Here is a 144179-nt window from a genome sequence, read left to right as displayed (position 1 = left end):
CCTGTCTGAGGGTGTGTTCAGTTATATCTTTTCTTCTGGTTCTCGGACAGTTCGTGTTTTTTCCTTGACCTGTCGGTCCTCTCCTATTGCTCTGGTACTAAAACTGATTAGCTCAGGGCCTGGAGGCGGGTATATCCTGCTGGGAGGAGCCGACTTTCTTGTTGCCATAGTGTCATACCTCCTAGAGACAGCAGCATACACCCACGGTCTGTGTCCCCCGATGGATCCTTTGAGAAAGAGATTTTACAGTAAGTGTTAAAAAATCTCCTTATTTTTTTCATCCACATGTTTCATAATAACACCTTTCAATTCACCATGAAATGTACAGCGCAACAAAAAAATATTATTATTGGGGGGTTTCATTTGTCGAAGTTTATAAAATAATGACAACGTGAAACAGCTGGACCAAATTAAAAAGAAATTATTATTAATTAATTAGGCAAGATTACAATGACACATACATACACGTAGCATCTCCCAACAAATCCTACCAGCAAATGCAATTTGATCAGATAAGTGCACTGTCTTTTATAGTGTAAATTGTACATAGTTCAGCCAATCTGGAGATTAAAAAAAAACATCTACGTTGTATAGTGTAGTGTTCCTATCTTCCTTATCTTCACTCCATATGGTTCTTGGCAAGGCGTGTGTTACGCCGAGCGCTCCGGGTCCCCGCTCCTCCCCGGAGCGCTCGCAGCGTCCTCTCATTCGCAGCGCCCCAGTCAGACCTGCTGACCGGGTGCGCTGCGATATTACTCCCAGCCGGGATGCGATTCGCGACGCGAGATGCGCCCGCTCGCGATGCGCATCCCGGCTCCCGTACCTGACCCGTTCCCCGTCTGTGTTGTCCCGGCGCGCGCGGCCCCGCTCCTTAGGGCGCGCGCGCGCCGGGTCTCTGCAATTTAAAGGGCCACTGCGCCACTGATTGGCACAGCAGGCCTAATCAGTGTCATCACCTGTGCACTCCCTACTTATACCTCACTTCCCCTACACTCCCTCGCCGGATCTTGTTGCCATTGTGCCAGTGAAAGCGTTTCCTTGTGTGTTCCTAGCCTGTGTTCCAGACCTCCTGCCGTTGCCCCTGACTACGATCCTTGCTGCCTGCCCTGACCTTCTGCTACGTCCGACCTTGCTCTTGTCTACTCCCTTGTACCGCGCTTATCTCAGCAGTCAGAGAGGTTGAGCCGTTGCCGGTGGATACGACCTGGTTGCTACCGCCGCTGCAAGATCATCCCGCTTTGCGGCGGGCTCTGGTGAATACCAGTAGCAACTTAGAACTGGTCCACCGACACGGTCCACGCCAATCCCTCTCTGGCACAGAGGATCCACCTCCAGCCAGCCGAATCGTGACAGTAGATCCGGCCATGGATCCCGCTGAGGTCCCGCTGCCAGTTGTCGCCGACCTCACCACGATGGTCGCCCAGCAGTCGCAACAGATAGCGCAACAAGGCCACCAGCTGTCTCAACTGACCGTGATGCTACAGCAGCTACTACCACAGCTTCAGCAATCATCTCCTCCGCCAGCTCCTGCACCTCCTCCGCAGCGAGTGGCCGCTTCCAGCCTCCGATTATCCTTGCCGGATAAATTTGATGGGGACTCTAAGTTTTGCCGTGGTTTTCTTTTGCAATGTTCCCTGCACTTGGAGATGATGTCGGACCAGTTTCCAACTGAAAGGTCTAAGGTGGCTTTCGTAGTCAGCCTTCTGTCTGGGAAAGCCCTGTCATGGGCCACACCGCTCTGGGACCGCAATGACCCTGTCACTGCCTCTGTACACTCCTTCTTCACGGAGATTCGAAGTGTCTTTGAGGAACCTGCCCGAGCCTCTTCTGCCGAGACTGCCCTGCTGAACCTGGTCAAGGGTAATTCTTCTGTTGGCGAGTACGCCATCCAATTCCGTACTCTTGCCTCCGAATTATCCTGGAATAAAGAGGCCCTCTGCGCGACCTTTAAAAAAGGCCTATCCAGTAACATTAAAGATGTGCTGGCCGCACAAGAAATTCCTGCTAACCTGCATGAACTTATTCATCTTGCCACCCGCATTGACATGCGTTTTTCCGAAAGGCGTCAGGAGCTCCGCCAGGATATGGACTTTGTTCGCACGAGGCGGTTTCTCTCCCCGGCTCCTCTCTCCTCTGGTCCTCTGCAATCCGTTCCTGTGCCTCCCGCCGTGGAGGGTATGCAAGTTGACCGGTCTCGCTTGACACCTCAAGAGAGGACACGACGCCGCATGGAGAACCTTTGCCTGTACTGTGCCGGTACCGAAGATTTCTTGAAGGATTGTCCTATCCGTCCTCCTCGCCAGGAAAGACGCACGCTGACTCCGCACAAAGGTGAGACAGCTCTTGATGTGAACTCTGCTTCTCCACACCTTACTGTGCCTGTGCGGATGTCTTCTTCTACCTTCTCCTTCTCTGCTATGGCCTTCTTGGATTCCGGATCTGCAGGAAATTTTATTTTGGCCTCTCTCATCAACAGGTTCAACATCCCGGTGACCAGTCTCGCCAGACCCCTCTACATCAACTCTGTTAACAATGAAAGATTGGGCTGTACCGTGCGTTACCGCACGGAACCTCGTCTAATGTGCATTGGACCCCATCACGAAAAAATTGAATTTTTGGTCCTCTCTAACTGCACTTCCGAAATTCTTCTTGGATTACCGTGGCTTCAACGCCATTCCCCAACCCTTGATTGGACCACAGGGAAAATCAAGAACTGGGGTACTTCTTGCCACAAGGACTGTCTTAAACCGGCTCCCAGTACTCACAGTCGTGACCCTGTTGTTCCCCCGGTATCTGGTCTTCCTAAGGCCTATCTGGACTATGCTGATGTTTTTTGCAAAAAACAAACAGAGACTTTGCCTCCTCACAGGCCTTATGACTGTCCTATTGACCTCCTCCCGGGTACTACTCCACCCCGGGGCAGAATCTATCCTCTGTCTGCTCCGGAAACCCAAGCCATGTCGGAGTACATCCAGGAGAATTTAAAAAAGGGGTTTATCCGCAAGTCCTCCTCTCCTGCCGGAGCTGGATTTTTTTTTGTCTCCAAAAAAGATGGCTCCCTACGCCCTTGCATTGATTACCGCGGACTTAATAAAATCACGGTAAAAAACCGCTACCCCTTATCTCTTATCTCGGAACTCTTTGACCGCCTACGAGGCGCCCACATCTTTACCAAGCTGGACTTAAGAGGTGCTTATAATCTCATCCGCATCAGGGAGGGGGACGAATGGAAGACTGCATTTAACACCAGAGATGGACACTTTGAGTATCTGGTCATGCCCTTTGGCCTGTGCAACGCCCCTGCCGTCTTCCAAGACTTTGTTAATGAAATTTTTCGTGATCTTCTGTATACCTGTGTTGTGGTTTACCTGGACAATATTTTGATTTTTTCTGCCAACTTAGAAGAACATCGCCAGCATGTCCGCATGGTTCTTCCGAGACTTCGGGACAATCAACTTTATGCCAAAATGGAAAAATGTGTCTTTGAATGTCAGTCTCTTCCTTTCCTAGGATACTTAGTCTCTGGCCAGGGACTACAAATGGACCCAGATAAACTATCTGCCGTATTAGATTGGCCACGCCCCTCCGGACTCCGTGCTATCCAACGTTTTTTGGGGTTCGCCAATTATTACAGACAATTTATTCCACACTTTTCCACTATTGTGGCTCCTATCGTGGCTCTAACCAAGAAAAATGCCAATCCTAAGTCCTGGTCTCCTCAAGCGGAAGACGCATTTAAACATCTCAAGTCTGCCTTTTCTTCTGCTCCCATACTCTCCAGACCTGACCCATCTAAACCCTTCTTATTGGAGGTAGACGCCTCCTCAGTGGGAGCTGGAGCAGTTCTTCTACAAAAAAATTCTTCCGGGCATGCTGTTACTTGTGGGTTTTTTTCTAGGACCTTCTCTCCGGCGGAGAAAAACTACTCCATTGGTGATCGAGAACTACTGGCCATAAAATTGGCGCTTGAGGAATGGAGGCACCTGCTGGAGGGATCCAAATATCCAGTTTTTATATACACTGATCACAAGAATCTCTCTTATCTCCAGTCTGCCCAACGACTGAACCCTCGCCAGGCTAGGTGGTCGTTGTTCTTTGCCCGTTTTAACTTTGAAATCCATTTTCGCCCTGCTGACAAGAACATTAGGGCCGATGCCCTCTCTCGTTCTTCAGATGCCTTTGAAGCGGAAGCCTCTCCGCAACACATCATTCCTCCGGACTGTCTGATCTCCACTTCTCCAGCTTCCATCAGACAAACTCCTCCAGGGAAGACCTCCGTTTCTCCACGCCAGCGCCTCGGGATTCTCAAGTGGGGACACTGCTCCCACCTCGCAGGCCATGCGGGCATCAAAAAATCCTTTCAACTCATCTCTCGATTTTATTGGTGGCCTACTCTGGAGACTGATGTTGTTGATTTCGTGCGGGCTTGTACTGTCTGTGCACGGGATAAGACTCCTCGCCAGAAGCCTGCTGGTCTCCTTCATCCTCTGCCTGTTCCTGAACAACCTTGGTCACAGATTGGTATGGACTTTATTACGGACTTGCCCTTATCCCGTGGCAACACAGTTGTTTGGGTGGTCGTTGATCGATTTTCCAAGATGGCACATTTTATCCCTCTTCCTGGCCTTCCTTCAGCGCCTCAGTTGGCAAAGCAATTTTTTATACACATTTTTCGCCTTCATGGTTTGCCCACGCATATCGTCTAGGATAGAGGCGTCCAATTTGTGTCTAAATTCTGGAGGGCCCTCTGTAAGCAGCTCAAGATCAAATTAAACTTCTCTTCTTCTTATCATCCCCAATCCAATGGGCAAGTAGAAAGAATTAATCAGGTCCTGGGTGACTATTTACGACATTTTGTTTCCTCCCGCCAGGATGACTGGGCAGATCTTCTACCATGGGCCGAATTCTCATACAACTTCAGAGTATCCGAATCTTCTGCTAAATCCCCATTTTTCGTGGTGTACGGCCGTCACCCTCTTCCTCCCCTCCCCACTCCCATGCCCTCTGGTTTGCCCGCTGTTGATGAAGTGACTCGAGATCTTTCCACCATATGGAAAGAAACCCAAAATTCTCTTTTACAGGCTTCATCCCGGATGAAAAAATTTGCTGATAAAAAAAGAACTCCCCCCATTTTTGCTCCCGGAGACAAGGTATGGCTCTCCGCTAAGTATGTCCACTTTCGTGTCCCCAGTTATAAACTGGGACCACGCTATCTTGGTCCTTTCAAAATCTTGTGCCAGATCAACCCTGTCTCTTACAAACTCCTTCTTCCTCCTTCTCTCCGTATTCCCAATGCCTTCCATGTCTCTCTCCTTAAACCACTCATCCTTAACTGCTTCTCTCGCAAAGTTGTTTCTCCCACTCCTGTTTCCGGTTCGTCTGACGTCTTCTCGGTGAAGGAGATTCTAGCATCCAAGACAGTCAGAGGTAAAAGATTCTTCTTGGTTGACTGGGAGAATTGTGGCCCAGAGGAGAGATCTTGGGAACCTGAGGACAACATCCTAGACAAAAGTCTTATCCTCAGGTTCTCAGGCTCCAAAAAGAGGGGGAGACCCAAGGGGGGGGGGGGTACTGTTACGCCGAGCGCTCCGGGTCCCCGCACCTCCCCGGAGTGCTCGCAGCGTCCTCTCATTCGCAGCGCCCCGGTCAGACCTGCTGACCGGGTGCGCTGCGATATTACTCCCAGCCGGGATGCGATTCGCGACGCGGGATGCGCCCGCTCGCGATGCGCATCCCGGCTCCCGTACCTGACCCGTTCCCCGTCTGTGTTGGCCCGGCGCGCGCGGCCCCGCTCCTTAGGGCGCGCGCGCGCCGGGTCTCTGCAATTTAAAGGGCCACTGCGCCACTGATTGGCGCAGCAGGCCTAATCAGTGTCATCACCTGTGCACTCCCTACTTATACCTCACTTCCCCTGCACTCCCTCGCCGGATCTTGTTGCCATTGTGCCAGTGAAAGCGTTTCCTTGTGTGTTCCTAGCCTGTGTTCCAGACCTCCTGCCGTTGCCCCTGACTACGATCCTTGCTGCCTTCCCTGACCTTCTGCTACGTCCGACCTTGCTCTTGTCTACTCCCTTGTACCGCGCTTATCTCAGCAGTCAGAGAGGTTGAGCCGTTGCTGGTGGATACGACCTGGTTGCTACCGCCGCTGCAAGACCATCCCGCTTTGCGGCGGGCTCTGGTGAATACCAGTAGCAACTTAGAACCGGTCCACGCCAATCCCTCTCTGGCACAGAGGATCCACCTCCAGCCAGCCGAATCGTGACAGCGTGATGACATGGGCGTATTACACTCATAAGCAAAACTTAGAAGGAGTACATTTTGTAAGAAAAGCAAAATCCTCACGACAAAGCAAAGTGTAATTGCTTCATTGTCTCTTAAGAATCAAATTAAACTCAGGAAAGGTGGTAGAAATTCATTGATTTATTTAACAAAGTGCATTTAAAGGATAGTAACATGAAAAAAAAACGTATCTCCTATCTTTCGGATAGGGGATAAGTTTTAGATCACAGGGGGTCCGAGCGCTGGGGTCCCCCACAATTTGCTATTTGAAGTCCTGGTTCTACAGCACAGGAGCGCATCACGATCCTCACCCGAACCAGAGGCCGCCACGCCCCCTTCATATAGCTCTATGGGAGAGTCAAAGATTGCCGAGCTTTATGGAGGGGCCGTGGCGGCCTCCGCTTCGGGTGTGATGTTCTCCTGTGCTGGAGAACATGGGCTCCAAACAGAAGATCACTGGGGGCTCCAGCGCTCAGACTCCCCCACAATTTGAAACTTATTAGGGGGATATGTTTTACTTCATGATACTTATCCTTTAATGGTAAAACTGGCATATCCATTTTATTCTCTGGTCATTACAAATAAAATGATACCCATGTTAACATATTTATCTGTACTACTTTTAAAATATCTTAGGGGGAGATTTATCATCTTTATTAGAACTTATGCTTTTGCTTAGCTTGGACACATTGATTGTCCCAGGTGCTAAGTTTACATCACGATTTTGTCATATGTCTTGGTATCAGTTTTTTTTTTTCAAAAACAGTATAAGAAAAACTGACAAAACCGTATAAATTGATTTATCAAAACCTGTCCAGAGGAAAAGTTGCTGAGTTGTCCATAACAACCAATCAGATCGGTTCTTTCATTTTTCACAGGGCTTCTCTTGTATGAAAGAAGCGATCTGATTTTCCTCTGGACAGGTTTTGATAAATCTCCCGAAATTGGAAAGAAAGAACATTCATTCCGGAAACCGGAATTTCCCTGCTAGAAACATCTGGAAAGGAAATTCAGGACGTGTGCACAGTGCAGCAGAGTCCTGTTAAAACGGGACTCTGCTGCTCCGAACCCTACAGCGGAATTCCAATGCAGAATTCCACCCAAAAATTCATGTGAACATAGCCTTACAAAACTGCCTTTAGCACTTGTGCTATTCACTGCCTATGGCCAGACTGCACTTCCTGAGTTTAGTCTCCTTCCAGTATAGCAGGAGACCAAAGTTTGTAAATCTTATATATTTAACTGCTGTATCATATGCAAAAAAATTATTTTAATGGCAGTGCCCAGCTTGAGGCTCCCTGTTTGGGAAACACTGCCTTATTCATGGGCATTCTCTCCACATAGCGTTCAGCCCAGCAAGGTGTTACAGTAAATCAATGATCTGTACATATAGCTGGTTTACTGTATATTCTTGCTGTGCAGGAGGTATGCAATTTACAGTCATGGCCGTAAATGTTGGCACCCCTGAAATTTTCTAACAGAAAAGGATTGCAGTAACACATGTTTTGCTATACACATGTTTATTCCCTTTGTATGTATTGGAACTAAACAAAAAAAGATAGGATAAAAAGCAAATTGGACATCACACCAAACTCCAAAAATGGTCTGGACAAAATTATTGGCACCCTTAACTTTACTCCTTGGGGACGGAAGGCGTACCTATACGCCCTCAGCCCATTCCCTTTCTATAACGCGGGGCCATGCCGTGGCCCCGCGTCATAGCGGGTCGGGCCCGGCCTCTAGAGACCGGGACCCGTGGCTAATAGCGCGCGGCACTGATCGCGGTGATATTAACCCTTCAACTTTGAACGCTGTGTCTAAAGTGAAAGTAAAGCACTGACGGTTAGCTCAGGGGGCTGTTCGGGATCGCCGTGATGAAATCGCGGCATCCCCAACAGCTGTAAAGAGAGCAGGAAGGTCCCTACCTTCCTCCATGCTGTCCGATCGCCGAATGACTGCTCAGTGCCTGAGATCCAGGCATGAGCAGTCAAGCGGCAGAATCATTGATCAATGGTTTCCTATGAGAAACTATTGATCAATGTAAAAGATCAGTGTGTGCAGTGTTATAGCCCTATGGGAGCTATAACATTGCAAAAAAAAGTGAATAAAGATCATTTAAAGGGGTACTCCGCTGCCTAGTGCTTATTTCACCAACTTTTTACCTTGGCGTTCGGTCTGGCTCACGTTGTTGCTTATTTCCTGTTGTTCAGTCCGTGAAAACTACCATTCCCCTAATACTTTGCGGCCTGATTATGCGCTTAGGTGGCACCTATTTTTCGTTGTTATTCCGCCCATCCTTTTTTTTGTTCACGCCTATGTGCATGCCCCTTTCTTTTTTTTTTATTCCCGCCCATAGGGGTCCTAGCTTCCACCCCTTGTTTCTTCTTTCCACGCTCATTATGTTCCATCGTTTGGTAGAGAAATGTGCGCCTGCGCATCCATACGCTGCCAGCTTAGTGCTAACCAGGGGCGTAGCTAGAAACCACAGGGCCCCGATGCGAAAAATTGTCCTGGGCCCCCCTACCCATTACCCCCCCCCCCCCCCCCGACGACCTGCTTTCCCAATCCCTGACGACCCCCTTACTCGGCCTCAGCCGCACAAAGATATCAGTGACTACAGCACAGATGGGACACAGTCAGGAGAACACGCAGTGATTTAGGTGACTTACAGACAGGGCCGGACTGGGACCAAAAAAAGGCCCGGGCATTTTAAAATAAGCAGCCCATTTTTATGGTGGGGGTCTGACTGATGGGACTCCCACCAATCCCCTTGGTTCAAGTGGCTCTCCAGATGTGGGGAAGCTGCAACTCCCATCATGACTGAAGAGCCTCAGGATTTATGGGAGTTGTAGTTTTGCAACAGCTGGAGAGCCACAGATTGGAGTACAATGTCACTCATCATAATTACAGAACTTACACGTGACTACAGCTCTGATGGGATAGTCAGGAGAAAACACAATATCAGTGACCTGAGTGACGTCTTCTCTGTTGTCTTTCCTTTTCTTCCTCATCTGATCCAGACGTCAGGACATCTTCCAGCTCCATCTTCTCTGCAGAGCCCGGACATCTTTGGTTCCTTAATTTGTCAGCAGATCCTTATCCTCTGTATGAAGACAATAATCATTAGATTTCTGCCAAATACTGTACCCCCTGAATATAATACTGTCAACCACTGTACCCCCTGAATATAATACTGCCAAATACTGTACCCCCTGAATATAATACTGCCAAATACTGTACCCCCTGAATATAATACTGCCACCCACTGTACCACCTGAATATGATACTGCCACCCACTGTAACCCCTGAACATAATACTGCCAAATACTGTACCCCCTGAATATAATACTGTACTGCCAAATACTGTACCTCCTGAATATAACCCTACCACACACTGCACCATCTAAATATATTATTGCCACACACCGTACCCCCTGAATATAATACTGCCACCCATTGTACCCCCTGAGTATAATAATGCGACACAATGTACTCCCCTGAATATAATACTGCCACCCACTGTACCCCCTGAATATAATACTGCCAACCACTGTACCCCCAAATATAACCCTGCCACACGTTGTACTCTCTAAATATATTATTGCCACACGCCATACCTCCTGAATATAATACTGCCACACACTATACCCCGAGTATAATAATGTCACCCACTGTACCCCCTGAATATAATACTGCCAAATACTGTACCCCCTGAATATAATACTGCCATATACTGTATCCCTGAATATAATACTGCCACACACTGGGCCGCTGAATATAATACTACCACACACTGAACCCTCTCAATATAATACTGCCACACACTGAACCCTCTCAATATAATACTGCCACAGACTGAACCCTCTCAATATAATACTGCCACACACTGAACCCTCTCAATATAATACTGCCACACACTGAACCCTCTCAATATAGTCCTGCCAACCGCTGTACCCCTAAATATAATACTGTCACACACTGTACCCTAAAAATATATTATTGCCACACACTGTACCCCCTGAATATAATACAAGTACACATTTTACCACCTGAGTAAAATACTACCACACACTGTAGCCTCTAAATTTAACCCTGCTATATGCTGTACCCTGAATGTAATATAAATCTTCCTCCCAATTCCTTTGTTCCACCCTCTTTCCCCCTAGACTTGTAAGTCCTCTTCATGCTTCCCTGAACTCCCCCCTACATTCCTAAGTCCTTTCCCATGTAAATAACATCACTCCTATACCACCAAAATACAGTCCCATGTAAATAACATCACTCCTATACCACCAATATACAGTCCCATGTAAATAACATCACTCCTATACCACCAACATACAGTCCCATGTAAATAACATCACTCCCCTACCACCAACATACAGTCCCATGTAAATAACATTACTCCCCTACCACCAATATACAGTCCCATGTAAATAACATCACTCCCCTACCACCAATATACAGTCCCATGTAAATAACATCACGCCAATGCTTGTCTCCATTCCTATGGGAGGTTCCTGTTTCTTTTTCATGGCAATAGTAATGGGGGAAATGTAACCAACCTTGTGCAGAGGAACAATAGAGCAGTTGCCCATAGCAACCAATCACATTTCAGCTTTCATTTTTCAGAGGCCTTTTTTTTTATGAAAGCTGGAATCTGATTGGTTGCTATGGGCAACTGCTCCGGTGTTCCTCCAGCATGCCCGGACAGCCCTTCAGCTGTTGCAAAACTACACCTCTCTGCATGCCCAAGCAGCCATTGGCTGTCTGGGCTTGCTGGGAGTTGTAGTTTTGCAATATCTGGAGATCTGGTGTTCTAGTTTGTCTCAGTACTAGAGGAGGGCATTTTGTATAGCAAAAAGCCCCCCACACACTACCCCCCCTCATCATTACACACACCCTGTCCTCGGTCTCCTAATCAACATTACTCCACATCCCCCCTCCTCATCATCATTACACCTCCCACCAATCCCGGCTCTACTCACCTTCCTGAAGCTGAGCGGTGCGAGGCTGGAGAGTCTGCTGCTCCTGTCACTGGCAGCTGCAGGGGATAAATCTCACGGGGTCAGACAGGCTGTGACAGGCCACGTGCTTGCCTGCATTGCTCTCATCAGCCCTCTGCCTCTCCATCTGACCCTGCTGTAGCAACAGGGTCCGGGCAGTTTTAAAAAAGTGCTGGCAGCGGCGGGCCCGGGACCTGTTGTTGCAACATATAGTATAGTGAAGTGGCTATGGGGCCTTGAGACCTCTATAGCTACGCCACTGGTGCTAACGTAGCATACGTTAGTAGCGTAGCCATGCGCATGCGCAGTTCTCCTTCCAGTTCAGGGCTTACGTTCCTAGCGTAGCCCTGCGCATGCGCAGTTGTCGTTACAGCTCAGGGCTATGCTACTAATGTAAGCCCTTATCTGTAAGGACTACTGCGCATGCGCAGGGCTACGCTACTGACGTAGCCTACGTTAGCTGAAAACGGGATTCACAAAATGACCAGACATGCGAACTACGCGCCGAAGACGACTCTAAAAAAATACATGACGCATGCGCCTGGCGCAAAGAACGATTGGACCAGGCTAGGACACTCACACAAGGGGCGGCAAAGAAAGTGAAAAACGTCATTCCCACACAATTTCAAAGAATGAATATTCTAGAAATGGGCCGGCTTGACTACGGACACGGGAGGAGGGAAATGCGGACGACAACGCCGACACTTCAGGGCGGGCTGACAACAACATGGCCGCAAACGTTGTCAGTGGTCACAAAGCACCAAAAAACTACACTATTTCCTGCACATAGGAACAGTAAGTATAACGGAAATAATATGCATTATTGACACAGCAAGCATATTAGAGAGTTAAACTACTTTACACAATGGGCAAATGTATTGATAAAGTCATAGCAGCGGAGTACCCCTTTTAACCCTTTCCCTAATAAAAGTTTGAATCACCCCCTTTTTCTCGGATTTCTTTACGAATGAACTTTAGCAGTTCCTCCCCTGTGTGACTCCGTTTGCCAAGGCAAACCATGTGAAGAACAGCTTGACACCGCCGTGCCCTACACTTATGGTACGATGAAGGGCCATCGAGATTTGGAAGTGCAGTGGAGGCCGAGGACATGGTGGAGGATGAGAAGGCGGCGTCGCACACTGTAACAGGACCAACTGCCTGAGAGCGTGGAGGAGGAAGCGGTGTGACCTGTCCAAGTTGCTGTTGTGGCTGTGCAGGAACCACATTTACCCAGTGGGCCGTAAAAGACAAGTATCGTCCCTGCCTGTAGTTACAGCTCCACATGTCGGTGCTGCCGTGCACTTTTGAACACACCGACAGGCTCAAGGACTGGCCCATCTTCTCTTGTACAAACTTATGCAGTGTGGGTACTGCCTTCTTCGCAAAGAAATGACGGCTTGGGACTCTCCACCTCGGCTCGGCACAAGCCATCAATTCTCTGAAAGGTGCAGAGTCCACCACTTGAAAAGGGAGGGACTGCAGCACCAGCAACTTGGACAGGAGCATCTTCAACTTCTGCACCGATGGATGAGTGGGCGCATACTGTTGTCTCTGGGACATAGCTTCGCCGATGGATTGTTGGCGGAATGGCTGACTAAAAGCGGGAGAAGCAGGAGCGGTGTAGGAGGGTTTGACACACAGCTCCCTTCGGCTGAGGGGGTGGAGCCTTGGCTGGATGAAGGAGGGAGTGGATGGCCACTGGGTGATGCAGCAGGCTGGACCACTACACTTTATGGTGGCAAAGCATGTGTTGACGCAGGGCCGTGGTGCCAACATTGGGACCCTGGCCACGCTTCACCTTCTGCCGACATATCTTGCATGTGGCTACGTGAACCTCTTCCGGATGCCTGATGAAAAACTGCCACACCGCCGAGTAGCTGATTTTCCCACCTGCAGATCGCACTAATTGACTGCTTCTGGCGCCGTCTCCAGGAACCCCTGTTCCACTACCTCCTGGAAAGGTAGGCTGCCGCGAAGCAGGTGGTCTCCCCCGGCACATTTGGCTCCAGAATTTCCACTCCTGCCACCACGCTGACTGCCAACCGTGCTACCGCCTTGCAGCCTCAAGGGCAACCCGCAACTCTCTTCTCCTGATGATGATGAAGCCCCTTCTGCACCCGGCTCCCAATTGCGATCGGCTTCATCATCATCAACAGGTGTGTGCATGTCACTGATGTCCTCCTCAGGTTCCCCAACAGTGTCTGCTTTAGGACCCTGAACCCTTGCAACACCGCCTCCCACGTCACTCTCCGCATCACTACTTGACCGCCTAGCGGAGCAAGCGGCGCATGTCTCCTCCCCTTCTTGGCTAGGTAGTAGCTGCTGGCTGTCCTCTATTAGATCGTCCTCAGTGAATAGTGGAGCTGAACCCACAGCATAAGATACTTCTCTAGGAGAGGGAACAGCATAGGACAAAGGCAATGGGAGGGCAGGGACTGCTCCCGGTCCATGCCAACTGAGGGTTGTGTCTGAGGAACCCACCGACTGTTGACTGGGGGTGTCAGATGTCACTTGTGATGATGTGGATGAGCGTGTTACCCAATCGATGACGGCAGATGGGTTGCTGGTCGAGACACAACCGCTGGCTGATAACGGGAGCTCAGGCCTCTCGCTACGACTCCTGCTGCCACTTGCCCCTAGTCTGCTGCCAACTCTGCCTGAAGTATTTAGGCTTCTGCCACTCCGCTGTGCACTTCTCTGCCTGACATACTTAGTGCGTATATAAGGGTATTACAATACGCTACACTACTCTTTAAACAGTATTTGTCTAGAACAGCAGCAGGTGATTACTTATGGCTGTCCTTTCCCAGTATGTAGGCCCTTGACAGATTAAGAGGTACAAAAAGGTACACTACTAGGATGTACATATGCAGTATGCACTGATGATGGCAGAAATATGCGCAACAATAGGCAGAAAAAACAATGTATTTTTGTAAAACACCAGCCGGTGAGTACAATTGTTTGGACTTTCACAGTATGTAGCCCCTTGACAGATTAACAGGTACAAAATGGTACAATACTTGGATGTACGTATGCGGTATGCACTGATGAGGGCAATAATATGCGCAACAATACGCAGAAAAAATAAGTATTTTTTAAAAACACCAGCAGGTGATTACTTTTGTCAGGAGTCAGGACTTTCCCTGTATCTAGACTTGTTACAGATACAGAATAGTAGACTGCTTTGATGTAGGCATGCGTTATGCACGTATGAGGGCAGACAAATGCACTACAGTCCGCTGAAAAATAACGTATTTGTGAACAGCAGCAGGACCCAACAGTGCAGCACGACAAAAAAAAAATAAAAAAATACAGGGATTAAACCCTAAATTGCACTCTGTCACACAATTCTGAGCAGCAGATGATTTGTGGAGCAAAAAAAATACACTGAATTGCGCTGAAACATGAGGAGATAAGATGGATCATAAAGTTCAGGCAGCTTGTTGATCTGTATGAGGCAGCTGACAGCTATCTGCCCCTCTCTGCTGCAATGCTCTATAAGGTGAATAGGAGGTTTAGATATCAATGATCCTTCTCAGTGAGAACAGCAAAGCACTCTGCAGTCCGGTCTTTCCGCAATGCTGATGTGACTAGCAGTTGCAGTGTAACGCTGTGGTATGAGCTATTCACACACACGCAGTCCTGTCCTCTCTATCTGAGTGCATAGATGAAATGAAGAGAGGCAAGATGGCTGCCGATTATATAGGGCTGTCACATCACAGGGGTCAATGAACACTGATAGGCTGCATCTCACATGTGATTCAGGGTCAGCCCGCCGACCTTCATTCCCGCTGCTATTTCCCGCCCTCCCATAATCCCCTGCCCCATGTACTCACATGCAGATCCACCATTTTAGGTCTCCAATAGCCTAGAAGGCTGTAAAATGGAGTTAAATGAAGCGTTTCGCGCTTCAGAATCGCGACGATATTCGCATTCGTTGCAAATCGAATTTTTCATGAAATTCATAACGAATTCGGGTTCGTCAGCTTCGGTTCGCTCATCTTGAATGATAATCATGCCGTGGGGGAGGGGGGATCCACCCCACTAAACCACCAGGGATGCATTAAAGGTCCCTTTAGATGCCGTTGTCAGCTTTGACAGCGGCGATCTAAAGGGTTAATAGCAAGCTGTGGTGACTCTAGATAGTGCATACCTACTCATCATGTCTTCCATGCCTACAGGGGGGTTGCAACACTTTGAGTTATGGTTGCTGACACGTCTTCAGAGCAATAGATGTTTGTATACCTGTCATGCCTACAGGTCTTTAGGTGTGATGCACTGCATTAATTATTGTTACTGACACATCTTCAGAGCAATAACAGCACAAAACATAGGCAGTGTATACCTTTCAGGCCTGACACGCTTTCAGGTAAGATGCACTGCTCCTGTTATTGTTACTGACACGTCTTCAGAGCAATAACATCATGACACATAGGCGGATGTATACCTTTCATGCCTGACACATCTTCAGGTGGGATACACTGCATCAGTTATTGTTACTGACACATCTTTAGAGCAACAGCATCATGTCACATCAATCACATCACAACACATAGTCGGTTGTATACCGTCATGCCTGACACATCTTCAGTTGCATACACTGCACATTTTTTGTTCCGGACAGGCCTTCAAAGCAATAAAATCCCAATTCTAGGCAGTTGTATACAGTCATGCCTGTAATGTTTAGGTGGTATGTCTTTTTAAATCATTGTTCTGAGCTTTTAGTTCCTACTTCTGACATGTTGTGTATGTCATTGGTGTATTAACGCTATATAGGTTAATATGTTTTTACATTTTTGTTAGTTCATATTTTAGATACATAAAAAGATATTATTAATTAATACATAAAAAGATATTATTAATTAATTATTAATTAGTTAACTAATATTAGTTAACTATATATATAAAGATATTATTAATTAGTTATTATTATGGTGGGAACTTGGTTGTTTAATACCATGTCGAAAAATTACTGTTGTACTCCTGTGAATGCCTGTCAATGTTTCAGGATGTCATAATGTCATTACTGTTCCATACCTCATGTGCTCATGCCAGTCATGTTTCAGGATAAGAAAAAAAAAAGTTGTTGCTGTCACATTCCCTGACTTCAGGCTGTCAAGTCATTACAGTTACGTTTTCTTGGGTGTCATCAGGCCGGAGCATATATGTGTCGTGATGACATAGTAACAACCTGAAAATGTGAGGGGCCTGAGTATATGAAAAGTACCAGTGCTGATATTGTGACTTCCTGAACATAACAGCCAAACCACCCAAGAACAAAATGATACCGCACGCATTCGCAGTTTACTCTTAGCGGGCGTGATGTCTGTGAATAAACTGTTCATGTGCGTGCGCAGTTTACTATAGTTGCGCTGATCCTTGTGTGTGCTTGTAGCAAAGGATTGCTGCTATGAGTGGACACACGTGCACAGGCAGGGGGCTCACTCTGTGGTTGGTCAGCTCACTCTGTGGTTGGTCATCAGTGGATCCGCAGCATAAAACAAGCTGCAGATCGGTTACATGTGACTCTACCCTAACTGTAAATTGTGCACCTTGAAAGTATTTACCTTTGAGTATATTTAAACATTTCAAATGTGCGAAAGAACTTTGTCTCTTTGATGACTAAATCCATGCACATATTGTAGAAACAAACTATTCAGTTGGATTGGATTGTGCTAACTCGCCTGTTTTTTTGCTGACAAATTTACAACTTTGCACTAGGGATTTAGTCTAACTCACTAAGTCTACCAGTAAAACTTACGTCCTCAGTTCTTGTATGATTAAATTAGCCCTGTCCAGGGCTGCCATGAGAAATTTCAGGGCCCCTTACACAGCTCAAGGCCTGGCCCTCCCCCCTTCCACCACGTGGCCCGCCCCCCAAATCCGCCCCCCAGGGCCTGTCCCTAATCGTATTTTATTTTCTAATTATGTATTTCTAATTAGATGAAAGCAGAGTGCAGTGCAGTAAGACATTGTGCTGCACAGTATTTTACTGCACTGCACCCTGCTATAGTCTAATACACCCTAATCTAGTTACTGTGAAATTTCCCAAAAAATTCAACAATAGTGCCACATACTGATCATACAGATGTAGATACTAGCAAGGGCTCTGCTTTATAAGGGATTACAGTTACATTTACTGACTCTATGTCTTCTTTGATCAGAGGCCATCATGAAGACTCGTCTCCAAAGAGCCTGCCAGACAAACATTTCTGCCCACTTCTTTACAGACTCCTCATGTATATGGCTGCATTAATAGTGCCCACTTTGTGCGTCTCTGTGCCCCTGTATATATATATGTACACCCCTCTGTGCCCCCCTATATATTTATTGACCCCCCCCCTTGGTGCCCCCAAATATCTATTTAATGACTCCCTCTCGGTGCCCCTATAATATATTTAATGACCCCCTCTTGGTGCCCCCATATATATTTAATGACCCCCCCCTCCCCTCTGTGCCCCCATATACTGCTGTAGGCCCTCCACAGACATACTGTCTCCAGTCATATATAGGATGCGGCTGCAGGCAGTATGTCTGTGTATCGGCCAGTTTCCGTGGTCCAATCACTCCTTCTCTAGTCTGGGGTCAGGATCGACTGCTATGGCCTATGGGTCATAGCCAGGGGCGGACTGACAACACTCAGGGCCCCCGGTCCAAAAAAAATGCAAGGGCCCCTGCTAGGCTCTGCAGCTTGTCAATCTTCTGCCACACCCAATTCCCCCCAAATCCCACACACAATAAACTAAAATTTATATATGTAAGAAACACTTAAACGTAGGTAAATTTCCATGACCAATAATACTGGTATACAAGGAGTAAATATATACCACCACACAATAACTGGATAATACCGCCATACTGTACTGAATAAAACCACTATACACAGACCAGTATACTATAAAGGATCTGTATAAGTGATTATATACAGGACCATATGGCGGTAGATATCAGCTGTACGCAGGATGTGTATACCATATAAGTGATTACAGTTTCATTTTGGGACTCACAATTACGTCTTTTCTGATCAGCGGCGTCCTCTTTCCTTTTCTTCTCCGTCCAGACAAGACCGCCATGTGGATCTCTTAACATCTGCAGGAAAAACATGTCAGACTCTGCATTTTGCCAGTGTCCTCCGCTCCTCTACAAAATCTTTCCATCTATAGGCCCACAAACTATAATAATGCCCTCCTTGGTGTCCTGCACAGTAAAAGGGCAGGTAGGTAGGTAGCCAGGTAACTAGGTAGGTAGATTAGGAAGCCAGATATGTAGGTAGGTGACAAGCCAGATAGGTAGTGGCCTAGCTAGGTAGTTAGGCAGCCATGTATGAAGGCCGGGAACATAGTTAGATAGCCTGGTATGTAGGTAAGTAGTTAGGCATCCAGGTATAAAGTTAGGTAGCCCCCCCCCATAAGTATGGGCAGAGTTACCCCCCCCCCCCCCATTCCCCATAGGTATAGGCCGAGTTACCCCCTCCCTTTCCCTATAGGCAGAGTTAACCCCTTTTCCTCATAGGTATAGGCAGAGTTACCCCCCCCCTTCCCCATAGGTATAGGCAGAGTTACCCCCCCCCCTTTCCCTATAGGCAGAGTTAACCCCTTTTCCCCATAGGTATAGGCATAGTTTAAAAAAAAAATTATGCTCACGTGATGTCCCACGCAGCGATCTCCTTAGCAGCAGGGGCCCGCGTCTTCTCCCCTCCACAGTACAGGCTCCAGATGAGTGACGTCATTGACGCCTGTATTGCGTGCTGTGTGGGGGCGGAGGTCATGTCTCCTCTGTGTAAGCTGCAGGCTCACACAGAGGGGACGCCTTCTCCTGTATGTGCGTGTATCGCGCATACAGGAGAAGGCAGCACTGTCTGCTGGGGATGAGTGTCCCGGATCGTCAGTAGCAGCGGCGGGCCCTTAACCTGGCCGGGCGGGTTCGGTCACGGAGCCTGGGCCCCCCTGGGCACCGGGCCCCGTACGGGGGTACTGCCTGTACCCCCCTGATGGCGGCCCTGTCATAGATTCCTACATTGCATATGTATAACATTACAGTTCTTGAGAATTCTACACAGAGCCAAAAAACATGCCATGCTTTTCAGCACTGCCAGACAATTGTGTGGGTAAGAATATGATTTTTATTGAAGATGCGAGCTTCAACAATTCTTAGAGATGTGATCCAGACTTTAGATTTATTTTGTCTATGTTACTTGAATTCTTTAGCAACACTTTGACTTACAAGCCTGAAATATTTTACTCTAGTATTTACTATGTGTTCATGTGTACATCAATATTGTTACTGTCACTGATAATAATTGATGGCATTATTTATGTGCTATAATCCTATAACACCATCATTATTATAGTATTTTCTTAGGTTATGTGTTGTCACTAACTTTTCTATGATGGGAAAACTTCTTTTATTAATATTTGGAACAATACCTGGTTGCATTGTATATTATTTGGGTAACACAATATTTTCCTGAATCTTTGTCATGCACAAAGTTACATACAGAGCGGGTGCAAAATAACCCTAACATTGTGCACCTTGAAAGTACCATGAAAGAGAGCAAACAAAACCTAGAACACTCAAAATGATAGACTCATTGCTAAATCACAGCAATTGTGACAGTGTGGAAATGTTCATTTTAGCTCTACTGCTGAAGTTAAAAACTACTGCAGTAAGGATGTCAAACTAATACTGTTACCTTATTATGTTTGAGCTTTTCACTCTTTAAAAAAAAAAAATATATATATATATATATATATATATTATAATGTTGAATTTCTAGTAATTTTCTGTAATGAGGCAGTCTGAGACTGTGACTTGCCATGTTCAGTCCTATGTCAGGGATTTACATATATATAGCTGTATATACAGCTGTTCTGCGTTAAAAACTAAACCTTCCTGTTACTTCTGCTTGAATGAATGACCTGTGTTATATTCCACACTAAAATCATTCACGACCACTTTCAGAGAGCCTACTTTATGCATAGTTATATTCCCTACATACACAAAGCTATGTGTTTGTTAAGGGTGTCTAATGTGAGAAACGGGGTTGGGACTGTCATAGCAGTCCATCATCACTCAGACATCTGCTAGGTGATGTCAGGGAGTAAAGAGAGGTGGGCTGGGACATGTCACTATACAATATGGGGGGGAACTATAGTGGGGCCACCTCACCAGATACATTAGCGGGATGACTCTTCAAGGATTAAAATCGAGGGGATTTTTAGTTGCTACTGGTCTGTTGCCGGCCTTGCTTGAGGTCAGCTATGTTCTCCTTACACGGTTTTGGTGAAGGAGTCCACGGCAGTTAATCATAAGGTGGGAGTGTTAATCCAATTTCATAAGGCATTTACCTGTGATGTGTCAGACGTTTAGGCGGATGGTGAGGGACGTATCTGTAGTTTATGAGTTAAAGGGGTTCTCCGGCTTTAATACATCTTATTCCCTATCCGAAGGATAGGGAATAAGATGTTTGATCGCGGGGTCCAGCCACTGGGAACCCCCGCAATCTGTCAATCAGCACCCACCTTTGCAAGCTGTCCGCAGCGCAGCAAGTGTGCAGCGTGACAACCACGGGGTCGGAGTATCGTGATGTCAAGACTCCGCCCCGTGTTACATCACAACCCGTCCCCTCAATGCAAGTCATTAGGAGGGGGCGTGATGTTCCCACTTTGATGCCTCCCTATTTCGATTTGGCAACAAACCTAGCTGCTTGCTTGTGAGATTCACTATAGGGAGACTCCCAACATGTCATATTTTCTGGTGCTCTGTGATAGGGCGGGACCCTAAACTCATTAATGGCCTCCTAAAAGATTTTTTTTGGAGTCCTTTACTCCGCCTCGACCTCCTCTTAAACTCCATCACGGGATTGGTTGTCCATGTCAAATATGCCAAGCCTGGATGTTGACGATAGACAGAGGCTGAACGCACCAATAATTGAGGAGTGAATTGCGGGGCGTAGTGAGGAGTTTGAAAAATAACAAGGCACCTGGCCCGGATGGGTATTGGGGGAGTTTGTTCAAAGTTCTGCTCCCAGATATTGCTCCCACCTTATTATCCCTCTATAACGCATACATGTCTGACGCACCCATTCCATCAGATATGATCACAGCCTACATTAAGGTTCTACCCAAAACGGGAAAGGACCAAGCTAATTTTATTTTTGCATTTTCATTTATGTTTCCATCCCTAGACCCATATGAGGGCTTGATTTTTGCATGAACAATTGTACTTTGTAATGACACCTCTCATTTTACCATAAAATGTACTGTGAACCCAAACAAATATTTTTTTGTAAATATTTTTTGTTGGAAATTTAAATGAAAACCAAAACTTTGCAAATTTTGGAGGGTTTCGTTTTCACACTGTACACGTTACAGTAAAAAAGACGTTTTCTTTATTCTGTATTTCAATACGATTAAAATGATACCCATCTTTATATACTTTTCTATTATTGTACTGCTTTTAAAAATAATAAACTTTTTTTGGTGGGGGCGTGGCTAGCCATGGGAGGAGACAGTCGCAGGCTGCCTGAGCTCCATGTCCACAGCCATTTATTGGGGTCATATAGCCGCCTAGATGAGATCCAGTAGGTCGGGGAGGAACCGCAAGCCACAGCAGACTTCAGCCTACAGCAGTCCCCATTTCAAACTACTTTGCCCCGCTGCAGGGGCACCCGGAGGCCCAAGATGGCGCGGGAGCCCCTTCCCTGCCAGTCACAAGGAGAAGCGTGGCTGGTACTAGAGCTCCGCAGCACAGCCGATGCATGGTGGCCCTGCTGGATTTACCTTGCTGCCCACGGGAGTGTCCCCTCATTTTTCTCACGCAGTGGAGGGGGGCTGCCGGATCCACCCTGCTGCTGCCTCACTCCTCACGGTCACAGGAAGCGGTCGCTGAAGCGTCGTGCGGCACAGAAGAGGCTGGGAGTGAGCGTAATGAACAGTCTCCCTCGCCACTCCAGAGAGGCATCCCGACTATACCTATCCGCAACGGCACGCGCCAGGGTTGCCCGCTCTCCCCCCACCTCTACATTCTATGCATGGAGAATTTAGTGAATGCACTCCGGAGTGACCCTGCAATTAAGGGATTTTCCCTGGGGGGAGACGTGCACTTTTGCTCGGCATTTGCGGATGACCTGCTCCTTTACTTGTCATCCCCCCACACCTCTCTGCCTGCAGTCTCCCATACCCTCCAACTATACTCACATTTTAGCAACCACAAAATCAACATGACAAAGAGTGTGGCCTTAAATATCACTCTCCCAGAGATTGACGTCTCCCGTCTTAAACGGGAACACCCCTTCCAGTGGGCTCCGAGGTCTATCAAGTATCTAGGTAATCAGGTCCCAGCTGATCCACTTGATGCCTTCTCTCTTAATTTTCTTCCCCCGACGGCGACACTGAAGAGGGATCTAACGAAGTGGTCTGCTGGCACGTTTTCCTGGGTGGGTAGGGCCAACATCCTTAAAATGAACATACTCCCCAGACTGCTGTACCTCTTTCTGTCGGTTCCTGTAGCCATTCCCCCCTCATACTTTCGTAAACTCGACAAGATGATAAGAACGTTCGTTTGGGCGGGGTGGCACTCGAGGATCTCCAGAGGGATCTTGACTAGACGGATACAAGCGGGTGGGCTTGTGGTCTTGGACTGCAAGGCCTACTATATCGCGGGTACACTGGCCAGGTTTCTGGACTTTTTCCACGGCCGCTCCGCCAAGCGATGGGAAGGAGTGGAACTTTTTGGTACTAGATTTGAGATCCTATCTCTCCCTTGGTTACCTCCGGGAACACTCTCGAATATGGCCCATGCTGCCCTACCTTGGGTGTCTAGGGAACTATACACGACCTTTAAACGATATTTGCCCAGTGCTAAGATCCTAATGCCAAACGGTACCCCTCCTGAATAATCCACGCTTCCCCCCTGAAGGTGACTGTACCTCTTTCATGGGTATGGGTGCATTCACACCACGTTTTTGCAATACAGTTCCTGTATACGTTTTCAATGTGAAAACCGTACGGAACCGTATTGAAAACCGTATGCAGTGACTCTCCATTAAAAACCGTATGCCAAAAGATGCATCAGGTTTTTGCATCCTGTACGGTTTTGTCAGTTTTTTTCCCGGTTGAAAAATTGTATTAACCCCTTAAGGACCGGGGTTTTTTCCGTTTTTGCATTTTCGTTTTTTGCTCCTTGCCTTTAAAAAATCATAACTCTTTCAATTTTGCACCTAAAAATCCATATGATGGCTTATTTTTTGCGCCACCAATTCTACTTTGTAATGACGTCAGTCATTTTGCCCAAAAATCTACGGTGAAATGGAAAAAAAAATCATTGTGCGACAAAATTGAAAAAAAACCCCGCTGTTTTGTAACTTTTGGGGGCTTCCGTTTCTACGTAGTAAAATTTTCGCTAAAAATTACATCTTATCTTTATTCTGTAGGTCCATACGATTAAAATGATACCCTACTTATATAGGTTTGATTTTGTCGGACTTCTGGCAAAAATCATAACTACATGCAGGAAAATTAATACGTTTAAATTGTCATCTTCTGACCCCTATAACTTTTTTATTTTTCCGTGTATGGGGCGGTATGAGGGCTCATTTTTTGCGCCGTGATCTGAAGTTTTTAACGGTACCATTATTGCATTGATAGGACATATTGATCGCTTTTTATTCATTTTTAAATTATATAAAAGTGACCAAAAATGCACTATGTTGGACTTTGGAATTTTTTTGCGCGCACGCCATTGACCGAGCAGTTTAATTAATGATACATTTTTATAATTCGGACATTTCCGCACGCGGTGATACCATATATGTTTATTTTTATTTTATTTACACTGTGTTTTTTTTTTTATTGGAAAAGGGGGGTGATTCAAACTTTTAATAGGGGAGGAGTTAAATGACCTTTATTCGCTTTTTTTTTTTGCAGTTTTTTTTCTGCACACACTGATCTTCTATGTTGATCACTGGTTTCTCATAAGAAACCAGTGATCAACGATTCTGCCGCATGACTGCTCATGCCTGGATCTCAGGCACTGAGCAGTCATTCGGCGATCGGACAGCGAGGAGGCAGGTAGGGGCCCTCCCGCTGTCCTGTCAGCTGTTCGGGATGCCGCGATTAGCCGCGGCTATCCCGAACAGCCCGACTGAGCTAGCAGGCAACTTTCACTTTCACTATGACGCCGGGCCCGCCGTGATATGACGCGGGGTTACTGTGTAACCCCGCGTTATATCAGGAGAGCAGGACCAAGGACGTACCGGTACGTCCTTGGTCCTTAAGGGGTTAAACCGTGTACGTTTTTTTAAACATGGGAGTCAATGGGAACTGTAGAGAACCGTATGTGCATATGGTTCCATACGGTTTTCACCACACTTTTTTTACTTTGCACAGTTTTTTGGGGGGGAATTTCAATCAAACAAGTGAAACTTTATTCAAAATGGAGTGAAAAGTTAAAAACGTATACATTTTTTTCTTAAAAAACGGATGCAACCGGACATCATTTTTCAAACCCTATACGTTTTTTAACTGTGTACCGGTTAAAATTTGTACACACATTTTGATACAGTTTAGTCAGGTTTTGAGGAATCCGTTTTTCATCAAAAACCTGATACAGGAACTGTATTGAAAAAACGTGGTGTGAATGCACCCTATGACAGATTCCCTGACCCTCCCCCTCCGAGGCCTCCTGACAGGTACTCTGTTTGATCTTATGAGGACCTGGTGCCGGTGCATCTCTGCACCCCGGCCAGGTACATGCAATATTTACAGCTCTGACACTTTGTAACAACCGTGGGTCGGGACCTGAGACTGGACAGGCCCCTCCTTCCCTTTGAAGAGATGTGTACTTCCTCCTCCCCGGTCGCTAAGGCGGTCTCCCGGATCTATGGCCTCCTTCTTGATGAGGCTGAATAGAGCCCCCCAAAGTTTGTGACGGCCTGGGAGGAGGAATTGGGCACAACCTTCGCCCCGACAGATTGGTCTACGGCCTTCCGGATGTCCCATAAACTGTCTATCTCCTGTAGGGCGCAATAGACTAACTATAAACTAATGTCCAGGAGGTATAGGGTGCCCGTAGTCCTACATAAGATGCTTCCAAATGCCTCTGATCTGTGTTGGCGATGTGGTGGGGCTCGAGGAACCATGTCCCGATGTGGTGGGGCTCGAGGAACCGTGTTTGGTGGTCCTGTGCATCCCTGAGTCCCTTCTGGACCACTGTATTGTCATGCATCCTGACCATCACCAGAGTGCCCTATTCCAATGACCCGAAATTACTCCTCCTATCATATATGCCGATGACTAGGAAATCCCCTTCCAAAGCTCTGGCCCACTTCCTTTTGATGGCGGTTAGGACCATGATACCTAGACGTTGGAAGGATGCCAACCCTCCTACAATCTCCGACTGGTATAAAGAGATTCTTTTCATTAGTCGCATGGAGGAGCTGATGGCAGACTCTTCTGGTGCCCCTCATAGATATACTGCGATCTGGCGACCATGGTTTGCCTTCACTGAAACAGCCCTCTACTGGACAGCCTAGGCTCCTTTCTACCCATGGGACCTCTTCTCCGGCACCACTACTAGCTCTCATATAGCGATGGACAAAAACTTTCACAATGGACGAGTTGACTACTGGTGCTCAGGTTTGTGGCTTTAGTTATTTATGACCCGTTCTTCTCCTCCCCCCCCCCCCATGCTTTCCCTTCCTTTACTGTTCCCCTTCCCTGCCTCCACTCTCTTTGTCACCCTTACCCTTTCTTCCTTATACCCCCCCTCCCCCCCACCAAGTTATCACCCTTCCCTGTTTCCCTATATTTCACCGGTACTCTTGTTACAAATGTAGTGGGCTCTTTGATCATTGAAGAAAATTGATGAAGACAATAATAGTGCCTTTATGACCACACTACCTTTCCGCTGTAATGGCGTAAAATAACTCACTGCTATTTACTACTGTTTGACACTCCATTGCACTGGAGACATTGTACCGCTACTTTTTTTTTTTTTTCTGTTTTATTCTAATAAATTTATCTTTGAATGAGAAAAAAAATTTAAATAAACTTTTTGTACAAAATTAGTATGTTTAAAAATCGCCCTATTTTGACCACCTAAAACTTTTTCATTACTCCGTATACGGGGCGGTTTGAGGGCTAATTTTTTAAGCCATGATCTGTACTTTCTATCGATACCACATTTGCTTATATGAAACTTTTAAATCACTTTTTATATAATTATTTTAATAAAATGTAAAAAAAAAAAGTAGCAATTTTGGGCTTTTAAAAAAATGTTTTACATTTACGCAACTCACCGTACAGGATCATTAACCTTATATTTTTTATAGTTCGGACATTTGCGCATGCGGTGATACCAGATATGTTTATTCATTTTTTGTTTATGCTTTTTGGGGATAAAATGGGGAAAAAAGGACAATTTACATTTATATTGAGGGAGGAGATTTTTCAAATTTTTTTTTACTTTTCTTTTTTTACACTTTTTATGTCCCCATAGGGGACCATCTATAGCAATCACTTGATTGCTAATACTGGCTAGTGCTATTCATAGGACATAGCACTGATCAGTATTATCGGTAATCTTCTGCTCTGGTCTGCTCGATCTCAGACCAGAGCAGAAGACCCCAGGAGACGGACGGAGGCAGGTGAGGGGACCTCCGTCCACCATTTTAGACAATCATCCATTTAAATGTGCGCATTGCCGCAGAGGGGTTAATGGCAGACTTCCGCGCGATCGCGGATGTCAGCCATTACCGGCGGGTCCCCGGCTGCTGATAGGACCTGCAGTGCATGATGCTCGCACCGCTCTGATGCTCGCGGTCATGTACAGGACATAAATGTATATCCTGATGCGTGAAGTACCTCCACACGAGGACGTATATTTACGTCCGCGGTCGTTAAAACATCTGATCCTTTAGAGGCACTCATGTTGCCCTTTGCTATTGGTTTCACGAGCTAAGGCTTTTGTTCTCCTAGTGATTTAGATCTGGGCTGAGGGGGTCTACCCCGAAGCTGTGGGATTGATTGTCTTGTGGGGTGTTATGTTGTATATATTTTATGCTTTTGATTCAGCCAGATTCAGAGTATGCCCTGAGGCAGATGTTTGTAAAATTTTCTAAAAAACATTAATAAAAAGATATTTAAAAAAAAAAAAAAACATCTGATGGGTATAGGCCTATTTCCCTTATCAATGTGGACTTGAAAGTAATGTTCAAAATGTTGGCAGATTGGCTAGCAACTGTACTCCCCCGGCTTATTTCATCCTCTCAGGTGGGGGTTTATACTGGGAAGGTTGGCGGTTGCCAATCTTAGGATAGTAACGGCAGTCCTGGATGATATTCATATGCAACACCACCTACACCCATGTCCAGTCATTCCATTGATTGATGCAGAGAAGGCGTTTGACAATACGAACTGGGGATGGGTGTGGCAGGTCTTGCAGAGAATGGGATTTAGGGGCCCTTTCCTTCGCTATCTACAAGCGTTATACACTACTCCCCTAACCAAAATACATACACCAAGTTTTATTTCCTCAGCATCCTGGAAAAAGGTTGCTGCCGCAGGGCCATTTGATCTGCCCCGTTACGCTGCGCTGGCACTCTTCTGTTCCCGCTTATCAGGCTGTCAATGCGCCACCCCTGCATCCAATCACTGATGCCTGCGGCGACCTCATCACTATGCCGTCACTGCGTTCAATCCCCACTGCCCTGTGCTGCCCTAGTCACTACGCCCCGTCACCCCTGCATCCAATAAGCCTGCAGCATCAAATCATAGCTGCCCTGCTCATCCCTCACACACTAGGGGTCCAAATGTACCTCTAGTGTGTGCACAGTTGCAGGAATATCAGCAAGGCAGTAAATACAGTACAGTAATGTGCACAAAACAGTACACACACAAATTCAAAACATTGCCCCTATTCAATACAGTACTGTATATAGGGGCAGAGGGTGATATATAATGTATACCAGGGGTCCTCAAACTTTTTAAACGGGGGGCCAGTTCACGGTCCCTCAGACCGTTGGAGGGCCGGACTATAGATATCAAAACATGAACAAATTCCTATGCACACTTATATATCTTATTAGTGGAATACCACCTTAAGTACGCAGCATAGTCCTGTCCCCCCCCCCCCCCCCCCACACACACACACACATTAGGGTGGCAGTATAGATCCCCCACATTAGGTTGTAGTTCCCACACATTAGGGTTGGCAGTACAGTTCCCCCACATTAGGGTTGGCAGTACAGTTCCCCCACATTAGGTGCAGTACAATTCCCCCACATTAGGTGCAGTACAATTCCCCCACATTAGGTGCAATACAATTCCCCCACATTAGGTGCAGTATAGTCCCCCCACATTAGGTGCAGTACAATTTCCCCACATTAGGTGCAGTATACTGTTCCCCCACATTAGGTGCAGTATAATGTTCCCCCACATTAGGTGCAGTATAATGTTCCCCCACATTAGGTGCAGTATATATCCCCCAAATTAGGTGCATTATAGCTCCCCACATTAGGTGCAGCATGTTCCCCCACATTAGGTGCAGTATAGATCCCCCAAATTAGGTGCAGTATAGCTCCCTCAAATTAGGTGCAGTATAGCTCCCCACATTAGGTGCAGTATAGATCCCCCAAATGAGGTGCAGTATAGCTCCCCCTATTAGGTGCAGCATGTTCCCCCACATTAGGTGCAGTATAGATCCCCCAAATTAGGTGCAGTATAGCTCCCCACATTAGGTGCAGTATAATGTTCCCCCACATTAGGTGCAGTATAATGTTCCCCACATTAGGGGCAGTATAGCTCCCATTAGGTGCAGCATGTACCCCCACATAAGGTGCAGTATAGATCCCCCAAATTAGGTGCAGTATAGCTCCCCACATTAGGTGCAGCATGTTCCCCCACATTAGGTGCAGTACAGTTCCCCCACATTAGGTGCAGTATAGCTCCCCACATTAGGTGCAGTATAGTTCCCCCATATTAGGTGCAGCATGTACCCCCACATTAGGTGCAGTATAGATCCCCCAAATTAGGTGCAGCATGTTCCCCCACATTAGGTGCGGTATAGCTCCCCAAATTAGGTGCAGTATGTTCCCCCACAGACATACAGCCTCCAGTGTATGGCTGGAGGCTGTATGCCTGTGTTCTGCCCCCACTTCAGTGCTCCGACCACCGCTCCTCCCGTCCGGACACAGCAGTAAGTCCCGGGACCGAAGGAGCGGTGGTCGGAGCACCGAAGCTGACTTGCCGCTGGTAACACTTACCTAGCTGCCAGCGCACGTCCTCATCGCTGTCCCGCTCCTCCGCGCTCCGTTGCTATGGGCGCATGCACGGCGTCAGTGACGTCCCTGCATGTGCCACCTTCCCGGCGGCCCCTGTGTTTTTAAAGTAAATGCGGGGTCTCCGAGAGCACATCCCTGTGTCCCGAAAACATCTTTCGGGACACAGGGATGTCCCAGGCAGCGGCGGGCCGGATAAATGTCCTTGGCGGGCCGCATGTGGCCCGCGGGCCGTAGTTTGAGGACCCCTGATGTATACAGTACTGTACTGATTAAACAGTTTTCAGTTTCTCCTTCTGACAAGTAAAAGTAAGGACATGGGTTATCTGTACTTTTTGTGGTTATTTTTTACCTTTTTTCTTCATATTTTCTTACTTTGGGTTGAAATTTCGGGGACTCAGGAGCCAATTACCAGTTTTCCATAGAGATATAGACTCAACATATGATGGTTTCAACATACAATGGTCCTCCCAGAACCAATTAATATTGTATGTTGAGGGACCACTGTATGCAGCTTTCGCAAGGTAGAACAGACTGCAACACTCACTACAAAGAGACTTGACTTCTGATTCAAGTCTCTCGGTGGTGAGTGCCAGAGTCTGCTCTACTTTGTGGAAGCTTTATCTGGCCTTTGCATCTGCATCTTTGCGTTCCTGCTGAGCGTTGCATTGGATAAGTGAAGTGCCCCTTACAGTGTGTAAGGAACAAGTGCAAGCTTTCTAAGTGGGGATAGTGACTGTGTTTTTCTATCTGTCTGCAAGTATCTATGTTAAATAGTCTGCACTGCCTGTGTGATACTGGTATCTACTGGTCTATGGCGACTGTGTGTAATGTTGTTCTGTGTATAGTGGAATTTATGCTGTAAGAGTATGGTGGTATTCAGTCATGTGGTGGTAATTGTAGCGGTCCCCGTGTGGCAATATTATTTAGTAGCAGTATATTATTATGACACTATGCAGCAGTAATATCTACCCAAGATGTGGCAGTATTATTTGTTTCCTTTGTACATTGGTATTAGTGGTAATACTCGACTCAGTATACTGGGATTTGTTTAGTAACAGCATAGGGGCTAATATGTATGCATTAAATGTATGGGGATATTTTTTAGTTGTATACTGGTATTATTTGGTAACTGTGTGACTTTTAGAGGTATACAGCATTATAATACAGAGCATAATTGCCTTATAATATGCTGTACTCCTATAAAGAATATTGCTCCACTCAAAGAGGAGACTCGAGTCCTCATTTCCAAGATCGCACGGTGCCGCAGCGGTCATACCCCTGTGATCAGATAGTTTAAACTTTTGCAAGATAGGAAAAACCCTGAAAATAGCCTTACAACTGCCACATAAAGCCACCTCTTTATATCAGAAACAGTAAAACAAATGCAGTATACATATTATCCATCATCTTCGAGAGTACACCTCTCTAAAGAAGGGCTTCTCAAACTGTTATAACTCACCAGACAGACTAAAAAAAAATCCTCAGCATCTGTCATGGCAGTCCATGCTAAACTAAATACATCTAATCTGCATATAACTTTAAAATTAAGTACAATATAACTCAATTCTGATGCAAAACGAGGGATGGACTCACAAGACCTAGGAAGTGTTCTGTAATGTCTGGAACTAAAGCCTGAAGTGTCTTTCCTGTGATATCTGGAAACAAGACTTTAGTAGCAGAACCTTTACAAGCCCTGTAAGTTGCAAGGTAGAGCCTCAACAACCTGTTCCAAATTATTATGCAAATTATATTTTTCTCATTTACCTAAATAATGAATGTAACTAACAGTCAGTATAATTCTTATGTTATCAACTATTAAGAGTACAATTTAAATTTTATTGAACAAACCTCCTAATGATAACAGTATTTTTTTAAACATAAAAAACTTACAATGCACTTTCAAATTATTACGCACAGTAAGTTTCAAAACACTTTATAGGTTGTAAAGAACTGAAAATTGTCATTTGTTGTGTTTGCAGCATATTTACTGAAATCAAAAGTTATTTCAATCAAACTTTTAACAACATTTTAACAGGTTACCTTACATTTTAACAAAGGACCCCTTATTTGTTAGCAGCTTCACAAGTCTTGCATCCATTGAATTTGTGAGTTTTTGGACAGTTTCTGCTTGAATTTGTTTGCAAGATGTCAGAATAGCCTCTCAGAGCTGCTGTTTGGATGTAAACTGCCTCCCACCCTCATATATCTCTTGCTTGAGGATGCTACAAAGGTTTTCAATAGGATTGAGGTAAGGGGAGGATGGAGGCCACACCATGACTTTCTCTCCTTTTATCTGATGCAGAGGTATTCTTTGCAGCACAAGATGGTGCATTGTCATGCATGAAGATTATTTTATTACAGAAAGCATAGTTCTTCCTTCTGTACCAGGGAAGAAAGTGGTCAGTCAGAAACTCCACATACTTTGCAGAGGTCATCTTTACACCTTCGTGGACCCTAAAGGGGCTGAACAGCTCTCTTCCCATGATTCCAGCCCCACACGTGACTCCACCACTGCCTTGCAGATGTTGCAGCCTTGTTGGAACAGGCTGGCCATTCACCAACCCTCCACTACTCCATCCATCTAGACCATCCAGGGTTGCACGGCACTCATCAGTGAACAGGACTATTTGAAAATTAGTCTTCATGTATTTTTATGCCCAATACAGCCGTTTCTGCTTGTGTGCATTGGTTAGTGGTGGCTGAATAGGTTTATGCACAGCTGCAAGACTCTGGACTCTACACCTTGATTTCCGTGGGACTCTAGAGGCACCAGAAGCTTCAAATATCTGTTTGCTGATATGTAATGGTATTTTAGCAGCTGCTATCTTAATCCGATGCATGGATCTGGCAGAAATCTTCCTCAATTTGCCTTTATCTGCACAAACCCGTCTGTGCTCTGAATCAACCACAAATCTCTTAATAGTGCGATGATCATGCTTAAGTTTTTGTGAAATATCTAATGTTTCATACACCTCGGCCAAAGCATTGAACGATTTCACTCTTTTTGGCAGCAGAGAGATCCTTTTTCTTCCCTATATTGCTTGAAAATGGTGCTCTGCTTAACCCCTTAAGGACCCAGCCAATTTTCAGTGTAGGACCTGGCCATTTTTTGCACATCTGACCACTGTCACTTTAAGCATTAATAACTCTGGGACGCTTTTACCTTTCATTCTGATTCAGAAATAGTTTTTTCCATGTGTGGACGTCAAGTGCTCTGCTGGCGCACTACAAAGCTCAGAAGAGGAGTCACATTTGGCTTTTGGAAAGTGAATTTTGCTGAAATGGTTTTTGGGGGGCATGTCGCATTTAAGAACTGCCAGAACAGCAAAAAACTCCCCACATGGCATACTATTTTGGAAACTACACCCCTCAAGGACCGTAACAAGGGGTACAGTGAGCCTTAACACATCACAGGTGTTTGACGACTTTTTGTTAAGTTGGATGTGTAAATGGGAAAAAAAAAATGTTTTCACTAAAATGCCTGTTTTTCCCCAAATTTTACAAGGGGTAATAAGAGAAAATTACCCCAAAAATTTGTAACCCCATTTCTTCTGAGTATGTAAATACCCCATGCGTGGACGTCAAGTGCTCTGCTGGCGCACTACAATGCTCAGAAGAGGTGGAGCGCCATTGAGCTTTTGGAAAGAAAATTTGTTTGGAATTGAAGTCAGGGGCCATGTGCGTTTACAAAGTCCCCCGTGCTGCCAGAACAGTGGACCCCCCTACATGTGACCCCATTTTGGAAACTACACCCCTCACAGAATTTAATAAGGGGTGCAGTGACTATTTACACCCCACTGGCATTTGACAGATCTTTGGAACAGTGGGCTGTGCAAATGAAAAATTAAATTTTTAATTTTCACGGACCACTGTTTCAAAAATCTGACAGACACCTGTGGGGTGTAAATGCTCACTGCACCCCTTATTACATTCCATGAGGAGTGTAATTTCCAAAATGGGGTCACATGTGGGGGTGGGGTCCATTGTTCTGCCACTATGGGGGCTTTGTAAACACACGTGGCCTTCAATTCCGGACAAATTTTCTCTTCATAAGCCCAATGGCGCTCCTTCTCTTTTGAGCATAGTAGTACACCTGCAAAGCACTTAACATCCACACATGGGGTATGTTCTTTTTGGGGGGCTTTTTTCCTATTTTCCCTTGTGAAAATGAAAAATTTAGGGTGATACCAGCATTTAAGTGAAACATTTTTTTTTCTTCATTTTTCCATCCAACTTTAAAGAATTTTCATTAAACACCTATGCGGTGTTAAGGCTCACTATACCCCTTTTTACGTTCCGTGAGGATTGTAGTTTCCAAAATTGGATGACATGTGGGTATTTATTTTTTTGCGTTTATGTCAGAACTGCTGTAAAATCAGTCACCCCTGTGCAAATCACCAATTTAGGCCTCAAATGTACATAGTGCACTCTCACTCCTGAGCCTTGTTGTGCGCCCTGGAGTTTTAGTTTTGCAACATCTGGAGGGCTACAGTTTAGAGACCACTGGTCTCAAACTGTAGCCCTCCAGATGTTGCTAGGCAACTCACCGGCTTTCGTAGGATCCAGGGAGCCAGCCACACAACATAGTCGCCCGCCGATCACAGCAGTCGATCGCCGCTCGCAGCCTCCACCGATGGGTAAGTGGACTTCGGCGCCGATCCTCTGTCGGTTTCCCCGTTCTGCCCCGCCTATTGTGGGTGGGCAGAACGGGGAAACTGAAAGTTAACCCCCCACCGATCTGCTATTGGTCGTCGCTTCTATACGACCAATAGCAGGGATAGGAGGGGTGGCACCCCTGCCACCTCACTCATATCCCTTCAGGAGGATCGTGGGTGTCTTGGACAACCCTGATCCCCCTTATTTTCCGGGTGACCATAGACCCGTATGACCTGGAATTGCGCGAATCGCTGGTGTGAATTCACCGGCAATCGCCGAAATGGGGGGTCTGATGACCCCCCCGGGCATTTGCGTGGGGTGCCTGCTGATCGATCTCAGCAGTTACCCCGGTTCGGATCCCCGCTCGGCGGGGCCTGAAATTCCCACTGGCATACAGGTATGCCTGGGTCCTTAAGTACCAGGGTGTCAGGACGTACCCGTATGCCCTGGGTCCTTAACAGGTTAATAATGTGGAACACCCAACTTTAGTAGCTTTTCCTTAAATTCGGCTCACCTGGCAATCTAATTATCACAGGTGTACAAGATTGTTTTCAGTGATTAAAAGAGCCACAATGCCATCCATGAGTTAAACTGAAAAAGCACGGTCCTCAAGACCTCCAACAGGTCATGTTTTCAGGATTTCCCTAGTCTTTCACAGGTGATATAATTCTGGTCAGAGCATCAGGCATCAGCACAGTTATATCACCAGTGAAAGACTAAGACTATCTAAAGGATAAGGGATAAGAAGTCTGATAGCGGGGGTCCCACTGCTGGGAACCCCCGCAATCTCTCCTGCAGCACCACATCTTCTTGTGCACGGAGCGAGCTTCGCTCCGTGCCTGATGACTGGCGATGCAGGGTCCGGAGGGTCCCAGCATCACCACCCCGCCCCCTCATGACATCACCCTGCCCCCTTAATGTAAATGATGGCCACCATACCCCCTCCCATAGACTTGCATTAAGGGGGGAGGCGTGACATCACGAGGGGGGGACATGGCGATCCTCCGGCCCCTGCATCTCCAGTCATCTGGCACGGAGCGAAGCTCGCTCCGTGCACCAGATGACAGGGGGTGCTGCAGGAGAGATCACGGGGGTAGGTGGTGTGTGATAGATTTGCAGAATAAAGGATTAGGTCCCTCTCTAAAGAAACCTGTTCATTCTCAGCATTGTGGAACCAGTCTGGTCAGGACAGCAAGTCAGGGGTTTGATGTGCTCATGGAGTCCTACTCCCAACATGGCGAGTTGAGTTGATGCCAAAGATCTCCATTTGAGACTTCTCTAACCACCACATTTTCACTCAGTTCTCCTCTTTATCAGTCAGATGTAGTGATGTCGCGAACATCAAATTTTCGGTTCGTGAACCGCGAACGTCCGCAAAAGTTCGCGACCCGGTGAACCGCCATTGACTTCAATGGGCAGGCGAATTTTAAAACCCACAGGGACTCTTTCTAGCCACAATAGTGATTTAAAAGTTGTTTCAAGGGGACTAACACCTGGACTGTGGCGTGCCGGAGTGGGATCCATGGCAAAACTCCCATGGAAAATTACATAGTTGATGCAGAGTTTGGTTTTAATCCATAAAGGGCATAAATCACCTATTATTCCTAAATGGTTTGGAATAACGTGCTTTAGCCCCCTTTAGGCAGCACATAGAGTCCCCCTTTAGGCATCACATAGTTAGATTCCCCCCTTTAGACAGCACATAGATTCCCCATATTAGGCAGCACATAGTTAGAGCCTCCCTTTAGGCAGCACATAGTTAGATTCCCCCTTTAGGCAGCACATAGATTCCCCCATGTTAGGCAGCACCTAGTTAGAGCTCCCCTTTAGGCAGCACATAGTGGGATTTGAACAAGGCCCCAGCGCTGCAAGGCAGCAGTGCTAACCTTTGAGCCACCATGCTACCCTTAGCATACATCTAATATCCACGGTTGCAAAAATGGACAGAGATGTCAGCAGAGAGTACCTGAAAAATTAGGCATGTACACATGCCTGAAAAATTTGGTATTGTTGCAGCCGCTTCTGTAGCAGCGGCCATAAAAATTGCAGCACCATAACAAGTGCAGCAGCAGAGGCCAGAAAAATTAGGCATGTACACCTGGCAGGAAAATTTGGTATTGTCGCAGCCGCAGCTGTAGCAGCAGCCAGAAAAATTGCAGCACCATAACAAGTGCAGCAGCAGAGGCCAGAAAAAATTAGGCATGTACACCTGGCTGGAAAACTTGGTATTGTCGCAGCCACTGCGGTAGCAGGGCCTGAAAAATTTCTGTTTGTTTTGCCAGGCAGAAAGTGCCCTAAAACATTGCGGCTTGAACCCTAGTTGGTGGCGGATAAGTCACGCAAGTCATCCAGGATTCAGAGTTCAAATACAGCAGCGTGTGGACCATTTTTAGGCCAAGGCAGCTCATCTGATCAGGCCTTGTTCAGTCAAATGTATCGCCCAGTGTCAGTCCCTTCGGGATCCATCCCTCATTCATCTTAAGAAAGGTTTTGACCAAGGCGACTCCTCTTCTCAGTGACAATACCTCCTGCTGCAGTGAAGGTCCTTTCTGACAGGACACTTGAAGCGGGACAGGCCAGAAGTTCGAGCGCAAATTGGGATAGCTCAGGCCACAGGTCAAGCCGACACACCCAGTAGTCAAGGGGTTCATCGCTCCTCAGAGTGTCGATATCTGGGGTTAAGGCCAGGTAGTCTGCTACCTGTCGGTCAAGTCGTTCTCTGAGGGTGGACCCCGAAGGGCTGTGGCGATGCGTAGGACTTAAAAAGCTCTGCATGTCCTCCATCAACAGCATGTCTGTACAGCTTCCTGTCCTTGCCGGCGAGTTCGTGGGAGGAGGATTACTTTCACCTCTTCCCCTGTTAGATCCCTGTTGTGCTGTGACATGACCCTTATAGGCTATGTACAGCATACTTCTTAATTTTTTTTGGACCTGCTGAATCCTTTCCGTCTTGCTGTAATGCGGTAACATGTCAGGCACTTTATGTTTATACCGGGGGTCTAGTAGCATGGACACCCAGTACAGGTCGTTCTCCTTCATCCTTTTTATACGGGGGTCCTTCAACAGGCACAACAGCATGAAAGACCCCATTTGCACAAGGACAGATGCCGAGCTACTCATGTCCCATTCCTCGTCCTCAGTGATGTCAGGGAAGGTATAATCATCTTCCCCCCAGCCACGTACAACACCACGGGAACCAGATAGGTGACAAGGAGCACCCTGGGATGCCTGCTGTGGTTGGTCTTCCTCCTCCTCTTCAAAGCCACATTCCTCCTCTGACTCCTCTTCCTCACAATCCTCTTCCAGCGTTGCCGCAGGTCCAGCAAGCGATGCTGATAAGGCTGTTTCTGGTGGTGATGGTGTTCACAACTCTTCCTCTTCACGCTCATCTACTGCCTGATCCAGCACTCTTCGCAGGGCACGCTCCGGGAATTAAACAAACGGTATGATGTCGCTGATGGTGCCTTCGGTGCGACTGACCAGGTTTGTCACCTCCTCAAAATGACGCATGAGCCTACAGGGATTGTGCATGAGCCTCCAGTAACGTGGCAAAAAAATCCCCAGCTCCACAGAGGATGTCCTAGCACCCCGGTCATACAAACATTCGTTGACGGCTTTTTCTTGTTGGAGCAGGTGGTCGAACATCAGGAGTGTTGAATTCCAACGTGTCAGGCTGTCGCAAATCAAGCGCCTCACTGGCATGTTGTTTCGCCGCTGGATATCTGACAAGTGCGCCATGGCCGTGTAGGAACGCCTGAAATGGCCACACACCTTCCTGGACTGCTTCAGGACATCCTGTAAGCCTGGGTACTTGAGCACAAAGCGTTGTACAATCAGATTACACACATGTGCCATGCACGGCACATGTGTCAACTTGCCCAAGCTCAATGCCGCCAACAAATTTGTTCCGTTGTCACAAACCACCTTGCCGATCTCCAGTTGGTGCGGAGTCAGCCACTGGTCCACCTGTGCGTTCAGGGCCGACAGGAGCACTGGTGCGGTAAGACTCTCCGCTTTGAGGCAAGTCAACCCCAAGATGGCGTGACACTGCCGTATCCGGGATGTGGAATAGCACCTGGGGAGATGGGGGGTGCCGGTGATGTGGAGCAGGACGCAGCAGTGGAAGAGGACTCTGCCGAGGATGTTATGGAAGAGGATGTAGAAGGAGGAGTAGAGGAGGTGGCAGCAGGCCTGCCTGCAAGTCGTGGCGGTGTCACCAACTCCTCTGCAGAGCCACGCATTCCATGCTTGGCAGCCGTCACCAGGTTTACCCAATGAGCAGTGTAGGGGATATACCTGCCCTGACCATGCTTTGCAGACCAGGTATCAGTGGTCAGATGGACCCTTGCCCCTACACTGTGTGCCAAACATGCCATAATTTCCTTTTGCACAATGGAGTAAAGGTTGGGGAATGCCTTTTGTGCGGTGTCCACTGCGGTGTCCCAATGGCTACAAATTTTTTTAAAGGCCACAGACTCCACCAGCTTGTATGGTAAAAGCTGGCGGGCTAGCAGTTCCGACAAGCCAGCTGTCAGACGCCGGGCTAGGGGGTGACTTTGAGACATTGTCTTCTTGCGCTCAAACATCTGCTTGACAGACACCTGACTGTGGGCAGATGAGCAGGAACTGCTCAAGGCGAGAGACGGAGAGGCGGATGGTTGAGAGGGGGCAAGGAGGGCAGCAGTGTTTGACCTGGCTGAAGATGCTGAACCAGGAGGAGGATGGCGGCTTTGAGCTTTGTGTGCTGCTTGTACTGACGTGTTGATCCCATAGGCGTTTGTGATGTGACATCATGTGCCTTCGCAAAGCAGTTGTGCCTAGGTGGGTGTTGGACTTCCCACGACTCAGTTTCTTCTGGCACAGGTTGCAAATGGCCTCGTTGTTGTCAGAGGCAGACACACAAAAAAAATGCCACACTGCTGAGCTCTGCGATGACGGCATTCTGGTGGTGGCAACAGCATGAGTTGATTGGCGTCCCGTCTGGCTGACCCCGGGTGCCGATACATGCTGTCTGACTGTGCCACTAGCTCCTTGCGACGACCTCCCCTTGCTTCCAACTCGTCTCCTCCTCCTCTCTGTCTCCCCATTTGAACTTTCCCCCTCCTCTTCTCTTCTAGCGGGCACCCACGTGGCATCCACGGACACATCGTCATCATCAACACCTTCGCCGCTATCTGACACCTCAAGAAAGGAAGCAGCAGCGGGTACAACATCATCATCACACCGTACGTCCATGTGTGTAATGCTGCCTGACTGAGACATATCCGTGTTAACTACATCCTCTGCCAATAATGGTTGTGCATCACTCATGTCTTCAAACTGATGTGTAAATAACTCCTCTGACGGATCAAGTAAAGCTGCTGTGTGACGGATCAAGTAAAGCTGCTCAAGTAAAGGTGCTAGTGTTGGTGGCAGGCGGGCAAGTGGTAGCATGAGAGGTGCCCAAAGCTAAGCTAGAGGAGGAGAAGGACGGTGCGTCAATGTTCCGAGCGGAAACTTTAGTAGTAGATTGGGTGTCTTGTGATAGCCAGTCAACTAAGTCCTCAGAACTTTGGGGGTTCAGGGTACGTGGCCTCTGAACACTGGCCATTCTAGGGCCAAAGAGAATCCCAGAACCACGACGGCCCCTGCGGGGTGGCCTTCCTCTGCCTGTAATTTTTTTGGTTAAATTTGCACAAGTGTCACACCTAATGTGATTTGCACTAGGGTAACACAATTTTCCCTGCAGGCAGGAAAAATGGCAACTGTGACGTGAACTAACAGTGATGGCTGATTTTATTTAACAGCCAAAAAAGGTAATTTTTTTTAATTTGCACAACTGTCACACCTAATGTGATTTGCACTAGTGTGACAATGAGCAAAAAAAACGTGCCAGCGGAGTTCCCCTTTTATGCAGTGGTCCCCAACCAGGGTACCTCCAGCTCTTGCAAGACTAACGGACTGATATTTTTCAGCCCTTTGAATACTGTAGTAGTTAGTTGCTTTAAAGAAAAAAAGCTTGCCAGCGGAGTTCCCCTTTTAAGCAGTGGTCCCCAACCAGGGTGCCTACAGCTGTTGCAAAACACACGGACTGATATCTTTCAGCCCTTTGAATACTGTAGTAGATAGTTGCTTGAAGGAACTTAAGTTTGATTCTGGAGTACCCCTTTTAACCAGCGGTTCCCTCCCAACCAGGACTGATATCTTTCAGCCCTAAAAAGGGCTTTTTTGGGTGCTGTCCTTAAAGCAGATGTTACACTAGTGCTTTAGGAGTAAACTGGACCCTGAATACACCACCTAGCAGCAACCTAGCTATCGCTTTCTCTATACAGCAGGAGCAGCTTCTCTAACCCGCCACTTCCTAAGCCTGCAGCATGCTGAATGAGGCTAAAATGGCGTCCGTACAAGAGGTAGGAGGGTCTGGAAGGGAGGGACTGATGCGGATTGGTTGTAATGTGCTTTCTTGAGCAGGGCTTTCATCCTTCCCTGTGTAGTGTGATACCATTATTTTTGGGTGAATGTGGTCCTAAATGCCTTGAAATCATTGATAAGATTCTCCTGTTTCGTTCTGGGCTGTTTCCTTACTGTTCTCATTAGGGAGGTCCCGATACCGATACTGGTATCGGGGCCGATACTAGCTTTTTGCATGGTATCGGGCACTGTCCCGTTCTTCCATCTTAAGGGCCGCATCATGTTGTCCTATGGAGGAGCATGTGACATATACGTCCCTCCGCCTCCTCCCCTGCGCCCGGCGTAATGCTACGGAGGAAGCGGAGTGACGTGTATGTCACATGCTCCTCCATAGGATGACATGATGCAGACCGGAGGACGGAAGAACGGGACAGTGGAGCGGCAGCACCCGACGGAGGAGGTGAGCTGCCTCCAAGCAGGGGGGCTTCTACTAATGTCTACCGGGGGGCCCTGCTACTGTTTAAACGGGGGGGGGGGGGGGGGGGGGGGCTGCTGCTTTCTAAAGGGGGGCCCCTGCTGCTGTCTAAAGGGGGGGCCCCTGCTGCTGCTGTCTAAAGGGGGGGCTGCTGCTGTCTAAAGGGGGGCCCCTGCTGCAGTCTAAAGGGGCCCCTGCTGCAGTCTAAAGGGGGGCCCCTGCTGCAGTCTAAAGGGGGGCCCCTGCTGCAGTCTAAAGGGGGGCCCCTGCTGCAGTCTAGAGGGGGGCCCCTGCTGCTGTCTAAAGGGGGGGCCCTGCTGCTGTCTAAAGGGGGGGCCCTGCTGCTGTCTAAAGGGGGGGCCTGCTGCTGTCTAAAGGGGGGGGCCCTGCTGCTGTCTAAAGGGGGGGGGGGCCCTGCTGCTGTCTAAAGGGGGGGGGCCCTGCTGCTGTCTAAAGGGGGGCCCACTGTCTAAAGGGGGGCTGTGGTCTACAGGGGAGCTGCTGCTAATGTCTGCAAGGGGATACTACCTACTATTAAGGGCAATCTTACAGCAGAGACACCTGCACTTACTTCAATTTATAGGTAGATAGTGCAGGTGACCCGGTTTCTACCGCTGCTCACCATGTGCTCACCTTGGCTCATACTACAGCAGCCGCCTCCATTGTACACAACAAGGAACCCACATATCATACGGTAAACAGCGCCAGAAACCGGGTCACCCTGGTGTCAGATTCTATTTAAAATATAAGTACTCGTACTTGGTATCGGCGAGTACTAGAATTAAAGTATCGGTACTCGTACTCGGTCTTAAAAAAATGGCATCGGGACATCCCTAGTTCTCATAATCATTGAAACCCCACGAGGTGAGATCTTGCATAGAGCCCCTGACCAAGGAAGATTAACAGTTATTTGGGGTTTCTTGCATTTACAAATAATCAAATCAAGCGTTGTAAACTTCTTACCATGCTGCTTGGCAATGGTCGTGTAGCGCATTCTAGCCTTAGGTAGGTCTCTCTTGTCCCTTACATCCCTGGACAGCTCTTTAGTCTTGGCCATGGTGAAATGTTTAGAATCTGATTGTTTGTTTCTGTAGACAGGTGTTTTTTATACAGGTAACAAGTTGAGATTAGGAGCACTCCCTTTAAGAGAGGGCTTCTATTCTCAGCTTGTTACCAAAAAAGATACCCGGGAGTTAAAGACTTTCCCGATTTATTGGGGATCAAATTTAAAACTTATTTCTCTGATTAAAATGCGAATCAATTCATACTTTATATAAAATGTGTTTCTGTTTTTTTTTTCTCTTTGGCACTGTTTCTCGCTGTTTGAAAAAATTTACCATTACAATTATATGCAGATTCATTTTATTATTACTTGCTGTTATTACTTGAGAATTTAATTTTGTCCTGATTATTATATTTTTTTTATGAAAAGAGATTCGCTATAAAATTATAGACTGATCATTTTTGTTTGCTCGTAGGCAAACGTACAAAATCAACAGGAGATCAGATAAATTGTTCCTTCACTGTACTTTAAAATTGCACATAGCATTGAGCATAGCAATGCCTGTCACTTCAGGGGTCCAGGAAAGGGGCGACAGTGCAATAGTTTAGAGCAGAGGAGACAGAGGTTCATTAAAGGGGTGCTCTGATATCAGGTAAAATTAATGCTAAAGAAGACTATAGCATTGCTTATCTTTCTGTCAATCAATTTTTTTTGTTGATATGCAATCCTCTCCCCTACTTTATCCTCTCACTACTTCCTGGTTGAGCAGTTGCTCAGTACTACAAATCTCAGAATGTCTTGCTTTCTCTCAGCTCTTTATTACTCCCCTCTTGCCATCACTGTTCAGCACAAGACAGCATGCTGTAAACACCCCTCATTCACCTTAAATGTTTAACTGAAGATAAATGTAAAGATGTATATGTGAAAGGAAGATGATGATGTAGACTGTTGAGGCTGTCAGAGGTGAGGACATCACTCAGAAAGTGGGCTGGAGCTCAGAGACCAGATCCAGCCATGTTTCTGGGACAGCAGATGATTAGGTTTTGTCTAAGCAGAGAGGTGAAGATGAAAGGACATGGGTGAAGCACGCAAAAAGATGCCGGAACCAGTAACATTTGTGACAACACTATATTAGTAAGTTCTGTATCTATTGTAAACCTATTTTGATATACAATCCAAGCTTTGTTGGTCTTGGCAGCTATCACCTCTCCAAAATAATTATTATTTATTAATCTTTAAAGTGTACCTGCCTGAAAAACTGTCAGAAGTCAAGACTCCCTCTTTTTGACATGTCTCTGTAACATCAAGTTAAAACTACAATATTTATTGCTTTCAGTTAAATACATGAAGGTAAAGGAAAATATATAAAACAAGCAAGCTAAAAAATAGATTTTTTTTACGTAATAGTTTTTTTGTTTTTTTTTACCTCCATGTTTATAACTTTGAGGCAATAAAAAATTTCAATGAGATATCCGGTAAAAATAAACTTATTCCCTATCCACAGGTTAGTAAATGGATATTACATAAGTCATAACCATTTTTAGATTTAGCAGACATGAGGAAAAAAGAAGAAATAGAAAAATGGCACTGGATAATTCTGGAAAGTTGCAAAGGGAAGTGTTGCAGCATCACCCGCCTCTGGCTACCCCTCTATCCATGATCTGCCATGATTGACATACATGTATTGGGAGTACTGCCTCACAGTGCCGAGCACTGTAAACAGAATACATGCCTGTGACTAAGGTGCACGCGCGGTGACAGGTTGTGCTGCATACACACATTCCCATTTTTCATGCCTTTAGTCAGTGTGTAGAGTGTTGGCTTAGGGACAGGTAGCCAGTTGGTTAGAGTATTGAGAGGTGTGGGAGTATTAAAGGGGTCCTGAAGTTCAGACAATAAACTTGAATTAAGGTAGTTTGACATCCTTAATATGTAAAGTTTTTTTTCTTTTTGCCGCATCTTGCTCCTTATGGGTTTCTTTTCAGAGCAGCCAGTAAGGGCAGGGCTTTAGCAGCAACCTATGAGGGTAGAGGACTCAGTTCCCAACATGTATTGCTGCCATCTACTCCACCCTAGTCTCCAACTGTAATATACTGGCTTATGCTTTGAGGGCCTCATTTATGACAGAAAAACGATTAAATGGCGAAACATTCACATGTTGTCTATAAGAAGGATAAGCCGCAGCCAGGCACCTCTCAGAACAATAGACAGATGATGTCTGTGGACAGCCGGTCAAGCGTGTTGGATTTTCCACCCGACCCTTCTCTCAACTGACATCATCTGTTGGTGGAGCGTTAGGGGCCACCATACAGCTTAGGACGCATGGACATCACAATTTTTGCATTCGCCAAATGTATTGTTAAGCGCATGGCCTAAAATCGTATGCTAATAATTAAAATTAGATGTGTCTAAAATTTACATATCAGACAAATACGTAATGGTAGTTTGTTTTCTCACTTTCTTGCCCAAGAAAAAAGTTAGTTTTTTGTTTCTCCATTAGTTTTTTGTTTCTCCATTTTTCTTGACTATCCCTTAGTTACTGTACATATGTAAAAAATAATAATTGTGTACAATTAAATGGATCAAACCATTCAGTAATACACAGCAAAAACTGTGATGTGAATGCAGCCTTAGACAGTTGGCTGGAACCACCGCCGCCTTTGGTGGGTTCGACTGACTTCAGTATTAGATGTACGGCCACCTTTAGGAAGGGCTGTTGCAGATCACCTTCTCAAAACAATTTTGGGCCCCCATGAACTGTGAAGGCATAGGTTTATTTAAGACCAGATTGAGGCAGTATGGCAAGAAGATACTAAGAAGCACCTCCTCTAACTAAACACTTGTGAGCTTCAATTTTACAGTTAAAAGAAAAAAAAAAAAAACAAACAATGAAGATTTCAGTTTTGCAAGGTAATGAGAAAAAAAAGTCACCATACAATAAAAAATAATGAAAAATGAGAAACATAATAATTAAAACTTTTTCATCTTATACTGTCATGAACTCTTCAATCTCCCAGTTTCTTGCAAGTGTTTTATAAGGCTTGGTATATTTATATCTAGAAGAAGAAAAAAGTTAAACAATTTAATGAAATAGTAACAGCTAACAGTATAAAGCTGACTAAATGCTATGTGTGTGTGTGCACATTCACGTGAATATGAACAATTCAAAATATACTAAAAATTCAATTACGGTGATATCCTGTATTTATAGTTGTAAAATCTCATTTTTTAGTGTGGTTGCAGGTCCCCTGCACAAAAAGCTTATCCTCTTAAGCATTGGGGCATCTCCATCACTCCTATTCTACCGAATGCGCTCTCTCTGAGAGCCGGGGCCCCATTTTAAAAATCCCCTTCGGCAATTAGATACTTGTCAACTATCCTGTGGATAGACAATAACATTTTTTTTGCTTGACATTTCCTTTAAAGAAGCACTTTGTAATTTTTTTTGCCTATATTGTGTAAAACAGGCCTTGTGTGTACTTATTTTAGTTAAAGGAAAACTGTCACATATTTTCTCCCGCACTATCCACAGATACTGATGGATAGTGCGGGAGACACCGATTCCAATGAGCCCTACCTTGCCCGGATCCGCCCGGTCGTTAGCCCGCAATTGTAGTTTTAATCTGTGTATATCTTGCTGTAACTGGCACGGGCGGGGATTCTGCAGCTTAACTGGCACTGATGTCAGCGCCGCTTATGAATATTCATAAGCGGCGCTGACGTCAGTGCCATTTGAGTTGCAGAAACCCAGTCCGTGCCAGGTACAGCAAGATGTCCACATGTAATAAAACTACAATTACGGGTGAACGGCCGGACAGATCCGGGCAAGGTAGGGCTCGTTGGAATCAGTGTCTCCTGTACTATCCATAAGTACCTGTGGATAGTGCGGGAGAAAACATGAGACAGTTTTCCTTTAATGGCATTTATGAGTTGTGTGCTTTCAAGATTCTTTTTCCCCTCATATAGTTCTGCTTATAAAATCTGCATTCCTTATGATACTGATTGCTTTTAAAAAAAAAAAAAAATGTATCACCAAAAATGGGATCAAAATTACTTAAAATCTCAGAAGAGAGGCCTTAGACCACATTTATATCTGGTTAATGGTGCAAGGTTAGGTTAAAAACCTATTCCCACCATAATGTAGACCAGCCACAATGATATATGGGGACGATCACACAAGTGCAAAATACTAATGAACAGCTACTCACACGCCTACACTATTGATGAGAGGGGGGGGGGGGGTCGGTGGCTGCTTAGTATTATAACTGTATATAGTTATATAAGAGCAACTCTACATCATGATAGTAATAGTTTTTTAACCTGCCAAAACAGAGGAGAGTGCATTATTAGTCCCTTGGTGCCATCCAATAAAAAGTAAAAAAAAAATAATCTGTAATTCGTGCTATACTATTTTTTCCATCTGACCAGTAAACTGTAAATTCCCATATTTTTCACTGTGTTTCCCCCATCAAGATGCTACATAATGCACTCACAAATACCTTCAGGCAAGATAATTAGTATACTTTTGCATACACTGAAATGCACAGTTCAAAGGAAATCGGTCACCAGTGTTACCTGCACTAACCTGTCAGTACTAGGGATCGACCGATTATCGGTTTGGCCAATCTTATCGGCCAATATTCACGATTTTGGAAGTTATCGGCAATTACGTTGCCGATAATCCCCCCCCCGCACCGCACCCCCCACCGCACTTCCCTGGCCAGAGACCGCCGCCGCTGCCCCATTGCCTCCCCCATTCCCGGTTTTATAATTACCTGTTCCTGAGGTCCGCGCTATTTCTGGCTCCTGCGGCGTCCTGTGTTACGCTGTGCGCTGCGCAGCGCAATGACGAGTGATGTCCTCAACACAACGTCACCATCAGTGCGCACAGTGACAGCTCAGGAGGACGGAGCTGGAGCAAGAAGTAGCGCGGACCCGGACCCCGGGAACAGGTAATTATAAAACCGGGGATGGGGGAGGCAATGGGGCAGCGGCGGTCTCTGGCCGGGGCGGTGCGGTGGGGGGTGCGGCGCGGTGGTGGTGGGGTGGTCGCAGTGATAGGACTCAGGACCCCAGGGCAGGCAGGGGGAGAGAAGCGTGTGGCAGCGGCGGGCTCTGGCAACGCAAAAGCCGCTGCAGTTCACGATCTGCAGCGGTGTCGCCCTGGGGATAAATAGCCGTTAACTTATACCGGAATATCGGTATAAGTTAACGGCTATCGGCCCTAACCTCCACAGAGTATCGGTATCGGCCGTAAAAAAACGATATCGGTCAATCCCTAGTCGATACCGACATATAGTGCAGGTGACACTGATGACTACTGTACTTACCTTGTCCCATTCCGTGCAGAGGATCTCCGTAATCTTGTCTGTTAGCTTCAGCTTCGGGCCCGGCTTGGGGCACGGGCGGAGCTTAGCGAAGTCACTGATGCTGTTCTCTGCTGGGTCCCACAGCAGCGGTGACGTCATTAAGCTCTACTCGTGCCCCAAGCTGGGCCCGGAGCTGAAGTTTAAGGAGGAGATTACCAGGGATTCTCTGCACGGAACGGGACACGGTAAGTACCTTTGTCATCTGTGTCACCTGCACTATATGTCGGTACGGACAGGTTAGTGCAGGTGACACTGGTGACAGATTTCCTTTAACACTTATTTCACTTATTCTAGGACTTTATCCTAATAGTACTGCAAATAAATAAAGGTAAAAAAGCTTTGGTACCTCGAAAAGCAGGGTTTGTAGCAGCAATTTTTTTCAATATAACAATGACTTCGGATGCATTCATGTTTTTGATGCTATTAAAGAAAGCATCAGTTGCGTCGCTTGTGTTCTGAAACATGGGTGGAATTGCCTTGTCTGAAGTTAAAAGCAAGACAAAAAAGAAAGACTGTCATACTGGTACTATGAAACTCTCAAGCCAAAAGTAGGCTGGTAAAAAAACAAAAACAAAAAAAACTTTAATACCTGAAGAATTGTCATTTTTTGAATCAGTATTGCTTGCTACAGTGGAAAAAACCTATAAGGAAATGAAATTAAAAAGGTAATTTAACATAGTTCTTTAAAATGCTCATAATAAATTACATTAAATAGGAAAAAAGTCATACCCTTCAATTAGAGATGAGCGAACTTACAGTAAATTCGATTCGTCACAAACTTCTCGGCTCGGCAGTTGATGCCTTTTCCTGCGTAAATTAGTTCAGCCTTCAGGTGCTCCGGTGGGCTGGAAAAGGTGGATACATTCCTAGAAAAGAGTCTCCTAGGACTGTATCCACCTTTTCCAGCCCACCGGAGCACCGGAAAGCTGAACTAATTTATGCAGGAAAAGTCATCAACTGCCGAGCCGAGATGTTCGTGACGAATCGAATTTACTGTAAGTTCGCTCATCTCTACCTTCAATGATACTTTAATTTTTTATTTTCTTAACTGTGATTTTTATTAAGAGATTTTTCAAAGATACAAATTCAAAACAATAAAAGAAAAAAAAACAAGCAATTAACTTCACAAAGGGCCTCGACCCCGTAGCAGTCAGGAAATCTAAAATTAAGAAGAACAAATAAAGGGCCAATAAAGGCTGATAGATCTATACAAGAGCACCTATTAGGCTGGGTTCACACTACGATTTGTAATTACGGTTCCCGTATACGGCTGGGAGGAGGGGGGCGGGGCTTAATCGCTGCGCCCGCACTCAGCCGTATATGGGAACCATATTTAATGCATGTCTATGAGCCGACCGGAGTGAACCGCAGCCTCCGGTCGGCTGCTTTTTCGGCCGTATGCGGTTTCTCGACCGTAGGCAAAAACGCGGTCAGTCACGTTTTTGCCTGCTGTCGGGAAACCTCATCTGGCCGAAGAAGCAGCCGACCAGAGGCTGCGGTTCACTCCGGTCGACTCATAGACATGCATTAAATACGGTTCCCGTATACGGCTGAGTGCGGGCGCTGCGATTAAGCCCCGCCCCCCCCTCCTCCCTGCCGTATACGGGAACCGTAGTTACAAATCATAGTGTGAACCCAGCCTTACTGAGATACAAGCATCAAAAGGGTACCATAATGCTGACTGCGAAAAAGACTTATTAACTCAAGAGTCAGCTTATTAGCATAAATAGTCAGCTAAGCCCTTTGGGCCACAAACAAAGGAAAGGGGGAAGGGAGGGGGAGGAAGGAGGGGAACTAAAAGGGGACCACAAAGACAGACAAACAACGAATCAAAAGACCAGTAGGGAAGGGTAGAGAGGAAAGAAAAGAGAATAGAGGAAGGAGAGAGGGTAAGGGGAGGGGTTCAAGGTGGTTGCCGATCAGAGAAGCAATCCCATCCCAGAGAGGAAAGAGGGTATAGAATTATTTATGGAGGCCGTAAGGAAATACAGGGATCGGATTTCACGAATATGGGTTAACAGATCAGTCACGGAGGGAGGGAGACTTCTCTTCTAACACTTAGTGATTAAGGTCTTAGCAGCCAAAACAATGTGCATAAAGAGCCTAAAGGGTTTCTTAGATAGAGTGGGATGAGAAAGGTGGAGAAGATAGATCAGGGGGTCCAGGGGGACCGAAACACTCAGGGCGTCAAATACCAGGCGCTTTACCATTTTCAAGTAATCTACTAGGAGAGGACAGGACCAGAAAAAATAAAATACTGTGCCCAACCCCACCCCACAGCGCAAGCACTGAGGGGGGATAGTAGGGTTAAGTCTATTCAGGAGTTCTGGAGTGTGATACCAGCCCATAATCAGTTTATACTGAGTTTCCTTATAGGTAGTGCAAATAGAAGCCTCAGAAGCCCTCTCCCAAATAACCTGCCACTGAGGCAGGGTAATAACAGTGTTTAAAACCTCCTTCCAACGGGCCATATAGTGGTGCGATGGGGGGTCTCCACAGGGGGGGGGGGGGGATGCGGTGTTGTCTGAGAAATGAGTAAATATCAGAGAGAAAGCCCCTTGCCTGAGGTACAACCGATCAAAGGGAGAAAGGAGAAAACAGTTTGAACTTTCTGGAGCAATGCCCCCAAATGTATCTAGAGAACCACATGGGACCTAGGAGAGGGGGGGGGGGGGAGAGAGATATCTGATGCTGGAGGGCACCATAGGAGAGCATTAGGGTGAATAGGGGCTAAACATAACTTCTCCAGCTCTATTCAGCGACTGTAGGCGTGGTACGTAGATCAAGCCGCAAGATGGCGCAGGTGAGCAGCCCAGTAATATTTTTTCACATCGGGAAACGCTAGGCCCCCATAGCCCTGCTAGCCATCATGACAGACATCGGGAGACACTGCCGTTTCCTATCCCAGATAAAACGAAAAATAGCCGACTGAAAAGAGCGAAGGGTGGTACCCGTGTAGGCAACGTCTCGAAAAAATAGAGCAGTTTCGGGAGGATTGTCATTTTAACCGCCTCAATTCGGCCATAAAAGGAGATATATTGCAACCTACATTTCTCTAAAAGAGCCCGTAATTCCTGAAAAAGGGGGAGATGGAATGGAATAGAGAGAGGAATACCGAGAAGTAATGTGGACTCCCAAATACTTGATAGCAGAAAAGGACCATTTAAAGGAATAGTTAGAGTGGAGGAGGGTAGACAGGGACAAGGGAAGATTCAGAGGAAGTGATTCAGTTTTGGAAAGATTGACTTTATAGCCAGAGACCACAGGATAGGCGTGAAGAGCTTTGTAAAGATTCGGAAGGGAAAGCAAAGGGCGAGAGTGTTAAAAGTTGAATTTATGCTATATACTAGACATTGTAACATATCAGTCTCTCCGTAAGAGTTTTACACAGGGTAATTAGCATTTGTTGGGATTCCAAAGGTGAACTGTGACCTGCCATCATAGGCTGTGCATGAATATGTTATTCCAGCTTATTTAAGTAATAGGTAGTCTTCTAAACAATGGTACTGTGTCTATCTGTGTGGGGAGATAACTAAGTGCAGATGTTGGAAGTTAAGGAGTGTGAGCTCTAATCTCCAGACATATATTGAATGTTTAGGGATGTCTCAACTAGTTGCCAGTATGTCTGGGTCCCACCAGGGCTTAATTGCTCTGAGGTGTCATGGTAATATCTATCTTTTAATTTAAAGGGCCCACATTTCATGTATGGAATGACAAGTTGAAATTAGCTTAACCCCTTAAGGACTCAGCCCATTTTGGCCTTAAGGACTCAGACAATTTAATTTTTACGTTTTCATTTTTTCCTCCTCGCCTTCTAAAAATCATAACTCTTTTATATTTTCATCCACAGACTAGTATGAGGGCTTGTTTTTTGCGCGACCAGTTGTCCTTTGTAATGACATAACTCATTATATCATAAAATGTATGGCGCAACCAAAAAACACTATTTTTGTGGGGAAATTAAAACGAAAAACGCAATTTTGCTAATTTTGGAAGGTTTTGTTTTCACGCCGTACAATTTATGGTAAAAATGACGTGTGTTCTTTATTCTGAGGGTCAATACGATTAAAATGATACCCATTATTATATACTTTTATATTATTGTTGCGCTTAAAAAAAATCACAAACTTTTTAACCAAATTAGTATGTTTATAATCCCTTTATTTTGATGACCTCTAACTTTTTTATTTTTCCGTATAAGCGGCGGTATGGGGGCTCATTTTTTGCGTCATGATCTGTACTTTTTTTTGATACCACATTTGCATATAAAAAACTTTTAATAAATTTTTTATAAATTTTTTGAAATAAAATGTATTAAAAAAGTAGGAATTTGGGACTTTTTTAATTTTTTTTTCGTTCACGCCGTTCACCGTACGGGATCATTAACATTTTATTTTAATAATTCGGACACTTACGCACGCGGCGATACCAAATATGTCTATAAAAATGTTTTTTACGCTTTTTGGGGGTAAAATAGGAAAAAACGGACGTTTTACTTTTTTATTGGGGGAGGGGATTTTTCACTTTTTTTTTACTTTTACTTTTACATTTTTTTTTACACTTGAATAGTCCCCATAGAGGACTATTCATAGCAATACCATGATTGCTAATACTGATCTGTTCTATGTATAGGACATAGAACAGATCAGTATTATCGGTCATCTCCTGCTCTGGTCTGCTCGATCACAGACCAGAGCAGGAGATGCCGGGAGCCGCACGGAGGAAGGTGAGGGGACCTCCGTGCGGCGTTATGAATGATCGGATCCCCGCAGCAGCGCTGCAGGCGATCAGATCGTTCATTTAAATCGCGAACTGCCGCAGATGCCGGGATCTGTATTGATCCCGGCACCTGAGGGGTTAATGGCGGACGCCCGCGAGATCGCGGGCGTCGGCCATTGCCGGCGGGTCCCTGGCTGCGATCAGTAGCCGGGATCAGCTGCGCATGACATGGGCATCGCTCCGATGCCCGCGGTTATGCTTAGGAAGTAAATGTACGTCCTGGTGCGTTAAGTACCACCTCACCAGGACGTACATTTACGTCCTGCGTCCTTAAGGGGTTAAAAACAATCAACCCTTACTGGTAATAAGTCGAATTAACTATGCAATAATGCCACCTAGTGTATAAGTGAATGGCCATTAAACCAGAAGAGAAGGTAAAATATGGTAATGATATCACAAACTCACAGACTTTTGGTAGCATCAAAAACACAGAAAAAATGCACCATCTGAACACAGCCTAAAGTTTGGCTGATGGCTGCAGAAGTGAGGGGTAAGGGAATAAGTCATATCAGTCTGGGACAGATAAAGAAGAAAAGAAAAGAGAATGTCTACATCAAAGAAGATGTCACCTGTGAGTTACTGGATTTATAGATAACTTGTCATCTCTTCTGACATAGTAAATCTTTTTATTACTATGTATGAGATTATTTTTAATACACCTATCTCCTATAATAGAGCATCTTAAAGCTGTTGTAAAGTTATTCTTCTTGGATGCAATGTTTATTCCTCTTGAATGTGTATGAAAAGGCCTGGCCTATACTGACTTTTATAGCAAAACTTATTTATTTTAACTATGGAGCAACAGTGGCCGTACACACTAAATTGTGCGATCTTCCATCAGTGTTCCATCTCAATCAATGAGCGGAAATGTGATGTAACATTTGCATCCCCGGAAAACAAAGTGTTAGGGGAGACAGGAGCACTGATACGGGGACTATGAGGGGGCGAGGTGATGCGTAGAAACTTTTTTTTGTTCTATGTGAAAAATTCACAGGATAACCCCTTTAATGTGTAAAGGCAAGGAGAAGAGGAATGGTAGTTATTTATTTAATTATTCATTAATTTACAAGAGGAATAACAGGCCTGAGACTGTACACAATGAGTTCTATGAAACGCTATTTCAGAATTCTTACTTAAAATGGGGATATAAGTTTGTCCTACAGAAGACATGTAAGGAGACATGACATATATGAGAGAATATTTATGTTCTGTATTCTGCCTTTGACTGCATCAGATCACCGCTATATCCTCTTTTATTGTCTGCAGAGTGATAACAATTTTATACCACTATACAGATAATGTATGGTGGTAATACTGGTGCCTCCTATACAGTGGTTAAGTCCATTTGTCCACAACTGAAAAGTGTACACAATGTCACTGTTGACAGTGATGCTGGTGCTGCATTTTATTTTCCTTTTTGTGTTGATACTGAAGTTCACATATTTAAGGGGGTTGCACAGGATGTGACTTAAAGGGTTACAGTCATAAAAAAAAAACTTGACATTAGTTAGAACCCCTTGACATTCTCCTCATAAAAGTATTGATAACCTTGAAAACAGCTTTCAGAAGACATCTTGACAAACGCACATTTTCTGTTTACGGTGGTTTTATTGTTGGTACTTTATAATTGGGTTTGCACCTTGTTTAAAGGAAAACAGTCACCCTGATCACCCACACTAAACCAAATACACTAGGCTATAGTATGAGTGACCAGGAGTCCAGAGGGTCTAGTTGTTCATGTGATATGGCCTTTGGAAGTTCAGTTGCTGAATTCAGTTAACTGAGTGAAGGAGGCAGGGCCCCTCCGGCTGGCCACCCTTGCCTCTGTCTGTCTCCTTCTACTAATGGCCCTTCAATTTGCATAATCATCTTCTTCGACTCCTAGTCCCAGTGAACTGGAGTCACCAGTCACGTGAGCGCTCCGCTCTGTAGTTGGAGCGCATGCGCCTACAAACTATACAGCTCAGCTGTCGTAATGACATGGGAACATGCGCTCCAACTACAGAGTGGAGCGCTCATGTGACCAGCGACTCCACATCACTGGGATGTGTAGTCGCACAAGATTATTATGCAAGAAATGCACGCAAATAAACTAAATTCAGCAACAGAACTTCTGAAGGCCATATGACATGAACAACTGGACTAAACTTAGTAAGTGACTCCTCTTTGGACTCCTGGTCACCCGCTCTATAACCCAGTGTATTGGGTTTAGTGTGGGTGACAGTTTTCCTTCAATATTGCAAACATATAATTTATTACTTACAATGCACCTTTGCTATTGTAGTTATCTTTAAAAAAAAAAAAAAAATAATAATAATAATAATTAGATTCACCCATGTACATCGTCCAGCCAAACATGAGTTCATGAGGCCTGGACTGTCTATTGTATTTCATGTAATTTCAAATTTCATTATTACATTAATAAAAACCCACTAAACTGAATGAAGCCTCTTTAAAGGAGTACTCCGGCGCGCACTTTTTTCCTTTTATCCCTTCCGGGCTGCAAAATAAAAGAAAACACACTTTCTCTTACCAACGAGCCCCCGGAGCTCCGGTACAGGTGTTCGGTCCCCGGGCTGTATTCTTCTTACTTCCTGTTAGCCCGGCACGTCACACGGAGCTTCAGCCTATCACCGGCCGAGGCGAGACATCGCTGCGGCCGGTGATAGGCTTAAGCTCCGTGTGACGTGCCGGGCTAACAGGAAGTAAGAAGAATACAGCCCGGGGACCGAACACCTGTACCGGAGCTCCGGGGGCTCGTTGGCAGGTAAGAGAAAGTGTGTTTTCTTTTATTTTGCAGCCCGGACGGGATAAAAGGAAAGAAGTGCGTGCCGGAGTACTCCTTTAACTTATCACTGTACAAAAAGAAGGTAAATACCTGAGTTTTAGTTTGCTCTTCACGAAACTTCAACAGTGCTTTAGTGCAATTCTTAGTGATTTGTTGAACAAACGAGGCATCACCATCATTTTTAATTTGGAAGCTTCGCTAAAAAACAAACAAAAAAAAAAAAACATATAGAAAACATATAAAACAAATTAACACCTTATATTAACCCCTTAACGACCACGGACGTAAATGTACATCCTGGTTTGGCGGGACTTCCAGCACCAGGACATACACTTACGTCCTGTGTATGACCGCGAGCATCGGAAGGGTGCTCGCGTCATACACAGCAGGTTCCGGCTGCTAGCAGCTGCCGGGGACCTGCCCGTAATGGCCGACATCCGCGATCGCGCGGATGTCCGCCATTAACCCCTCCGATGCCGTGATCAATACAGATCACGGCTTCTGCGGCATTGCGGCACTTTGATTAGATGATCGGATCGCCCGCAGCGCTGCCGCGATGATCCGATCATCCAGCATGACAGCCGGAGGTCCCCATACCTAGCTCCGGCCGTCTCCCGGGGTCTTCTGCTCTGGTCTGCGATCGAGCAGACCAGAGCAGAAGATGACCGATAATATTGAGCAGTGCTGTGTCCTATATATAGCACTGCACAATATTAGCAATCAAATAATTGCTATAGATAGTCCCCTATGGGAACATAAAAAGTGTAAAAAAAAGTTGAAAAATGCAAAAAAAAAAGTAAAAAAAAAAAGTAAAATAAAAAAAAGTGAAAAATCCCCTCCCCCAATAAAAATAAAAATTGTCAGTTTTTCCCATTTTACCCCCAAAAAGCGTAAAATATTTTCTTTAATAAACATATTTGGTATCGCCGCGTGCGTAAATGTCTGAACTATCAAAATATAATGTTAATGAACCCGTACGATGAATGGGGTAAACGTAAAAAATTTAAAAAGTCCCCAAATGCTGCTTTTTTGGTCACATTTTATTCAAAAAAAATTAATAAAAAATTATCTAAAAGTTTTATATATGCAAATGTGGTATCTAAAAAAAGTACAGATGACGGCGCAAAAAATGAGCCCTCATACCGCCCTATATACGGAAAAATGAAAAAGTTATAGGTGGTCAAAATAGGGCAATTTTAGATTACTGATTTTGTACAAAAAGTTTGAGATTTGTTTTAAGCGGTACAAAAATATAAAAGTATCTAGCCATGGGTATTATTTTAATTGTATTGACCCACAGAATAAAGAACACATGTCATTTTTACCGTAAAGTGTACAGTGGGAAAACAAAACCCTCCAAAATGTGCCAAATTTTGGTTTTCATTTAAATTTCCTCCCTAAAAAATTTTTTGGGGGGGTTCGCCGTACATTTTATGGTAAAATAAGAGGTTTCATAACAAAGTACAATTGGTCACACAAAAAACAAGCCATTATATGGGTCTGTACATGGAAATATAAAAAAGTTATGGATTTTAGAAGGCGAGGAGGAAAAAACAAAAACGCAAAAATAAAATTGGCCTAGTCCTTGAGGTGAAAATGGGCTTGGTCATTAAGGGGTTAAGGGCCTCTCCATCACCACACAACTGTGGTGTTCAAGCTTTGGCTGGAAAAATAAAAATGTAAAATGAATGACCCTCATCTTCCACCTAATCCCCCACCATGTCCGTCCCAACGGTCCACGGTCCTGGCTGATTGGAACCTTCTACTGACTGACTGACTAAACAAAGAATCAAGGTACATTGAAATGGAAGCAGGAAGCCTTGTTCAGCCAGAACTGGGGACCGTTAGGACAAACGCAGTGGGGGATCAGGGCAGGTGAATTAAATGTATTTTTAATTTTTTCTCCCAGCTCGCCAGTACATAACAAAATTGTGGCATCAGACAACCTAAGTGTTTCTTTAGAGTAGAGTAATGAAAAGGTCAAGTGTTTTCTACTGTACATTATAAAAGTATGTACATTGGGGGGCGTGGTCTGCATGGCGGCCTGATCGGACGTGTGAGAGTTGAGCTCCTACCATCCTGCCTGGTCATCCTCTAAATATCCCTGCCATCCTGTACTGATATCGTTCCTATCCTTCCCTGGGAGTACCCCACCACCTTAGGGAACCCTGCGGAGGATCCATCGTGGGATTCGGTGGAGGGTGCTGAGGCCTGAAGCGGGCTAGGCCGCAGGGCCTGCGGCCTCCTGTACCTTCCTGCCCGGAACTGCCTGCTGCTGCGCTCCTGGGGGAGCTGAAGGTCCGCTCACCTGTTCCAGAGTTTCGCCTCGGAGGTCCTGGAGCCAGGTCTGGGCTGCGGCGGCTGGAGTCGGCGATCGGGGACGCTGACCACTCCGGGCGGTGTACTGCAGGGCCTTCCTCGGCTTCCGGTCCGGATCACGGAGGGTGGCGTGTGGCGCTCCTGTGCTGCGGAGGGGCGGCGGCTGGTATCCTCTGAAGTCCCCGAGGGCCCGGCACGTCCTCCATCTGCCTGCTGATCGGGACCACGTTGCTGGAGTGCGGGAGGCGGCGTCCGGTGAAGGAGAGACCGCGCTGCTGTCGGAGCTGCAGGGACTCTTGCCGGAGTCCCTGTTTAAGGTACCTGACTGGTCCGGCCGGGCTGAGGGGGTGTGGGACGGACTGTCCTCTTCGGGGAGCAGGTGGGAAGTGTCCCTGGGCGTTCAGGCTCCCTCTATTGCGGCGGGCCTGCTGTTCTTGCTGGGAGCTGCTGGAGTTACCCCACTGGACTGCTGCTGCGCTTTGGGGGGCCCTCCTCTGACCACCCTATAACATCTGGGACTGGACATTTTGCTAAGTTTTTGTGGGTACTGGCTGCACTCTCTCTCCTGCTGCCCATCCTGTGCCCTGCTCCTTGTGCCTGTGTGCCCCCCCCCCCCCCCCCTCACCCTACATCTGCTGATGCATTTCATACATATAGCACTGTGAACTGTATACCTGGCTGGAGTGAAGTTGGTGGCCTATAGGGTACCACACTGTGTGCTTTCACTGTTTCATTGACTGCATTTTACTATGGGCCGGAGGAATAAGGAGGGGGCTGGTCCCTCACAGCAGGGAGCCAGCAGGTCTTCATCATCTAGGAATACATTAACCCTTCAGCAGGAAGTAGCGGCAAAGTTGGAGAGGTTTGCGCTAAGACGGTCGTCCCCTGATTCTCCTGTCTGTGTGGGAGCCCCTCTTCCTAGGGTAGATATGGGGACCCCCCTGGACCCACTGGAGGACTATGACACATTTCTGCAGGCTTCTGTTGTGGGATCACATGTATCATTGCCCAATACCCCTCCTGCTATATCTGGTGCGCAAGCTGGTGCCCCGGATGTCCCTGCCGCTGAACCTACTCTGGCCGCAGTCTTTGCAGAAATACAACGATGTAACACTACATTATCTCAGCTGACCGTTCAGGTGGGCACAGTGCAGTCTGCTATTTCTCTACTGAGTCATGATCTGCAGAAAGTGACGGAGCGCACCTCTGCTGTGGAGAGTAGGATTAGTGATGTGGAGGATACTGTGGTGTCTATAGTTCGGGACTCTACTAGACACAGTCAGGACATTGATTTCCTCAAGGCTAAAGCAGATGATCTGGAAAATCGTCTGCGCCGTAAGAACGTGCGGATAATAGGACTGCCTGAAAAATGTGAGGGCCGTACACCAACAGAGTACATGGAAACCTGGCTAAAGGAGGTGTTTGGTGCTGACAATCTGACCCCTCTCTTTGCTGTGGAGAGAGCTCACCGGGTCCCTATGAGGCCGTTCCCTCCAGGCGGTCCGCCCAGATCTATGCTAGTGAAACTTTTACATTACCGTGACTGGGATTTAATTCTTAAACTGGCCAGAGAAAAACAGCCGGTGACTGTGGACAACCATGTCATTTCCTTTTTTCCGGATTTCTCAGCCGAGGTGCAGAAGAAACGCGCCTCCTTTATGAATGTGAAAAAAAAGACTGCGCACCCTGGATTTACCATATTCTATGCTCTACCCTGCCAGGCTGAGGGTGGTTGCTTTGGGGACTACCCATTTCTTTGAGGGAGTAGATGCTGCGGTTCGTTGGTTGGACACACATGAAGCTCAATTGCGCCGGAGGGCCCGCAGGGGCTCACCGGAACCTGCTCTGGATTGACTTTGTGATGCCCTGTCGGATATGTGCTCTTAGTGCTCTGCTGTTAAGACTTGCTTTATTTCTTGTACCTGAAATTCCCTGAGTAGGGGCACCTGATACTGTTACTTTTATGGTGGGGGGTGGTGGGGGAGGGCGGGTCTGCATTATTCTTTGTATTATTTGGAGATGTTATTTTTGATTTTCTGGGGGTGGGTGGGAGTCTTCTGGGTTGGGATCTGCTGACTAGTGTTCAGAAGGGATATGACCATTGTTGGAAACAAAGAAGACGAAGAAGCTCAATTACTGCATGCTTGGGAATGTTTGGCCTGCTGTCTGACTGGTTGCAATATGCGCTCACCTTCATCCTCTCATCCTGGTTTCTTTCCTGGGTATGTTTAAACTATGTGGATGTCTGGTGTGGGTATGTTTGCGCTCCTGGATGCCGCGTGCCGCGGCGATTGGTATGGTTATGTTGGTGTGTGGACTTTGGATGTTGGTTTGTTCTTCCCTGTTTTTTGGGTGTGTTTTCCGTCTCTCCCTCCGCTGCTATTTGCTCTCTCTGACTGCTCCTTCTGAATGTGCTCCTGATCCCCGTGAGGTTGTTCCTGGGCCCCGTGAGTGTGCTTGATGATTCTGGGGCTGCTGTCTGCCTATTTACTCCTTCAGGATGGCTACCTTTAATTTTATAGGGTGGAATGTTAGGGGGTTGGGTGATGTGTCCAAATGATATGCTGTTCTTAATGCGGTGAGGCATTTTCAACCAGCAATACTATGTCTTACTGAGACCCATCTGACAGGAACCACCACTGAGGTTCTTCATAGAGCCTGGGTTGGTCATTCGTTCCACTCTACCTTTTCTTCTCATGCTAGGGGAGTTAGTATATTGGTCCATAAATCTATCCCATTTCGTGTCCTCTCCTCTAGCACTGACCCGGAGGGTAGATATGTTTGTTTTTTGGGAGAGGTGTCTCGCCGCATGGTTATATTTGTGGGGTTATACATCTCTCCCCCTTATAGTAGTACTATCATGCACCGTGTTCTCTCTATAGTCTCGGGTTTCCCAGTAGCCCCCGTACTTATCTGTGGTGATTTTAATCAGGTCTTGGATGCTTCAGTGGATAGGTTTTGGGGATCTCAACCCCCCCCCCCCTTGCTCTAGGCCGACTGGACTTGCTAATATAATATCTGAGGTAGATCTTTTTGACTTGTGGCGCTGTCGCAACCCTTCAGTTCTGCAGTACTCCTGCTATTTGGCCACGCATAGGACCCTCTCTAGGATAGACTTGGCTATTGGTGATGGGGAAATGGCTAGAATGATCAGGAAGGTAGAATATTTGGCTAGAGGCCTTTCAGACCACTCCCCTATCAGGCTTAACCTTGACTTCACGGACGGGGCTGGAGGGGTGCGCCCCCTGTGAAGACTGAATCCGTTCTGGTTGCAGGTACTGACTACTGCTGACATTGTCTGTGCCGAGATTCGGGAATATCTTGCCCTGAATGTGGGTTCGGCCTCAGTCTCTACAGTGTGGGATTCCCTTAAAGCATACTTGCGTGGGCTTTTTATCCGTGATATTAGTATACATAAATCGTTCACAAGGGAGAGGGGGGAGAAGCTGAAATTGTCTGTGGTTGGAGCTGAGCATGCGTATGTCTCGGCTCCCTCCCAGAAGACGGAGGAGGTTTGGTTGCAGGCACAAGGAGATTATAAAGTGTACTTGGAGGAAGCTGCTGAATATAAACGCTTTTTTGTTAAGCAAAGGTATTTTGAATATGGTGAAAGTACTGGTAAATTGCTGGCCTCGGTTGCTAGTGCGCAGCAGGGGATTTCGTTTATTAGCGGTTTGAGGGATGAGCAGGGTCGTGAGGTCACTGATGATAATGGGATTATGGAGATAATGTTGGCTTTCTATAAGGATGCGTATTCGTCTAGGGCCTCCTGTTCCGAGGGGGCTTTGGGCGAATATGTCCGTAGAGCTGGGTTGCCTTCCCTTACTAAGGAGCAGAGGGGAGAGCTGGACTCTCCCATCTCTCTAGAGGAACTGGAACAGGCATTGAAAGATGCAAATAATGAAAAAGCCCCGGGCCCGGATGGCCTCCCTAGTGAGGTCTATAAAAAATTGTCAGGTGTTTTACTGCCGCAGCTGTTGCGGGTGGTTGAGTCAGCGGTTTTAGAGGGTTCGTTGCCTCGCTCCATGATGGAAGCCATCATTGTACTTATTCCAAAGCCTGGAAAGGACCCTCTTTGTGCTGGTTCATATAGACCAATCTCTCTTTTGTGTACAGATGTGAAGCTGCTGGCTTGAGTACTTGCTAACAGGCTGGCTGGGGTCATACTTTCATTGATCCATGGGGATCAGACTGGATTTATGCCTGGTAAATCTACAGTTGATAACATTAGGAGGGTGTATCTCAATTTGCAGATGTCTCAGGATGGTGTAGGGGCCCGTTCGGTTTTTTCGTTGGACGCTGCCAAGGCGTTTGACAGCGTCGAATGGAACTACTTGTGGCGTGTGATGAGTGACATGGGGTTCGGTGACAGATTCCTTTCTTACGTTAAGCTTCTCTACCAGAGCCCGGTTGCCCGTCTCAGAATTAATGGTAAGACCTCCTCGACATTTGACCTGCAGAGAGGTACACGACAGGGGTGTCCCCTGTCGCCCCTGCTCTTTGCTATAGCTATTGAGCCTCTGGCTAGCCTACTAAGGATGTCACCTGATGTAATGGGGTTTCGGTATGGGAATATGGAAGAAAGGGTAGCCCTATACGCTACCCTTGCTCTAGGCCGACTGGACTTGCTAATATAATATCTGAGGTAGATCTTTTTGACTTGTGGCGCTGTCGCAACCCTTCAGTTCTGCAGTACTCCTGCTATTTGGCCACGCATAGGACCCTCTCTAGGATAGACTTGGCTATTGGTGATGGGGAAATGGCTAGAATGATCAGGAAGGTAGAATATTTGGCTAGAGGCCTTTCAGACCACTCCCCTATCAGGCTTAACCTTGACTTCACGGACGGGGCTGGAGGGGTGCGCCCCCTGTGAAGACTGAATCCGTTCTGGTTGCAGGTACTGACTACTGCTGACATTGTCTGTGCCGAGATTCGGGAATATCTTGCCCTGAATGTGGGTTCGGCCTCAGTCTCTACAGTGTGGGATTCCCTTAAAGCATACTTGCGTGGGCTTTTTATCCGTGATATTAGTATACATAAATCGTTCACAAGGGAGAGGGGGGAGAAGCTGAAATTGTCTGTGGTTGGAGCTGAGCATGCGTATGTCTCGGCTCCCTCCCAGAAGACGGAGGAGGTTTGGTTGCAGGCACAAGGAGATTATAAAGTGTACTTGGAGGAAGCTGCTGAATATAAACGCTTTTTTGTTAAGCAAAGGTATTTTGAATATGGTGAAAGTACTGGCAAATTGCTGGCCTCGGTTGCTAGTGCGCAGCAGGGGATTTCGTTTATTAGCGGTTTGAGGGATGAGCAGGGTCGTGAGGTCACTGATGATAATGGGATTATGGAGATAATGTTGGCTTTCTATAAGGATGCGTATTCGTCTAGGGCCTCCTGTTCCGAGGGGGCTTTGGGGGAATATGTCCGTAGAGCTGGGTTGCCTTCCCTTACTCAGGAGCAGAGGGGAGAGCTGGACTCTCCCATCTCTCTAGAGGAACTGGAACAGGCATTGAAAGATGCAAATAATGAAAAAGCCCCGGGCCCGGATGGCCTCCCTAGTGAGGTCTATAAAAAATTGTCAGGTGTTTTACTGCCGCAGCTGTTGCGGGTGGTTGAGTCAGCGGTTTTAGAGGGTTCGTTGCCTCGCTCCATGATGGAAGCCATCATTGTACTTATTCCAAAGCCTGGAAAGGACCCTCTTTGTGCTGGTTCATATAGACCAATCTCTCTTTTGTGTACAGATGTGAAGCTGCTGGCTTGAGTACTTGCTAACAGGCTGGCTGGGGTCATACTTTCATTGATCCATGGGGATCAGACTGGATTTATGCCTGGTAAATCTACAGTTGATAACATTAGGAGGGTGTATCTCAATTTGCAGATGTCTCAGGATGGTGTAGGGGCCCGTTCGTTTTTTTCGTTGGACGCTGCCAAGGCGTTTGACAGCGTCGAATGGAACTACTTGTGGCGTGTGATGAGTGACATGGGGTTCGGTGACAGATTCCTTTCTTACGTTAAGCTTCTCTACCAGAGCCCGGTTGCCCGTCTCAGAATTAATGGTAAGACCTCCTCGACATTTGACCTGCAGAGAGGTACGCGACAGGGGTGTCCCCTGTCGCCCCTGCTCTTTGCTATAGCTATTGAGCCTCTGGCTAGCCTACTAAGGATGTCACCTGATGTAATGGGGTTTCAGTATGGGAATATGGAAGAAAGGGTAGCCCTATACGCTGATGACATGTTGTTGTTTTTGGGAGACACAGCTCACTCACTGGCCCCGGTGGTGTCCCTTATTACAGAATTTGGGTCATACTCTGGATTATTCATCAACTGGGACAAGTCGGTCCTGTTGCCTCTAGACCCTTTACCAGAAGTGCCTCAGATAGCTATCTCTAAGATACAAGTAGTCTCTAGCTTTAGGAATTTACATTACTCCCTCCTTACATGATTTTGTTCCTCGCAATCTACTCCCCCTTCTAGATAAAAGCTCCCAAAAAGAGTCCGTATGGTGTAAGTTCCCACTCTCGGTAGTTGGACGTACTAATCTAGCCAAAATGGTTCTTATGCCGCAACTGTTATATATCTTGCAGAATTCCCCGGTGTGGATTGAGATGTTTCACTTTCAGAGGATTCAGAGACTTTTCAGGCTACTGGTTTGGGGGGGGGTGGGGCCGCTAGGATTAAATTGGAAACATTACAGCGGGGTAAATCTTCAGGGGGGCTTGCATTACCGAATCCATGGTTGTATTATCTCGCGTCGCAGTTGCATCAGGTGAGAGGATGGGCAGCGCATTACACATTGGGACCTACTGGTCGATTGTTTATGGCCAAACATGGGGGTAGGATACCGTTACACATTTTAGAGATTGGGGCCCTTACCAGACCTCCTGACTCCTCTCCTACGACTCGCCTACTGTGTAAGCTCTGGGGCCACGTGAGAAAACTCTTAGGTATTACCAGTTATTTCAAATTTACTCCACTGTGGCATAACTCTGGCTTGCCTGTCTTTAATTCCTATGACGATGCTGAGTTCTGGGAGAGGAGGGGACTTTGTGAGTTTGGTCAGTTGGCTGATCAGGGGGTTGTTCGGTCATTTGAGGACATACGGGAGGAGTTTGCCCTACCGAGTTCCTCATTTTACCGCTATTTACAGATCCGTCATGCCTATGAGTCGCAAAATCGGGTGAAAGTGCTACGGGTACAGTCTAATAGGGTGCTGGAATCTACTGTGACTAAACGTGATTCTGCTGGTGTGCTTTCCTGGCTTTATGGGGAACTACTTGGCTTCCATCATGAGGGTTTCCCTTTGACGGTTCGGTCTAAATGGGAGAGGGACCTTGGGATCCTGACTGATGAGGACTGGAGTACTGTACTGGCACTTACCCCATTTTTGTCTCTATCGGAATCCAATAGGCTGTCTCAACTGTTCTTTATTCACAGGGTATATAAGACTCCCTCATTTCTTCATATGATAGGGGTAAGGTCTGACTCGGCTTGTCCGCGTTGCGGTGAGCTGGAGGCACATCTGATACACATGATGTGGACGTGCCCTTGTTTGCTGACTTATTGGACTGAAGTGCTGCAGATCATTAGAACAGTGTATGGGGTGACCATTAACAGAGCTCCCAAGGAATGCCTACTTGGACTTATAGGCTGTGGTGGGGAGCACTCCCTGGCAGAGGTTGGGATTCTGAGAATCTTGTATCAAGCCAGAAAGTTGATCGCACAGTTTTGGATCAGATCCTCTCCTCCGGGAATGGCTGATCTCATCGCAAGGGTAACACAAGTAGTGAAACTCGAAAAGGGGATCTATATTAAGAGCAAAGTGGAGAGGAAGTTTGATGGTGTCTGGGGTCCCTGGGTGCAGAGATTCGATCCCCCTGCAGACGTATCTTAACTTAGGATGGTTCCTCTAATATGTGGTTCTGAATGGAAGGGTTGACAAGCGAGCTAATGTTGGGGTGCCCTGGTATGCTGCATTTCCCCCCCTGACGTGTATGAGGATGGCTGTGTGTGTGATTTAGTGGAATGCGACTGCGAACGTTATTTTCCATGGATTCGGGGGACTGAGTTTTTATATCCTTCTTTTTTTTTACTTTGTTCTTTTTTATTCAGCTATGCTATTGATGTGGATTTGCTGGAGCTGGTTTATGGTTTATGACTTATGTACAATGAGGGTTGAAGGGCTTTAGTGGGGAGGGGTTGAGACGGAATGGTTCTGTGTGTGGGGGGGAGGGGGTTGTTGGGGAATGTATGTTATTGTTAAACTGTGTTTAAAAAACTTAATAAAAACTATCTGATAAAAAAAAATTATAATAAAAAAAAAAAGTATGTACATTAAAGTCATCCAGTTCAATGGTGACCAACCAGGCTGGATGCATGGCTCCCCTAAAAGTTTGAGCAGACAGAGCAGTACATGTGCAGACTGAAAACATAAAGCTTACCAAGTAATTCAAAAAGTCATTATTTGTTGTAAAGTCCATTAATTGGTTCAATTTCTATACAATAAAGAAAAAAAAAAAAGAAAAGGTTTTAAGATTATTTTTTATTCATCTTATAATTTCAATCTTTAACTCCTTACTACTCAGAGTTGTAATAGTACAGCATGTAAAGTTACTACTTCCTACACCATACAATACTATTATAATGCAAAAAATGGCACAACACTTTTGTGTCAGATATACCATATGAGACCATGTTGCACTGATTGGAATAAGAGACAACTAAATTGTAGGCCGTTTAACCCCTTAAATGCAAAGGTGAAAAGCAGAAATGGTATCTAGGTGTTTTAAAAAGGGAGTGGCTCCTTTAGTAAACACAATAAAGAAATACTCCCGGGCAGTAAAACTTATCCCTTATCCTTTGTTTTAGATCACGAGGGATCCGACCGATGGGATCCCCCGTGATCTTCTGTATGGCACCCCGGTAGTCCCCAGAAAAGGAGATTGTCGACCCTGGTACGAAGTGGTGGCCGACACGCCCCCTCCATGTATCTCTATGGGAGAGCCGGAGATTCCCAAACGATATGTCTCCGGCTCTCCCATAGAGATACATGAAGGAGGAATGTCCGCTGCTGTTTAATGAGGAGGTTGATACGCTCCTTCCTGGGAACTGCTGGGGTGCTCAGGAGATCACGGGGGGTTCTTAGCAGCTGGATCCCCACAATCTAAAACTTATCCCCTATCCTTTGGATAGGGGATAAGTTTTACTGCACTGGAGCACTCTAACACTAACAGACCCTGTGTAATAAGTGGCCTGTGGGTAAAACACAGACATCCAAAATACAGGAAAAGTCAAATTACATGTGTGGTTTTTCAAGACAAAAGTGCAGAATGTATGGACCAAAATTTACCAACAACATCAAGTACAATATGTCACGAAAAAACAATCTCAGAATCACTTTGATTGTTTAACGTGACCCAAAGTTATCACAACAAAAAGTGGGATAGATCAGATTTGAAATAGGAGCCTTGGCACTGAAGGTCAAAATTGGCCTGGTCCTGAAGGGGTTAAAGGCAAATTTCGTTCAAAGTCAGGAAACTAACTGGACATCAAATACTAATGGAGGAAGAAAATTAGCACAGTCATATATTAATATGTATTACTTACCTCTGTATTTACCATAATATTTTCAATAACACTGTGAATAAGTAGTAATAAGTTAGTGAATTGTAATAACAAATTAAATAAACATGAAATAAGAGAAAGTCTCAGCTACCTCCTTAGTTTGTCAGTAGAATAAAGAATGGCACAGGTTTATAGTGCCACAGGGGATTACCTGGTCATAAAATAGAATGGTGGCCAGGGATTGCTATATTTCCCAAAAGGTACCTGTCTTATGTATCTACTAAGTTTTAGGAAGCACATATTTCATCCAGGGAAATCTGGGTGAGGTATGGGAATTCCAGAAAAGAATGAAACCCATAGCAGAACACAGCTGCTGGAGGAGCCTTTGATAAAGTCCATTAGCACAGGTGCTCAAGGTAGCTTGTTACTAGACCTTAACCCCTTAAGGACCCGGCCCAAATATACCTTAAGGACCCGGCCATTTTTTGAACATCTGACCGCTGTCACTTCAAGCATTAATAACTCTGGGATGCTTTTACCTTTCATTCTGATTCCGAGACTGTTTTTTCGTGACATATTCTACTTTATGTTAGTGGTAAAATTTTGTCAATACTTGCATCATTTGTTGGTGAAAAATTCCAAAATTTGATGAAAAATTTGAAAATTTAGCATTTTTTTTTACTTTGAAGCTCTCTGCTTATAAGGAAAATGGATATTCCAAATAAATTATACATTGATTCACATATACAATATGTCTACTTTATGTTGGCATCATAAAATTGACGTGTTTTTACTTTTGGAAGACATCAGGGGGCTTCAAAGTTCAGCAGCAATTTTCCAATTTTTCACAAAATTTTCAAAATCGGAATTTTTCAGGGACCAGTTCAGTTTTGAAGTGGATTTGAAGGGCCTTCAAATTAGAAATACCCCATAAAAGACCCCATTATAAAAACTACACCCCCCAAAGTATTCAAAATGACATTCAGTAAGTGTGTTAACCCTTTAGGTGTTTCACAGGAATAGCAGCAAAGTGAAGGAGAAAATTCAAAATCTTCATTTTTTACACTCGCATGTTCTTGTAGACCCAGTTTTTGAATTTTTACAAGGGGTGATAGATGAAAAATCCCCCCAAAATTTGTAACCCAATTTCTCTCAAGTAAGGAAATACCTCATATGTGTATGTCAAGTGTTCGGCGGGTGCACTAGAGGGCTCAGAAGGGAAGGAGCGACAATGGGATTTTGGAGAGGGAATTTTACTGAAATGGTTTTTGGGGGGCATGTCGCATTTAGCAAGCCCCTATGGTGCCAGAACAGCAGAAAACCCCGACATGGCATACCATTTTGGAAACTAGACCCCTCAAGGCACGTAACAAGGGGTCCAGTGAGCCTTAACACCCCACAGGTGTTTGACGACTTTTCGTTAAAGTCGGATGTGTAAACGAAAAATATTTTTTTTTCACTAAAGTGCAGTTTTTCCCCCAAATTTACCATTTTTACAAAGGGTAATGGGAGAAAATGCCCCCCCAAATTTGTAACCCCATCTCTTCTGAGTATGGAAATACCCCATGTTAGGACGTAAAATGCTTTGCGGGCGAACTACAATGCTCAGAAGAGGAGGAGCGCCATTGAGCTTTTGGAAAGATAATTAGTTTGGAATGGTAGTCAGGGGCCATGTGCATTTACAAAGCCCCCCGTGGTGCCAGAAGAGTGGACCCCCCCACATGTGACCCCATTTTGGAAACTACACCCCTCACAGAATTTAATAAGGGGTGCAGTGAGTATTTACACCCCACAGATCTTTGGAATAGTGGGCTGTGCAAATTAAAAATTAAATTTTTCATTTTTACGGACCACTGTTCCAAAAATCTGTCAGACACCTGTGGGGCGTAAATTCTCAATGTACCCCTTATTACATTACGTGAGGGGTGTAGTTTCCAAAATGGCGTCACATGTGTCAGGGGTCCATTGTTCTGGCACTATGGGGGCTTTGTAAACACATGTGGCCTTCAATTCCGGACAAATTTTCTCTACAAAATCCCAATGGCGCTCCTTCTCTTCTGAGCATTGTAGTTCGCCCGCAGAGCACTTTAAATTCACATATGGGGTACGTTCTTCCTCAGAAGAGATGGGGTTACAAATTTGGGGGGGGGGGCTTTTTTCCTATTTTCCCTTGTTAAAATGAAAAATTTAGGATAAAACCAGCATTTTAGTGAAAAAATATAATTTTTTTCATTTTCCCATCCAAATTTAATGAAAATTCATCAAACACCTGTGGGGTGTTCAGGCTCACTATACCCCTTGTCACGTTCGGTGAGGGGTGAAGTTCCCAAAATGGGGTCACATGTGGGTATTTTTTATTTTTTTTTGCGTTTGTCAGAACCGATGTAAAATCAGCCACCCCTGTGCAAATCACCAATTTAGGCCTCAAATGTACATGGTGCGCTCTCACTCCTGAGGCTTGTTGTGTGCCCGCAGAGCATTTTACGCCCACATCTGGGGTATTTCTGTACTCAGGAGAAATTGCGTTACAAATTTTGGGGGTCTTTTTTTCCTTTTACCGCTTGTGGAAATAAAAAGTATGGGGCAACACCAGCATGTTTGTGTAAAATTTTTAATTTTTTTACATTAACAGGCTGGTGTAGCCCCCAACTTTTCCTTTTCACAAGCGGTAAAAGGAAAAATAGACCCCCAAAATTTGTAGTGCAATTTCTCCCGAGTACGGCGATACCCCATATATGGCCCTAAACTGTTTCCTTGAAATACGACAGGGCTCCGAAGTAAGAGAGCACCATGCGCATTTGACGACTAAATTAGGGATTGCATAGGGGTGGACATAGGGGTATTCTATGCCAGTGATTCCCAAACAGGGTGCCTCCAGCTGTTGCTAAACTCCCAGCATGCCTGGACAGTCAGTGGCTGTCCAGAAATGCTGGGAGTTGTTGTTTTGCAACAGCTGGAGGCTCCGTTATGGAAACCCTGCTGTACAAGACGTTTTAAATTGTTTATTGGGGGGGGGGGGGGGGGAGACAGTGTAAGGGGTGAATATGTTGTGTTTTACCCTTTATTATATGTTAGTGTAGTGAAGTGTTTTTAGGGTACGTTCACACTGGCGGGTTACAGTGAATTTCCCGCTAGGAGTTTGCGCTGCGGCGAAAAATGTGCCGCAGCCTAAACTTGAAGTAGGAAAGTTACTGTAAACCTGCCTGTGTGAATGTACCCTGTACGTTCACATGGGGGGGGGGGGCAAACCTCCAGCTGTTTCAAAACTACAACTCCCAGCATGTACTGACAGACCGTGCATGCTGGGAGTTGTAGTTTTGCAACAGCTGGAGGCACACTGGTTGGAAAACCTTCAGTTAGGTTCTGTTACCTAACTCAATATTTTCCAACCAGTGTGCCTCCAGCTGTTGCAAAACTACAACTCCCAGCATGTACTAATCACCGAAGGGCATGCTGGGAGATGTAGTTATGCAACAGCTGGAGGTACCCAACTACAACTCCCAGCATGCCGGGACAGCTGTTTGCTTTCTGGGCATGCTGGTAATTGCAGTTTTGCAACATCTGGAGAGCTACAGTTTTTAGACCACTGCACAGTGATCTCCAAACTGTGGACCTCCAGATGTTGCAAAACTACAACTCCCAGCATGCCCAGACAACAAACAGCTATGTGGGCATGCTGGGAGTTGTAGTTTTCCAACATCTGGAGGGATATAGTTTAGAGACCACTGTATAGTGGTCTACATATTCCAGCATGCCTAAACAGCTGTCTGGGCATGCTGGGAGTTGTAGTTTTGCAACATCTGGAGGGCTACAGTTAGGGACGACGGTCTCAGACTGTAACCCTCCAACTTACCGGCTTCCGTAGGATCCCGGCAGCCGTCCTCTTCAGACGCACGTGACGCCGCCCGCCGATCAACGTCGCTGCAGCCTCCGGATGGGTAAGTGGACGTCGGTGCCCGGTCCCCTTCAGTTCCCCGTTCTGCCCTGCCTATTGTGGGTGGGCAGGACGGGGAAAACGAAAGTTAACCCCCCCCCGCCCCCGGTCTGCTATTGGTCGTCGCCTCTGACGATCAATAGCAGACCAATAGCAGGGATAGGAGGGGTGGCAACCCTGCCACCTCACTCCTATGCTTACAGGGGGATCGTGAGTGTCTTAGACAACCGCGATCCCCCTTCTATTCCGGGTCACAATAGACCCGTATTAACCCGGAATCGGCGCAAATCGCAAGTGTGAATTCACTTGCGATTTGCGCCGATCGCCGACGGGGGGCGGAGGGGGGTCGGCGGGTGGTCGGGGGTACTGATGACCCCCCTGGGCATTTGCACGGGGTGCCTGCTGATTGATATCAGCAGTCACCCCAGCCCGGTCCCCGCCCGGCACGCGGCGGGGACCGAAATTCCCACGGGCGTATGGTTATGCCCTGGGTCCTTAAGTACCAGGACGTCAAGGCGTATCCATACGCCCTAGGTCCTTAAGTGGTTAAAGGGGTACTCCGGTGGAAAAACAATTTTTTTTTCTTTTTTAAATCAACTGGTGCCAGAAAGTTGACATATTTGTAAATTACTTCCATTAAAAAAATCTTAATCCTTCCTGTATTTATTAGCTGCTGAATACTACAGAGGAAATTGTTTTCTTTTTGGAATGCTCTCTGATGACATCACGAACACATTGCTCTCTGCTGACGTTATTATAATAATAATAAGTCTTTATTTATTGTTGTCCTTAGTGGGATTTAAACCCAAGGCCACAGTGCTAACCATTAAGCCACCATGCTGCCCTTAGCATACATCTGCTATGCACGGTTGCTAAAATGGACAGAGATGTCAGCAGAGAGCACTGTGGTCGTGATGTCATCAGTGTTCCAAAAAGAAAGGAATTTCCTCTGTAGCATTCAGCAGCTAATAAGTACTGGAGGGATTAAGATTTTTTAATAAAAGTCATTTACAAATATGTTTAACTTTCTGGCACCAGTTGATTTAAAAAAGAAAACAAAAAAAATTGGTTTTTCCAGCGGAGTACCCCTTTAACCCCTTAAGGACTCAGCCCATTTTGGCCTTAAGGACTCAGACAATTAAATTTTTACGTTTTCATTTTTTCCTCCTCGCCTTCTAAAAATCATAACGCTTTTATATTTTCATCGCCAGACTAGTATGAGGGCTTGTTTTTTGCGCGACCAGTTGTCCTTTGTAACGACATCACTCATTATATCATAAAATGTATGGCGCAACCAAAAAACACTATTTTTGTGGGGAAATTAAAACGAAAAACGCAATTTTGCTAATTTTGGAAGGTTTCGTTTTCACGCCGTACAATTTATGGTAAAAATGACGTTTGTTCTTTATTCTGAGGGTCAATACAATTAAAATGATACCCATTATTACATACTTTTATATTATTGTTGCGCTTAAAAAAAAAATCACAAACTTTTTAACCAAATTAGTACGTTTATAATCCCTTTATTTTGATGACCTCTAACTTTTTTATTTTTCCGTATAAGCGGCGGTATGGGGGCTCATTTTTGCGCCATGATCTGTACTTTTTTTTGATACCACATTTGCATATAAAAACTTTTAATACATTTTTTATAATTTTTTTTAACAAAATGTATTAAAAAAGTAGGAATTTTGGATTTTTTTTTTCCTTCACGCCGTTCACCGTACGGGATCATTAACATTTTATTTTAATAGTTCGGACATTTACGCATGCGGCGATACCAAATATGTCTATAAAAAATTTTTTTTACGCTTTTTGGGGGTAAAATAGGAAAAAACTGACGTTTTACTTTTTTATTGGGGGAGGGGATTTTTCACTTTTTTTTTACTTTTACATTTTTTTTTTTACACTTGAATAGTCCCCATAGGGGACTATTCATAGTAATACCATGATTGCTAATACTGATCTGTTCTATGTATAGGACATAGAACAGATCAGTGTTATCGGCGATCTTCTGCTCTGGTCTGCTTGATCACAGACCAGAGCAGGAGACGCCGGGAGCCGGACGGAGGAAGGAGAGGGGACCTCCGTGCGGCGTTCTGAATGATCGGTTCCCCGCAGCAGCGCTGCCGGCGATCCGATCATTCATTCAAATCGCGCACTGCCGCAGATGCCGGGATCTGTATTGATCCCGGCACCTGAGGGGTTAATGGCGGACGCCCGCGAGATCGCGGGCGTCGGCCATTGCCGGCGGGTCCCTGGCTGCGATCAGCAGCCGGGATCAGCCGCGCATGACACGGGCATCGCTCCGATGCCCGCGGTTATGCACAGGACGTAAATGTACGTCCTGGTGCGTTAAGTACCACCTCATCAGGACGTACATTTACGTCCTGCGTCCTTAAGGGGTTAAAGGTTTAACCCTTTAACGACGCAGGACGTATATTTACGTCCTGCGCCAGCTCCCGCGATAGCATCACATCGCGTCGGTCCCGGCGCTCATCAACGGCCAGAACCCACGGCTAATACCACACATCGCCGATCGCGGCGATGTGCGGTATTAACCCTTTAGAAGTGGCGGTCAAAGCTGACCGCCGCTTCTAAAGCGAAAGTGAAAGTATCCCGGCTAGTCAGTCGGACTGTTCGGGACCGCCGCGGTGAAATTGCGGTGTCCCGAACAGCTTACAGGACACCGGGAGGGCCGTTACCTGCCTCTTCGGTGTCCGACAAATGACTGCTCCGTGCCTGAGATCCAGGCAGGAGCAGTCAAGCGCCGATAACGCTGATCACACGCCAGTGATCAGCATAAGAGATCAGTGTGTGCAGTGTTATAGGTCCCTATTGGAGCTATAACACTGCAAAAAAAAAAGTAAAAAAAAAAAGTGTTAATAAAGGTCATTTAACCCCTTCCCTAATAAAAGTTTGAATCACCCCCCTTTTCCCATGAAAAAAATAAAACAGTGTAAATAAAAATAAAAATAAACATATGTGGTATCGCCGCGTGCGTAAATGTCCGAACTATAAAAATATATTGTTAATTAAACCGCACAGTCAATGGCATACGTGCAAAAAAATTCCAAAGTCCAAAAAAGCGTATTTTGGTCACTTTTTATACCATTAAAAAATGAATAAAAAGTGATCAAAAAGTCCGATCAAAACAAAAATCATACCGATAAAAACTTCAGATCACGGTGCAAAAAATGAGCCCTCATACCGCCCTGTACGTGGAAAAATAAAAAAGTTATAGGGGTCAGAAGATGACATTTTTAAACGTATAAATTTTCCTGCATGTAGTTATGATTTTTTCCAGAAGTACGACAAAATCTAACCTATATAAGTAGGGTATCATTTTAATCGTATGGACCTACAGAATAATGATAAGGTGTCATTTGTACCGAAATATGCACTGCGTAGAAACGGACGCCCCCAAAATTTACAAAATGTCGTTTTTTCTTCGATTTTGACGCACAATGATTTTTTTTTTTTCCGTTTCGTCGTGAATTTTTCGGTAAAATGACTAATGTCACTGCAAAGTAGAATTGGCGATGCAAAAAATAAGCCATAATATGGATTTTTGGGTGGAAAATTGAAAGGGTTATGATTTTTAAAAGGTAAGGAGGAAAAAACGAAAGTGCAAAAACGGAAAAACCCTGAGCCCTTAAGGGGTTAAAGGTTTGAATCACTCTGCAAGCTGAAGCTGGGAGGAAACGGAATGGGAGTTGGAGTTCTGAGGTTTGTCTCTACAGGGCTAATGCCCCACAGTATATACACACTAAAAGGTGTATGAATCATTTTTCTAAAGTAAATCTTAAAATATTACATACCGTATATACTCGAGTATAAGCCGACCCGAGTATAAGCCGAGACCCCTAATTTCAACCCAAAATCCCAGGAAAAGTTATTGACTCGAGTATAAGCCTAGGGTGGGAAATACCTCATCCCCCCCTGTCATCATCCAGACCCGTCATTAACATCCTCATCATCATCCCCTTGTCATCATCCCACACATCCCCCCCTTCATCATCCCCTTATCATCCCACACATCCCCCCTTCATCATCCCCTTATCATCCCACACATCCCCCCTTCATCATCCCCTTGTCATCATCCCACACATCCCCCCTTCATCATCCCCTTATCATCCCGCACATCCCCCCTTCATCATCCCCTTATCATCCCACACATCCCCCCTTCATCATCCCCTTGTAATCATCCCACACCCCCCCCTTCATCATCCCCACCCCCCTTCATCATCCCCACCCCCCCCCTTCATCATCCCCACCCCCCTTCATCATCCCCACACCCCCCCCCCTTCATCATCCTCTTCTCATCATTCGCCCTCAGTGGTCTTCAACCTGCGGACCTCCAGAGGTTTCAAAACTACAACTCCCAGCAAGCCCGGGCAGCCATCGGCTGTCCGGGCTTGCTGGAAGTTGTAGTTTTGAAACCTCCGGAGGTCCGCAGGTTGAAGACCACTGCGGCCTTCAACATCATCCAGCCCCCTCTCCCCCCCTTTAGTTCTGAGTACTCACCTCCGCTCGGCGCTGGTCCGGTCCTGCAGGGCTGTCCGGTGAGGAGGTGGTCCGGTGAGGAGGTGGTCCGGGCTGCCATCTTCACCGGGGGCGCCTCTTCTCTGCGCTTCCGGCCCGGAATAGAGGCGTTGCCTTAACAATGACGCAGAAGTACGTTGGCAATGAACGCACCTCTGCGTCGTTGTCACGGCAACGTGACTATTCTGAGGCCGGGCCCGAAGCGCTTAGAAGAGGCCTCCCCGGTGAAGATAGCAGCCCGGAACCACTATCCCACCGGACCACCTCCTCACCGGACAGCCCTGCAGGACCGGACCAGCGCCGAGCGGAGGTGAGTACTCAGAACTAAAGGGGGTGAGAGGGGGCTGGATGATGTTGAAGGCCGCAGTGGTCTTCAACCTGCGGACCTCCGGAGGTTTCAAAACTACAACTCCCAGCAAGCCCGGACAGCCGATGGCTGCCCGGGCTTGCTGGGAGTTGTAGTTTTGAAACCTCTGGAGGTCCGCAGGTTGAAGACCACTGCGGGTGGGGGAGTTCACTCGAGTATAAGCCGAGGGGGGTGTTTTCAGCACGAAAAATCGTGCTGAAAAACTCGGCTTATACTCGAGTATCTACGGTAAGTGCTCCACTGTAAACCACAGAAACTATCAATAAATGAGCCTCAAACAAATTAAAACATATGTAGAGGACCAACATGGGTAAACGAAAAATTAACCAATGTTAATATATTTTGAGGTACAGGTCTAATACAGTCTATGAAATTCACATAATAACTACAGAGAAAATACTATATGAATATATTACATACCTTTTATTTGCTGGGGAAATTCGATGCAATACCCCTGTTAGGTCAAAACAGAGACATTAGTCTGTCAAACAAAAACAAAGTTGCTTGTTTTTTTTACTCTTTTTTTTTTTTTTAAACAATATTTTATGGGATTTTCATAAAGGAAAACATACAATATGTGAACCAGGACAATCACCTGGCAAGAGAGCACAGAAAAGAGAGTACAGAAAACATGAGTTGTAGACAACAATGCACCTGTCGGACGCACACTCGCAACCGACAGGGTAGAACATATGGCACATAAGTATAACCCCAAGAACCCTCCCCCCACTCCCAAAACAGATCAGTAAAGGCCAACATGTGGCCATCACGTAGTCATGAGTGAGAACTGGTCTAAATATAACATTAAATATAGCAGTATTCAAAATAGTGCAATAGAAAAGCAGTAGGACAAACGTAGCTCGATTCCACTAAACCCTACAAACAGAAATAAAAGCCCCAGGTTCTTAGTTATGTGCAAATCGCAGCCTCCCTAGAGATCCCGCAAGAGACCTAGTCAGATACCACGACAAAGTGATCGAACGACCGGGTCTCAAAAAGGCCATAACCTGTTGGTAAGGGAGGACGTGTTCTGGACCTAAAGCATATGTCAAAGAGACCTCCAAAAAGGAGAGGTAACGCGAATAAGACGGGCATAGGAGGTGTTGTACAATTCATATGCCTGCAGATTTCCAGTGTCGATACATAGCGTTTTCTTTTTGACTCGTTTTATTGAAAAAAAAGTTGCGGTGCATTAAAAAAATGTGATGACAAAAGTTAATGTACAGCAACGCCATATGATTGACGTACTAACAGTATTCAGAAACACATTGTAAACAGTACAAAGAGAATTACGATAAAAAGTGCTCACATGTCTCATTTACCCCTTCCCCGACAGCAATTTATGGCACATTTGTAACTCACCTTCTAGGAGCTAGAATTTTTTGTTTACATTTCTGTTTTTATTGATCAAATGTTAAATGGGGGTGATTTGTATTTTTATTATACTTTTTTTTAGTTCCCCTAGGGGACTTTCCTGAGCAATCAAATTGATTACACTGATCAAATCAATGCTAGTGCACTGCATCAGTGAAAACGGTGCTCTGCTAGTACAGACTCCATAAAGCAGGCTGTATTAGTAAAGTCGACATGGCAGGCACAGAGCCCTTTACTAAAGGGGTACTCTGCCCCTGGACATCTTATCCCCTTTCCAAAGGATATAGAACAAGATGTCTGATCGCGAGGGACCAGCCATTGGGAACCCCCACAATCTCTGACCTGGCATCCTAGTCATCCGTTGCATGGAGGAAACGCCGCTCCGTGCCATATGACCGGTGACCACAGCCATAATGCCTCCTCCATCCATGTCAGCAGAGACAGGAACAGCAATACCGCAGTCATGGGAGAGGCAAAAGGTAAGTTTGGGTTTATTGTTTTTTTTATTTATTTTTTTAAATGGCAGCATTCTGGGATAATTAAAGAAAAAATACGATTTTCACAGGATAACCCCTTTAACCCAAAAATCCTTCCCAAAAGTACTAATGAGGTAAATGGTGGAATTTATCATTGGTAGTACTGTTTGTGTGTTGTAAATTTGTCTCAGTTGCTGTTGAGAGACTTTTCATTGTGACTTTTGCTTTAGAAGCTTTTTTTTCTTTAAGGTGTGTAGCTAAGCCATAGTCTGGTTAACTTTTTGCAGTGCTCAAAATTTTATCATAGCGATTTGTTGCACAAATCTCCATTTTGGCGCACAGGTTAAAATGTTGCAAAGGAAGCACCATACAAAATGGAGCACTGTTAAGTGGAGTAAGTTAGAAATGTGTACCAGCACAATATTTATGACATGCCCTACATCATTCAATAAATTTGGTTCACGTACACAGTTCCATCAAACAAATAAAGGGGTAAAAAAAAAAACACACCTACACCACTTTTGATAAATTCTCCCCAATATCTCTATGGAGGGAGTTCATCATTTTGGAAAGATAAAGTATCAAATCATCAGCATACAAGCATTCCTGATCCACTCTGCAACCAGTCTCAGTACCAGAGATAGAATCATCTAAATTAGAGGAGCATAGGTTTATGAAGAAATATCAGAAAGTATTCAGCTGGGTTCACATTGCCGTTCACATCACACCCATTAAGGGTCCGATCGGCTCTTTTTTTTAATGCAAACTTCTGCTACCAGGTCCCGATGGGCCGTATTCACTTACAAGGGGTCCGTCGGTGATCCAGTAATTTTACAGGAATTTAGCAGAGAAAAAAATAGAGCTTGCACTATTTTTTTCTCCGGTAAACTCCCGTCCTTCTGGCCAGAGTGCCGACGTTACTCCGAATAGCGGAGTATGACAGTAATGTGAACAAGACCTTACTTTACTGAAAGAGTAGTGTATGCATGAAAAAGCTTTCCTGTAGAGGTGGTGGCTGCAAATACTGTGAAGAGGTTTAAGTATGCATGGGATAGGCATAAGATAGGGCCAGGGACTATTCAAAGTATTCAGAATATTGAGAAGACTAGATGGGCCAAATGGTTCTCATCTGCCGACACATTCTATGTTTCTACCTAGTTGAAGAAAAAAAGCAAAGGGATCTATCGCTAATGTGAATAATAATGGTGACAGAAGCCTCTCTGCTAGTCAAAGAAGGCCACTTTAAGGTCATTAACTAGGGAGTGGCATGAGGGGCACAATAATGACAACCTGAGACAGACGCAATCCCAAACCAGAGTGAAACTTGCCACAGCTTCTTCTTGAAGCAGTCTGGTGTTAAGATTGCCACGTCTCGGACCAAGTTTACACTGAGTAATGCCACAGAAACGTCTGTGGCATTACTCAGTGTAAACTTAGTCCGAGACGTGGCAATCTTAACACCAGACTGCTTCAAGAAGAAGCCCGATGGATTTGGAGATTAAAATCCCAAAGTCCAAATGGACTGAATGAAGGCTTCACCTATGCAGCCTTTTTGTAGGATAGGAATCACTCATTACAATTGATACTATACAGAAGAGCCGTTACGAGCCTTTTATTAGTATTAAAATTTGAAATAATTACACTCCCTAATTCATGATTAACTTCTGTTTGATGATATGAATTAATTATGACCAAACCCATGCAGAACATGACGATTATTAGTCACCTTCTTACTATCGATCACACGATCTCAGCGGTATTATGAATAATACTCCTTGGCCCTGATGTTATATACCACTGTCCCCCAATGTCGCCAGGTGGTAACTATTTTAGTAGTCTCGAATTGGGTTAGCGGTGCTCCTGCTGCGCAGTTGTGTGTTAACATTGAGTGGTTGAATTGTGTATCACAGTCTCCATAACTACAACTATGTGCAATGAAGGTAGAAATCAGCTAAGTGCCGGCGCACATATTTCTCGCGCAGCTTCCTGGTTTAGTGGCTGAAACTAAGTACTCGCGCACGTCCCTTTGCGCATCCGGACTGCGCATGCGTCCGTACCAGACGTTCGGGAGCCTATCACTTAGCGCAGGATTAATGGCGCACATACGTGGACACTTCCGGCACCAATAAGGAGTTTAGTAGTATGCATGGACCCTGCTGGTTGGTCAAGAATGCTGTCAATCAAGTGAATATAGCAGGAGGCATCCTGGTCTAAATTCCATTGGCCAGGAAGCGATCAATCAATAGTTTGCATGGGATTGTGACCAATGAGATGTCATGATAATACAGGAAGTGACATGTTTCAATGATGTCAGAGACAGGAGGTTATTTAAACCCCTGCAAGGCTTGTTTGCACGCCATTTGCCTCTTAGCCCTTGATAAAGCCACAGCCTGTGGCGAAACGTCGGGCGGGCGGGCAATGTGTTAGATTTTTGTGTTAGCTCCTGAGGGACCTGACTGGCTGGCCGCTGCTATGGACTCCCCTGCTGCTGTGGGCTCCTCCTCTGCGAGTACTGGGCCTGGGGCCTGTGCTGCTGCTAGGCAGTCTCCCATTAACCCCATCTGTGCTGGAGTGCCTTCTGCTCACTGTGGGGACTCCTCTACCTTGCCTACCCCACTGTCCACTGGCTCTACTGGGTCTCCTCTGCCACTGTTTCCTGCTGAACTTATATCTGCTGCTGCTACCCAATTAACCCCTCAAATGCTGCCTGTTAACCCTTCCAGTGCTGGTTTGGTGGATATCTCCACTGCTGTCCCTCCATCATCTTCTCCACCTACTGAACCCACATTGAAGGATGTATTCCTGGCCGTCTCCAAGGACAACACTGATGTTCAGTTGTTGCTGGGCAGATTACGCTGTTGAGGAAAGAGTGGGGGATTTGGAGGATCAGGTTCCTCCACTGAAGAGGGACAAAAGCCGTGTGATTAACCATCTGACTGCACTTGCCGCTAAATCGGATGATATGGAAAACCGCTTGCGGCGGAATAATGTTCGCCTGGTGGGTGTGCCCGAAAAGGCTGAGGGTCGTGACCCTGGGGACTATTTTGAGAAATGGCTCCTTGCTACTTTTGGTAAGGAGACTTTGACACCGCTGTTTGCAGTTGAGCGTGGCCATAGGGTGCCCACCCGTCCCTTACCAACTGGAGCCCCACCCAGAGCTGTCCTTATGTGGATTCTTCTCTTCAAAGACAGGGACATTATTCTCCGCAAAGCTAGGGACATGGACTCCATCACCATCAATGGCAGTCGTGTCTCCATTTTCCCGGATTTTTCGGCCGAAGTTCAAAAGAGGCGGGCTAAGTATACTGATGTTAAACGCCATCTGCGTGCTCTGAATGTGATGCACTCTATGCTCTACCCTGCATGCCTCTGTGTGGTTGCCTTAGGATCTACGCACGTTTGATACGTCTGTGGGGGATGCGGAGTGGTTGGATATGCACGAGGCACAAATCAGACATGCTAAACCTTGAGGGGTTCTCCATGGACTTTTTTATATGTCTAAGGGTCATGTTGACATGTCCGGGTCTCTCAAAGCCTGTACATCTCTGCGCCTTCTGGGCGCTGCTGGAATTGTATTTCTACCCATGCTGGGCCTGTACTAATATTTGATATGTGCCTTAATTTTTTTGATTGCATTGGGTTGTTGTTTTCTAGGTACCCATTCTTGTGGCCAAATGCCTTTTCTATGCTCTATGTTTATTGACTCAGCTACAAGCTCGATCTGTTGGTATTTTGCTTCTTAATTTCATATGTTACCTGCTCACCCTACCTGGGCTGTTTGTTTGCCTCTAGTGTCGCAAGTCGCAACGGTTTGGTTTTTTGTTTGTCTGGGGTGTTTGTGTTCCGTGTCTTTCCTCCCACTTTTCCCTGCAGTGCTTTGTTCTGTATGTCTCTGCCTGGTTTCTGTGTATGCCCTTCCATGCTGTCCTTTCTGCCGGTCCCTTGACACTACGGCTGGGGGCTTGCAGGTGGTAATGTGGGATATGAGGGATTTTCCTGATTTCAAGTGTCCAACTGCCCTCCGTGTATTTGTACCTTGTCAAAGTGTTATGTTTTGTCCTCCTGTTTGTTTGGTGGCTGTTCTTGACATCTGCCTTTCCATGTCACAATTTATCTTTTTACGTTTATACTATGGCTAATGCTCTGACCGTGGTGGAGTGGAATGTACGAGGCCTCAATGATCTCACCAAGCCAGCTATACTGTGTCTGTCTGAAACACACTTGACTAATGATACTAAACATGTGCTTAACAAACCGTGGTCTGGCCGCACCTTCCATGCCGACTTTTCTTCACATGCTAGAGGTGTCAGTATACTCATTCATAGAAATATTTTGTTTTCTTGTACTTCTAGCCTTATTAATCGGAGGGTAGATTCGTGTGCCTTTATGGCAGCTTTAACCGTGTCCTGTGTATCTTAGTGGCACTTTATATTCCTCCCCCATACTCGGGTGATGCTTTGCGCAGAAAGGTATCATTCCTTTCCTCTCTGCCTGATGCTCCGCTCCTGGTGATCGGGGACCTTAATAATTTAATGAACCCAGGCCTTGATACGTTTCCTACTAGGGGACAGTCTGGGGTTTTGGGTCCCACTGGTTTGGCTAGATTTGTGGAGGAGGTGGGATGGACAAATTTGTGGAGGAGTCGCCACCCTACAGTTACGGTACTCCTGTTATTCTAGTTCTCACGGCACACTCTCCCGCATTGATCTTGCGTTAGGCAATGATTTACTTTTTCCTCTGATTGGTTCGGTGCAGTATCTCCCCCCGTAATCTTTCTGATCATTCCCCTCTACTTATACGCCTTTACCCTTGCCTCCCACACTGGGATACGGGGTTCCTTGCGGCGTCTGAATCCCTTTTGGCTTCAGGTCTCCTCAGTGGGCCGTACGCTTTCATCTGATATTACCGCCTTCCTCGAGATCAATGTAGGGACTGCCTCAATGGGAGCAGTCTGGGACTCCTTAAAAGCATATGTACGGGGCATTCTTATTAGGGATATTACTACCTGCAAATCTAAAAAAAACAGTGCAATTCAAACCTCATTGCAGCAGCAAGTACTATTGGCAGAGGGCTGGTTTCTTGGGGACCCCTCTGATTTGAATAGAAGTAACTGGCAATCCCTGCAGGCCTTATTGGAATCCCACTTGTTACAAATGGCAGACAATAAGCGCTTCTTTCAACAGCAGCGCTACTTTGAGAGCGGTGAGAGCACGGGCCGCCTATTGCCTCGCACGGTTAGGGCTCAGCAGGGTTCCACCGGGGTGCCGGTTCAAGACGACAAGGCTATTTTGGATGTTTTGGTGTCCTTTACAAGGAGACATATTCTTCTAAATGGACGTTTGATTCTGCCACTGTCGACCAATTTGTTTCTGGCATTCCGCTCCCGACACTGTTGCAAACTCAACGCAATATTTTAAATTAACCTATTACCCTGAAAGAATTGGAGGACGCCCTGGGGGACTTACCCTCTGAGAAATCGCCAGGAGTTGATGGGCTCCCTAATGGATACCTTAATTTTAGGAAGTTCTATTACCCAGGTTGTTAGAGGTTATGCGGGCTGCGACTGAGGGTGAGGACCTGCCGGGATCTATGCTAGAAGCTATTATAGTGTTGCTGTTGAAGCCCGGCTGTTACAGGCCAATCTCCCTGTTGTGCTCTGATGTAAAACTGTTAGCGAAAGTCTTGGCAAACCGTCTCTTGAGGGTTATTACCACCTTAACCCACGGGGGCCAGACGCGGTTTATGCTCGGGAAATCGACAGATGATAATATTAGGAGGCTTTATTTAAATCTAAAGTTGCAGCCAGAGCATGCTGCCTGTAGGGCTGTGCTCTCCCTCGACGCTGCCAAGGCATTTGACAGTGTGGAGTGGACTTTTCTTTTGGGGTATGATGCGGCGCATGGGGTTTGGGCCTATGTTTCTTAAGTGGGTTAAATTATTATATGCTGCTCCCCGCGCTCGGATCCGGGCTAATGGCTTACTCTCCCATTCTTTCCCTCTAGGGCGTGGAACCTCTAATGGCTTACTCTCCCATTCTTTTCCTCTAGGGCAGCACTGATTAGGAACTCTCCAGACGTCAAGGGCTTTTGTTATGGAGGTTTAGAGGAACGCATTGCCCTTTATGCTGATGATATGCTCCTCTTCCTGGGGGATGCGCCGCACTCCTTAGCGCCCCTTATAGCTCTTATTGAATCCTATGGTAGTTACTCCGGCCTTGCTATTAATTGGGATAAGTCCACGCTTCTTCCTCTTGATCCCCTCCCACATATGCCAGTGCTTGCTAGGGTTGGCCTCCCCATAGTATCTAAATTTAAGTATTTGTTACTGCTCTCCCTTCTGAATATGTTACCCTCAACCTTGTTCCGTTATTAGATTGCAGCTCTCAGAAGGTGGCTACGTGGCGGAAGCTCCCATTCTCTATGGTAGGTAGGTCCAACCTAGTGAAAATGGTTATTATGCCTCAGTTTCTGTATATTCTACATAACACCCCTGTATGGATCCCTAAGAAATATTTTCTTAGGATTCAGGCCCTGTATAGAGAGCTTATTTGGAACGCTAGATCTGCTAGAATCCGTCTTGAAAATGCCACAGCGTGGTAAAGCGGAGGGTGGTTTATCTGTTCCGAACCCTTGGTTATATTTTCTGGCGTCTCAGGTTCAGCAGTTGAAGGGTTGGGCGCAGTTTGACACTATGGGGCGTGCAGGTGATTTAGTTTCCAAAAGCATTGGTAATGTGACTTCCATCTACCTGTTAGAACTGGCTGCACAGACTCGCCCCCCGGACCTCCCACCTGGGAGGTGCTGGGTGGCAGTGTATGAGGTGATGAGGAGACTGAGGATGGGGTATGGGAGGGGGGGCTGGGTGGTGGGGTATGAGGTGATGAGGAGACTGAGGATGGGGTACTGGGGGGGCTGGGTGGTGGTGTATGAGGTGATGAGGAGACTGAGGATGGGGTATGGGGGGGCTGGGTGGTGGTGTATGAGGAGACTGAGGATGGTGTGCAGGAGGGGCCTGGGTGGTGGTGTATGAGGTGATGAGGAGACTGAGGATGGGGTAGGCTGGGTGGTGGTGTATGAGGTGATGAGGAGACTGAGGATGGGGAATGGGGGGGACTGGGTGGTGGCGATGAGGAGACTGAGGATAAGGAACGGGGGGCTGGGTGGTGGTGTATGAAGTGATGAGAAGGAGACTGAGGATGGTGTACGGGGGGGTTCTGGGTGGCGGTGTATGCGGTAATGACTTAGGTAAAGACTTAGGGGGCTGAGAGGACAGATGGGTCTGGAGGAGGACAGTGCAGGGGTTGGATTCAGCCAGACTAAGAAGAAACACTGTGTGACAGTATTATTATGGGAACAGTGGTGGCAGTATTATATTCAGGGGGTACAGTGTGTAGCAATAATATATTTAGAGGGTACAGTGGGTGGCAGTATTATATTCAGGGGGTACAGTGTGTAGCAATAATATATTTAGAGGGTACAGTGGGTGTCAATATTATATTCGGGGGGGACAGTGTGTAGCAATAATATATTTAGAGGGTACAGTGTGTAGCAGTATTATATTCAGGGGGTACAGTGTGTAGCAATAATATATTTAGACGGTACAGTGGTGGCAGTATTATATTCAGGGGGTACAGTGGTTGGCAGTATTATATTAAGGGGACCCAGTATTTGGCAGGGTTAGAATGATTAATGTCTTTATATAGAGAATGAGGATCTGCTTACAAGATGAGGAATCAATGATGAAGACCTGGTGCCCGGACAAGATGAGAAAGAGAAGACAACAGAGAAGATGTCACTCAGGTCACTGATATCACTGTGTGTTCTGTCTGACCCAATCTGTGACTATCCAGCTGTTGCAAAACAACAACTTCCATAATGCCTGAGGATCTCCAGACACGATGGGAATTGTAGCTTTATTACAGCTGGAGAGCCACTTGAACCAAGGTGATTGGTGGGGGTCTAAGCAGTCGGACCCCCAACAGAAAAATGGGCTGCTTATTTTTAAATGCCTGGGCTTATTTTTGGCCCCAGTACGGCCCTGCCTGTCATTCATTATTATATTTGTGTAGTTGAGGGTGGGTAAGAAGTTCATCAGGGATTGGGGAAGTGTGTCGTCGAGGGGTAGGGGGGCCCAGGACAATTTTTCGCATCAGGGCCCTGTGATTTCTAGCTACGCCCCTGCCAGTGAGGGTTAATTTTCTGGAACCCATCTCTTACCTCTTCCTCTGTTTTTATCAGTACTTCTAGAGCCGCGTGGTCCAACAGATATCTAACCCAATAATGTATTTTTATCACCTTATTTAAACTAGAGTCATTTCTCAGACATATATCTATTTTGGACATAGTCTGACAGGTCTTGTTCCAACATGAATATTCTTTCTTTTGAGGGTTGTAAATCCTCCAAATACGAGTTCATTACATACTTTCGCCAGGGGGTGCACCTTCATCCTTATTCGTAAGGTCTGGATGAAGTTTAAAGAACTTATGCGGTACCCTATTTTTATGACGTACTCTCCATTGTGGCATAATCCTAATCTTCCTGAATTGTGCTCCCTACCGAATGCTGCCCTTTGGGTGTCTTATGGGATACTGTATCTTTCCCAGGTGTATGATGGTCCGATGTTGAAGTCATTTGCCCAACTGCAGGAGGATTTTAATTTACCGCATTTCTTTTTTACCATTACCTGCAGTTGAGACATGCTTTGGATCCGCAGTCTTGGGCCTGAGATTTGACTGTCGGCGTATCTGCAGTGGTAAATTATCTGTTTGCCCACATTTTCACTAGGGGAGTGATCTCGGCACTGTACAGGGAATTATTGTCTACATATCACGAGGTCTACCCTTTGACGGTCAAAGTTAAGTGGGAGGTGGATGTGGGTCCTTTATCAGATGAGCAATGGATACAGATCTTGGCCATGACCCCGCGGCTTGCCGTATCGGAGGCTCACCGGGTGTCCCAAATCGGGAGGGTCTATTCACTAATGCAGTTTGTTGTCTTGCCTGTACATTTATGTCCCTTGTCAATTTCTGTCTGTGTTGCTGTGTTCTATGGTTTGACAGTTGATTTTTTTGTATGAGGGATATTTCTGTACTTGATTTTTGCCTGTATTGCTTCTAGGCAAACGCCTTCGCACTGAAGGGAATTTGTTTATGTGGATCTTATTTTTTGACTGTAATACTTGTTTGTTATCGAGGTTGTATTCTTTGTCATGCATATATTTTGTGTCTTTGGATAGGTGACAGAGACTGTACTACCATTTTCTTTATATTGCTGTCTTGGATTTGCTACGGGGGAAGGACACGGGATGTGGGGGAGGGGAGGGGGTGGATGTTTTTGTGTGGGAGGGTCGGGGGGGTTGTTTATTGTGTTTGTATGTTTTTTTGTTTAGTTTTTTTTGTTTTCTGCATAAAAAAAGTTCAATAAAAAATTTCTGATTTAAAAAAAAAAATAAAAAAGGTCTAAAATTTAATTGAAATCCCCCATAATTAATAAATGGTGTGTAAAATAACGTTTTTTTCAGCTTTTTTATTGTCACATGGCCTTGTCATAACAGCAGTGTTAGATTAGTAGAATGTAAAAGTATCTTTGTTATTACAGATACCACATGAAGCTAAAAACATGAATATAAAAAAAAAGTCTCCAGCTTCCTAAAAATGTAACTTTTATTAAGAATGCATATAAGGGGGGCGTGGCCTGGCAGCCGAGGCGCATGGTCGGGTGAAAGCAGAGCTCCGCAGCCTAACCCGTTCTAGCGACGATATAATAGCTCACACCCGGACGTGACACGCTCTAACCTTCCTCCCTACCTTCCTCAACATGCCGGGCAGACGCAAGAGACTCACCCGGCGGGGATCGCTAACGAGATTCTCCTTTATCCCCCGGGAGGCCTACACACAAGATGGCGCCGACGGACAGGACGCAGCGGTGTCTCCTGTGCAGCAGTTCTCCCCGCGCGCCTTGCCGGAGCGCCTACACTCACCACATTGGCGGCGATCATCCTCAGTTCCGGAGCTCCGTGACCTGGCAGCAAAATCTCCCCACCGGGATCCTACCTCTCCCGAGCGGTGTACGCGGAGCTCGGACGCGAAGTTACAGGGTGAGTCGCAAAATGCTTGCTCCTCTCCTGGGGGGACATTGCAAACCGCCCTAGGCTCATTAAACAGAGGCCTTGAGAATTATCTGCAGACCCCTGCATCCATTCAGATGCCAGTTAAAGCAGGCAGCCAATGAGGACTTCCTATACAGAAGCTACCTATAGCTGACCCTCTGGCTGATATGCCAGTGCTTGGTCAGTCCCTTACAGATACAGCAATGAGGGACATGCTTATGCTACTCAGAACCACTATGCTGCAGGATATACATACAATTGTGACCCCGCTGCAGAATTCAGTGCAATCCTTGGGACAGAGAGTTGACCACATAGAAGGGAAGTTCAGTGAATTTGCTACCTCTCACAATGCTTTGATTGATTCCCAATATGTAGTGGAAGATGAACTGTCTGTACTTAAAGCAAAAATTGCAGACCTTGAGGACAGAAGTCGTCGCAATAACATTAAACTCCGTGGCATTTCAGAAAGTGTAGCTCCTGCAGACATCCCTGAGTATGTCCAAACCCTGTTGCAAACTGTTTTACCTGATAGGGCACACCGTATCCCCAGACCCAAGCATTTGGAAGAGTCGGTCCCTAGGGACATTTTGGCCCGCGTGCACTTTTACCATACTAAAGAACGCTTTATGGAAGTAACCAGAAAGAACAACGGCCTTCCAGCACCTTATCATAAGATCTCTGCATATGCTGATTTATCGGCCACCACACTTCAAGCTAGGAGAAGTCTCCTACCACTTACTACGGCTCTACGGTCTGCCAAAATACTCTACAGGTGGGGTTTCCCACTTCGGCTCCTGATCCGCAAGGACAATAAGGTCCACGTGATACGCACCCTCACAGAGGGAGAAGAATTGCTTAAATCTTGGGACATTGTTTTGCCTCCTGCAGCCTCTCCAAAGAAATTCAGCAGACCTGTGCAAGTGGAGAAGGATTGGTCAACAGCCTGATTTTTTTGTCTGTCCTCTTTCTGTATATCTAGTCCGGACTGTGTTTTTATTTCTTTTTTCTTGATAATTTGATGCGGGCTCTGGTGAAACACCCATGTCCTCTGGCTTCAGTGCAGACTCTAACCCCCACTCCGTGGATAACGGCACTAGTCTACATGTGTCGTTTTTTTCTGTTTGTTTTTTGTTTTGTTCTCTGTTCTTTGTTCTCTATGTTGTGACATACGCACATTATCTTGGTCCTAAGTATCTGTTCTACTCCCACTTGACAGGCGCATGCTGGCTGGGAGATGCGCCCTGTCTTCCATATAATATTTTCCTGCATTATTATTTAGTTTTTTCTTTGTATGATTTATTAATATGTCTATAGTATTTACTAGTATAAATGCAAATGGTCTAAACACTCCATATAAACGATCTCAGTTATGGCAAGAGGTACAAACCACTAAATGTGATATATTGTGTGTACAGGAGACGCATTTGATAGCAAAGGATGCTTTCCGTGTAAAACACCCTGCTTTTTCTCACATATATCATTCTCATTTTAGTTCTAAGGCCCGCGGAGTCCTGATTGCAATAAGGAACACGTTGGCCTTCTCGCTACACGAGGTGGTGTCGGACCCCCAGGGCAGGTATGTGATCCTACGCTGTTCCATCAGTGCCGCTAAATATACAATAGTTTCCCAGTATGCCCCTAATGTGGGTCAACTGAGATTTGTTAAACGTTTATGCCATACAGCTCAACTACCCGCGTGGGGATCTTTGGTCGTCTGCGGCGATTTTAACTCTGTAGCTGACTCTGCTTTAGACTCTACTTCTTCTTCCCGCTTTCCCTCTTCATCCCTTAACCCTATCCTATCTGACTTTGACATGTATGACATTTGGCGCATCCAACACACCAGTGAGAAAGATTATACATTCCATTCAGGAGTTCATAACTCCTATTCTCGTATAGATATGTTCTGGATAGATAGAGGTTTGTTATCTAACGCTATGGCCACCACTATAGCTACAATCAAATGGTCGGATCATGCTGCCATTACTCTCCAACTAAAAGATGCCTTTTCCTCACCTCCATCTTATACATGGCGCAGCAATCCTTTTTTATGGTCACACCCTACATATGCTAAATACTTGCATCGTGACATCACTGAATATTTTTCCACCAATATACACTCCGTCTCTGACCCAATTATTTTGTGGAACTGCCATAAGGCTGTTATTAGAGGACATTGTGTTAAATACGGCTCTATTCTAAAAAGGGAGAGGGAGAGACGACTAGAGGATATCTTATCTCAATTAAAACAGGCCGAGCTCACCAATAAAACTTCTCCCTCTGCAGAAACAGCCCGGATAGTTGTTGATCTGAGGAGAGACTTGCGTTGTCATCTATTATTGTCCTATGAAAAATCCCATCGAAAATTGCAGGCTAGATATTATTCCCAGAATAATAAGGCAGGAAAATTACTAGCTAATAGACTAAAGAAACGTCAACTGAAAGCTAGAATCCCCTACTTACTGCATCCGACCACGAATGAAAAACTTTACACCCCAACTGATATTGCCAACGGTTTCCAGTCCTTCTATACCCACCTCTACAACTTGCGAGACTCTATCCCCTCACCCCCCGATATAGCTAGTATAACCAATTCTTATCTCTCGCGTTTACAGTTACCCAGACTCTCTACTGAGCAGCTTCTATCCCTGAACGCTGAAATCACCACATGACATTCTGCTCGCAATAACCTCCCTCCCTGCCGACAAAGCGCCAGGCCCTGATGGCTTTGTTAATTCATACTACAAAGCGTTTAAACATATTTTAGCTCCACATCTGGCAGCTGTCTGTCGGACTGCGATGTCTTTGGGTAGTTTCCCTGTTGAAAACCTTCAAGCCACTATCACTACACTGCCCAAACCTGGCAAGCCTCCTGATCGCCCTCAAAATTTTCGGCCAATTTCTCTGCTAAACCAGGATGTAAAGATTTTTGCAAAATTGTTAGCTTCCCGCATATCCCCTTTTTTACCTTTTTTAATCAAAGCGGACCAATCCGGGTTCGTTGCGGGCAGACAGGCTTCCGATAACACTAGGCGATTATTAAATATTTTCTATCATCTGGAAAAAACTGGAAGCCCCGCATTAATCTTGGCCTTGGACGCCGAGAAGGCCTTCGACCGCCTCCGGTGGTCGTATGCCTTCTCGGCCCTCCAACATATGGGTTTTTCGGGAGGCATCCTATCAGCACTTCAGTCTTCATACTCCACACCCTCTGCTAGAGTGCTCGCTAATGGTACTCTCTCTGATCCTTTTAATATCACTAACGGCTCCCGCCAGGGATGTCCCCTGTCACCTTTAATCTATATCCTATCCATGGAGCCTTTGGCTCAAGCAATCAGGTTGGACGGGGACATCTCTGGGGTAAAAATTGGCCCAAAAACACATGTCATTTCGTTATATGCGGATGATGTCATTCTTTCTTTAACTAATCCAGAAATCTCCCTCCCAATAGTCATGCGCAACATTTTAATATTTGGGGACATTTCATATTATCACCTTAACCAAACTAAAACCCAAGCCTTACCTATTAATCTCTCTCCATCCTTATTCTCTTCTTAAAAATCTACCTTTTCTTTTGATTGGCAACCGACCTCTTTACAATATTTGGGTATTCGTTTATCATATCCACACAACACCCTGTATAAGGAAAATTATATACCCTTATTATCATCTGTCGCGACTGAAATAGAGCATTTAGCGGCCTCTGAAATCTCTTGGGTGGGCAGGTTGCCACTTTCAAGATGTTTATCCTTCCCCGATTTCTATACTTATTCCGCACTCTTCCTATAACCCTACCTCCTACATTCTTTACTAAAGCTCAAGCACTTCTCTCTTCATTCATATGGGCTGGCAGACGACCAAGGCTTTCTGTGCAAATATTAAAGAAACAACCTGATATGGGTGGGCTTGGCTCCCCGGATTTAAAAGTCTATTATATAGTTACTTTGGTTTCCTTGTTGCGGCACTGGTGGAATACGCAGTCGGATCTCCCATGGGTGGAGATGGAGAATTACTATTCATTCCCTTACTCGACCAGGGACCTTTTATACTTACCTTACTGGAATTTACCTTCCCCAATATTGTCCAACCCTTTAATGAAGGCTGCACACCAAGCATGGATTTATTATATACATAACTCTGAGCCTTCCGCCCCACCATCCTTTAGAATTTTACCGCTTACAGTTCTACAAGCTAGTATTCCCAACCTAGACTTAACGTCTTGGATTAACCGGGGACTGACACATGTTGATCTACTGATGGAGTCCTCTAATCTGGCCTCCTTTCAGAAATTGAGTGAGGTTTATTCCCTCCCATCCCACGACTTTTTTAACCCCTTAAGGACCAGGCCATTTTACACCTTAGGACCAGAGCGTTTTTTGAACATCTGACCACTGTCACTTTAAGCATTAATAACTCTAAGACGCTTTTACCTATCATTCTGATTCCAAGATTGTTTTTTCGTGACATATTCTACTTTATGTTATTGGTAAAATTTTGTCGATACTTGCATCGTTTCTTAGTGAAAAATTCCAAAATTTGATGAAAAAATTGAAAATTTTGCATTTTTCTAACTTTGAAGCTCTCTGCTTGTAAGGAAAATGGATATTCCAAATAATTATTTTTTTTATTCACATATACAATATGTCCACTTTATGTTTGCATCATAAAATTTACGATTTTTTACTTTTGGAAGACACCAGAGGGCTTCAAAGTTCAGCAGCAATTTTCCAATTTTTCACAAAATTTCCAAAATCACAATTTTTCAGGGACCAGTTCAGGTTTGAAGTGGATTTGAAGGGTCTTCATATTAGAAATACCCCATAAATGACCCCATTATAAAAACTGCACCCCCCAAAGTATTCAAAATGACATTCAGTCAGCATTTTAACCCTTTAGGTGTTTCACAGGAATAGCAGCAAAGTGAAGGAGAAAATTCACAATCTTAATTTTTTACACTTGCATGTTCTTGTAGACCCAATTTTTGAATTTTTACAAGGGGTAAAAGGAGAAAATGTATACTTATATTTGTAGCCCAATTTCTCTCGAGTAAGCACATACCTCATATGTCTATGTAAAGTGTTCGGCGGGCACAGTAGAGGGCTCAGAAGCGAAGGAGCGACGAGGGGATTTTGGAGAGTACGTTTTTCTGAAATGGTTTTTGGGGGGCATGTTGCATTTAGGAAGCCCCTATGGTGCCAGAACAGGAAAAAATACCCACATGGCATACCATTTTGGAAACTAGACCCCTTGAGGAACGTAACAAGGAATAAAGTGAGCCTTAATACCCCACAGGTGTTTCACGACTTTTGCATATGTAAAAAAATGTTTTAAAAATGTCACTAAAATGTGTGTTTCCACCCAAATTTCACATGTATGCAAGGGTTAATAGCAGAAAATACCCCCCAAAATTTGTAACCCCATCTCTTCTGAGTATGGAGGTACCCCATAAGTTGACCTGAAGTGTACTACGGGCGAACTACAATGCTCAGAAGAGAAGGAGTCATATTTGGCTTTTTGAGAGCAAATTTTGCTCGGGGGCATGTCGCATTTAGGAAGCCCCTATGGTGCCAGGACAGCAAAAAATACCCACATGGCATACCATTTTGGAAACTAGACCCCTTGAGGAACGTAACAAGAAATAAAGTGAGCCTTAATACCCCACAGGGGTTTCACGACTTTTGCATACGTAAAAAAAAAAAAAAATTTCACTAAAATGTGTTTCCCCCCCCCAAATTTCACATTTTTGCAAGGGTTAATAGCAGAAAATACCCCCCAAAATTTGTAACCCCATCTCTTATGAGTATGAAGGTACCCCATAAATTGACCTGAAGCGCACTACGGGCAAACTACAATGCTCATAAGAGAGGGAGTCATATTTGGCTTTTTGAGAGCAAATTTTGCTCGGGGGGCATGTCCCATTTAGGAAGCCCCTATGGTGCCAGGACAGCAAAATAACCCCCACATGGCATACCATTTTGGAAACTAAACCCCTTGAGGAACGTAACAAGGGGTACAGTGAGCATTTACCCCCCACTGGTGTCTGTCAGATCTTTGGAACAGTGGGCTGTACAAAATTTTTAATTTGCGCAGCCCACTGTTCCAAAGATCTGTCAGACACCAGTGGGGGGTAAATTCTCACTGCACCCCTCATTACATTCCGTGAGGGGTGTAGTTTCCGAAATGGGGTCACATGTGAGGTTTTGTTTTTTTTGCGTTTGTCAAAACCGCTGTAACAATCAGCCACCCCTGTGCAAATCACCTCAAATGTACATGGTGCACTCTCCCTTCTGGGCCTTGTTGTGCGCCCCCAGAGCACTTTGCGCCCACATATGGGGTATCTCCGTAGTCGGGAGAAATTGCATTACAAATTTTGGGGGGCGTTTTTCCCTTTTACCTCTTGTCAAAATGAAAAGTATGGGGCAACACCAGCATGTTAGTGTAAAAAAATTTTTTTTTTACACTAACATGCTGGTGTAGACCCCAACTTCACCTTTTCATGAGGGGTGAAAGGAGAAAAAGCCCCCCAAAATTTGTTAAGAAATTTCTCCCGAGTACGGCGATACCCCATATGTGACCCTAAACTGTTGCCTTGAAATACGACAGGGCTCCAAAGTGAGAGCGCCATGCGCATTTGAGGCCTAAATTAGGGACTTGCATAGGGGTGGACATAGGGGTATTCTACGCCAGTGATTCCCAAACAGGGTGCCTCCAGCTGTTGCAAAACTTCCAGCATGCCTGGACAGTCAACGGCTGTCCGGCAATACTGGGAGTTGTTGTTTTGCAACAGCTGGAGGCTCCATTTTGGAAACAGTGGCGTACCAGACGTTTTTCATTTTTATTGGGGGAGGGGGGCTGTGTAGGGGAATGTGTATATGTAGTGTTTTTTACTTTTTATTTTATTTTGTGTTAGTGTAGTGTAGTGTTTTTAGGGTACAGTCACATGGGCAGGGGGGGTTACAGCGAGTTTGAGCTGCCGCGCAAAATTTGCTGCATCGCAAACTTGCAGCCTGATACTCACTGTAAGCCCCCTGCCCGTGTGAATGTATCCTGTACATTCACAGTGGGGGGGGACCTCCAGCTGTTGCAAAACTACAACTCCCAGCATGCACAGTCCATCAGTGCATGCTGGTAGTTATAGTTTTGCAACAGCTGGAGGCACACGGGTTGGGAAACACTGAGTTAGGAAACAGACAATGTTTCCCAACCAGTGTGCCTCCTGTTGTTGCAAAACCACAACTCCCAGCATTCTCAGGCATGCTGGGAGTAGTAGTTCGGCAACATCTTTAGAGCTAGATGTTGCCGAACTACAACTCCCAGCATGCTTGGAGTTGTAGTTTTGCAACATCTGGAGGACTACAGTTTGCAGACCACTAATACAGTGGTTCCCAATCTGTGCCCTTCCAGATGTTGCAAAACTACAACTCCCAGTATGCCAAAACTGTCCAGGCATGCTGGGAGTTGTAGTTCTGCAACATCTGAAGGGCCAGATGTTACAGAACTACAAATCCCAGCATGCCTGGACAGTAAGGGCATGCTGAGGATGTGTAGTTTTGCAACATCTGGAAGGGTACAGTGGTCTCCAAACTGTGGACCTCCAGATGTTGCAAAACTGCAACTCCCAGCATGCCCAGACGCCAAGGGCTGTCTGGGCATGCTGGGAGTTGTAGTTTACAGGGTCCCTTTACAGCAATGCATGTCGCTTTACGGCGACGTGCATTGCTGTAAAGGGCCCGACCGCGGCTGAAGATCTACTCACCTGTCTCCTCCGCCGCCGTCTTCATCGTCTGGATCCGAGTCTTCAGGGACGAGGTAAGTACCAGGGCCGGTCCCCAGCACTCCCCCGTCCCCCGCCGCGTCCTCCGGTCTTCCTCCCGTCCTCTCCGGACTTTCAGGGGCCGGGCAGGGCGGGAGGAAGTAACCGCCCCCCCCCCCCCCTGCGATTGGTCGGTTAACTAACCGACAGATCGCAGGGTATAGGAGGAGGTGGCAGGCTTGCCACCTCGCTCCTAAGCTCCAGCATGGTCCTGGCTGTCTGTGACAGCCGGGATCATGCAAAATTACCGGGCGGTCGGGTCCCAGAGACCCGATCAGCCCGGTATCGCCGCAAATCGCAAGGGCGATTTCCCTTGCGATTTGCGGCGATCGCCGACATGGGGGGCCTACATGGCCCCCCTCGGCGTATGCCCTGGATGCCTGCTGAAGGATTTCAGCAGGCATCCAGTTCCGATCTCTGCCCGGGGCGCGGCAGAGACCGGAAAATGCCATGACGTTGTGGAACGTCATTGGTCCTTAAAGCCCAGGGTGCCATGACGTTCCACAACGTCATTGGTCCTTAAGAGGTTAAATACCTTCAAATCAGACATTTTTTACAATCACTGACTCTCACCTCCGCCTCCACCCATGGACTCGCTCTTAAACATTTAGCTACACCCCTTAAAGGTTTAAAATATTTATATAAAAACATGCTCCCCACAACCAAACTTATTAAATAATACCCTCTGCATATCTGGGAGCGAGAACTATCTTGTTTTTTCACGGTCGAAGACTGGCAAACGGATTTTAAAACAATACATTCTGTTTTCCAATGTTCATCTCATGTTGAGTCAGCGTTGAAAACTATTTTGCGCTGGTACTATACGCCAGATAGATTGGCACGCATACCCCCTATCTCACTTGTGTTGGAGGGGTTGTGGCTCATTGGGATCGTTGTTCCATATTTTATGGTCATGCCCTCTCATTGCCCCCTTTTGGAGAGCGTGCAAACTATTACTGTTTAACCTATTAGGTTCTACAATACCATGGACCCCACAATCAGTACTGTTGTTTCTTAACTTGCAACTGATCCCACATAGCCTGCGTGACCTCTTTTGTATAATTTGCATATTAGCAAAAATTCTCATAGTTAGTAATTGGAAATCTTCTCTCATACCTGCCATAGATGATCTTATTAATAAAATTAACACTACTTATTCGTACGAAAAAATCATAGCATTGGGCTCTGGAAGATATCTGAAATTTATAAGTAGATGGACATGCTGGCAATCCTCTTCTCATTGCAAGGATATTTAAGATGGGCAGTAACCTTTCAAATATATATAATGGTGGTATAGTGATATGTAACTGTGTGATTAGACCATTCGCAAACAATAGGTTTTTGTAATGACATTGATTTATTTAGGAGACAGACGAAATATTGAATGTAGAACAGACTTGGAAAACATACTAGCTAGGTATATTGCATGATCACATAGGACCGTTACACGTGACACCTGAAAGGACTAACCAAAACAAAAAGTATGTCACTTTGTTGTTGTTATTTGTTGTATATCAGTGCACATAACACTTGGAAGTATTGCTTGTTTTATTTGCTTATGGAACGGCGTGATGTCAAAAACGCTGACCTTGATAAGTGTACTGCTCTTGTTTCTTGTTGTTATACATAAAACTCTTTAATAAAAAACTATTTGCAAAAAAAAAAAAAAAGAATGCATATAAAAATGTACAAAAGGAAAAAAAAGTGATCAATAACAGACAAAATGGCGCTTTTTTAATTAACTTTTTGTTTTGCACATCTTGAATGGATTCTTAAAAAAAAGTAAAATTTTAGGGGAATCCGGAAATTGGAACAAATCTCTCTTTTGGTTACCTACACAGGAACTGGCCCCTACAGTTCCAAGTCGTCCATGCCTACCTAGATGAGAGCACATGACCCGGAATTACTACGTATTTAGACTAGGCGGTGGCGAATTGACTCCAATTAATCCATCTGCCCAAGGCAAAAACTGGAGTGACTTGCATATTGCATATAGCTACCAAGCTCTGGTAAAATGAAAGCTAAGCTGTGATTTGTTGCTATGGCCGACCCAGACAGTTTTTGTCTCAGACAGGCTGATAAATCTGGGCAATTGTGCTGTGCTTCTATCTGATCAATAGGGCCTGTGCAAAGGACAAACAATACTCTGTATATACAGTACAGACCAAAAGTTTGGACACACCTTCTCATTCAGAGTTTTCTTTATTTTCATGACTATGAAAATTGTAGATTCATATTGAAGGCATTAAAACTATGAAGTAACACATGTGGAATTATATACATAACATAAGTGTGAAACAACTGAAAATATGTCATATTCTAGGTTCTTCAAAGTAGCCACCTTTTGCTTTGATTACTGCTTTGCACACTCTTGGCATTCTCTTGTTGAGATTCAAGGGGTAGTCACCTGAAAAAGGTAATTGGTTAACTGACACTCGCCCAGTGGGAAACTATGCCTGTTCTTCCTGCTCCTTTTGTAAATACAATTCTAAAGAGAAGTCCGTGAAACTAGGGGGCTATGAGGTTGTTATTAAGCAGTTTTTCACGTGCAGGACAAGTTATGTGGTGTATACCCTAATTTGTGGATGTGGCAGGTTTTAAATCGGAAAAACCATTAGACCCCTGTTTCACAGGGTTCGGGAGCATGTAAGATCGCTCACCACGGGTAGGGGCTAGCAGATTTATAGCACACATTAATGAGTGCCATGTTGGTGAAGCAATCCTCTTCAGGTTCAGTGCCCTAGAAAAAGTAGAACATTCGACAGGAGGCAGAGACAAGAACCAAGAGCTACTTAAAAGAGAATCAAGATGGATTCTACGTACGGAAGCCTTAGGCCAGCCAGGGATGAATGAAAAATATGAAATGGAAGCATTTTTAGTTACGTGAACTAGTATTCTAGATCCTGAGACTCGCAGTGTTAGGAGGATACTGCTTTTAACATGTTTTGTTATTGTTTTACATTTATGTACGGTGATTGACTGAGGAAGTGCCGAGAGCACGCAACGGTCCGTCGTCACCCACATCCCCCCGCACACGAGATTTCCGCTCACCTGCTGTACCTATCTACGCTTTTTAATGCAACGCAAAGAATAAAGAAGTAGTAAGAGCATCCGGTGAGTGCTGCGTGAAGTTTCTTTACTTTCTATTTACATGCATTGAACCTCTATCCACAACGCATTGCACCACTGAAACTCAGACACGGAGACAGGAGAGACACACCACCCACGTAGCAGAAGCATTCCCTATCCTGAGACTAGTGCCGGTATACCTTTGCTGTGAAGTCACCTGAAATGGTTTTCACTTTACAGGTGTGCTGGTGTGGAGGAGGAGGTGAGATGGTTTGGGGGTGCTTTGCTGGTGACACTGTTGGGGATTTATTCAAAATTGAAGGCATACTGAACCAGCATGACTACCACCGCATCTTGCAGCGGCATGCTATTCCATCCGGTTTGGGTTTAGTTGGACCACCATTTATTTTTCAACAGGACAATGACCCCTAACACACCTCCAGGCTGTGTAAGGGCTATTTGACCAAGAAGGAGAGTGATGGGGTGCGGCGCCAGATGACCTGGCCTCCACAGTCACCAGACCTGAACCCAATCGAGATGGTTTGGGGTGAGCTGGACCACAGAGTGAAGGCAAAAAGGGCCAACAAGTGCTAAGCATCCCGGGAACTCCTTCAAGACTGTTGGAAGACCATTTCAGGTGACTACCTCTTGAAGCTCATCAAGAGAATGCCAAGAGTGTGCAAAGCAGTAATCAAAGCAGAAGGTGGCTAGAACCTAGAATATGACATATTTTCACACTTATGTTATGTGTATAATTCCACATGTGTTAATTCATAGTTTTGATGCCTTCAGTGTGAATCTACAATTTTCATAGTCATGAAAATAAAGAAAACTCTGAATGAGAAGGTGTGTCCAAACTTTTGGTCTGTACTGTATACAATAAGATGTATAGTATATTCTTAGATAATAGAAGCAGTTTAGGTGAGTTGATATGTATCTTAGTTGTATACACAACTAGGATACATATCAACACATCAAGCTGCCTCCATTTTTCATTCAGAGATGTTTCTTTGAAAGATAAATGGGCAGATCTGTGGTGCAATACTCTCTAATTTACGCTCCTAATTTATTAAGGGGCTTCTCAATAAGTCGCACACGTGGCAGTCTGTGCACCTCAGAGTGAAATCTATGCCAATTAGGACCTGGTATAGATTTCCACTACAACTTATCAAGAGTAGTAACTTTATCAAGGGTGGTGTAGGTGATCGATTTTTTTTGAAACCTTTAATTTGTGTGGTGGCAATGTGTATGTGCACAAATGTATTAAACAGTTGAATGATGTGATAAACATACTGCTAGTAGTTTGGTGCACATTTTTTGGGAAATAACACTTCAGTGCACCACTTTGTATGGTTTCTTCTCTGCACCTTTGAGACAAATTGAGGGCAATTGATTCATGACCACTTAGGAAAAACAACTTGATTCTGACATATCTACACAAGCATGAGAAAATAGTCTAAAAAAAAGTCCCAAAAATGTAAGGGTGACAAATACAGAGACAAAGTAAGAGCAAAATATAGTCTACATTCAATGATAAATTCTCCTCCCCACCCCCAAATAGGTGCACATTTTTGTGCAAAATAGGTGTGTGAGAAATTCGTGACTTTTTGGCACCACAACACTGACTTTAACCATTGATATATTTCCACCATAGTGTTATAAAGTTTACATTAACCCCTTAAGGACTCAGCCCATTTTGGCCTTAAGGACTCAGACAATTAAATTTTTAAATTTTCATTTTTTCCTCCTCGCCTTCTAAAAATCATAACTCTTTTATATTTTCATCCACAGACTAGTATGAGGGCTTGTTTTTTGCGCGACCAGTTGTCCTTTGTAATGACATCACTCATTATATCATAAAATGTATGGCGCAACCAAAAAACACTATTTTTGTGGGGAAATTAAAACGAAAAACACAATTTTGCTAATTTTGGAAGGTTTCGTTTTCACGCCGTACAATTTATGGTAAAAATGACATGTGTTCTTTATTCTGAGGGTCAATACGATTAAAATGATACCCATTATTATATACTTTTATATTATTGTTGCAAATTAGTACGTTTATAATCCCTTTATTTTGAAGACCTATATCTTTTTTATTTTTCCGTATAAGCGGCGGTATGGGGGCTCATTTTTTGCGCCATGATCTGTACTTTTTTTGATACCACATTTGCATATAATAAAACTTTTAATACATTTTTTATAATTTTTTTTTAAATAAAATGTATTAAAAAAGTAGGAATTTTGGACTTTTTTATTTTTTTTCGTTCACGCCGTTAACCGTACGGGATCATTAACATTTTATTTTAATAGTTCGGAACTTTACGCACGCGGCGATACCAAATATGTCTATAAAAAAATGTTTTACGCTTTTTGGGGGTAAAATAGGAAAAAACGGACGTTTTACTTTTTTATTGGGGGAGGGGATTTTTCACTTTTTTTTTTACTTTTACATTTTTTTACATTTTTTTTTACACTTGAATAGTCCCCATAGGGGACTATTCATAGCAATACCATGATTGCTAATACTGATCTGTTCTATGTATAGGACATAGAACAGATCAGTATTATCGGTCATCTCCTGCTCTGGTCTGCTCGATCACAGACCAGAGCAGGAGACGCCGGGAGCCGCACGGAGGAAGGAGAGGAGACCTCCGTGCGGCGTTATGAATGATCGGATCCCCGCAGCAGCGCTGCGGGCGATCCAATCGTTCATTTAAATCGCGAACTGCCGCAGATGCCGGAATCTGTATTGATCCCGGCACCTGAGGGGTTAATGGCGGACGCCCGCGAGATCGCGGGCGTCGGCCATTGCCGGCGGGTCCCTGGCTGCGATCAGCAGCCGGGATCAGCCGCGCATGACACGGGCATCGCTCCGATGCCCGCAGTTATGCTTAGGACGTAAATGTACGTCCTGGTGCGTTAAGTACCACCGCACCAGGACGTACATTTACGTCCTGCGTCCTTTAGGGGTTAAAAGGGGTTATCCAGGAAAAAACTTTTTTTTACATATATCATCAACTGGCTCCAGAAAGTTAAACAGATTTGTAAATTACTTCTATTAAAAAATCTCATCCTTTCAGTACTTATGCGCTTCTGAAGTTGAGTTGTTCTTTTCTGTCTAAGTGCTCTCTGATGACACGTGTCTCAGGAACCGCTCAGTTTAGAAGCAAATCCCCATAGCAAACCTATTCTACTCTGTGCAGTTCCCAAGACAAACAGAGATATCAGCAGAGAGCACTGTTGCCAGACAGAAAACAACTCAACTTCAGCAGCTGATAATTATTGAAAGGATTAAGATTTTTTAATAGAAGTAATTTACAAATCTTTTTAACTTTCTGGAGCCAGTTGATATATATAAAATAAAGTTTTTTCCTGGAATACCCCTTTAACAATTGCAGATAGCTACACTTCCGGTACTACATTCCGGTCAGTACGTTTGGAGACTCAAGTCCAGTTCTATTTCAGACACTCTACTTTCAGGATGTTTGTGCAGGCCTATGGGAGGTGTGTTAAAAATGCCTCTACCAGCGACTTCCCCACAAGACCAGCCTAGCGTAAGTGGTCGGTATCTAGTGAGATTATTTTGGCAGTACAGTGGCTCTACTAAAACAAACTAGATCCTACAAGTTTCTTTATCAGAAATGGTACTTTTCTGTATATAAAATAGCCAGTGGCTACACAATGCATTCACTGTGCTAATTCCATAGCCGAACAATATACCCCGCAATCTTACCGTATATACTCGAGCATAAGCCGACCCGAATATAAGACGAGGCCCCTAATTTCACCCCAAAATCCCAGGAAAAGTTATTGACTTGAGTATAAGCCTAGGGTGGGAAATACATCATCCCCCCCCTGTCATCATCCAGACCCCCGTCATCATCCCCCCTTCATAATCACCGCCTGTCATCATCCCACACCCCCCCTTCATCATCCCCTTGTCATCATCCCCACCCCCCTTCATCATCCCCTTGTCATCATCCCACACCCCCCCCTTCATCATCCCCCTGTCATCATCCCACACCCCCCCCTTCATCATCCCCCTGTCATCATCCCACACCCCCCCCTTCATCATCCCCCTGTCATCATCCCACACCCCCCCCCTTCATCATCCCCCTGTCATCATCCCACACCCCCCCCCTTCATCATCCCCCTGTCATCATTCTATACACCCCCCTTCATCATCCCCTTGCCATCATCACCACATGTCATCATCATGGTCTTAAACCTGCGGACCTCCAGAGGTTTCAAAACTACAACTCCCAGCAAGCCCGGGCAGCCATCGGCTGTCTGGGCTTTCTGGGAGTTGTAGTTTTGAAACCTCTGGAGGTCCGCAGGTTGAAGACCACTGCGGCCTTCGACATCATTCAGCCCCCTCTCACCCCCTTTAGTTCTGTACTCACCTCTGCTCGGCGCTGGTCCGGTGCTGCAGGACTGTCCGGTGAGGAGGTCGTCCGGTGGGATAGTGGTTCCGGGCTGCCATCTTCACCGGGGAGGCCTTTTCTCCGCGCTTCGGGCCCAGAATAGAGGCGTTGCCTTGACGATGACGTAGAGGAACGTTGGTAATGAACGTACCTCTGCGTCGTCGTCAAGGCAACGTGACTATTCCGGGGCCGGGCCCGAAGAAGAGGCCTCCCCGGTGAAGATGGCAGCCCGGAACCACTATCCCACCGGACGACCTCCCCACCAGACAGTCCTGCAGCACCGGACCAGCGCCGAGCGGAGGTGAGTACAGAACTAAAGGGGGTGAGAGGGGGCTGGATGATGTCGAAGGCCGCAGTGGTCTTCAACCTGCGGACCTCCAGAGGTTTCAAAACTATAACTCCCAGCAAGCTCGGACAGCCGATGGCTGCCCGGGCTTGCTGGGAGTTGTAGTTTTGAAACCTCTGGAGGTCCGCAGGTTGAAGACCACTGAGGGCCGAGAGTTCACTTGAGTATAAGCCGAGGGGGGTGTTTTCAGCACGAAAAATCGTGCTGAAAAACTCGGCTTATACTCAAGTATATACGGTACGTATATACGGTCTTCGTTCTTTAAACTGCTTCTTAAATAGATACATTTCTACATGAATCCACAATAGGTCAGTTATTTTTATTATAGTATCCGTTCTCCAATTGCCCTTGATCACTATTGCACAGGTGCCATATACTCACCAATACTATTGTTAAAATTTTTATCCAAATATACACATTTTAACACAAATAAACTAGTAAATATTTTGCTTGTTTAGGTTAAAGAGTCACAAGACCTAATGAATGGAATATTTTGCAGACATAACATAAATAGTGATATATACATACCTTTTGGTGGTGGAAGTTCTTCAGGAAAGAGCTATAAATAAATAAGCAAAATGCATTTTTTATATTCAGCATGAGCACTTTAATAAAAATAAAATATTGAAGTACCAATAAAACTATAAATCCAATTGGGTACAACACAATAGAAAAAAAAGAATAATTTCTTTACATAGATATACATGGCAAAATCTAACGTAGAATGGATTATAACAAAGAATAACAGAGGGTGAAAAAAAACAGAGGGTGAAAGTTTTTCTATAAATAAAAAGACAAAATGGAGCCATAGTAAATATAAGCCCTTTATGGAGGAATCAGTCAGATGGTTGAAAAACTCTGCAAGTCTAGCTTATAGACTGCACAGCCCTGGTTAGACCACTTACTGTTAAAGAGTACCTGTCATTATCTTTATAAATTTTATATCATGATAAACCACCACCTGCCTTTATTTATTTTTTGTTTTCTACCTTGATATTGCTCCGTATTTTCTGCTCAGTCTCAGTCAGATTCACAGACTGGGAAGGGGCATTTCCGAGCAGGCGAGACATCATGTGAAGCCATACAAGGGAGAACTTCCTTCCTTCCTCACTGTGCTACAGATAGCAGCACAGTGTGAGATCGGCTGTAATTGGCTGAGGCAGCACCCCCCCCCCTTAGCTCTCTGAACTCTGCTGTACACTGTACTAAGCTGAAGTACCACCTGCATTTCCTGACTTTGGTCTCTGCCAGGCTGCTGCAATACACAATCTGCAAGCAGGACCAGAAGGAGGATCCCTTAAATTTAGGGGTTCATTTAACACAAAGTTACATTTTATTATGAAGCATATAAGAAAAGAAATTCAAATAGACTAATCTATAAACATATTAAATTTGTTTTGCTAATGACATGTACTATTTAGGGAACTTTAGCTGGGTTTGAAGCAGCTAGTGAGCGCACTTCATGAAAAAAGTGTGACCAAGGCGTACATGTACAGGTTACCAACTGATCTGTTATGTCAGACATGTCTGAATATTTTATTTCAGCTAGGATTCTGCAGAATAGTATTGTTAAACATTTTACATTGCTGCTGGTTAAACCACTCACCGTTGAGGACATTTTAGGAACTTTAGCTGGATTTGGACCAGCCTTGCCTTCATTAATCTCAGTTGCATCTTGCAATATACGTTTTCTCCCATGCATTTTTTCTACTTGTGATGCAATCAATTTTAATTGTTGTGTATATTCAGATCTTTTAGAAAAATGTAGTTGATTTACCACTAATTCTGGATGGTGTTTTTTCTTTAAAAAAACAAAACAAAACAAAAATAACTGATATACATGTAAAATACAAAATATTTGTTAACATAGACATATTTTCTGTTATAAACGCTTAAGAATGCAGCCATGACTCACTCTTTTCAAAGAATTTTATACAATTTTTGAATAAACAGAAATATATGAATGTAAACAACAAAGGGATATCAGAGGTATCCACAATATGCGTTAGACGAGCTGGAGAAGTCCATGAGACGAAGAACAGTGTCCCGATAAAATCAGTGAAGACATAGCTGGAGGGCCTTACCGGGACAACAAATTGAACCCTACATCCTAATAAGGCAAGTGTGGGTCTGGAAACAATGTTTAAGGAGAATTACTTAAAGGGGTTATCCACCATAAGCTGATTTTAGTACTTACCTGGCAGACAGTAATGGACATGCTTAGGAAGGATCTGTGCTTGACTTGGGGCTAAATGGCTATGTTGTGAGATTACCCTTGGGGGTATCAGGGATTGGTTCATTTACCAAAGCTTGCTCTAGATTTTTCCTAAGAACAATGCCTGTTACAGAATAAATTAGATGGTATAAGCGAATCCAAAAGTGTTGTACTTGAGGACATTCCCACCGTACGTGAAGCATTGTACCTGTCTGCTGTCATTTGCGAAAACATAAGTGGGAGGCTGAGGGATACATCTTAGCTATTCTTGTGGGGACAAGGTAGCATCTAAAAAATACCATCCAGCCCGCTTACTGCAGGGAGACATTAATAGAATGTTTAGAAGTTGCATCAGCCTTTTGGGCCCAATTTTTCAATTTGATTGAGCTGCCGAGATCAGACTCCCAGGCTAACATACAGTACAGACCAAAAGTTTGGACACACCTTCTCATTCAGAGTTTTCTTTATTTTCATGACTATGAAAATTGTAGATTCACACTGAAGGCAAAACTATGAATTAACACATGTGGAATTATATACATAACAAAAAAGTATGAAAATATGTCATATTCTAGGTTCTAGCCACCTTTTGCTTTGATTACTGCTTTGCACACTCTTGGCATTCTCTTGATGAGCTTCAAGAGGTAGTCACCTGAAATGGTCTTCCAACAGTCTTGAAGGAGTTCCCAGAGATGCTTAGCACTTGTTGGCCCTTTTTGCCTTCACTCTGCGGTCCAGCTTACCCCAAACCATCTCGATTGGGTTCAGGTCCGGTGACTGTGGAGGCCAGGTCATCTGGCATAGCACCCCATCACTCTCCTTCTTGGTCAAATAGCCCTTACACAGCCTGGAGGACATTGTCCTGTTGAAAAAGAAATGATGGTCCAACTAAACGCAAACCGGATTGAATAGCATTCCGCTGCAAGATGCTGTGGTAGCCATGCTGGTTCAGTATGCCTTCAATTTTTAATAAATCCTCAACAGTGTCACCAGCAAAGCACCCCCACACCATCACACCTCCTCCTCCACACAAGCACACCTGTGAAGTGAAAACCATTTCAGGTGACTACCCCTTGAAGCTCAACAAGAGAATGCCAAGAGTGTGCAAAGCAGTAATCAAAGCAAAAGGTGGCTACTTTGAAGAACCTAGAATATGACATATTTTCAGTTGTTTCACACTCAGGTTACATATATAATTCCACGTGTTACTTTATAGTTTTAATGCCTTCAATGTGAATCTACAATTTTCATAGTCATGAAAATAAAGAAAACTCTGAATGAGAAGGTGTGTCCAAACTTTTGGTCTGTACTGTATATGGGAGCTTAGTAGAGGACGTAAAGGAAAACATTATAAACAGTAGAGATAAACCTCTACTATCCGAGGAATTGATGCAATGTGCTTCATAACGGATACAAGTGACATCTAACGCACGGCTTTTCAAACAAAAAAAAATTGGCAATAGCGATACATCTTAGAGTCTGGTAGGCCATAAAATGTGCGGAAATGATTGAGTGATTTAAAGCCCAACCTGTCAATGAAGTCACCTATGCGAAGAAGACCTTTACTGGACCACCAGGAGAACGCAGAGGATACGATGCCAGGAAGAAATTTAGGATTATGGAAAACTGGGGCAGCTGGGGTGTGAGCTGACTACAGAGGGTAGCGCTTGCGAAATCCGTCCCATAAAGCTAGTGATTGTGAGACAACAGGAGAGAGAATCGGAGATCTATCCCTGGAGGGGAGCCACTGAAGAAGCGGTAGTGGACAGAGTGGGGTTGTAAGTGCCTCAATGGCAACCCAATGGGGGTAGCACTAGCCCACATGAGCTTGTGTAAATTGACTTCACGATACTCCGGCCCCGTAGTAGTAGTAGTCTGGGAGCTGCACAAAGTCTGGGAGCTCCACGCCCATTCCCATACACTTGCAGTGCAGGGGCAGGGCGTGACGTCACACGAGGGTGGAGTCATGACATCACGATACTCTGGCCACGTAGTCATAGTCTGGGAGCTGCACGCAGTCTAGGAGCTGCACGCAGCCCTGTAGCCTCATAGTCTGCCGAGGCCGGAGTATCGTGACGTCCCGACTCCGCCCCGTGTGACGTCACGCCTCACCCACGCAATGCAAGTCTATGGGAATGGGCGTGGAGCTCCCAGACTTCATGCAGCTCCCAGACTACTACTACGGGGCCGGAGTATCGTGAAGTCAATTTACACAAGCTCATGTGGGCTAGTGTGGGCGGGGTGCGACGTCACACGGGGGCGGAGATGTGACGTCAGTGACACGGCAGACTCCGAGGCTGCAGCACTGCGAACAGCTCCCAGAGGCGGGGGCTGCATGCGGCAGGACCCCCGTGATCAGATCTGCATGTATACAATTTTTGTTTACTTTTTTTTTATTTGGAAAATGGTAAAGGAGAGGGGTGATTTAAATTTTTTATTAGGGGAGGGGCCTATTTATATTTAAAAAAATGTTTATTCATGACTCTTAACGTGTTATTGTTAATTTTTTATTTGTTATTGCCTTAAAAAATAAGCATTTCTTAATTAACTTTATTAAAATAATGTGAATTTCTTACCACTTGTGGTACTAACTTTAGAATGCTTTTACTCAGCAAAGCAATTCTAAAAAAAAAATTCATGACAGTTTTTTTTGTACTTTTTTTGACACATGCAGTGTTTTTTTTGTGAAAAACTTCAAAATATTGTGAAAAGCAGGAAAATATCTGGCGTTCACGGTGAGGTAAAAATTATGTTATATTTATTTTGTGGGTTGTTAATAATGGTGATACCCAATTTATATAGCTTCTTTTTTTGTTTTTCTTCATTTTCCCTTTTTTGTGTTGCCATGTTCATACAGCAATAATTAGACTTTTCATCCGACCCCATTATGTTAGGACATATTTTTTATGGGACAAGCTGTACTTTTTATTATGATAGTTTTTGCAATACATGGCACCTTTAAGATAATTTGTATTCCAGCATTTTGCACCAAAATTTGCAAATCTTGCGCTTTTTGTTTTTGGTTAACGGCGTTCACCATGCGGGATATTTAAAGGAGTACCGCAGCCATAGACACTTATCCCCTATCCGCAGGATAGGGGATAAATTATATTAGGCTGCAGCACTCCTTTAACATTATAGTTTTAGAGTACAAGTCATTATGTATAGGTTTTTATTTTTAGGGCTTTATTGGGAAAGGGGCATTTTTTTTTTCTTTTTTTTTTTTACACATTATATATTTATTGATAAACCTTTTTTTATTTTTATATTTTTTACAGCGAATACTATGGTGCAGCACAGCATAACTGTCAGTATTACACAGACATATAGCCTGTGCGATACAGCCTACGACTGGACCTCACAGGCTGCTGTACTTGGTAGACAGAGGCCATCTGCTGGCCTCCTGCTGCCATGGTAACCATTGCGACACTGCAAGCACACCTTGGGGTTGCCGATGGGAGACATGGGGAGCTTCCTCCCTTGTCTATCCTACAGATGCCGTGATCAGGCCTGATCAAGGCATCTATGGGGTTAACACTGCCAAGCCCGGCGTGATCTTGGTCTCGGCAGCTAAAATTGACAGCCTGGTCCAGTCCCTGATCTCCTGCAGCAGCAGGATGTAAGAATACATCCAGTTACCTGGAAGAACGTATGAAAAAGGTCACTTATTTGAAAAAGACAGACATTTTGTCCAGAAATATAGCAAGGTTTAGATCGCACCAGGTCTCACTCTTGAGACATGCTGCGATCAGGAGTTACATCCGTGTGAAGTACGCAGCATGGCTCTTTACACCCCAGGTGTTTGCTCCATCAGATCTTTTCACTACATAGACTTATGCAGTGAAAGGTTTGGGTTCAAGTGACAGCCAGGGAGTGAGGCACATGCTGCCATGCACTTCACCAAGCTGTAACTCCCATAGTAAGACCCATAGTAAAAACATGCCTGAACAACATTTCAAATGTTTATTCAAATGACATTGATACTTTAAAAAGGTAACTGAAAGTCTATATAAAGGGAAAGCTCACAATGAAAAGCAGCAACCGATTGTGCTCCTGCTCTCACTTGCAGCAAGTCTCCACCTAGGCTGAACAAGAAAGTTCCAAATTCATGTAGCAGAATGTAACGCCCCAAGGTTGTGGATCCACTGTGCCACAAGTGGCAGCTGGTCAGCTGGGCAGGATAAGGCAAACTGACACTAAAGATAGTGTCATACACAGCAAAGCTGATTAAAGGGGTATTCCAGGATTTTTTTTATTACACTGTGCTACAGGGGCTGTAAAGTTAGTGTAGTTCATAATATAGTGTTTGTACCTGTGTGTGACAGTGGTCTTTCAATTCTTTTGTGCTTTTTGCCCCAATATTTATTTTTAACAGCATACAAAATGACTGTTTTGCGGCCGAGACCTGACATCACTAGTCAGCTGATGACAGGGAGCCTGTCTGCTTTAATGGGTGGAGCGATCGCTTGGTGGGAGAGAGATCAATCTGCAACTAATTGTATTTTGCAACAGCTATAGGCACCCTGATTGGAAAAAAATGGTCTTTTGAATGGATGAAGCTCATTTATGTTTCAATGGGTGGGGTGGCTGATGTGTGGGAGGGAGGAAAATTGAATTATGGGATTTGTAGGCAAAGAAGGAAACAAACAGGAAATACCAATTCACAAAAAGCTAGCCACAGTGTTATGGTAATCTCACAACATAGCCATTTAGCCCCAAGACAAGCGCAGATGCAAGTGCAGAGCTCTATTAAGCTGCAAACTGGTAAAAGAGCCTTGAACTGTGGATGAATTGGTTCACTCGGCAGAGGAAAACATCCACAAAAATACACTGCTCAAAAAAATAAAGGGAACATATAAACAAAACAATGTAACTCCAAGTCAATCACACTTCTGTGAAATCACACTGTCCCCTTAGGAAGCAACACTGATTGACAATCAATTTCACATGCTGTTGTGAAAGAAGTGGTTCTGCAGGTGGTGACCACAGACCACTTCTCAGTTCCTATGCTTCCTGGATGATGTTTTGGTCACTTTTGAATGCTAGCGGTGCTTTGACTCTAGTGGTAGCATGAGACGGAGTCTACAACCCACACAAGTGGCTCAGGTAGTGCAGCTCATCCAGGATGGCACATCAATGCGAGCTGTGGCAAGAAGGTTTGCTGTGTCTGTCACCATAGTGTCCAGAGCATGGAGGCACTACCAGGAGGCATGCCAGTACATCAGGAGATGTGGAGGAGGGCAACAACCCAGCAGCAGGACCGCTACCTCGGCCTTTGTGCAAGGAGGAGCAGGAGGAGCACTGCCAGACCCCTGCAAAATGACCTCCAGCAGGCCACAAATGTGCATGTGTCCACTCAAACGGTCAGAAACAGACTCCATGAGGGTGGTATGAGGGCCGGACATCCACAGGTGGGGGTTGTGCATTCAGCCCAACACCGTGCAGGACATTTGCCAGAGAACACCAAGATTGGCAAATTCACCACTGGCGCCCTGTGCTCTTCACAGATGAAAGCAGGTTCACACGGAGCACATGTGACAGAGTCTGGAGATGCCGTGGAGAACGTTCTGCTGCCTGCAACATCCTCCAGCATGACCGGTTTGGCGGTGGGTCAGTAATGGTGTGGGGTGGCATTTCTTTGGGGGAGCTGCACAGCCCTCCATGTGCTTGCCAGAGGTAGCCTTTAGGTACAGAGATGAGATCCTCAGAACCATATGCTGGTGCAGTTGGCCCTGGGTTCCTCCTAATGCAAGACAATGCTAGACCTCATGTGGTTGGAGTGTGTCAGCAGTTCCTGCAAGAGGAAGGCATCGATGCTATGGACTGGCCCGCCCGTTCCCCAGACCTGAATGCAATTGGGCACATCATGTCTCGCTCCATTCAACACCACGTTGCACCACAGAATGTCCAGGAGTTGGCGGATGCTTTAGTCCAGGTCTGGGAGGACATCCCTCAGGAGCCCATCCGACACCTCATCAGGAGCATGCTCAGGCATTGTAGGGAAGTCATACAGGCACATGGAGGCCACACACACTACTGAGCTTCATTTTGACTTGTTTTAAGGACATTACAAATTTTCCATTTTGATTTTGAGTGTGACTCCATATCCAGACCTCCATGGGTTGATAAATTTGATTTCCATTGATCATTTTTGTGTGATTTTGTTGTCAGCACATTCAACTATGTAAAGATGAAAGTATTTCATACGATTAGTTCATTCATTCAGATCTAGGATGTGTTATCTTAGTATTCCCTTTATTTTTTGAGCAGTGTATTTGAAACAGAGTCTAGGCTTTTATTCTTTAGTGTGGCAATAATAAATTCATGTATATATATTGGCTGCTTTACTGCTTATACTTACTTTTCCCAGTCCATTTTCATTTTAACTTACAATTATAAAATACATTTTACACAGGAAGAAAAAAACAAAAAATATACATTTTCACAAATTATGAATTTTATAGTAAATTTTTTACCAGGTATACGATTCTGTGTTTTGATCCACATAGATGCAATATTGTGGTCCCTCTTGGGGTTTGTGTCTCACACAACAAGCATTTGTAGGAGTATGTACCATTCCTACAATGCTCAACAATATACTCAAGACCTGTCAAAAAAAGTAGAAACACAAATAATTTGTTGTTCTAATAAAACAAAAAAGGCACACATTTTTATATAACTAAATTTTTGTATGTACTGTCACTGTTCCCTTTATTTTGGAAAATAATTTATAACTTTTACAAACAAATTAACACAGTTTCATTACATAAAAATAAAGACATGGCTAGGTTTCATCTAGACATTTCAACAGTTTTTATCAGTATTCTGAAGCCAAAAATCAGAAGGAGAAACAAAGACAAAAACAGGTAAAAATCCTACCATTATATTTCCCTTGTTTAGTATCCAGTTCTAGTTTTGGTTTAAACATACTGATGCAAAATTATTATTTTTTTTTTAATTCAGCCAAAATTCTGTAAAAATTGCAAATTATTTTCTTACAATCCAATTGAAAATAAATATTTCCCTTCCCTCAAATATCTATTTATACCAAGAAAAAAGATGGCCATCTACAAATCTCTACTTAACAGGTCAGTGGTCAGAAGGGAATTTTGTGTTCTGAAAGATATTGCTTTAAAAAAATAAAAAAATAAAAAACACCTCAATGACTTACCGAGCATAGGTTCATCTGTCAGAAATGTATCAAGAAAATACTGTAGACGTTGTATATTTTCCAGGAGTTCTGAGAGAAAAAAAACAAATGCATTTCATCCATAGTGTATGAGACAACAAATGAATGAAATGTGGAGAATTAGTACATTAAAAATAAAAACTTCTATCAATTTTCTGATATTTCTTCTTTAAAAAGTACCTATAATGATCTTGTTAAATGTTATAATCCTTCCAGTTCACTGCCCCCATCATGATAAACCCCCTCCTGCCTTTATTTTTATTATTTGTGTTAGTTTTCTACTTTGATATTGCTCTGTATTTTCTTTTTTCAATCAGATCCTTTTTTATTAAACTTTTTTCATTTAAAACAAAAACAGAAAATCTGTTGGCAGAATGTATAAGACAGAGTAATAACGCTTCTCAAGGTATGACTGACAGCATAATATCAGACTCATCAAACAATGAGACATACCAACATTGTGTGCAAATTTTTTTTATTTTATTGCATATTTTCTTGTATCCTTATTGTACATAAGGATACAAGAAAATATGCAATAAAACAATAAACCATACAAACAGAAAACCATGTGTAAGCAGTTTCCATATGACTCCAAGCATTGCGCCCACAGTGATAGTACAAAAAATATATTCAAGCCACCCTTAAGAGAGATACCAATACTTGCTTTGTATTTTCTGCTCAATCTCAGATTCACAGACTGGGAAGGGGCGTTACCCAGCAGACGTGACATCATCTGAAGCCATACAGGGAAGAACATCCTCCCTCTGCTACACACAGCCCAGAGCAGTTCAGTGTGAGATGAGCTATGATTGGATAAGGCTGTACCCCCCACTTAGAACTCCAGACTGCAATTCCTGATTTTGGACTTCTGCCAGGCCAACAGGAGTCCAAAGACTGTGCAAGAGATGGGGGGAAATGTGCCAAGTGGCAGTTTTTTTAAACACAAATAAAACTTCCTTTTTTTTTTTACCCGTCCAGGACCAAGGGTGTACACCTGCCTCTTCGTCACCCGTTCGGCGATCTACACTCCAAGCCTGCGCAGCAGGCTAGAGCAGCAGAGCGCCGGTTACACTGATCAATGCTATGCTATGGCATAGCATTGATCAGTATATGCATTCAGAAGATTGCATGTTTTAGCCTCCTGGGGTTAAAAAAAAAAAAGTTAATAAAAGTGAATTAACCCCTTCCCGATTAAAAGCTTAAATCACCCCCTTTTCCCATGTTTTTAAATTAAAATAATGTAATAAAAAAAAATCATATGTGGTACCGCCAAGTGCGTAAATGTCGGTACTATTAAAATATAAGGTTAGCTAAACAGCACGGTCGATGGTGTACACATTAAAAAATACCAAAGTAAATTTTTGGTTACTTCATATACCATAAAAATATGAATAAAAAGCGATCAAAAAGTCCCATGAAAACAAAAATGGTACCGATAAAAACTACAGACCACAGAAAAATTAAAAAAATTATAGGGGTCAGAAGTTTACACTTATAAACCTACAAATTTTGGTGAATGTAGTTAGGATTTTTTTAAGTAGTAAAATAAAATCTATACAAATTGGGTATGCTTATAACCGTATGGACCTACAGAATAAAGATAAGTTTTAATTTATACCGAAAATTACACTGTGTAGAAACGGAAGCCCACAAAATTACAAAATGGCGTTTTGTTTTTTTTCAATTTCACCACACAAATATATTTTTGGGGGTTTTGTGGTAGATTTTGTTATTAAATGATTGATGTCATTACAAAGTACAATTGGTTGTGCAAACAACAAGCCCTTATATGAGTCTGCAGGTGCAAAATTGAAAAGTGGTATGGTTTTAAGAAGGAAAGGAGGAAAAAACATAAAAGTACAAAAACAAAAAATGGCCTGATCCTTAAGGTGAAAATGGGCTTGGTCCTTAAGGGGTTAAACAAAGTAAATTAGAAAGATTTTTTATTTACCATAAGGAGTGCAATAGCAAAAATTAGTTTTAATGACAGTGCCCATTTAAGGAACTTTTTTTTCCACATTTTACTCCATATAGCCACTGTAGGACATTCAAAACTATCCAGAAATCACAAAAGGAAGGTCAGATCATGGCTCTGACAAACACAAATTATGAAAAGTCTTTTACAAAACTGTAGTAAGAGAGCACTCTGAAGCAAACTGATGATACTTTTTAAGCCTCAGTTTTTTTTATCATATCCATTTTTGTATTTTTATTTTAAACATATTTCCCTTTTGGCTCCCTTCTCTCCCAGGTATTGGAAGCAATATAAGGCAGCACCAAAGAGGTGAGGCTGTGCGGAAGGTATGTCGAGCACGAGTGACATCTCCTGCCGGTTCCTCTGCATGGCATCAGGGACGTCACTCCTCATTCCCTGCAGCCGCCGCTGGTCAGTGTGGCCACAGCGCCGACTGCTTGTTAAAGTTCAGCAGCCCCGCCGCTTTAGAACAGCTGCTAGCGGCGGCTGCAGGTAATGAGGAGTGACGTCCCCGACACTGTGCAGAGGAGCTGGCAGGAGACGTCACTCGTCCTCGATATACCTGCCGCACAACCTCGCAAGACCTGCCGCCTGACCTGAGCCTGCCGAGCGCGGCCATGTAATGGTTAAATAAAAAATATAAAATGCAGAGCAGGGGAGAGGTGTTTGTCCGCAGGAGCCGCCACTGGTCACTGATTTAAAGTGGGGCTGCGGCCACTTTGAATCAGTGACCAGAACATTTATCGGCACATAACACGCAGGTAGGGTTTTTGCCATAAATTTAAGTTTTAAAAGTGCGTGTTAAAGTAAAAGTAGTGAGTGCACGCCTGTATAACAGTGTTTAATGTTGTGAACCCTCAAAAAGACTCAAACACACAGCCATTAATGTCCAAACCCTGGCAACAAAAGTGAGTACACGCCTCGTTTAAATTGGGCCACAGTGTCAGTATTTTATGTGGCCACCATTATTTTCCAGCACTTACCAGAGCTTCACATGTTGCCACTGAAGTTCCCTTCCAAAACTCCATAACAACATGAAGCTTCACAGGTGCTCAATAGGTTTTAGGTCTGAAAAAAAATACTTTGCCAGTCCATTGCCTTTACCCTTCTTTAGTAAGGCAGTGGTCATCTTGGTGCATTTGGGGTCCTGCGGCCCAGTCTCCAAAGCAAAGGGATAATGCTCTGCTTTAGTATGTCACAGTACATGTTGGCATTCATGGTTCCCTCAATGAACTGTAGCTCTCCAGTGCCTGTAGCACTAATGCTGCCCCAGTCCATGACATCCCCACCACCTTACCTGACAGTAGGCAAGACACACCTGTCTTTGTACTCCTCACCTAGTTGTCGCCACACACGATTGACACCATTAGAACCAAAGAAGTTTATCTTGGTCTCATCTGACCACTGAACATGGGGTAGATTTTTCAAAACCTGTGTAAAGGAAGAGTGGTGCATCAAGTCTCTTTAAAAATGAAAGAAGCACTCTGATTGGTTGCCATGGGCCACTCTTCCTGTACACAGGTTTTAAAAAATTTACCCCCATGTTCAGTGGTCAGATGAGACCAAGATAAACTTCCTTGGTTCTAATGGTGTCAATTGTGTGTGGCAACAACTAGGTGAGGGGTACAAAGACAGGTCTCCCCAATGGTTCCAGTAAACCATGTCCTTAGTCTGCTTGTCTTTAGCAAACTGTTTGCCGGCTGTCTTGTGTTTCATCTTTAAAGGAGTAGTCTGGTGATAAATAACTTATCCCCTATGCACGGATAGGGTATAAGATATATTGTAGATCGCATGAGGGGGGGCACTGGGGCCCCCGATCTCCTGCATGGGGTTACGGCAGATGGCTGGAAGGGGGCAGTATGCCGTACCCCGCAGAGAGCGCCGACCGACACGCCCCCTCCATGTACCCCATAGAGATACATGGAGGGGCGTACTCCGGCCGCGGCTTCCTGCAGGGCACTCATGCAGGAGATCGCGGGGGGTCCCAGCACTTGGACCCCCGCGATCTATAACTTATCCCCCTATCCTTGGATGGGGATAAGTTATTTTTCACAAGACTACACCTTTAAAAAGAAGCTTCCTTCTGGGAAGCCAGGCATGCAGACCAATTTGATCAGTGTGTGGCATATGGTCTGAGCACTGACAGGCTGACCCCCTACCTCTTCAACCTCTGCAGCAATGCTGTCAGCAATTATATGTCTATTTCCCAAAATGAACTTCTGGATAAGATGCTGAGTAAACTCAACTTCTTTATTAGACCATGGTAAGGCCCGTTCTGAGTGAAACATTTTCTGTAAAACCGCTGTATGATCTTCCTATAGCCTAGGCTACCTTTATCTAGAGCAACAATTCTTTTTCAGATCCTCAGAGTGTTCTTTGCCAAAAGGTGCCATGTTGAACTTCCAGTGACCAGTATTAGGGAGTGTAAAAGCAGTAGCACCATATTTTACAGACCTGCTACCAATTACATCTGAGACCTTGTAAAACTAATGAATCACATGACACCAGGAAGTACACTTAGGGGTGTACTCACTTTTGTCACCAAAGTTTAGACATTAATAGCTGTGTGTTGAGTTATTTTGTGGGGAGACAACATTAAATACTATTATACAGATTGTGCACTCACCCTTTTATTGCAGCAGAATGGCATTACTTCAGTGTTGTCACATGAAAAGATATAATAAAATATTTACAAAAATGTAAGGGTGTACTCAGTTATTTGAGATACAGTACATTTATTTAGGTACACTTGTTTTTCACTTGTCTTCTTTAGAAATACTACCTGTTCAGTTTATGTCATACTTCAGTATAAACTGTATAAGGATTATTACACAGCTCTACTTACCAGGTGATTCTTCTTTCACCTAAGTTGGAAAAAATTCACACATTATTAATTAAATATTAACATTATAATATCAAAATATACCTGTAGTGATTTTTTCATAGTATGCTAAGATATTGTAAAGCCACTTACTGCATTCCTGTGTTTAATTCCTCCTATGTGGTCACTGAAATGTAATGCTGAGGAGCAGAAAACTTGGCAAACCTACAATACGAGTAAAGAAATGTAAGAGAAATCAAATGAAAAATAATATTATATAAATAAATGAATGAATGAATGAATGAATAAATAAATAAATAAACGAATATATAACGATTTGGGGAAAACGTGCGATTGCGATTATGGAGGTAAATATTACGATTTTGATATGTGACTGCGATATACTAAACAAAATGGTGACATCCCCCGATTTCTTGTCCAATACCCCCATATTATATAGCCATTCCCCTTATTTCAAGATATGAAAGTAGGGGGATGACTATACGGCTCATATGAGGTGGGAACCGCTATATGAGGGAGGGGTGGGGGAGAGAGACAGGCTATATGGGCAGGCTGCTTTACGAGGTGGGATGGCTACATGAAATTTATATAGCCATTCCCTCCATTCCATTGCTATGCACTGCACGGCGCACACTGACGTCATGCAGCGCCGTGCTGCGCATAGCAACGACGCAGGGGACGCACGCCGGAGGCCTGAAGCAGCGCGGACCCGACCCCGGCAACAGGTAACTATGCAACCGGGGATGGGGGGAGGCAACGGGGCAGCGGCGCCAGCAATGGGTACCGCTGCCCCTTCTCTCCCCCTGGCTGTCGGCGCCGGCAATGGGGCGCCGGCACCGATAGTCAGGGGGACAGAACGGGCAGCGGCGCCGATAGCCAGGGGGAGAGAAGGGCCGGCAGCAGGGCTCTAGACCCCAGGAAAGGCAAGGGGAGAGAAGCGGGCAGCGACGGCCTCTCTCCCCCTGCCTTTCCTGGGGGTGTATCGGCGTATAACACGCACATAGACTTTAGGCTAAAAATTTTAGCCTAAAAAGTGCGTGTTATACGTCGATAAATACGGTACTCAGGAGTGAGTCAAACGTTGCTGCTGTACACTTTTTCTTTGATGGTATAAACTTTTCACTGTTTATCACACCCTGGAGTGACGCATTGAACTTCTATCTGCATATAAATATATTATTGCTGCTGTACAGTAATAATGCTGTGTGCACCCAGCCTCATAACAGCAAATAATTCATTTCATAACAACTTTAGACAACTCCGCTGAGATTATATTCATGCCATACAAGTCGTAGTTGGATATTATGCTGCTCTCTCGATACCCTTTATAAGTAGGGAAAACTATTACAGTTGAAATTCTCACTATGTTTATGCAGTCCTATATGGGGCAACATACCCTATGAAAGATACTCTAAATCCAGCGATATATTACTTACAATTTCATAAAATGTTTAGTTACTGCAGGTCAGGATGAGAGCACTGCCATCCCCTCTACTACCTGCTGCTGACTGAAACCTGTCTATACAATGTATAAGCAAAACACTGTAAAGCAGAAGCTGGTGAGCATGAATGAGGTCTTATGAATATCCAGTATCCAGGACTACTGAGCATGTGCACATCACTGGGAAGACTAATGCTCTGAACTTTGGGTGCAGAACATAAATGATGATTTTGTAAAATTGCTGTATAGAAATAGTAATACACCCGTAGAATCAGGGGCTGTGTCACTGCCTTCAGACAGGACATAAACCTGAGAAGGTTCCCTTTAAGAAGGTACAACAATTATCCACTGCAAATATGCTTCATATTTACAAGAATTCATTAACTCCTTCCTAACCCATAACACACATGGATGCAATGGATCAGGTAGGGAAGTATGGAGTGGTCTCAGGAGCTGAGCCCACTCCATACACAATGGGTACTGTCTGCTATCAGCAGCCAACACTTACTGTCACTGACCAAACTTGACCAGCAAGTCTGATGCTGATCTGTAGGTGATGCAACCAATAGAAAATGTGGCATTTGCTATTTAGTTTTTTGGCAGGTGTCGCACTCTCCAAGGTTTCATTCGGCACTCCTGCAATGCAATCAGGGGGTGCTGATCTGTTACCAAGGTAGCAAGAAACTTTATAAATGGCTGTCAAGTGAGATCTGCTGGTACAGCCTTCTGGTAGGTCAACATGTAGCAATTCAATGTACTACAACAACATTGTATTGAACTGTATAAGCAATTGAATTATTGCTTATAGAAATCCCCTAGGAAAATAAAAATTGTAAAAAAAAGTGTAAAAAGAAAAAAAAGTAGTTTAAAAAAAAAATAAAAAAATTAAAACCACTATGGTACCACTATGTGGGGAAATGTGTGAACAATTAAAATAAAGCTACACTGAACCTACACGGTCAATGTTGTAAACGAAAAAACACAATTTCTAGAGAGTAATAATATTACAGAGTATGAATACTAGATTTATAGGGATTTATTCTCATTACCACATTGGGTCGGGAAGGCATCTTTCCCCTAGTATGAGGCAATTTGCATCAGTTTTATAAGGTTTTTTTTGCCTTCCTCTGGATCAGTACAGTAGGGACAAAATAGGGACATAGGTTGAACCTGATGGACGTCTGTCTTTTTTCAACCTTTATGTTACTATGTTTGGCGGCTCTTTACATCAGGAAGGTAAGGCTTCAGGATTTGGCAATGTTAGTAAGCACTATAGTAAATTAATGGTGCAATGACAAAGAATGTGCACTGTTGCTCCATATACTTATAGGACAACCGACCTCGAGCAGTTGGACCCCCACCAATCACCTAGTCATTCCCAATCCTGTGGATAAGTTTTAATCTTGAGAGAACCCAATTTAATGGTTATTCTAATTACTGAGATGCGAGAGCGGAGATGTCCGAACATAAAAATTCATACAAGCAACGAAAAACTTGGCACTCAATTTTTAGAATAGGTGAATATTATTTGCAGTCCTAAATACAAATATATGGACCTATTGCTGGGAAGGACAGTGCAGATAGGTAGAATCCTCCAATTGCAGGGAAACAAACAACTGTAAAGCAACCGATAGCCGCTAGGAAAAGTGACTATAAGCCGCACTACAGCACGCTTGTTTTATGGCAATTGGCCTATTCTACCTATCTACACCATTCTGCGCAGCAATCTGGATTTCTGATAATGGTCCGATTAGAACTGAAACATCAATAAATATATTTAGGGTAACAAATAAAATTCTCATATATACTGAAAATGGAGTGCCAAGTTTTTTGTACCAATTATCAAGGATTGAGATTGTACTTGAACACCATCACAATGAGTGCCGTATTTATAAAAATTCTGTCATATTTTAAAAATTTAAATAAAAAACAGTTCAACAAGATCAATAAAAATTAAGAAAAATATAAACTTACCTCACAAACAAAGAGTGGTTTATTCTGTTCCGCACTCATTTCTATTCAGTCCCCAGCTTTCCCGCTAAGGAATGGCTGAAAGACAAACATGAAACAAACCACATTAGCACGGAAGGTTTTTCAGTATCTCCACATAGTTTTTTTTCCCCAATTATTCATTTGACGTATTTGTTCACAACAGGTGAATGCTTAAATAACAGGAAATGTAATTTGCATTTGAAAATCACTGATAATTAAGTAGTAAGCTGCAATGCAGAACACAGCCTGTGATCAAGAATGGCAGTGTAAGCAACAAAGGAGACCCGGAATTGAAGGGGAAAAAAAAAAATTTGCTTTAAAACCGTAGCAAATAAAACCTAGTTATCGTAGTGACTAAACTATTTTCCATATTTATATTAAAGGGAGTCTGTCACTTAGGGCTGCCTACAGTCCAATCTGCAGGCAGCATGCTATAGAGCAGGAGTTGCTTAAAAGATTTATATATAGGTTTGTGGGAAAGGTTCCAGTATAACTTGTCATTTATTCCTGTAAACCTCTGCTTATTCTAGGCTAAGTAGTTAAGTGGGTGGTCCTACTCTGTGATTGACAGCTCTCTAGTTGCACACTTATACATATATAGCTGTCAATCACAGTTATCCTGAAACTTTTCCCACAAAATTTAAATGGGCACTGTCAGATACCAAAACTTTTGATATGTTGTAAAGCATACAAAACCAATAGGTTGTGCAATTGCTTTCATTAAAAAAATTTCTGTATTTCATACTGAAAAACCCAGTCAAACAACTGCCCCCCCCCCCCTGCCTGCTTGGACACATACTAATCCTGCTGTGTCCATGCATCATCACCTATGTCATGGACACACTTCCTTGATTGACAGCTGTGAGCGCAGGGCGCACAGCTGAAGGATAAATCCTCCCACTGTCATCTTGTGTCCCACTATTGTGAGTGAGGACAAGCTGAGAGTTGTGGTTTTGCTAATGCTAGGGGAGATGTGAGCAGACAGCATACTGAGGGAGGGGGCGTAGACCTGCACAGTGAGGCCACGCCCCCTCCCTTTGAGAGGAATTCAGACTAGTGAGCTAAATTAAAAGTGTAATAAAAAAAAATATAAAGGTGCTAGACACACAAAAATTAGATGTACATGGTCAGGATTAGGTACTGAGTGAAATATAAAAAAAAAAATTTAGTTGGATCTGAAGGGTATGCTTTAACCCCTTAAGGACTGAGCCCTTTTTTACCTTAAGGACTGAGCCCTTTTTTGCAATTCTGACCACTGTCACTTTATGCATTAATAACTCTAAGATGCTTTACCGATTATTCTGATTCCGAGACAGTTTTTTCGTGACATATTCTACTTTATTTTAGTGGTAAATTTTCATCGCTACTTGCAACCTTTCTTTGTGAAAAATCCCAAAATTTCATGAAAATTTTGCATTTTTCTAACTTTGAAATTCTCTGCTTGTAAGGAAAATGGATATTCCAAATACATTTTATATTGATTCACAAATACAATCTGTCTACTTTATGTTGGCATCATAAAATGGACATATTTTTACTTTTTGAAAAAATTAGAGCGCTTCAAAGTATAGCAGCAATTTTCAAAATTTTGATCAAAATTGCAAAATCTGAAGGGACAGATGTTACAGAACTACAACTCCCAGCATGCCTGGGCAGTCTAGGCATGCTGAGAGTTGTAGTTTTGCAACATCTGGAGGGCTACCGTTTGGGCACCGCTGTAATAGTGGTCTCCAAACTGTGACCCTCCAGATGTTGCAAAACTACAACTCCCTTTGGCAACCACTGGAAGGGCAGCAGTAAATATCGCTTTACTGCCACCTCCCCCCCCCCCCCCCCCCACCGTCGCTTCCCTACCTGCGCCACTGATCTCCGCTGCTGTCACCGATTATCGGCAGTCCCCACAGCATCTTCTCCTCAGCTACCGGCCGCCATCTTCTTCTCCTGTTCTGCCCGACATCCAGGGGTGGGCAGAGCGGGGGGGGGGGGGGGGGTTCCATGGCAACCCCCAGTCTTCCACTGCCATTGGCCAGCATTCATTGCTGACCTAATGGCAGGGGATAGGAGGAGATCGCAGCACTGCATCCTATCCCTCAGGATGATCGGGGCTGTCACTGACAGCTCCGATCTTCCCTATTTTCCGGGCAATCGGGTCACCAGAGACCCGATCAGCCTGGAAATAGCAGAAAATCCTGCGATTTCCTGCGATCTCTGACATGGGGGGGTCTCAGGACCCCCCTAGGAGATGTGCCGGGATGCCTAGCAGAAGGACTGTGGTTGCACATTATTAGGGTATGTTCACACTGAATTTACTTGAGTAATTATGCTCGCTTATTCCTCTCCAATTCATTCAGCAGTGCCAAATCCCATTGAATTGAATAGAATTCCGCTCCTCAGTTCACACTGAGGAATTTCTGCAAGCGGAATTCCGTTCCGCATGAGGAATGAACATGTTCTTTCTTCATGCGGAATCCGCGTCTATATTCCCATAGACCGCAATGTTAAATTATTTTTTTCGCCGAACAAGTTTTCAGGTGAAAAAAAAAATAAAAATACATTGGTAGTTGTAGTACAGCAAAAAAATAAATAAATACAAAAATAAACAGTTTCCTCCAATACTCCGCACAGAAAATCCGTGTCAATTCCATGCTGAAAAAAAACAAAAAACGGAGAATTCTGCAGCGGAATTTTTAAGCGAGAATTCCATTCCTCAGTGTGAACAAACCCTAACAGCGCTGTGTGATCTACATGCATTAATCTTGGAGAGCAGAAACTGATAGAGAAAGCCACATTCAGCAGTCTACAACTAGCTGCTCATATGTACTGTAGCTTACTGCCAGCAGAGGACTATAACAGAAGTGTGCACAATGCAGGCAAGACTAATATACTATCCATTTAAAGGAAATCTGTCATCAATGTCACCTGCACTAACCTGTTGGTACAGGTGTGTAAAGAGAAGGATAAGGATTGATGATAAAATATTGTCATACTTATTGTAGGACCAAAAAGAAATCACTATGTTAAATGGAATAATAACATGGCAATGTGGCCACCATTTTGTATGAGTTCTCAGAACGCCTAAGTGGAGTCATAGGGGGAGATTTATCAAAACCTGTGCAAAGGAGAAGTTGCCCAGTTGCCCATAGCAACCAGTCAGATAACTACTTTCATTTTGCAGAGGCCCTGTTAAAAATGAAAGAAGCGATCTGATTGGTTGCTAGGGGCAACTGGGCAGCTTTTCCTCTGGACAGATTTTGATAAATCTCCCCCATAGTATCTCTCTAGAAATGTGTATTCCTGTCAATGTTTGAAAAAGTCAGAGACGTGTAAATAGGAACTAGGGGTTTGACCAACAAATTAGACAATGGTTTATTGACAGTGATTTACCAAACAATGACAAGTCTCAGATGAAAGTCCTAGAGAGTAAAACGTATTGTCTGTACACAATGAGTGGTCTGCTCTACACACCTGGATACAGGCATGTGTGCGTGTGTGTTTAACAATGGATTGTATTTGCATTCTACAATGATTCCTCAACTTACAATGGCCTCAACATACAATCGTTTCAACATACAATGGTCTTTTCTGGACCATTGTAACTTGAAACCAGACTCAACATACAATGTACAGACAGTCCAGATCTGTGAAACGTGTCACAACTGGAGGAACTGACCAATCAGAATGGGCATTTTGCTGGTAAATCACCTCTATTACTGAAGTACAAGCACTGAATGGCTGTCTGGTAGCGCCCCCTACGGTACAGGGAGGAACTAAAAGTTCTGTACTATTCCTTACTAGAGATGAGCGAACTTACAGTAAATTCGATTCGTCACGAACTTCTCGGCTCAGCAGTTGATGACTTATCCTGCGTAAATTAGTTCAGCCTTCAGGTGCTCCAGTGGGCTGGAAAAGGTGGATACATTCCTAGGAAAGAGTCTCCTAGGACTGTATCCACCTTTTCCAGCCCACGGGAGCACCTGAAAGCTGAACTAATTTATGCAGGAAAAGTCATCAACTGCCGAGCCGAGAAGTTCGTGACGAATCGAATTTACTGTAAGTTCGCTCATCTCTATTCCTTACCTTGGACTCCTTTGGACACCAAGTAAGGGTGGCTCCATTTGGGACACTGTGTGTACTGTATAGGACCCTGAAGAAGCTCCTGTCCTCTACATAAACCATTGTTTCCCAACCAGGGTGCCTCCAGCTGTTGCAAAACTACAACTCCCAGCATGCCCGGACAGCCAACGGCTGTCCGGGCATGCTGGGAGTTGTAGTTTTGCAACAGCTGGAGGCACACTGGTTGGGAAAAACTGACATAGACAGTGATTTACAGCTTCCAGCAGCTATTTCTTACTTTTATATGTAAGGACTTACTTTATCTGTATTAGTTATCTACTTATTTTTCTTTAATCCTCACCTTTTCCTACTTTTTGGATGACATTTTGGTAGCTTCAGAACCAATTACCAAGTTTCTATAGAGTTATGGTCTCAACATACAATGGTTTCAACATACAATGGTCGCCCTGGAACCAATTCATATTGTAACTTGAGGGACCACTGTATTTATCTGTATCTCTGGCCATCTTTTTGGGATGCCTGAGAAGTATCAATGGCATTGTAGTACAAGGATGTTGATGTGTATACAGGTGGCCACAATATTCCTTTACATCTATAACACAATTATAGTAAACCATTAGCTGTGACGTCATTTAACTAGACATGTGACTAGCCCTGATCTCCATACACACACACACCAGTCATCATTGGATAATATGATATTTGTTGGGTGGATCTTTAAAGGGGTACTCCCGTGGAAAAACATTTTTTTAAATCAACTGGTGGCAGAAAGTTAAACAGATTTGTAAATCACTTCTATTAAAAAATCTTAATTCTTCCAGTACTTTTTAGGGGCTGTATACTAAAGAGAAATCCAAAAAAGAAATGAATTTCCTCTGATGTCATGACCACAGTGCTCTCTGCTGACCTCTGCTGTCCATTTTAGGAACTGTCCAGAGCAGGAGAAAATCCCCATAGCAAACATATGCTTCTCTGGACAGTTCCTAAAATGGACAGCAGAGGTCAGCAGAGAGCACTGTGGTCATGACATAAGAGGAAATGCATTTCTTTTTTGGATTTCTCTTTAGTATACAGCCCCTAAAAAGTACTGGAAGGATTAAGATTTTTTTAATAGAAGTGATTTACAAATCTGTTTAACTTTCTGGCACCAGTTGATATAAAAAAAAAAAGTTTTCCACGGGAGTACCCCTTTAAGGCAGAAAAGAAGCTAAAAGCAGGTGTAAGGAGCACAGGGGGAGGACTGACAAATAACAGAGACACAGACACACAGACTGCAGAACACATCCTCATCACAGAAGTTCCTAGAGGCTACCTGAAGGGGCAGAGCCATGAAGAACCAGGGAGAGAGCTAGATCCAGTAAGCCCATCCTTCTCTGATAACCGGTTATGACTACAGGCTTTCCCATGGACCCCAGGCAGCCATCTTTCATCCAGAAGTACACAGGTTTCTTATTTGATTAAGTTACCTCATTTTTAATGCGGACAGAATTATGTGATGTATAGTAGCAGACCTGGCTTATATATAACCTCAATTATGAGTTGTAATAGTAGTTTATAAGCCACACCCCCTTCTACTGCAGATTAATGGGGCACGTCTTATTGTGAGCAATGCAATGATCATATTGCATATTAGCATAGTCTGATGGGATCCTAGTCTGCTACAACACATGACATAATAATTTCCACGAGGAAACTTAATTTAAGTCTTCCTAATTAGTAGCGTACTATAAATTGTATATTTAGTACCGTATCTTACCAGAGATAGTTGTGGTTAGAACTGGGCGGGGTTTACTCACATTTTATACATGTGAAATGCCCATACGATATCATGTAATCTGATGATCTCTATGCAAAGTAATATATTGATATCTGAACTAACCTACTACTGTTTTTATTACTCTTATGTTCATCAATTGTAACCAATAAATGTACATATTTTTATAACTGCGTTATTATTTTATTATATTGCAAAAGTCACTTCTACGGCTACTTCAAAGAACTCATGTATGGGAAAATAGTCGGGCCCAGATATGGTGAATTGCATAGTTTGTATATTTTTGGCAATTCATAACGGTCATAATATTCTTCATATTTTTGTTGACCATAATTCATAAATGAGTTATTAACCCCGACAATAACTTACCTATTCTGATCCGTCACTCTGTCCATTATCCTCCTTATTCGGGCAGCAGGTTATGCTTCTGCTTCCTCACTCGGCCTCGCTGCAAGCAGGCTTGAAGAAGCAGCAGCAAATGACGTCTGCATGCTCCTGGAGCGCCACCATGCATCAAGCCTGCCTCTCGAATATTGAGGATAAGGGCCGAACAGGGTGAAGGATCAGGAATAAGTATCATTATCATAAGTGTCATGTGCACTACCAACCTGTACCAACAGGTTACTGTGGGTGATACTAAAGAAATGCTTCTTCTTCTTCCTTAAAAAAGCACTGCAGGAAGTTTTGTTTATAAAGGTCAGCATAGGCCATTATTTGAAAAAAAATTTAGAGGTTCTTTTGCATGCCTTGTGCTTACATGTTTTAGTTGATGTAGCAGGCATGGGATTTTAGCCATACTAATTCCTAATTCCTGTCTATATTTCCCGTGAATCCTCTTGCTTCGCAGAAAGAGGGGGTGGTGCAATTTACTTAAAGGAGATATCCAGTGCTGAAAAACGTATCCCCTATCCTGAGGATAGGGGATAAGCTTCAGATCGCGGGGGGTCCGAGCGCTGGGGCCCCACGCGATCTCCTGTACGGGGCCCGGCAGCCCGCAGGTAGGGGCCGTGCTGACCATTGCACGAAGCAGCGGCTGACACGCCCCCTCAATACAACTCTATAGCAGAGCCAGAGAGCCGTCTTCGGCAATCTCCAGCTCTGCCATAGCGATGTATTGAGGGGGCATGTCGGCCGCTTGTGGTCGACACTCGCTATATGGCCAGCAAGCCGGGGCCTCGTACAAAAGATCGCAGGGTGGGGGGGGGGGGGGGGGTTTAAAGGGGGTCGGGAGTTGGGGGGGGGGGGGTTGCCCGCAGTCGGACCCCCCGCAAACTGAAACATATTCCCTATCCTTAGGATAGGGGATACGTTTTTCATCACTGGACTACCCCTTTAATGAAACAAACCTAATCACAATCCTAAACTGCTGAGTTGTGGGTTGGTTTAGGCTGTGTTCACACATTGCATTTTTGAACATGTGAATGCAGCCTCAGGTAAGGTGTAAAACTGCTATATATACTGATTCCAAAGAGATTATAGCAGCAGAATACAGATAGAGCTGGGTGGGGAGGGGTCTGGGAGCCACCAGGAGAGTCTGAGAGGTTATGATGTCATCCTGTAGTTCAAATGTAGTCATCTGATCCAGGACAGACCACTCCTCACACATAAAGCACTCTGATTTTCTGTGGGACAGACTTGTGATTGTATGACCCAGTTACAGTAATGGAATGCATTTATACTTCATTTTTGAAGGAATATTGATGTTCCATCATACAGAGGCCAATAGGACAATGGACCTGGACACTATTTCAAGCCAACCCGCACTCCAGGAAAAACAGTTAATTGAATCAGATTTTTTTTTTAAAAGTCAGAAGACACATGATATAATAGCGCTGTGCTAACACCAACAGGTTTCCAGACTATCCTGGCTCATAGCCCCTTTAATACACCCCAGCAGAAAACCATTAAAATAATAGTTTGTTTCAATATATTCACAGAAAATACCTACCAGTAATAGTTGAACCACTGAGCTGCTCTTTCCAGCACAAGTAGAATATTGCTCTGACGGTAGCTTATACTCAGCAGCTAAATGGTAAAGGTCAGCTGCAGGGAAAAGAGGGTGCATAATATAAAATTAATTCATGTATCTTTGAAAATTATTTGCAAATCCAACAAAAAATATGGGGATCATTTCTGCATTTCTGATAAATTCTATATCAAAAAGTTTAGCATGAAACAGGGCATGGCTTTCTTATACAGAGGCAGTGGGTTTAAAGAAAAAACAGATAATTGAAAAGCCGGAAAATTATACAAATTTTAGTACTAATTTTTCTCCGCTCAACTCCTCTAAAATAACAGACACCTGATAGGCCCCATTGACGTCAATAGGATCCATCAGGACCCGTTTTGCAAAGGGCCCTTTTGGCTTTGTTGTTTGGTGCTGAACGGACCACAATGATGGTGTGAACTTACTGTTCTACAAACTCTGCATAAAACAGTACAAGTAAATGTAAGAAACTTTATGAGTTATTAGAAAAGAATGTTTCTATGTCCACTTATCTGGTGTGTATCTACTCTGTTCTCCATCCTACACTAATCATTCAATCTGAAAAAAACACTTATGTAGCCCATGAGAGATTTCCCTCCATGGTGCAGCCATTTCTCATTCTCTCCATTTCAGGAGCAAGGCAAAGGCTGAGACATCTAGTAGTAGTAGTAGTAGTAGTAGTAGTAGTAGTAGTAGTAGTAGTAGTAGTAGTAGTGCACAAACAGGATTTCCTTTCCACATCACGATTTTACCATCCGATTAACAGAGAGTAAAATCGGACAATATTGGATTACCTGAAATTGTATACAATCGTAATCTAAATATTTGTTTGGCATCCGATTTAAAATCATATCCAAAAATAGTATTGCAGAAGATTTCACCGATTTTAACAAAAAAATCTTGAAGAATTTTGAAGTTTCTAGCACTTTCCGGAGTATTCTGAGACTACTGCGCATGTTTAAAAAAAAAAAAAAAATTTGTGTGTGATAAATCTGATGAAATCGCACCGTCAGACGATTTACGATTTACATAGGTTATAATGATAAAAGAAATCGGACACGATTTTGATCCGATTTTGAATCTGGGCAAAAAATAATGGTCAACCAGGATTTTACCCCCGATCTAAAAACGTACAAATTAGGGATTGACCGATTATCGGTATGGCAGATATTATCGGCCGATAATCACGATTTTGGGCATTATCGGTATCAGCAATTACCTTGCCGATAAGCCGATAATGGCCCGCCCCCACAGCACCGTGACCGCCCCCCCCCCCCCCAACCCACCGCACGGCGACCAAACCCCCCGGCCCCCGCAACGCACCCCCCACCGCACCGCCCCGGCCCCATTGCCTCCACCATCCCCGGTTTTATAAATACCTGTTCCCGGGGCCCACACTACTTCTTGCTCCTGCTGCGTCCTGCGTTACGCTGTGCTCAATGACGAGTGACGTGACGTGCGCGACGTGACGTCACCGTCAGTGCGCACAGTGGACGCCATCGGAGCCAGATGTAGAGTGGACCCCGGGAACAGGTAATTATAAAACCGGGGATGGGGGAGGCAATGGGGCCGGGGCGATGCGGCTGGTCGGGGGCGGTCGCGGTGGGGCTGTCGCGGTGTGGTGGGTTGGGGAGCGGTGGCGGTGATAGGACTCAGGACCACCGGACAGGCAGGGGGAGAGAAGCGGGTGGCGGCAGCGGCGGCCTATGGCACCGCAAAAGCCACTCAGTGCATTGATTTAAAGCGCCCGCTTTAAATCAATGATGTGCAGCGGTGTCGCGGGGGGGATAAATAGCCGATAACTTATACTGATATTCCGGTATAAGTTATCGGCTATTGGCCCTAACCTCCACCGATTATCGGTATCGGCCCTAAAAAAACAATATCGGTCGATCCCTAGTACAAATTCAGATGCGGATTAAAACTGATGCATGTGTTGGAAATGATTACTTAATGGAAGTCAATGGATACGACTTGGCATGCAGATTTGTACAATATGAAGGTAAAAAAAATCTTGAGAAAAAGTAGGATGGTAAAAACGTGATGTGAATGCACCCTTACTTCTATGGCCACTCACAGCACAGCACATACTCCTCTCTGCCATTGTGTTGGTGAGAGTGTTATGAACTGAACAGGCTGGCGCTGTGCTAGACTTAAATTTACACAGTACACTACTATAAATGATATGTGAAGGGAGAAGGGTAACTATTGCGCTGGCTTTGCAAGGTACTATGTGAGAAGAAATTAGAGATGAGCGAAGTTACAGTGATTCGATTTGTCACAAACTTCTCAGCTCGGCAGTTGCTGACTTTAGCCTGCATACATTAGTTCAGCTTTCAGGTGCTCTGGTGGATACAGTCCTAGGAGAGAGAGTCTCCAGCCCACCGGAGCACCTGAAAGCTGAACTAATTTATGCAGGCTAAAGTCAGCAACTGCCGAGCCGAGAAGTTTGTGACGATGCAAGGGACAGCTATCCAGAGATTTATGGGTGGTGAGGACAAGAAAGCCTTGAATCACCTTCTCCAGTGTGGAGGGTAGTACTCACATTTTTGATAAAAGTAGAGTTCCCAGTGTCCAGACCTCCAGAGATCAGACATTTATGGCATATCCAATAGACCTGTAATAAATGGTAAGAGGGGTATAAGTCCTCATTGCACATTGCTTACATATCAGCATCTCAGGAGAGAGCGGCCATAAAAAATATGGCTGTGGAGACATGCTGGGTAGGGTGTTATCATTGGTGAATGCAGGGTACAGACAGGAGTGCAGGGTACAGAAAGTAGAGAGGCGCCTCCGATAACTACTCCAGTGACCATCCGTGACTCCCTTCTCTTTCAGTTCAGGTGCGTCTGTCACTGTGATTAGTATATACGTTGGTCGGCACTACCGTTGGGGGTGGTGCACATGGTGGATCAGGTCTAGTAACAGTGTAAATAAAGCGCTAGGACTCACCAAGTATATTCAGGGATAAGGAGATTTATTGCATATTCTTTAAACCAAACAGGACAGAGGAAGGCTACCACCGAAACGCGTCCTGTTTGATTTAAAGGAAGCTCCTTATTCTAGGCGAGTGCTGGGACATTATTTACACTGTCACCGTGATTGGCACAGAACGCAGTCTCCAGTTCCTACACTACTCTACAGCGGCCGCCGGCCAGTGAACATTAACCCCTTAACGACATTAAATGTAAATGTACATCTTGGTGCACTGGTGCAAAAAGGAAACCCTTCAAAAGTTGCGGTTTTCTTGTCAATTTCCCCACAAATATTTTTTGGTTGCGCCGTACATTTTATGGTAGAATAAAAGGTGTCATTACAAAGTACAATTGGCCACATAAAAAACAAGCCCTTATATAGGTCTGAAGAGGGAAAAACAAATAAGTTATGGCTCTTAGAAGGCGAGGAAGAAAAGCAAAAATGCAAAAAAAAGCAAAAAGGCATGCCAGCCACAGATCTTTTTATGCAGAGAGCCTGGGCACCATGCGGAACATCGCAGAGGGTCCCAGTGGTCGGACCCCCCGGGATCTGACACTTATACCTTATACTTAGAATAGGGGATAAATTGTTATGTCCCAGAGTGGACATCACTGTTTATTTAAGGGGTACTCTGGAGGCAAACCAAGTTTTTCTAATCAACTGATGCCAGAAAGTTAAACAGATTTGCAAATTACTTCTATATAAAAATCTTAATCCTTTCAGTACTTATTAGCTGCTGTATAGTTCTTTTCTGTTTGACCACAGTGCTCTCTGCTGCCACCTCTGTCCATATCAGGAACTGTCCAGAGTAGGAGAGGTTTGCTATGGGGATTTCTTGACAGAGGGGTCAGCAGAGAGCACTGTGGTCAGACTGAAAAGAACAACTCAACTTCCTCTGTAGTATACAGCAGCTGATAAGTACTGGAAGGATTCAGATTGTTATATAGAAGTAAAATTACAATTCTGTCTAACTTTCTGGCATCAGTTGATTAGAAAAAAAATTAGAGATATATAGGGCAGGGTTCACCTTCCCTGTGATACCTTCTAAATCTGGCCCGTGCGACTTTGGAGAGACATTTCACAAAAAGGTCCCCATTAATTAGTGACCACAGCACAAAGGGGAGATTTATCAAAACCTGTGTAGAGGAAGAGTGCTGCAGTTTCCCATGGCAACCAGATTGCTTCTTTCATTTTTCACAGGTCTCTATAAAGATAAAAGAAGCAATCTGATTGGTTGCCACAGGCAATTGCACCTCTCTCTCTCTCTACACAGGTTTTGATAAATCTCCCCCAAAGTGCTCTGAATAAGAAAGGTATAAAGTCTAAATGACATGTCACAGAAAAAAATGCACTTTTCACAACACAAAAAGATTGTCCAAATCCAATAATAAATTCCCCCCATTGGTCCGCCATTATTGTATTAGTCAGTCGGAATGGTAGTCATGGTGTGGCAGTATTTGTCCCTCACTGGTAACACAGCTAGCAGTGTGCACATATTTCACTTTGTTTGGAAGTTCTCACCATTTTTGTTTTTTGTACTGATACTATTGGTCTCAGTATACAGGATTTGGTCAGTAACAGTATAATGGTAATAAATATAGTGATAATATAACACTGATATTATTGGTCAGTATAATAGATTTGTAAAGTATAACTGGAGCTACCTCTGAGTGTGCACACACACTATTCCTCTATATACCACAATGTGATCACACAATGACTGATACAGGAACATCCTCAGCAATAAACACTACTCCTCTGAATGTAATTTCACAGTGATACACACAGTACTCCTCTATATACCACAATCTCATCAAAACAACCGACACATGGACTCCTCTGCAGTGTGCACACACACAAACACACACACTACTCCTCTATATACAATGTGATCACGCAATGATCCATACAGGAACAGTAGTACACACACTCCTCCTCTGTATATAACAATGTGATCACACAATGACTGATACAGGAACATCCTCAGCAGTGTACACATACTACTCCTCTGAATGTGACTGATAAAGGAACATCCTCAGCAGTACACACAGTACTCCTCTATATACCACAATCTGATCACAACAACCGACACATGGACATCCTCTGCAGTGTGCACACACTACTCCTCTGTATACAATGTGATCACACAATGACTGATACAGGAACATCCTCAGCAATAAACACATACTACTCCTCTGAATGTGATTGATACAGGAACATCCTCAGCAGTACACACAGTACTCCTCTGTATACAATGTGATCACACAATGACAGATACAGGAACATCCTCAGCAGTACACACACTACTCCTCTGTATACAATGTGATCACACAATGACAGATACAGGAACAGTAGTACACACACTCCTCCTCTGTATATAACAATGTAATCACACAATGGCTGATACAGGAACATCCTCAGCAGTGCGCGCGCACACGAACACACACACACACTACTCCTCTGTATACAATGTGATCACACAATGACCCATACAGGAACAGCAGCATACACACTCCTCCTCTTTATATAACAATGTGATCACACAATGACTGATACAGGAACATCCTCAGCAGTACACACAGTACTCCTTTATTTACCACAATCTGATCACAACAACCGACACATGGACATCCTCTGCAGTGTATACACACTACTCCTCTGTATACAATGTGATCACACAATGACCCATACAGGAACAGCAGTATACACACTCCTCCTCTGTATACAACAACGTAATCACACAATGGCAAATACAGGAACATCCTCAGCAGTGTACGTACGTACACACACACTACTCCTCTGTATACAATGTGATCACACAATGACCGATACAGAAATATCCTCAGCAGCGTACACACACTACTCCTCTATATACAATGTGATCACACAATGATCCATACAGGAACAGTAGTACACACACTCCTCCTCTGTATATAACAATGTGATCACACAATGACTGATACAGGAACATCCTCAGCAGTGTACACATACTACTCCTCTGAATGTGACTGATAAAGGAACATCCTCAGCAGTACACACAGTACTCCTCTATATACCACAATCTGATCACAACAACCGACACATGGACATCCTCTGCAGTGTGCACACACTACTCCTCTGTATACAATGTGATCACACAATGACCGATACAGGAACATCCTCAGCAGTGTACACACACACTACTCCTCTGTATATAACAATGTGATCACACAATGACCGATACAGGAACATCCTCAGCAGTGCGCACACACACACACACACACACACACACACACACACTACTCCTCTGTATACAATGTGATCACACAATGACCCATACAGGAACAGCAGTATACACACACTCCTCCTCTGTATATAACAATGTGATCACACAATGACCGATACAGGAACATCCTCAGCAGTGCACACACACACTCCTCCTCTGTATATAACAATGTAATCACACAATGACCAATACAGGAACATCCTCAGCAGTGTACACATACTACTCCTCTGTATACAACTAAACACACACACACTACTCTTCTGTATACAACACACACACACTACTCCTCTGTATACAACACACACACACTACTCCTCTGTATACAACACACACACACTACTCCTCTGTATACAACACACACACACACTACTCCTCTGTATACAACACACACACACACTACTCCTCTGTATACAACACACACACACACTACTCCTCTGTATACAACACACACACACACTACTCCTCTGTATACAACACACACACACTACTCCTCTGTATACAACACACACACACTACTCCTCTGTATACAACACACACACACACTACTCTTCTGTATACAACACACACTACTCTTCTGTATACAACACACACTACTCTTCTGTATACAACACACACTACTCTTCTGTATACAACACACACTACTCCTCTGTATACAACACACACACTACTCCTCTGTATACAACACACTACTCCTCTGTATACAACACACACTACTCTTCTGTATACAACACACACACACTACTCCTCTGTATACAACACACACACACTACTCCTCTGTATACAACACACACTACTCCTCTGTATACAACACACACTACTACTCTATATACAATGTGGTTACACAATGATCGATACACACTACTCTGTATACCACAATCTGATCACATAATGACCAATACAGGAACATCCTCAGCAGTGTACACACACACACTACTCCTCTGTATACAATGTAATGACACAATGACCCATACAGGAACATCCTCAGCAGTGTACACACACTACTCCTCTGTATACAACTAAACACACACACACACTACTCTTCTGTATACAACACACACACACTACTCCTCTGTATACAACACACACTACTCCTCTGTATACAACAACTAACCACCTGATCCTCCTTACTTCCCAGATTCTCCTCACCTCAATGTTTATCATTCGTCCACAGTCCATGCAACCTGTGTCGTCACTTCTGGTATGTGACGTCACAGAGATGCGGAAGGCAGCGGCTTGATCAGTGCGCAGACGCAGTAGAGCGAAGATCCGGGTAAAAATCTGCAATGGATCTGGAAGAGCTACAGCGCGCGCTAGACAGGGACACGTTGCCATGGTGACCTAAGAAAAAAGCTTCTCAGCGAAGCTACTGGTTCTTAAAGGGACCCAGGTCACATATTATAGCGCCGCCAAATTCCACAGCGCTCTACAAGGGATCTGTGCTTCAGTTGTTAAATGGAAGTGTGACTGGGATCTGTTCTATAATCTGCTTCTTATTGACTTTTGATTTAGCCTTTACATTTACCTGCTGCTTTTCAAGTAAAATACAACCCCCTATATGCGGCTTTTCTGACGCTCGGAGGAGACATACTGCATATTGGGATAACTGGCTGCAGTACTCGGCACTATCACTGGGTGGCAGTATACTTCTAGCACTCATAGGCTGGGTTCACATGGCAGAATTTCCTCTTCGAAAATCATCCTGATCAGGACCTTCTATTGATGTCAATGGGGCTTTACATTTCTCAAGGATTCCATTTAGAGTTTCCACATGGAAATTCTGCTTGGATCTGCCTCATATTACTTGTGTGCCAGGATTTTTACATGGAGAAGTAGAGGAAATTCAGTGAGGGAATTCTGCCATGTAAACCCAGCCATAGGCTAAGTTCACACAGCCGAAAATGTGCATAATGCCTGCCCAAAAAACAGGGAAGGATGTCCCGCACATTTGCATGTTGCAGAGGTGCTAGGACTGCTTGGAAATGCACCATCTTCATAGATGGCAATGAAATTAATGGGATTCTGCTGCAGCAGAATTTCCAACCAAATATTTCCGCAGAATACCACTCGGAAATTCTGCCATGTAAAAATTGCCATACACAGCAATGACTCTTTTAAGCCTATATTTTTAGGGTAGGGTCACACAGCGAATCTGCAGATGCGCTATTGGCAGTCACAGAGGGAACGCAGAGCGAGGTTCCTGCTGCGACCAGGTAGCTCTGTGTGTCAGCTCATGACTGCCGGCAGGAAATCTGTCGCTATGAGCAGACACACAGAGCTGCAGGGAGCCCGCTCTGTTGCAGCTTTGTGTCTGTTGACAGCGCATCTGGAGCGTCAAATACACCGGAGATGCGCTGTGTGTGACTCCACCCTTAAAGGAGATCTGTAGTGCAATATAACGTATCCCCTATCCGAAAGATAGGGGATAAGTTATAGATAGCGGGGGGTCCGAGCGCTGGGGCCCCCCAGGATCTCCTGGACGGGGCCGCAGCAGTATGCTGGAAAGGGGCGTTCCGTCCCCGCATGACGGGGTGGGTGACACGCTGGGGACGGAACTTCACTTCCTGCAGACTGCCGCGGCCCCGTCCATGAGATCCCGTGGGGCCCCAGCGCTCGGACTCCCCACGATCTATAACTTATCCCATATCCTTTGTATATTGGATAAATTATTTTGCGCTGGAATACTCCTTTAATGTGTTTTTTTTAGCTCAAAATTGGTCAGCATTTTTATTTTGGGCTGTTACATGCAGGTTTCAGTACATGCATTTTGGTTGCATTTTTTCCTGTGGCTTTTTACCCACAAATCATGTGATTCAATGATTTCCTTTTGGATCACATGAATTGTAAGGTAAAAAGTGGCCACAGATTAATGCAGCACACATTTAGGTTGGGCTTACACATCACACAGGGTAGAATTTAGTAAAAATGGCATTTAGTCGACCAGTCTTATTTAACCTCTTAAGGACCCAGGGCGTATGGATACGCCCTCACACCCTGGGCCTTAAGGACCCAGGGCGTACTAGTACGCCCTTACGTTTTCCGGTCTCTGCCGCGCGCCGGGCAGAGATCAGAACCGGATGCCTGCTGAAATCCTTCAGCAGGCATCCAGGGCAAACGCCGAGGGGGGCCATGTAGGCCCCCCATGTCAGCGATTGCCGCAAATCGCAAGGGAAATCGCCCTTGCGATCTGCGGCGATACCGGGCTGATCGGGTCTCTGGGACCCGACCGCCCGGTAATTTGGCATGATCCCGGCTGTCACAGACAGCCAGGACCATGCTAAAGCACAGGAGCGAGGTGGCAAGCCTGCCACCTCCTCCGATCCCCTGCGATCTGTCGGTTAGTTAACCGACCAATCGCAGGGGGGGGGGGGTGGTTACTTCCGCCCGGCCCCTGAAAATCCGGAGAGGACGGGAGGAAGACCGGAGGACGCGGTGGGGGACGGGGGAGTGCTGGGGACCGGCCCCGGTACTTACCTCGTCCCTGAAGACCCGGATCCCTGCGATGAAGACGGCGGCGACAGGTGAGTAGATCTTCAGCCGCGGTCGGGCCCTTTACAGCAATGCACGTCGCCGTAAAGCGACATGCATTGCTGTATTGGGACCCTGTAAACTACAACTCCCAGCATGCCCAGACAGCCCTTGGCGTCTGGGCATGCTGGGAGTTGCAGTTTTGCAACATCTGGAGGTCCACAGTTTGGAGACCACTGTGCCCTTCCAGATGTTGCAAAACTACACATCCTCAGCATGCCCTTACTGTCCAGGCATGCTGGGAGTTGTAGTTCTGTAACATCTGGCCCTTCAGATGTTGCAGAACTACAACTCCCAGCATGCCTGGACAGTAAGGGCATACTGGGAGTTGTAGTTTTGCAACATCTGGAAGGGCACAGATTGAGAACCACTGTATTAGTGGTCTGCAAACTGTAGTCCTCCAGATGTTGCAAAACTACAACTCCAAGCATGCTGGGAGTTGTAGTTCGGCAACATCTGGCTCTAAAGATGTTGCCGAACTACTACTCCAAGCATGTTTGAGAATGCTGAGAGTTGTGGTTTTGCAACAACTGGAGGCACACTGGTTGGGAAACATTGTCTGTTTCCTAACTCAGTGTTTCCCAACCTGTGTGCCTCCAGCTGTTGCAAAACTATAACTACCAGCATGCACTGATAGACTGTGCATGCTGGGAGTTGTAGTTTTGCAACAGCTGGAGGTCCCCCCTGTGAATGTACAGGGTACTTTCACATGGGCAGGGGCTTACAGTGAGTATCAGGCTGCAAGTTTGCGATGCAGCAAATTTTGCGTGGCAGCTCAAACTCGCTGTAATCCCCCGCCCGTGTGACTGTACCCTAAAAACACTACACTACACTACACTAACACAAAATAAAATAAAAAGTAAAAAACACTACATATACACATACCCCTACACAGCCCCCCTCCCCTCCCCAATAAAAATGAAAAACGTCTGGTACGCCACTGTTTCCAAAATGGAGCCTCCAGCTGTTGCAAAACAACAACTCCCAGTATTGCTGGACAGCCGTTGACTGTCCAAGCATGCTGGGAGTTTTGCAACAGCTGGAGGCACCCTGTTTGGGAATCACTGGCGTAGAATACCCCTATGTCCACCCCTATGCAAATCCCTAATTTAGGCCTTAAATGCACATGGCGCTCTCACTTTGGAGCCCTGTCGTATTTCAAGGCAACAGTATAGGGCCACCTATGGGGTATCGCCGTACTCGGGAGAAATTGCCTTACAAATTTTGGGAGGCTTTTTCTCCTTTCACCCCTTATGAAAATGTGAAGTTGGGGTCTACACCAGCATGTTAGTGTAAAAAAATAAATTTTTTACACTAACATGCTGGTGTTGCCCTATACTTTTCATTTTGACAAGAGGTAAAAGGGAAAAAAGCCCCCAAAATTTGTAATGCAATTTCTCCCGACTACGGAGATACCCCATATGTGGGCGCAAAGTGCTCTGGGGGCGCACAACAAGGCCCAGAAGGTAGAGTGCGCCATGTACATTTGAGGTGATTTGCACAGGGGTGGCTGATTGTTACAGCGGTTTTGACAAACGCAAAAAAAACTAAACCCCACATGTGACCCCATTTCGGAAACTACACCCCTCACGGAATGTAATGAGGGGTGCAGTGAGAATTTACCCCCCACTGGTGTCTTACAGATCTTTGGAACAGTGGGCTGTGCAAATTAAAAATGTTGTACAGACCACTCTTCCAAAGATCTGACAGACACCAGTGGGGGTAAATGCTCACTGTACCCCTTGTTACGTTCCTCAAGGGGTCTAGTTTCCAAAATGGTATGCCATGTGGGGGTTATTTTGCTGTCCTGGCACCATAGGGGCTTCCTAAATGCGAAGTGCCCCCGGAGCAAAATTTGCTCTCAAAAAGCCAAATATGACTCCTTCTCTTCTGAGCATTGTAGTTCGCTCGTAGTGCACTTCAGGTCAACTTATGGGGTACCTCCATACTCAGAAGAGATGGGGTTTCAAATTTTGGGGGGTATTTTTTGCTATTAACCCTTGCAAAAATGTGAAATTTGGGGGGAAACACCCATTTTAATGACATTTTTTTTTTTTTTTAACGTATGCAAAAGTCGTGAAACCCGTGTGGGGTATTAAGGCTCACTTTATTCCTTGTTACGTTCCTCAAGGGGTCTAGTTTCCAAAATGATATGCCATGTGGGTATTTTTTGCTGTCCTGGCACCATAGGGGCTTCCTATATGGGACATGCCCCGAGCAAAATTTGCTCTCAAAAAGCCAAATATGACTCCTTCTCTTCTGAGCATTGTAGTTCGCTCGTAGTGCACTTCAGGTCAACTTATGGGGTACCTCCATACTCAGAAGAGATGGGGTTACAAATTTTGGGGGGTATTTTCTGCTATTAACCCTTGCAAAAATGTGAAATTTGGGGGGAATCACACATTTTAGTGAAATTTTATTTTTTTACATATGCAAAAGTCGTGAAACACATGTGGGGTATTAAGGCTCACTTAATTCATTGTTACGTTCCTCAAGGGGTCTTGTTTCCAAAATGGTATGCCATGTGTTTTTTTTTTTTTGCTGTTCTGGCACCATAGGGGCTTCCTGAATGCAACATGCCCCCCAAAAACCATTTCAGAAAAACGTACTCTCCAAAATCCGCTTGTCACTCCTTCGGTTCTGAGCCCTCTACTGCGCCCGCCGAACACTTTACGTAGACATATAAGGTATCTGCTTACTCGAGAGAAATTGGGCTACAAATATAAGTATACATTTTCTCCTTTTACCCCTCGTAAAAATAAAAAAATTGGGTCTACAAGAATATGCGAGTGTAAAAAATGAAGATTGTGAATTTTCTCCTTCACTTTCCTGCTATTCCTGTGAAACACCTAAAGGGTTAAAAGGCTGACCGAATATCATTTTGTATACTTTGGGGGGTATTTCTAAGATGAAGACCCTTCAAATCCACTTCAAACCTGAACTGGTCCCTGAAAAATAGTGAGTTTGGAAATTTTGTGAAAAATTGGAAAATTGCTGCTGAACTTTGAAGCCCTCTGGTGTCTTTCAAAAGTAAAAACTCATCAATTTTATGATGCAAACATAAAGTAGACATATTGTATATGTGAAAAAAAAATTAAAATATTTTGAATATCCATTTTCCTTACAAACAAAGAGCTTCAAAGTTAGAAAAATGCAAAATTTTCAAATTTTTCATAAAATTTTCAAATTTTTCACCAAGAAAGGATGCAAGTTACAATTTTTTTTTACCACTTTGTTAAAGTAGAATATGTCATGAAAAAACAATCTCGGAATCAGATTGATAACTAAAAGCATTCCAGAGTTATTAATGTTTAAAGTGACAGTGGTCAGATGTTCAAAAAATGGCCGGGTCCTAAGGTGTAAAATGGCTGGGTCCTTAAGAGGTTAAAGGGATATTCCAGGAAAAAAAATATTTTTATATATCAACTGGCTCAAGAAAGTTAAACAGATTTGTAAATTACTTCTATTAAAAAATCTTAATCCTTCCAATAATTATCAGCTGCTGAAGTTGAATTGTTCTTTTCTGTCTGACAACAGTGCCCTCTGCTGACATCTCTGCTTGCCTCGGGAACTGCGCAGAGAAGAAGAGGTTTGCTATGGGGCTTTGCACATAAACGTAGAACATTAAAGGGGGATCTACGCGGTGCCCCTAGTATCGGTTGTTCCATCCAGCATAAATAATATGAAATATAGGACTACCAGTGTCCAGGATGTGCTCTATAAAACTTAACTTTTAATGTCAAATTAAAGATATTAACAAGTGTCTAGTGTTATGACAAAAGTATGATTATCTCGGTCTAATAAAAGACATTAACAAGGTGTGTCCGGGACTCTGCAGGGCCCAGCCAGTCCCGAGTCACCTCTCACTAGAGGGTGCAGTTTAGTTGCACACCTATAGAGTATAGTAATCAAATAACCCAACGCGTTTCTGCTCGCTTGTATATAGCGGGCGTCCTCAGGGGGTATAGACAAAAGAATAAATCAATGACCGAGAGGATATGATATGTATATTCAGTCATCCATATCCAACAACTGTTAAGAGAAAGGTACATCTCTATATATGCAAAATAGAGGAGTCAATTAAGTATGCAATGACATCCATAGCATAAAGTATAAATGCTATCCCCACTCCCTCCCTATAGACAGTTAGGATCGGCCCTCCCTCTCCCCCCCCCCCCCCCTATCCAACCTTACCTTACCTTCACCCCCTATTTTGAGGGTTATTTTACAACCATTAGTAGTATTACCACTTACCGTGGGGTGGTCTGGATTCTTGCCTCCATTTCATCTTCTGTATATTTACTAATCATAGCCCCAGTAAGGGGTTTTGATATCTATTTACAATCACAAATGATCCTAATACCCCGATTGTGGGATGTCCATAGATACACCAATCTTGGATCAGAACAATGCATCTTTGATAGCATTGTCCCTACACCAGGTTCATTTGCATATTGACCCCCTCTGTCAATTGCGACAATGACAGTTATACATGAGTGACAGTCAGCTATGCCTCGGTTTCTCGCCATCTATAGTCTGTATCCAGAATAATTGAATTCCTCCATTCCTTACCTGTTCTTCTACTGTTTAATTAATACGCCTACAGACATCGGCATCTGTTACTTGACAATGACAGCGCGGCGTGTCTTTGTTTACATGCGATCGCACGCCCCTTTTGGCGTCATAGGGGCGGTGCGCGCCGCGCTGCATATAAGCAGAATAGCCGACGGATATGACGTCAGACGCCTTCGCTCCCCACACGAGGAGAGAGCGGCCGGACAACTCCGGCTCCCGCTGATAGCGGGACTGCGCCTGCATACAGTTTACAGTTCGGCTAACCGTGAGTAATTATACACTATCAGTGTATAGTGTGGGGCTTTCTTTTCAGGTCCGTTCCCTCAAAATGGTCTTTTTTTCTCTTATAGGTGGACCTGGTTTATGCCGACTGCATCATATCTCTGTGTGCATAAGTGACCCTAGGGACAGCTTTCTTCTTCCCCACAGGAATAAACACCTTGCATACATTATATCTTGCAGGTTTTATTAGGGATAGAAATTTTTTTCAGGCTCCTGGGTCACTGTATTTATTTATACTTTATGCTATGGATGTCATTGCATACTTAATTGACTCCTCTATTTTGCATATATAGAGATGTACCTTTCTCTTAACAGTTGTTGGATATGGATGACTGAATATACATATCATATCCTCTGTCATTGATTTATTCTTTTGTCTATACCCCCTGAGGACGCCCGCTATATACAAGCGAGCAGAAACGCGTTGGGTTATTTGATTACTATACTCTATAGGTGTGCAACTAAACTGCACCCTCTAGTGAGAGGTGACTCGGGACTGGCTGGGCCCTGCAGAGTCCGGGACACACCTTGTTAATGTCTTTTATTAGACCGAGATAATCATACTTTTGTCATAACACTAGACACTTGTTAATATCTTTAATTTGACATTAAAAGTTAAGTTTTATAGAGCACATCCTGGACACTGGTAGTCCTATATTTCCTATGGGGCTTTGCTTCTACTCTGGACAGTTCCCGAGACAGATGTC

At 44.7% G+C, this 144179-nt stretch overlaps 2 protein-coding genes across 8 annotated transcripts in view; both read right to left on the bottom strand.

Moving 5' to 3' along the window:
- The window catches only part of LOC130273680 (serine-rich adhesin for platelets-like), a 222744-nt gene extending 213416 nt beyond the window's left edge, over positions 1-9328 (bottom strand). Inside the window, exon 1 of the mRNA XM_056520883.1 lies at positions 9248-9328. Coding sequence (XP_056376858.1) covers positions 9248-9289 — 42 coding nt within the window. The 5' untranslated portion in view covers positions 9290-9328. The remainder of the gene's footprint in view (positions 1-9247) is intronic.
- Positions 9329-44047: 34719 nt separating this feature from the next.
- Positions 44048-136632, bottom strand: LOC130273676 (uncharacterized). Of its 7 annotated transcripts, XM_056520866.1 has the most exons (18): positions 136237-136387; positions 131395-131466; positions 128811-128905; positions 125429-125680; positions 120997-121071; positions 117714-117785; positions 117585-117603; positions 112747-112815; positions 112052-112182; positions 104967-105161; positions 103889-103919; positions 76168-76201; positions 66944-66974; positions 65779-65832; positions 55115-55222; positions 48047-48098; positions 47804-47938; positions 44048-45144 (listed from the first exon to the last, which is right to left on the bottom strand). In XM_056520866.1, the coding sequence occupies exons 5-18, from the start codon at positions 121033-121035 to the stop codon at positions 45083-45085; spliced, it is 1032 nt and encodes a 343-aa protein (XP_056376841.1). In that variant the 5' UTR covers positions 121036-121071; positions 125429-125680; positions 128811-128905; positions 131395-131466; positions 136237-136387; the 3' UTR covers positions 44048-45082. The 7 variants fall into 7 exon arrangements, with proteins under 7 accessions (XP_056376841.1, XP_056376840.1, XP_056376844.1 ...); XM_056520865.1 differs by lacking the exon at positions 125429-125680 and having other exon boundaries at positions 136237-136386; XM_056520869.1 differs by lacking the exons at positions 125429-125680; positions 128811-128905; positions 136237-136387 and adding an exon at positions 136613-136632.
- Positions 136633-144179: the final 7547 nt, after the last annotated feature.

The sequence above is a fragment of the Hyla sarda genome, chromosome 5 (genome assembly GCF_029499605.1).
Source record: "Hyla sarda isolate aHylSar1 chromosome 5, aHylSar1.hap1, whole genome shotgun sequence".
NCBI classification, from domain to species: Eukaryota; Metazoa; Chordata; class Amphibia; order Anura; family Hylidae; genus Hyla; species Hyla sarda.
This window is presented reverse-complemented; position numbering and strand designations above follow the sequence as displayed.

Bases quoted from the DNA above. Each gene is read 5' to 3' on its own strand.
- LOC130273676 (XM_056520869.1), bottom strand. From the start codon at position 121,035: ATGAGTGCGGAACAGAATAAACCACTCTTTGTTTGTGAG. The intron at 55,223-65,778 runs GTAAGCTTTATG...TTTGTTTTTTAG, and splicing joins ATGACTTTTTGAATTACTTG to CGAAGCTTCCAAATTAAAAA. The intron at 45,145-47,803 runs GTACCAAAGCTT...TTCTTCTTCTAG, and splicing joins TACAAACCCTGCTTTTCGAG to ATATAAATATACCAAGCCTT.